The following is a 144,179-nucleotide window of genomic DNA, read 5'->3' on the forward strand; positions in this document are numbered from 1 at the left end:
CAGACAAGTCTCTCAGGCTGGTGAGTGCTGGTCGGCAGTGATCCTCTGTGCGGGCATTTCTCTGCTTTGCTCTCTGCACCCCTGTTGCTGTGCTCTCCTCCATGGCTCCGAAGCTTCCTCCCCCCCTTCCCCCGTCTCCACCAGTGAAGGGGCTTCCTAGTGTGTGGAAATCTTTCCTCCTTCACAGCTCCCTCCCACTGGTGCAGGTCCCGTCCCTATCCTTTTGTCTCTATTTATTCTTTTTTCTTTTGCCCTACCCATGTACATGGGAAGTTTCTTGCCTTTTGGGAAGTCTGAGGTCTTCTGCCAGTGTTCAGTAGGTATTCTGTAGGAGTTGTTCCACATGTAGATGTATTTCTGATGTATTTGTGGGGAGGAAGGTGATCTCCACGTCTTACCCCTCTGACATCTTGAAGGTCTCCCCGCTATCCTAAGAACTTTTAATCTCATTTGATTCTTGACAAAGAATGAGATGGTAATATTATCATCTTTGCCAATTTATAGATGAAGGAATGAGGTTCACAGGGGATAAAGTCACTTTTACAGGGCTGCACTTTTAGTAGCAGACCAAAATTTAAATCCAAGTGTTGGATTCCAGTTCTTATGCTCTTTAAACAAAAATCCAATGTGAGATTTCTTTACTAATAAAAAACATAATAAATTGAGCATATGGAATCGGCATGCTTTGGAAAGTTACAGCTGCAAACACACCAGGCATTTGTGCTCTATATTTAAAGATGTTTAATCACTAATTTAGCTATAGTCTTAAGAAAATTAATTTATGTCTCAACTTCTACACTGATCAAATATCTTTTGTTCTGTGGCCACAATGAGCCTCATAATATTCCTTTACTTACATAAAATGATTTAAATTTTGAATAGGTGTTTATACTATGTCCCATTAACTGCCAATCGCTATTAATTATTTTCTATGAATTAACAATAAATGTTACTAGGTTAAAATCATAAACTTTAGCCATTTATAAATTGTGAATTATCAATAAATCTTCTGAAGTACATAAACAATCCATGAAAGACCTAAGTGCATATGAGGAACAGCAATGCTATCAACTCTTGCTGGAGAAATATAAGCAATCTGACAGTCTATCTTTACTACTTGACAGTGTCGGTTACAAACATTATTTGTAACTCTTAAAAGGCCTACACATGTACAGTCACCTCTTTTACCTATTTCAATATAAAATGCCTTATATCTGGGTCCCAATTACAATTAAATTTATAAAACTTTCTCTGCTTTTTGAAAACAATTATTGTTGGTATTTAAGGAATTTATTTTTTTTAGTATAATTTAGTAAACTACCAGGGTTTTACTATGATAGGAATTATGCATGATCTCCTAGATATACAAATGAAGTTACTGTCCTAAATGAAATATGTTTACTGAGCTTGTATCTAATTCCTGGTTGGCTATACTCTCAGTCAATACACTTTGGAGCAGAGGTGGATGTTAAACTTTGATCTTTCTCTGTTTTGTGGCTTCTCCAGAACTTCTGTTTTCTGCTTCCTAAAGCCAAAATGAAGCCGTTTCACAATTATTTCAACAAGTAGCTTGCTGATGGAGACACTCAAAATTGGTCCCTTTTTCCATTCAAATCACCTGTTATGTCTGGGCCTAGTTTCTTCTGTACTATTAAGTATTCTCTGGAACTGCTTCTATTACATTCATTCATAAACATATTTAGTAAAGTCTTACTAAGTGTATCCTTATCATTGTGGGGGATTAAAAGCCCTGGCCTTTTGCCCTCAAAGGGCTAAGGGCTTGCACTGGTGCAGGGAAGCGGGGGGTAGTGGGGGGCATTTTGGTTTCAGTATGATTACCTGAGCTTTCAAGACTTGTTGACTGAATGAATGAATGGTCAATTGAAAAATGCCAGGTCCTAGAAAGTGGGGACCAGGAGATAGCTTATATCTGGAAGAAACCTGTGAAAAATTCCAGCAGCATTCTTCCAAATGTAGACTGGGAGTTAATTTAGGTATGCAGAGCAATGCACAGGAAATCTACCTAGATTCTAGACTTGTTCTACAGTGTAATTAGAAATAAGAACTTTCTGCTCCACAAAGGTGGGAGAAAAAAAAATCCCAAACTTTGGGCTGCTCCTACCGTTTTTTTTTTTTTTTAAGGGCGGAGAGAGGGAAGAGTAGGAAGACGAGTTTTTTTTGAAGCTTTGTTTCAGTTAACATAATTCGTTGATATTCAACTAATACATATTGATATGTCTCTAAAAGCTGTTACCGCTGAACAAATAACTAGTGTCCAAGTCCCCTCCCTATACCCAACATTGTTTCCTCACCCTCTGGAGCTCTCCTCAGCATCTACCAGGGCAATGCTGGGGGCCTCTAGGATACTGTTAAAGCATCGAGGCAGAGTTTGATCTGTCAGTGCTCAATGTTGTTGTTAAATAGTTTGAATAAAAATGCTCATTTCCTCTGTGTGTGTGTGTGTGTGTGTGTGTGTGTGTGTGTGTGTGTATACGTATCAGGTAATGATATTAACTATATTTATTCCTGTGGGTTATGATTAAAAAAGTTTGAAAGCCACTGTTCTGTGGCCAGTATGTGTGTAGGAAGGAATCCTCTGGGAAGAAACCACCCTTGAAGACTTGAGGCTGAGAATTTTATTGTATATTTACACTACCTCTACGGCAAATACTGGCTTTCTACTTCCATGGTAATATCAACTTCTTAAATTAATTATGTTAGAAATAAGGTAAATTGGTTTAAAGAAAAACATTAAGTAAATCATAGTATAGATGGTATATAACTTAACTTAGGAAGGTAGGGTAAGAATGACTAATTTTGGAACTATCTTATCTAGCTAAACCTTCTATTAAATAGATAAAATGATGGTGCCTGAGAAGTGATTAATTTAGGTCACCTGCCCCAGGTTTCATCAACCAGGATAGACTGACTCTTACCACAGGGACTTGAAGTCTATACCACACCCAGACAACTTTGTCACAAACTATTTCACTATGGGCCCACTCATCCTTCCTAAAAATTATTTATTCTCCCCTAAGAGGGCTACATTACCTCTCCCTTTTCCCTACTAAGATGATATTTAAGTCCGAATTCTAAGACACCTTAAGGAGTTATTCATTTTACTGTGGGTATCTCACATGTATACTTGAGGCATACATGTTAATAACATGGTTTTTTTCTCTTGTTAATATTTGATTTACTGGGGGGAGGGGCATCTCAGCTAAAAACTCAAAAGGGTAGAGGAAAAATGATTTTTCCTCCCTTACACTATGTTTCACGAATTACCAGTATTACCACTTATCTATAGGGTGCAGAATATTTAGGACACTTTTTAGATCCACACTGAATGGATACACATTCTTTTTTTAACCCATGTTCAGAGCTAGTGACATTGCCCCTCTGAGGCAGGTTTTGTAAGATAAGAAAAACTACAAGGAATGCCCCAATTCATAAGACTGCAAAATGTCTTCCTTCATTCATCATAGTGAACTAGGGAAAAGAAAAAAAAAAGGACTGGAGGATAGACAGTATATCTGTAAATGCAAGAAGCTCTTTTGAGCTTTCTATATTGTATATGATGGTGAAAAAGCAGGTTATTACGGATCTTAGGCTCATTTTTTAAGGGGTAGACAATACTATTTAATTCTTTATTCGAATTGCTTTGTCTTGCTGCACTGCTGGCTTTGTCATCAGCCAACGTTGCAATTACTTTAACAAGCAAAGGAAATGCCAGTCAAGTGCAGCACCTGGGACCTCCTCACCCTTGCAACATATAAGGCCTCTGGCATGAGAGAATAACGCTCAAGGTTGTGTGTGGAGCCCATGTAAAAAGGGAGCGGATGGCCGTGAGCCTCGGTGTGTAAGGGCGCCTAGTCCCCAAGGCCAGTGTTTACATTAGCAGTTCACTTCCACCTTTGGTACGTTTAATCAGGCGATTATTATATTGTATGGCATCATCCTGACTTCAGGACTTGGGAGGAAAGCTGGGTCAGGAGATTGTTCAAGTGCTTTGTGCAGCCAGATGTGAATTCCACCTGCCCAGAAGCTTATGCTGAACTGTGATCAGGGCTGGCCCAAATGGAGATGCGCTTTTCTTACACTCGAGAATCTTATGAGACCCATACAGTGAGAAGTCCGACAAGCACGCGGGCTATTCGGCAAAACCCAAAGCAACCTTAGAGGGCGGGTCATTGCTCTGCTCCGGCAGCCAGCCAGAGACAAAAAATAAAATGGAAGATCTTTCTCTGAGGGAAAGCAGGCCTCGGATCTGAAACACGGGGCCTGAGGGAGGGAGGTGAGCAAAGAAAGGAAAGGGGAAGGCGCCGCTCCAAGAAGCCGGGTTCATTCAAACCCGGAGGACAGCAAACCCCGCCTCCCCACGCCGCCACCCGCTCAATCGCCGAGCGCTCCGGGTGTGAGCTCGCCCTGCGGGGAGCGGCTTGGAGCAGAGGAGGCGGTGGTAGAGGTGGTTTGGGCAGCTCTGCGCGGCGGATAGGCCCAGGCAAACAACACCCATTCCCCCTCCCCCTCGCTCAGTTCAACTCCCACTCGGCCCGGGCCACGCCCTGCCGCCACCGCCCCCTCGGGCAGCTTTCCGTTCGGCAGCCAGGCCTCGGTCGGGGGCGGGAGAGAAGGCGGTGCCTTGGAGGGGCCGCTGCGGCCATAGCAAACTACAAGGGCCGACAGCCTTTGCGGCAGCGCCCCGCCCTCTTTCTCCCACCACTCAGCGCGCGTCACCTAGGCGCTCAACCAATGGGGACCGAACCAGGGAAAAAGAGCGCCCGGGTCCGGATGCGCCTCAGGAAAGCCATGCTCCCGGCGCAGGGGCAGCGGGCAGTTCACCGGGTTCGCCGAGTCGTCGGTGGCTCGCGCGCTGCCTTGTCCGCTCCTCTCGCTTCCCTTGAACGAGAGCCCTGCTTTTTTTTTTCGTGGCAATTCCAAGGGATGCTGGAGCCGGCTTTTGAGGGGAGGGCGCTGGGAAATGAGTAGGGGGCGGGATATCCTGAGACAACAAGTTTGGCTGTATGGAGGGCCTACCGGCAGCGCGCCTGAGCTAGAACACCGAGAGAGCGAGCGCCGGACTAGCCACGGGAGGAAAAGAAAAGCTGCTGAAAGAATAACCCCGAGAAAGGGGGTGGAGAGGAGGCGGCCCCAGCGCCCCGGCCCCCGGCAGGTCGGCGGCCAATCCGCTGGGGGAAGGGGTGGAGAGTCGGCGGCTCCGGCAGAGAGAGGCCGAGGGGGGTGGGGAGTCGGCCGGGCTCGCGCCGCCCTGGCCCCGCCCCCGGCCCGCGCCGCCGCCCGCGCGGCGCGCCGCCGCTGTCAATCAAGGGCGAGTCAGCAGGGCTCGGGCGGAGAGAGGAGCTGCTACGCCACAGCCCAGCGGCGGCCATTCGCGGAAAAAGAGGCAGAGCCTGTGCCAGCTACAGCCTCCTCCGAGCCACCGCGGGCGGGCGGGACCGGCCTCTCCTCCCGCCTCGCCCCCACCCCCACCCACCTCTATCCCTGTGTCTCCGTCTGAGGGTTTGTCCTGTTAATGCGGGATGAGCGGTACGTATTCTCCACCCCCCTCGGTCTCCTTCACCGCCTCCCTCCCTCCCTCCCTCCCCAGACCCTGCTCGGTTCTCCCCCCTCCCCCGGGGCCGCTGAGATGCTTTAAGGGGAGGAGGAGAGGGAGGGAGGGAATCAGGGGGAGGGAAGGAGGGTTGTGTTTTGTCTTAATGTCTGAGAGAGAACAACCTTCTGGGTGTTGCTCTGGAGCCGATGGGTCGGGTTTCAAACCACGTTTTGTGATATCCCCCTCCTCCCTTCCCTCCTTCTCCCCCACCCCTTGCCGGTGTGCGTGGATCGCGGGTTTATGGAGATTAATGTTCGGGGGGAGGGGGAGGAGAGGAGAGGGGGAAGGCGAATAATAATAATCCTAATAACCTGTTGTCGTGTATGGGGGTGTTTGTTGCAGATCAGAAGAAGGAGGAGGAGGAGGAGGCGGCGGCGGCGGCGGCAGCGGCGATGGCTACAGAAGGAGGGAAAACCTCTGAGCCAGAGAATAACAATAAAAAACCCAAAACCTCAGGCTCCCAGGTAAAAGCAAACATACAAAAAAAAAAAAAATTCATCACGAAACATAAGGGGAAAGGGGAGTTATGCCCTTTAAATGTCCAGAAGTGAAGAACAGAATAAAAATGTTTTATCCACTCAAAGCATCTTTCTGAGAGTGAGGAAGTTAAATTGTAAATTCATAAAGATTTCACATGTTTGGGATATCGCTGTTTAAAATTCCACCAGGAACGAACTCAGACTATAAGAAAAAGGTGTGTATTCTCCCAAGGGCATTTTGAGTTTAGGAAAATAACACTTCAAGAAAGTTTGTTAGAAATGTCCTTTTATTTAAACTTCATAGTGCGGGATCTGCTTCCTTATTCCTATATCTTACTGCTTTTGTTAATATTTATTTTGATTTTTGCCACTTCCTGAGTGAGTTCTGAAATGTAGAGCTGTCAAAATAAATAAATAAATAAACCCCTCCCAGCTACTTGGCCTTCACTAAATCCGCCCACTTTTTTTTTCCCCCTCTCCTTTACCATCCCATTTTGGGTAGGACTCTCAGCCCTCTCCTCTGGCTTTACTGGCAGCTACTTGCAGCAAAATAGGGACTCCTGGTGAAAATCAAGCAACTGGACAACAACAAATCATTATAGACCCAAGCCAAGGATTGGTGCAACTTCAAAATCAACCACAACAGCTAGAACTGGTAACAACACAACTTGCTGGAAACGCTTGGCAACTTGTTGCCTCCACTCCTCCCGCTTCAAAAGAAAATAACGTTTCTCAACCAGCTTCTAGTTCATCTAGTTCTTCCAGCAGTAATAACGGGAGTGCATCTCCCACAAAAACTAAATCAGGTAATTCTTCCTCCCCTGGTCAGTTTCAAGTCATACAAGTACAAAATCCAAGTGGTAGTGTACAGTACCAAGTGATTCCACAACTTCAAACAGTGGAAGGCCAGCAAATTCAAATCAATCCAACTAGTAGTTCATCTCTACAGGATTTGCAGGGTCAAATTCAGCTCATTTCTGCAGGTAATAATCAAGCTATACTCACAGCTGCTAACAGGACAGCTTCTGGGAATATTCTTGCTCAAAACCTGGCAAATCAGACAGTTCCAGTCCAAATTAGACCTGGTGTCTCAATACCACTGCAATTACAGACCCTTCCTGGTACTCAGGCTCAAGTTGTAACAACTCTACCAATTAACATTGGAGGAGTGACTTTAGCTTTGCCAGTGATAAACAGTGTGGCCGCTGGAGGAGGGACTGGACAGGTCGGCCAGTCTGCTCCTACTACTGATGGCGGGACGTCCAATGGGAGTCAGTTAGTTCCCACACCCACCACTACTGCTTCTGCCAGTACTATGCCAGAATCGCCCTCCTCCTCCACTGCCTGCACCACCACTGCATCAGCATCTCTGAGCAGCAGTGACACGTTAGTGAGCTCAGCAGATACGGGCCAGTATGCAAGCACATCAGCCAGTAGTTCTGAACGCACCATCGAAGATTCTCAAACACCTGCTGCTACTGAGTCTGAAGCCCAGAGCTCCAGTCAGCTTCAGTCTAATGGAATACAGAATACACAGGATCAATCAAATTCCCTTCAGCAGGTGCAAATTGTAGGCCAGCCTATCTTGCAACAGATCCAGATCCAACAGCCTCAGCAACAGATAATTCAGGCTATTCCACCACAGTCATTTCAACTCCAGTCCGGGCAGACGATTCAGACCATCCAGCAGCAGCCTTTGCAGAATGTTCAACTTCAAGCAGTAAATCCGACTCAGGTGCTTATCAGGGCTCCAACTTTAACACCTTCAGGGCAAATCAGCTGGCAAACTGTACAGGTTCAGAATATTCAGAGTCTTTCAAATTTGCAAGTTCAGAATGCTGGGTTATCCCAACAATTAACCATCACCCCAGTGTCTTCAAGCGGTGGCACAACTCTTGCTCAGATTGCTCCCGTGGCTGTTGCTGGCGCCCCAATAACTTTGAATACTGCCCAGCTTGCATCAGTGCCTAATCTTCAGACAGTGAGTGTTGCCAACCTGGGTGCTGCGGGCGTTCAAGTGCAAGGAGTTCCAGTTACAATCACCAGTGTTGCAGGTAAGTCAACTGCAATCTTTTCTCTCTGGTTGTTAATAACGGTTATTGTTTTTCTTTGCTAACTCAGATTTGATGTAAACCTCTGAGGTAAACAGATAATCATAAGGAAACTAAAATACCCGGGAGTATTACACTCAGTACCGTGACTCTGTAATCATCAGTGTGACCCATTCACATTCATACTATTCAGCATTAGGTTTTATGTGTTAAATTCGTTGGAGAATTTTATAAAATTATTTTTCTGTGGAGCTAAACGTCCTGATTAGAATCATAATTTTTTGTAATTCAGAGACCAAATTTGTGTACACTTGAACTTTTCTGAAAGAACCCTAGTCAAAATGATGTTTATATCTTCTTTAAGGGAAAGTAGGTTTAAACCTGAAATAATACAGTTATGAGTCTGTTACAGTTTTAATGCTACTGTATGTTACTCCTCATGCTTCCGCATCTTGTTGCCCGTGCTTTTGCGTTTTATTACACGGTGTTGTTTTAAACTAGATATTGATACAGTTGAGAGAGATAATTTTGAGTTGCAAATTGTTTCATTAACTTTTATGTCTACTTTTCTGCTAAAACCAGGATTTGAGTGAATAGTCCTTCACATAAAATTATATTTAAGTAAAATCTGTGATGGTTATGTTATTTATAGGTGTTTTTAGTATGAAGTTGGTGGAAGGCAATTAAAAATATAGACAGTAAACTGTCAATAGTTTGAATTTGTTGTAGTAAGGTTGTTTTAAAATCAGTTATAAAGCAGTTATTTGTTAATGCATGTAAATAGATACTTCTGAAGCATTTGGAAAACCAGTCTTATTAAGTATTTTAATCATTTTGGACCAGTCTTTTTTCATCTAACACCTTTTGTTTTCTAGTAACTAAATACTTTTCATTTGATTATGAAAACCTAGTTGTGGTTTTGGTGTCTTTGATACTTTAAGACCTCTTTAGTTAAATTATTTCTGTTTTGATAATCTGAAATGAATAAGCATATCACTTTTGAATGACGTTTCTTGAAACAAGTTTCAGATAAATTATGCTAGGGTTCTTGTTTTACAGTTACTACCTAAAGTAGATGTATATATTTAAGATTTGGAAGTTGTCAGAGCTCTCTGATTAAGAAGAACAGAGGTAACATGTTTTATTTAGATACCCGTTGATTATAAACCAGAGGTATCCAACAGAATTTTCTGTGATGATGGAAATGATCTATATTTGTTCTATCCCGTATGTTAGCCACTAGCCACGTGTGGTTATTGAGCACTTAAATTGTGACTAATGCAACAGAGGAATTGAATTTTTAATTTTACTTGATTTTCTTTAATATTAATTTAAATAGCCATACGTGGCTAGTGGCTCCTGTATGGACAGACACAGTAACGTAGTCAAAGAGCGTTTTGAGCGTGGTACATTTTCCCCTAAGACTATTACAGCACAATTATATGTGTGTTTCTGTGGATTATAGTCCTTACCTTGCTTTGTTTCTACTCTTTTTCTAAACATTGATAATAAGTTAAGTATTTCAGAAAAATGTCTGTTTTGGGTGGGTTGAATGACAATTTGTATTGTCAAAGCAAAATTTATTTCATTTATATTTTATCTTGCCTTTTAAGCATTAGTTAGTGAATTATGATGAAGAGAATTGAATAATTTATAATTTAGGTTAGAAATAGTCAGTTTTTCTATTCTTTAATTGACATCAATTATGACCCAGAGTTTTTCCTTTGCCTGTCGTGAGGGTAAGCCGGTGTAACTGAGAGTATGATCTTCTGACCGCCTCAGATTCACTTGAATGATACATTATGGTAAATGCAGGATCCATTTTCTGGAACTGTAGTTTTTGGGGGGTGTGGTCAAGGAATCTTTCAAACAAACTGTCCAGGTGATTGTAAATCTCATTTAAGTTTGAGAACCAAGGATCAAGTCGTCCGCAATGAACTATAAGGCAAAATTCGGAAGTGATGGATTTCGAGCCTAGTTCGTAAGTGCCTCAGAGGGTGGATTTCTCTGACAAGTACCATTTATAGTTTTTATTCCACAAATATATATTGACTAGCTATGTGTTGAGCACTCCCAATAGGTGTGTTTAGTCCTGCATTTTCAGGGATAATTTTTTTATTTAAAGAGTTTATATGGTTTGGGGGGCACATGTGTATAAGGAAATTTGAACTTTATGTAGTTGGTTTTTTCCTGAAACCAAAGATTTTAAATTTTGTTGATGTTCTAATACATACGCTCTATCGTTTAAGAAGATAGCCATGTTACAAAGACCAGAAATGTACCCCGATTTCAGCAACTCTGTGTAGTTAATTTGGGTATGGTTGTTTGCAGATTTTACTTTACTTCCTGGCATAACAGGTGTTTGACAAATGTTTGCTGGATTAGGGTATAAATGGTGATGGAGAAGATAGCAATTTGGAATTGGGAGCAGCACCCTGGAGTGGTTTTAATGAAGCTAAGGAATTAACTCTGTTTTCATTAATTTCTTTTGGTTTTGAGCTTTTAAGACACTGAGAGTGGTACACCAGGTACTTTACCATCTCTGAAAGGGAGAGAGTGAGCAACAAGTGCCTATATCCCTTTTATAAATGAGCCCTGGAAGTTGAGATTTTTTACTTTTTGTCCCCATTCACTTTTTAGTACTTTTTGATTATTTCCTGGTTCACCCCCAGGAGAATGGTATTGTTTGAGTTATGGGAAAATTTTTGCTCTGAATATTCATAACAACTATTACCAGGGCTTGAAAAAATTATCAGCTTTGACAAAATGTAATGGCTAGCTCAAGGACAAGGGGCTAAGAATTCTCCACCATCCATCCTCATATTACTTCAGGAAGTATAGGAAAGGTTCTGGATAATATGGACAGAAAAAGAAAAAAAAATCATACAAGGTAAATCAAATGAAACCAGTTTTTGAAGCTGGGACACTTCATACTTGATTTTATGAAATAAGAATGTTAATGACATCCTACGGGGAACCTCTTTCCTTGAAAACGTATTCAGCATAATGTGTTTCTGTGGTTTGGTCTCAGCTCGAAATCCTGTGTTCCAGGCTGAGCATCTAGCATTTAGTTAGTTAGAATTGTAGTAGGAACTGAATACATGTACTCCTGCTACATATTGTTTGTTTCCTTTTTGGGATTCAGAGTTTGAAATCCTATTTTAAGTTAAGAGCGAAGGTAATAACTAATCATGCTGCTGGCTTAAGAACATCCTTTGTTTTAACTAAGTGAGGAGAGGGGATGATGATTTCCTCAAAAAGAACTACCTGTTTTCACGATGTATTCTGGTAGCCAAAGTGCCGTAGTTAAAATGAACTTTAGGAGTTATTTCTCTTTAGTTAAAGGATTTCGAATATGTAGGGACCATTGGTTTCTAAATTTTAACTTGCATTGGCCAGCAGTTTGATTTATTTTTGGCCCTAATCACATATGGTAATAGATCATGTTTTTGCTTGGTGGATGGATATTTCTTTGTCAGTTTTAATGGAAATTAACATTCCTGTGCAAATTCTTACATAAAGGTAGTTCAGACTTGAGGAGATGTTGCTGGTTGTTCAAGAACTTTCTCTCTTACCTTCCTTTACTTCTTTGGGGATTAACAGAACCAGGAATGGGAGAGCCAGTTCTTCATTATTGGTGAAAATGGAGACCAAAGGAAATAGTTGACATTTTTATTTAATTTAAAAACCTAACTTAATCCGGTAGAATCAACTTCTTGCACCAAACTTTTTTCCAGAGCTACTAAAAGTAGAAAATTGACTAGAAGTTTAATACAGATATGGTTTTCCTTTGCCATATGTTGTATTAATTTGGATTTCTCTAGTAGGCATCTTAAAATAACATACATATATGTTATACACATATATACACATATGTATATGTACATGTATAAACATATACACATCTATTTTTGTGTATACATATGTCTCCTGTGTTTGGTTATTTATTTTTTCAGAGAAGTCACATTTACTCCTGTAATTTTCTTCCAGTAAAATCTTCTACTAATCTTTGTTACAGATTGGAATTCATCATAAGGAACTTACATCTTGTGCCCTGTACAAGATTTGGGTTCTGAACTACCAAGTTGGTTTTACCCATTAGAAAATGTACAGCATGACCTTTAAGATTTGTTGATGATGACATAACAATATCATTGTGTAGTTTTAAGTTTTTCTTGGAAGGTAAGGTACTCATTGTAGAGCCACATTAATTTTTTAAAAGGGCATCTTTGCGAGGGATTTCAGGATAAGAGAGTGAAGGAAAACAGTGTTAATCATCTGCTTTTCAAATCTAAATCAAGGAATATATAACAAGTAATACATAAGAAATATTGGAGCAGGCATAAAAGCAAGTTGAAGAGGAAGAAAGGAAGCTTGATTAAGAAGGAAGATAGGGAAAATTTGCTCTACATAGATCTTGCACAAATAACACAGATTTACAAAATGAGAGAATTTTAGTTTAAAAGGATCTTTGAGATTATTGCTCACCACTTGTAGCCTTTTGTTATTGCTGCTAAAGTCTGTAAAGGAATTTTGTGTTTTTCTGTTATAAATGAAAGGAGAAATATGGGTCAGAGTTTCTGCAGTGCTACATTAGGTACTTGGGGATGACATAGTACGCATTGACAGTAAAAGAGGGAACCTGGCCTGATACCGGACCATATGCCTATGTATATGTGGGCTGTCCTGTACCCTTCTGATGTAGGTATGAGATAAGATTGTATGTTCCTAATGCTTGTCATTTTATTACCTAGTGAATGAGCAAACTGTGGCAGAGGAAACCTATTACTTATATGAGTGTGTGTGGTGAGATAAAGACTTACTGAAATTGTAGTTAACTAAGGTAACTTAAAGATAATTGAGCATCCTTCCCCCTCCCTCATCCCTTAGTGGTAGTTCAGAACTAAAGAAACTGAAGCCAGGAAGGTTGAACGACGTGTACTTTGTGGCAAAGTGAGGACTAGAATCCTGGCTTCTGCTCCAGTTGTCTTTCTCATATTTCTGCCTTTGTTATCCAAATCTTTTGCTAGTTATGAGTAAATGTAGCTGAGGTTTAGGGATCAGAGAGGGGAGAGTATCCAGCTTGAGTTGTCTTCTCCCAGGTAGACTGTGTCTGTTATTCCTGGATATTCAGCATTAATATATTGAATATAATATTGGTGGAAAACACAATTCTATCTGCCTCCTTGTTATTGAATTTAATGGTGAAATCTCAGTGGTATAATTTTGTCCTTTTTGAAAGAGAAAATTCAGAACTTGAAGAGATTAGTAAATTCTGTATGTAGGTAAGCAAGTTCTAGGGCTGTTGAGATACTGCATTTTTTCCCAAACAGTAGTTAGAAATGGATTTTTTAAAATGAGATTCGAGGAAGAAAACAAACATTTATTGTTTTCCTAGAGTGTGTTATGTGCTGGGCCAGGTATTTATGCTATCTCAGTATATCCTACAGTATCCTTGGGATTACTGTACCTGTTTTACAGATAGCCTCACTGAGCTTTGCTTATATGTGGAATCTAAAAAAGGGTACAAACGAACTTACCTACAAAATAGAAATAGAGTTGCAGATGTAGAAAACAAACTTATGATTACCAGGGGGTAAAGGGAAGTGGGGCAGAATAAATTGGGAGATTAGGATTGACATATACACACTACTATGTATAAAATAGATAACTAATAAGGACCTACTCTATAGCACAGGGAAGTCTACTCAGTATTCTGTAATGGCCTATATGGGAAAAGAATCTAAAAATGAGTGGATATATGTATAACTGATTCACCTTGTTGTACACCTGAAACTAATACAATATTGTAAATCAACTATATTCTAATAAATTTTTTTTTAAAAAAAGAAAAGAAAATTTGCCCTCCAGTAAGTGGTAGAGCCATGGTTTAAAGTCATCTCTGATTCCAAGGTGTTCACAAGACATACAGTAAAAGGATAAGTCTACAGATACAGGCTATTTTTCACCTTTTTGTATCTGATGTATACTTGAATCCCTTAAAGGGTAAGCAGTTTTGAAAATTGAAATGCTGACTATGCAGTTAAGGTTTCTACTAGCCCTGACAATGTGGCATTGACAGACAATTATGATAGAAAGTAGTGAAAGAAACTAGTGTGGCTGCATGGAGACTTCCATGTTACACTCAGATTTCAAAATAGTGTATGTGGAAGATAGGAGTAGGGGCATAGGATAAAAACAAAAAGAAGCATGACATTTAATAATAGTCAGTTAAACAGAAGCTCATAATAAAGTCAGGCTTTTAAAATTCTTTCAAACAACTTAGAAGGTTTTCAGTCAGAGAAAGAGATGCTCATTGTTTGAGCAAAATGGTGTAATATCAAGAAAAGGCAGAACTCCTCCACTCTGCTGCTGTTAACCAGCGAGGAAAATGCAGTTCCGGCTGAAATGACTAGAGCTGTAACTCACTCCGAGATATTTATTCAAGGTAAGTGAGGAGGTAGGGGACGTTTAGTTGCTCTTCGGAAGTCAGGATGATCTAGACGAATGCTATCCTAAAGTTAGAGGAACTTTCCGGTTTCATTTCAGGCCATATCAGTAACTTAAAAATTACGCGGCATGGAAGAATTGAGTATGAATAAGCACCTCCCTTTTTGAAAACATCCCACACTACAGACAAATGAGCTTGATAACCGTCCTAGCAAAGTCCTTGAATGAATTATGGAGTAGTTGGCCTCTGAGCATTTAAAAGAATTCAGGGATCATTGGGAACCAGTATGGGTTCACTAAGGAACGAGGTTCATAAATTCTTTCTTTAGAGTTTCCAGATGAGTATACAAAATAACGTCAGTACAGTGTATCTTGATTTCAGCCTTGATAGTCATGATTTCTTTAAAGGCTCGTACCTGGTTGCTCTATTATATGAAAAATGTTGATTGTCTACCTCAGTAGAGGTAGAGGTCTCTGGTATTATGGCATAGGGTTCTATCCTTGATACAGTCCTGTTGAACATTTTTTTCAAATTTTATACTGAAGGGTGACCTATTTACTGAATTCAAAGATGAGACAAAGCCAGGAGATGTTGCTAACAATTACGATAGAGCATAGAATTGAGATGCCCAGTGATCTTAATAGACCAGAATGCTGGGCCAGAATTAGCAACATAAATATAACAGGTAAGATCCTCTATTTAAAGTTGAGGGGTGGGGGGCAGGATTGTTCACCTACAAGATGGAAAACATGGTTTGGCAGCAGGACATGTGAAGATGATTTGGGATTTATTGGCTTAATATGAACTAAGAGTAGAGTAAAGCTCCTGTATTTTATGCTTGTCAGACCATTTCTGCAATACTGCGTACAATACTGGGTGTGGCATATTTTAAATGGGACAGTGACAAACTGGCGAGCATATCGAGAAGGCTTCCCAGGATGAAACGTGTGGAAAACATTTCACACTAGCAATAATCAGAGAGAGGGGGGTTGTTATTAAAAGAAAATAAGAGAAAGTGTGACAGCTTCTTTGGGTATGTGAAGAGCTATTTTTTGTTGTTTTTGTTTTTTAATAAAGTTCTGTTATGTTTTGGCCCTGGGAAACCAATACAATAAGTATATGTACACACACATGAGCTAATGCTGTGCGGTAATGGAATGGTTTGTTTCATGAAGTAGTGATCTTCCTGTTGTTACATGCTGGGTGTCCATCTATCAGAGACACTAAAATATAGAATTTCCTGTGTTGTATAGAAGGTTTGATTAGATAATCTGTGAGTCTTCTAATTCTAAAATTTAGGATTCTATGAATATTTGAGTACGTAGTTCTATTCTGGGTACTTCCATCCAGCATATGGTGAGAGTTCCTTGTAAGTCGTGTTAAACTTAAATGATTGACTAAGTAGGGATTTGGTGAGGGTGGAGGGGAGGTTTGAGGGTCACATTTACCATTTTTCTTATTACAAAGGCAGTATTATTGAGATAAATTCTATTAAGAAATAAATGCAATACTTTAATTCATAAATTAATAGATTTCTGTTCTTCGTTATTTGTTAGACTTACTGATTGTGCTCTTAGATGCTATTTTTCTATGTCATTTGCACTTCTGTTAGGTGACTACCAAAGCATTAGTATTTTAAAAACACACTAAAGTGCCCAACATTGAATTTGTAGTCAGGATATTTTATCTCAGTAGCTCTTTAGCCATAGTCATATTTCTGATAATGACACTTTAGTATGAACAATGTGATTACTTTTTCTTCAGTAGACTTAGAGAGCAGTTGGAAAATCCAGTATACTGATGGAGTTCAAACTGTGGGAAGCACTCAGAGCTTCAAATTTGTTAATTTATCCTGTGGAGTAAACAAATGAAGTAGGTCTTTCTTTTTGACTCAGAATATCTAGCACATAGGCGCTTTTAAAAAAATATTTGAGGCCCGAGACCCTTTTGAATAGAAAAAGTAATAATTCCCATATATGAAGTTCTTTTTGCCTTAGGTATGGTAATAAAGTTAGGAGTAGGGACTATCTGGGCTTGATCAGCCGTGTAGTTCAAGTAGTACATTTATTATTACTGCAGATGTATGTACTCTGAGAGGCTTCCTAGATCACAGGTATTTTGTGTTCTTTTAGGTGATCATCAGTCAGGTGCAACCAGAAGAGGAGACACAGGAGAGGCCCAGGAAAAAAAGTTTATTATACACACAGGTCCTAGAGAGGCAGTCAGTGTGCACTGAGAGGGGAGGTGCACACATGGGAGGTGATGCCAAGGGATCTGGCTCAACCTAGCAGGTGGGGAGCAGAGAGAGCAAGAATCCATGGGCAGGTGCCTTTATTGAAGGATCAGTGTGTGAGGGGATTTCATTGGTTTGTTTAAATGCTGCTTGGTCACAGTCAGGGGAAGGTAGGAAGGGAACCTTGTGGCAGGAGCAACCCTTATCACACTGGTGCACCTGGTTGCCTGGGCCGGGTGCTTACAGCCTGCTTGTGGGGATGTTGAGGCAGCAGGGGAAAATAACGTTTTAAAATATATAATACAACAGGATTAGGAATTAGAACTCTTATATTTTTGTTAGGGTGCTGCTCTCCATTAGCTATTCCATCCTGGGCAAACATTTTATAATTGGAGCTTCAATCCTTTTTTCATTTGTAAAATAGTGCTATTAATTCCTTCCCTTTTGCCTCATAGAGCTGCAAAGATCAGATGAGATGATATGTATAAAAAGGCTTTGGATATTGTAAAGAAAACTATATTTGGAAGTTGGTAACCTGGTAAAAATCTCTACATGGTGACTCTGGCCCACTAGAAGAATGTGAAGTAGTAAAGCGGGAGAATGAGTAGTTTTCGATATGGGTATTAGCTTGAGTTAAAGATCAGAAGTAAAAGAGAGATCTGTATAAAAGGAGTATCAGAAAGCTTTGGTGAAGTGCAGCTAAGGATATGGGGAGGGATGTATCTACAGGTGGAAATGAAGCAGTGTGTTTCAGTATAGTAAGACCTAAATGTCTGCTGCGTGCTGTCTATGTAAGCTCTGAAAGTACTCGCCTGTCTAAAAAGGATACTTACGTTGGGGAGATAAGACTTACATACATGAATCAATTATATGGCTTGCTGCAATTGCATATGAGAGTTTATACTTAAGTGCTGGGTTTTGAGCTATGGAAAATGACTAGGAGAGCTCAAAGACAAGTGAGATCAGTGGTTTGCAGTAAACAGGGAGGGCTTTCTGAGGTGAAGATTGGTTTGGGAAGTGGATATTTGAAACTTTGAGGGTAGAGAGGTGAAGAGAGGATGTCTTGAGCCAAGCAGTTGAACTTGGAATGAAAAGGGTAGAGCCCTCGCATGGAAGCTTAGAGTTAACACAGGGAGCTGTGTTCTCTCATCTGTGTGCTCGATAGAGGCATAGTGGTCTCACAGAGTAGCTCAGGGCATGCCCAGTGGACAGCCTGCCACCCCTGCTTTAGCCAGAGAAGTTGTGTGTTTATTGCACTGTGTGCTTACATTTTGTTTGAAGAAGAGATTCTGCCAAAATAATAATAAGTTTGAAAAACATGAATAATAAGTTTGCAAATGATATTGTTAGAGCGTTTCTCTATAGATAAAAGTGTGGAGAAGTAAGAAATCAGGAGCCCAGTGGAAAGGATGTTGTTGGAATAATTTAGCCACGAATTCACAGTGGTCTTGAGAAAGGCTATGGCAGTGAAGTTGCTTAATACAAAAGACAGGTTGTTGAACCTCTCTTTAGTATACAGAATGGTGACATGAAATAAGTATTAAGGAATTAGGTAAAAACATCAGGTTTGCTGGTTCCTTTCCTCTGTATCAAGTATGGTAATAGGCATTGAGAAACTGAAAATGAAGTGAGACAAATTTGCCTCTCTCACAGAATATATTACCTGTTGGGGAGACATAACCATATCTCTTTGCTTCTAAAACATACTTTTTTTTTTTTTTTAACATCTTGGAAATTGAAATCCACCTTATAAGCAAAGGCATGTCATAGTTTAATTAGCAGAATATTTTTTCTTTCTTATGATCACTTGCATCTTAGACTTAATGGAATACGATGACTATATAATCGATTAAAGTACAACATGGCATTTGGTTTATAAAGGCTGTGAATGAGGTGTTATAGAAGCCCAAAGGAAGGAAAAACTTGTTCTGCTTGTAGAATTCTGGGGATATTTTCATGGAGAGGGTGATAACTGAGCTGGGCCTTAAAAGGATGACTAAAAAGTTTGCAAGGTTGGGTTGAGGAGGGCTATGTCAGGTCATGTTGGATTTTACATGTCAGAAATTCAGTTAAGGAGTCTTCTATAAACAATGCAAAATTCAGGCTTAGATCAAGGAATATTAGTATACATTAAAGTTGAATTGTAAACCTCCTGTAGGCAGGAGCTGTGTCTCACGTGTATGTTTTTTTCTATTTCACACATTGATGAACATTGCTCAATATAAATAATCCTGATGCTGAACTAGGGGAAGGCCCACAGGTGGAGAATGTTGATTGCATAGGAGAATGGGATGGGTAGATCCTTGGGATGGATTCAAGACAAATACTTGAAAAGGAATGAGAGTTTATGATTATAAAAGGAAAAATGAGTAGTAAAAATTAAATAACAGAGGAACTCACACATATGTTCATATGTTTTGAGAGACAGTTGCTGTGAGAATCTTAGCAGTGGGGGAAGTTTTGAGGAGAAATCAAAGGTGTTTAAAGTCTCCAGGTTGTTTCTGTCCCTCAGAAGTTCTCATGTAGGTGCCTCATAATGTGGCCAGTCATAGAGGGTTTAGTACAGTTCTGTAATAATGAGTCAAGTCACCACAGCTTTTTGTTCACAGAAGCGGAGCTGCTTTTGCACAGAAGTATAGGAACCAGATAGTGATCTGTGCTGTGGTAAGTGGGTACCTGTGCCTGGTGTGGGGTTGGGGGAGAGGGTGGAAAGTCCTTGTTGTAGTTGAGGGTGTCTAAACCAGGGACTTGAGGGAGAAGAGGGAAGAGGAAGACACTAGATGCATATGATGACGAGTACTAACTGGATTTATGTAAGGTAAATACACTTAAAGTGGTTTGTAAATCCTACGCATTTTCCCATATATTTAAATCTACATACGAACCAATTTGAGACACTGACATTTGACAGATATTTGTCATAAATAGGACAGACTATGATAATATGCTTGTTGAAGGAGTAATTTGATTGTTTCATAAATAATCAAATTGATTATTTGTTTTTTAGTTTTATAAAGTTAAAGCACATTGTATTTTTATTTCTAGAATTTCTCTCACCTTTTGTCCTCATTGGTAGGATGTCAGTACTTAAATTGATTTTAATGATAGGGCGGGTAATAGTTTTTAGTAACCTCTTGATAGACTTTCATCCATTTCATGGACTCCCTGCTAGCCGACTGCATCCATAAATTCAGTCAGCAAATAGGTACCCAGCATCTGTATTGTGAGGCTTGATATGTTCCTTATGAGGTTGAATAACATGGGGCTGAACTCCCACTTCCATAATGTTCTAATAGGGAAAGAAGTCGTTCTGTTTTCTTTCATGAATGAAACAAGAAACAAGTGTGCTTTAACCCTTAATGTTTGTTTTATATTTAAGCTCACATTTACTGCATGTTTATAGTATGCCAGATACTGTATGCAGCGCTTGGTATATTAACTCATTTACTCTTTAGAGCACCCTATAAAGTTGAGTACTGTCAGGTGCAAAAATGAGGCCTAGAGTGGTAAATAATTTGCTCAAGGCCACCTAATCCAAACACATTCTGTTTCTAGAACCCTGGCACCATTACCACTTACAGTCTCTCACCGTATACTCCCTATGTACTGCAGTGTGTTTCCTGTGACCAGTTGTGGAAACAATTCATTGTCTCTTATGTGTCAGACTTTGTGCTTAAGCATTATATATATGTTAACTCAGTTAATTTTGGCAGTCCTATGAAGAAGGTAGTGATGGTGACCTTAGTTTTTCGAACAGGAAACCAAGGCTGTCAGAGGTTAGTATCTTGACCAAGGGCATATAGCCATATGTTAGGCAGCTAGTAAGTGAAAATATTTTATAAGTCTGGTCTAGGTGAACAGGACTATCTTTACAGCTAAGCAATATGATTTTAAGTTACCTTACTGTAATTGTGGTAGTATGTTCAATAAGTTCTTTAGGTGAGCACTCTGACTCTTTATCACCCTTTGGGACACAGGGCATATGTACCACAGAGAGAATTAGAATAAAAAAAGGTTTTATTACTTTGTGGTATCCTGTGTTGATAGGGAATTTGAGGCTAATAAGAATATTTCCTTTACTAAATATATGTGTACCATAAACCAGTTTTGAATGAATTTTGAAAACCAGATTCTAAGAATGTAAGGCACAGAGGAGTCTTATATTTTATTTTCATTAATATTTGTAAACTGTTAATATTAGAATTTAATGTTAATTTGTATTAAGCAATATTATTAAATCAGCATATATTTATAATGTCTGTGCTATATTAATTTATACACACTGTTATTTAATTGTATTAATATAAAATGAATAAAATTATCAAGTATACCAAAAAATATATACTTCCTGAGGCCTGTATTTTCATCACTTGCTTCTTGATCAGGATGTGACATGTCAGTATAGATATAAACTTTCTACTATCTGAAGGAAATATCGCCACGAAATGACTTAAAGAAAATCCAAAGATCATAAAAATTATATGTATAGAATTTGTGTTCTTCAGATAATCCTGCGTGTCATTTTTATGTAGCATTAACTCATTTGACAGGGATGGTGCTATAACTTTATTCATTTGACAGGGATGGTGCTATAACTTTATTATTGTTGTTTACTGGATAAATAAGAAACAAGATACATCAATATTTGAGTATCTGCCACTATATACCATACAATGTATACCATACATTGTAGAGTAGATATTTCTTCTCTACTCATGGGGCCTATACTTTGTTCTACGTGAGTTTTGTTTTATATCACTGTTAGGTTATTGCTATTTTTAGTAGATGAGAAAAATCAAGGCCCAGAAAAGTTAAATAATTTGCCCAGTGTTACAGAATTAACACATGGGAATGTTGGGGAAAGAACCCAGATTCCACCTAGACTCAAAATTATTTTTGCTGTTTTATCATAAGTCCTTGGGGCCAAGGAAGTTGCTTCCATGAAAAGTTTTTAAAGGTTTTTCTTTTTTTCCCCCCTCAATTTTAAAGTAACAAAATACCAAAGAGAGTTAAAGACCAATTTACATTTTCTAAGAGATTGATACACCAGAGTAAATTTATAGTATATGAGGACGGAGTAAATTTAGTCTGTATTTTCAAAAGATGTGATTGAGTTCATTTTGTCTATCTGTAAGTTTGTGTGTGTGTATACATTTACATATATACATTTACTCATTATAAACATATTGAGTAAAAAGTTAAGGGGATTATATTCTACATCTGTGGACCTATTCATCACCATCCTTGTTCTCTTAACCCTACCCTATAATTAAGGATACCAACCCATTTTGGGGTAATCCTAAAAAATTAGCACACCTCCTCACACTATACCCACACCCCAAATCACAGAGAAAACTGGATTGTTGAAATCAAAGTATTCAGACAGCTCTCCGTGCTTTTTAAAGGATCCTTTGGCAGCTGTCTGAGCTGGCAGTGATAACTATGTATAATTTGCAAACTGGAAGACAAACATGTTTCATTCTATGAGCAGTTTGTGTTGAGCAGAGGTAACTGACATATTTAAGAAAAGAGCTCTGTGCTGGTAACATGTCTCTTCCATTAAATAGTTGTGTTACCTTTGGGAATGGAGGTCTTGTTTTTTTTCCTTTTGTTACAATGAACTATTTGTGTTTGTGTGTATTTTGTAAAATGAAATATTTGAGGTAATTTTGTTTAGTGTTAAAAATTCTATAATTTTAAGCACAAATGTGTAGAAACCAAATTGCGATTATATTTTATTTCAAGCCCATTTGAGCCAAGAGGAAAACTCAGGAAAAATATCATTTAACAATATTTCTAGTGTTTAAATCGAATCGGTTACTTTTTGGAGTAAAACTGTGAAAGAGATATGTCAGTATTTCAAAAATGTCGGGTTTTGTTTTTGTTTTGGCAAACCTTTGAAGCCAAATTTGGTATTGAATCTAATGCTGTTGCCTTTTAAAGAAGGTCATTCATCTAGGTTTGAGTCATTACTAAGGATTTGCAGAATTTTTTTAGAAAATGATTTGCCACCATCCTTTTAAACTAGACGTATGCCCAGCCATCAGCAACAGCGAAGATGAGGACCAGGGCCCTAAACACTTGGGCATTCAGATCGCCATCTGGGACCTCAGCTGACTACTCAGAATGCCCTTGCTGGTGGATATAGGCGTTGAAGCTCCCTGGTCAGAGACCAGCTGCCCTTTAAGCCAGGGAGTATGCTTGCCTAGGCCTGAGCTTCTCTAGCCAAGAAGAAGCATCGATAGCCCTGTGAGAACAAACACTGCCGCAGTAGCCAGAGAACTCTCTTATGCAGTATTACCTTCTAACCTTTCCAAAAGCTAGTTCCTGATCTTCAGACCAGAGATTTTACTGTTGTCTTTGCTGCCTTCCTGTTTTCCAACTTTACAGTAACCATCTCAATCCACCTAACTATTTTATTACCTTAGCACCTCATGACTTAGATTTCTAGTCAGCCTGCCCCATGGATGATAGTGTAAAATCTACAAATTTAGAAGTAGAAGAGTTAGGTGGATCTCTGTATCTCAGTTTCAAAGGAGAAACTGTCTTACTTCTTATTCTAGAAGGTGAAGAATATGACAGCTGATTTGTAGTCCAAAGAGGTCTCATAGGAGCAGTTGTATTTTCATCTGTTTAAACTTTAGAATTTTCTGCTTGGGGTATTAAAGCAGGGAGAACTCCATTTTCAGCTTCACAACTACTGGCAAAGGGGAGTTTAATATAGATTCCAGCTGCTACCTCGGGAAGAAAGTACTTCTTTAAATGCTGGATTGTGCTGATGTCAAGATGATTCGTAGAGGGACTTCTATGAGGAATTTTTTAAAAATTAAATAATGATAAAACAGGATTTTTTTAAACAAATGAGTTTCAAAAGCAATTTTTAATATAATACTTGCTTGGATTTCATTTGGTAAAGTTAATTTTAATTTATAGAAACACTTTTAAAAGTATATATTTAATTCCCTATGATTACTGAGAAACAAGAGTTGTTTTGGGAATCATGTCTTAAAAAGGTTATGTGAGGTCTAGCACTCAACTGTTATACAGAAGTTTAAAAAAAACATAAAGAAAATTGTGCCTTCAAATATCCCTTAAAAGCACCCTTAGTAAAGGATTTACTTATTTATTTATTTATTTATGTTATTAAGAATCCTACATGCTTTTCAATATGTTAGCCCAGTTGTTATAGTAAAGGCAATCGAACACTCAGTTCTCATTGGTTAGGAATAGCTATTTGTTTTTGCATAATAATACTGTAGGCTTAACTTAAAACGAAGGAGACATTGTGGTGCTGGTGAAATAGAGATGGACAGGAATCAAGACCTGCCCTCAGCCCCCTGGTCTGCCAGGTACTGTCTGTGATGTGGGGATGGCCTTTAGTGTTCTTGAGCCTTAGTCGTAATCACCTGTAAAATGAAGATAACAAAATGCCTACTAAACTGGGTTTTTCTGAGGATTAAATGGAGTAGCATGTGGAAATGTTTTGTAAATAGCAAAGCACTGAATGGATGTAAACTATTATTATTATAAATTTACCCTTACTCTTTTTTTCTAAATTAATATGTGTATGTGTTTAATATTTTGCAGTCTCATTTTCTATCACATGTTCATTTTGTTGCAACATACAGTGCCATTCTGGTAATGTATTAAACATTCAATAAATATCCAGTAGAAAGAAGTGAGACTTCTCTGTTACTTAGCTTAATTGGGTGTGTTAACTATGGGTTTTATTTTCTGTTTTCTGATGCTTTGACATCTGGGGCCTCACTGACCCTGGAGGGACTGCCCTTTCCAGGGTTAACAAGTTCCTAGAGATAGTAAACAACTCCACCTTGAGTGTACTTTTCAAATACAAACCACTCCAGAGCCCACCCCACAACCACATCCTTTATGGCCATCATACTTCAGGCCACTATCTACCTGCTCTAATCACAGGACCAGGTACCAGACAACAAAGGACAGACCTCATGCTCCAGAGCCCTTTGAAATTATTCACACTGGCCAGTCCTAAGCCTGTTTCCCCTGCCTCTGTTCCTCCTGCCTCGTGCCTTTTCCTTTTTGTGGAAACCACAATAAAGGATCCTGTCCACAATTCCTCTCTGGCCCTCTGCCTCCTGATCCACCCTGGTGCCCCCCAGTGTGGCCCGCTGGGGCATGGTAACTCTTACCTTCCTCTGGGTAACTGAATAACAAGCTGTCTTTTCATTGGCAATCTTCTCAGCTTACTATATCTCAGATTTTCTGTTAATACATTATATTTTAAAACAGTGGACTGCTGATTTATTTTCTAATTTTTATGTCAAAGAGTCTTATTACAAAGAAATAGTACTTAATATTGCTAAGTTTAAAGTTTTCTTCAGAACTAATGAAAATAGAGATTCAGAATGGTATTGAGATATGTATGTTTGTGTGCAGGTGAATATATACATATGTTCATGTATATAAAAAAATTTTTTTTAACCATATTGGAAGATGACAGAAATTCTCATCTGTAAGCTACCTTTACACACCATCTTTGGTTCAGCTCTTTTTGTTTATAGGTGAAAAAAGTAAAGTTTGTTTATAAGTGAAAAACCCCAAAGTGGATATGTAGTTTACCCAAGTCACATCTTTAGTTATTGGCAAAGTCAGGATAACCCAGGTCCAACTCCCTGAGGCTTAAATAGACATGCAAGTGTCATAAGCATCTTTATTAGGAAGAAAATTGTAGATAAGTTTTTCTTGCTTCTTCTCTTTCTCCAAGGAATAAGATCTTAAAGTTAATTTTGTTTTCTCCTGTCCCAAGTGTCAGTATTTTGGTTGCTAAATAATTGTTCCAATTGTTATAATTTTTTCATTTAGCAAAACTAAAATTTGATATAGTTATTAAATTTTATTTCATAAACTATTTTTAATTCTAGAATCCAAATACTTTATGTGCACAGTTCACCCATTTTGTATCTCAGCTCTTCATTTTTTTAATTTTTGTTTTTGATGTTAGATTTTCAAACTTAGAAACTTGTAGCAGCCTTTATGCTAGACACTTTGTTGTAAACATTTTTCCGTGTTTGTACTTTTATGGTAAATTTGACTGGGCCAAATAATCATTTTGTGAACTGAGATAATATGGGGAGAAGTTGTTGAGAGATCAGTGAATTATAGTGGACAAAAAAATGAGTTAGGAGTTTTCGTGGGTTTTCTCAGTGAGTTGTTTTTAATTTTTTTGGTAGACATAATCTTAAGAGGTACATAATACAAGATGTGGGGTGAAATAGCTTTCTGCTGTGTTCTGTATTGCTGGGTCTTTATATAAATATTGGATCAAGTTTGGCTTTTCCACATTTGAAGAAATAGAAAGGGGAGGTGGCTTTTCTTAAATTTAATTTTTATTTTATATTATAGTTGATATACAGTGTTGTGTTAGTTTAAGGTGTACAGCAAAGTGATTAGGATACATATATCCATTCTTTTTCAGATTTTTTTTCCCATAAAAGTTATTACAGAATATTGAATAGAGTTCCCAGTACTACACAGTAGGTTCTTGTTGATTATTTATTTTATATATAGTGGTGCATATATGTTAATCCCATACTCCTAATTTATCCCTCCCCCAGCCTTTCCCCTTTGGTAATCATAAGTTTGTTTTTGAAGTCTGTGAGTCTCATTCTGTTTTGTAAATAAGTTCATTTGTATCACTGTTTTAGATTCCACATGTAAGTTATATCTTACGATATTTGTCTTTCTTTGTCTGACTTCACTTAGGATGATAATCTCTAGGTCCATCCATGTTGCTGCAAATGGCAAAATTTCATTCTTTTTTATGGCTGAGTAATATTCCATTGTATATATGTACCACATCTTCTTTATCCATTCCTCTGTTGATGGACATTTTGGTTGCTTCCATGTTTTGGCTATTGTAAATAGTGCTGCAGTGAACATTGGGGTGCATGTATTTTTTCAAATTGTGGTTTTCTCCAGGTATGTGCCCAGGAGTGGGATTGCTGGATCATACTGTAATTCTCTGTATTCTCCTTTTACCTTTTTAAGGAACCTCCATACTGTTCTCCATAATGGTTGTACCAATTTACATGCCCACCAACAGTGTAGGAAGGTTCCCTTTTCTCCGCAACCTCTCCAGCATTTATTGTTTGTAGACCTTTTGATGATGGGCGTTCTGGCTGATGTGAGGTGATACCTCATTGTAGTCTTAATTTGCATTTCCCTAGTAATTAGCATGTTGAGCATCTTTTCATGTGCTTTTTGGCCATCTGTCTGTCTTCTTTGGAAAAATGTCTATTTATATCTCCTGCCCATTTTTAGATTGGTTTGTTTGTTTTGTTTTTGCTTGTTTTTGGTATTGAGTGGCATGAGCTATTTGTTTATTTTGGAGATTAATCGCCTGTTGTTCGCTTCTTTGCAAATATTTTCTCCCATTCTGTGAGTTGTCTTTTCATTTTGTTTATGGTTTCCTTTGCTGTGTAAAAGCTTTTAAGTTTAATTAGGTTCCATTTGTTTATTTTTGTTTTTATTTTCATTAGGAGGTGGATCCCAAAAGATAGTGCTGCAGTTTATGTCAGAGAGTGTTCTGCCTTTGTTTTCCATGTAGCTGTCCAGTTTTCCCAGCACCGCTTACTGAAGAGACCGTCTTTTCTCCGTTGTATATTCTTGCCTCCTTTGTCGTAGATTAATTGACCATAGGTGCATGGGTTTATTTCTGGGCTTTCTATCCTGTGCCATTGATCTATATTTCTGTTTTTGTGCCAATACCATACTGCCTTGATTACTGTAGCTTTGTAGTATAGTCTGAAGTCAGGAAGTGCGATTCCTTCAGCTCTGTTTTTCTTTCTCAGGATTGCTTTTGCTATTTGGGGTCTTCTTTGTTTCCATACAAATTCTGAATTTTTTTGTTCTAGTTCTGTGAAAAATGCCACTGGTAATTTGTTAAGGATTGCATTGAATCTGTAGATTGCCTGTGGTAGTGTAGTCACTTTGACAGTATTGATTCTTCCAATCCAAGAACATGGTATATCTTTATCTGTTTGTGTCATCATTGATTTCTTTCATCAGTGTCTTATATTTTTCAGAGTACAGGTCTTTTGCCTCTTTAGGTAGGTTTACTCCTAGGATTTTATTCTTTTTGATGCAGTGGTAGATGGGATTGTTTCCTTAATTTCTCTTTCTGATCTTTCATTGTTATTGTAAAGAAATGCAAGAGATTTCTGTGTATTAATTTTGTATCCTGCAGCCTTACCAGATTCATCGATGAGCTCTAGTAGTTTTCTGGTAGCATCTTAAGGATTAGAAAGAACAGTTGGCTTTAAATTGGTCCTCCACACAGATACTAGTGATAGTTCTCCATTTCCTCAGAAAACTGAATAAAATGTGATATAATTACATTGGAAGGAGAAATTTAGGTTAAACTGAAGAAATACATTCTTAATAATGTAAGTAATTAAATACGGCATAATTTATTGAGGGAGGATTTAAATCTCTACCCTTGAAAATCTTTTATATATTAACTACCTTTCGGATTGTTCTAGAATTGCATGTCAGTTGCTCACCAGGGATCCTCTAATTTTCTAAATAAGAGAAATTAAGTTTTTTGATCATAAATAAATAAGAGAAACTAAGTTTTTTGATCATAGAATAAATCTGGCTACTTCCTGCCAGATTTCCCATCTGCCAGCTCTTATACCTGGTCTGCTAGAGGCCCAGAGACACTCTTATTACAAAAGCAATCAGCTTTTGTAGTTGAAAATGAACAGCTATAAATGGGAGGTGGGTAATGGTCTGCTCTGCTTTTTCTAATAGTAGCCTGATTATCTTGGCTTCCTCCAGTCTGCAGAGACAGTGCCTTGCATATAGTTGGCGCTTAATAAATATATGACTCAGGAGATGCAGCTCTATTGAAAAAAAATTTGTATTTAAAATACTTGATTCCATTTTCCATAGTATGTGGTCATTTTTCAAAAATTGTCAGTTATTTTAAGGACTGATATTCATTTTAACTGTACTAATAATAAGCATACAGAAACTTTGGATTTCACCTTTCAGAATGCTTTGCCTTTTTTGTTAATTGAATAAGATATAATCATCTTATTAATCCCATGGTAGCTTGGAAATCTCTATTTTTTTTTTTTTTTGCGGTACGCAGGCCTCTCACTGTTGTGGCCTCTTCCATTGCGGAGCAGAGGCTCCGGACGCGCAGGCTCAGTGGCCATGGCTCACGGGCCCAGCCGCTCCGCGGCATGTGGGATCTTCCCGGACCGGGCACGAACCCATGTCCCCTGCATCGGCAGGTGGACTCTAAACCACTGCGCCACCAGGGAAACCCAAAATCTCTATATTTTATATTACTATAAAATCTTCTGATTTTATTTAGTGACATATTAGTTCTATATTGAGTTTGTGTATTATAACTGCTAATAAAAGTTACATTAAACAATTTTTTCTTGTGTTTTTTTTTTATTTAAATTTTTATTTATTTAATTTATTTTTGGCTGCATTGGGTCTTCATTGCTGCACGCAGGATTTTCTCTGGTTGCGGAGAGCAGGGGCTACTCTTCGTTGTGGTGCGTAGGCTTATTGCGGTGGCTTCTCTTGTTGCAGAGCGTGGGCTCTAGTCACATGGGCTTCAGTTTAGTTTCTCGGTGGCATGTGGAATCTTCCCGGACCAGGGCTCAAACCTGTGTCCCCTGCATTGGCAGGCGGATTCTTAACCACTGCACCACCAGGGAAGCCCTTTTCTTGTGTTTTAGCATTGTAGTTCCTTTTTGTACTGAAATGTTAGATACTCATTGGACAGCCATAGTTTAGATACTGTAAATCTGGCCAAATTTTACACCTTGTTGTTTTAGGATTTTAAAATCATTTGTGGGCTTCCCTGGTGGCGCAGTGGTTGAGAGTCCGCCTGCCGATGCAGGGGACACGGGTTCATGCCCCAGTCTGGGAAGATCCCACATGCCGCGGAGCGGCTGGGCCCGTGAGCCATGGCCGCTGAGCCTGCGCGTCCGGAGCCTGTGCTCCACAACGGGAGAGTCCACAACAGTGAGAGGCCCGCGTACCGCAAAAACAAAAACAAAAACAAAAAATAAAATAAAATCATTCGTAATTCTTTGTTTACTAATTAAAACTAAAATTTTTATGTGACACAGGTCTACTGGTGGCCTTTGAACTTAAGTTAGTAAGTTGTTAGGGTTTGTAAGAAATATAACTAAATGTAGTTTTATTTTATTTTCAGTCTATTCTCTAAGTTTATACAGGATTTAGTAGGTTGAGAAATAACACTTGCATGTTCCTTTCCTTTTCAAAATCATCAAGGGTAAGCAGGCAAGAGTCTTCCTTGATAATGAATAGATCATCATCTGCCCAAGCTGATAAAGCACATTGAATTTTTCCGAGGGACAGCAAAATAGAAATAGAAAATAATTAAACTCCCTAATGTGACAAAGGGGATAGGGATATGAATGTGATCCACTGTATTTTTTTAAATTAGTTCTTTTACTTTATATGATTCATTTCCCAGCTATTGCTATATATCATGGTTAAATGTATGTATGTAGAAATAATCTTGAGATACCTTAGCTGTGAGTAATTAATGAAATAAAATATTAATACAGGTGTATTGTAATTCATTCATGGTCTTTTGGTGCTTTATTGTGATGAAGAAATTAAAAGGACAAAATAGTTAAACTTAGGAGTTCTTAGAACTATTTAAGAGGAAATGTAGAGATCATTTGTTAAGAATGAGGCTTTGATTATAATTTTACAGTGGAGTTCATTCATTTCCTTGTCTGCACACATCTTTAAATTATTTAAGTTAGTCTCTTCCATCAAATGCACAAACAGTTCTGTCTTCTAAGGTTTATTTCTGAAAATGAGATTTTAAATTAATCTGTGAATTTATGTAAGTGAATAGAACCTTTTCTTTGTCTATGTTCTAACCCCCCCCAAAATATGCCAAATGTTATTTCTGTTCAAGAAAGTCAATATAATTCTAAAAATTCTCCCCCCCACCCCCAAAGATGTGCTCATACTCATCTTAATTGGAATTGAAAAGAGGTGACTAGAACTGAATTCCCCACAACTGAAGATGGGTCTGGATTGCATGGTAGGGGATGTAGGATGGTTCTTACATGGTTAGAATGATTCCCTCTATGGTTTTAGAGAAAATCTGTGCCTGGTTCATGTACACTTGGAAGTAGAAAGCTAGTCTTTCCTGGTTGCTCAGTTTGCTGTTTAGAGATGAATCTTAAAATAGCCATCTATGGGGTTAGACTGATCTGTGACAACCTAACAGTGTTGGCTCAGCCTCCCTTGGCCCTGAACTGCACAACTATTTTAAGCTGTGAGCCTAAGAACTGACAGGGCATACTGTACCCTGGTAGCAGTGAGGGCCACTTCTGTGTTTCCAGGGCTGGACAGATCAGCTGTAAACTTCTATGCAATTAAGACTATCATTCTGATGTTTTAGGAATCCTCATACCAAAGTACACAAGCTAGCTTGCCTTGATGTATCAGATTTCATTAAAATAAATACCATTGTGGGGGGGAAAGAAAGATAATTAAAACAGAAACCTTATATTTTACCTGTTTATTTTGAGCACTGCTTGTTTGGGTGAACTGCCTATAAAAGAGAAAAATCCCGTCATTTGATGATCATTGTTAAAAGATTTTGCTGTTTTCATATACCAGTACACTATTTCCTGATTCCATGATTGCCTTTGCCAATTCTCTGCTGTCATGTCAGACTGCTTTTACCCCTATTATTTCCTGTCATTGAGTTGTTAGCGTCCCTGGTTGCTGATACGCTCTTTTTCTTATTACTTGTAACCTCTCAACTACGTATCTTTTTTGTGATTAGTCCTTAAGTTCCTACTAAGTGTAGGCACAGAGCTAAATTCCTAGGACATAAAGATGGTATAAGACATAGTCCCGGCCTTCAAAAAGGTTCTGTTCTATGAGGAGACAGAATATCATTAAAATTAAAGACAGTACATAGAAATAATATAGTAAAAGCAAGCTGAATGATAAAAGGTAGTTATATTGAAATTAAAAGCAGGAAGATGCCACTGAGAGCCAGGATAGAAATGAAAGGCTTTATGATGCCTAGGAGGCTTGAACTGATTCTTGAAGGAAGGGGAAGCCCCCCCAAAAAGCATGAAGTAAGAAGGAACGCATTATTGGCCAAAGAAACAACAGGTACAAAAGAGAGCAAGCTGTAATGTGCTTTACATATTTAAGAAAGAATTGGTAGATCCTTTTAGTTAGAACCAGTCCCCTGTGGATACAGTACTGTGTAATCAAAGTGGATACTTTGAGGGAAATGGTAGAAGATGCAGTTGGCAAGATTGGTAGAAGTTTGGTTATAGACTGAGAGTGTCAGACCAAAGACAGGGCACACGTCACTGAAGGAGTGTGTGAATGTGTTAATTTTTGGAGGGATAGAGGAAGGGAAGTTTCATTTATGAAGTGGTATTTTAGTTTTATTGTCTAGCAGACATAGGAGAAACAGGAAAGCCAATTTTGGGACCGTAGAGTTAGCTCAGATATCAGTGATGGGAAATCAGAACCTGGGTGTAAAGTGTGACTCAAGAGACTTTAAGAAAACAATTGACAGGATTTGATGCATGACTATAGAGAGGAAAGAATAAGGTAAAGGTAATCCTTAAGAGTTTGAGCCCAGGTGGCCATGAGAATGATTGCACTGTTAAAAGAAACGACATTGAGAAAAGCAAAGTGATGAACCTGAATTTTGATATTTTTAAAGTTTGAGTTAATAGTAAAACATTTCTTTGGAGATGTCCAGTTTGTATTTGGAGATTGTATCTGAGAAGAGGGATCAGAGTTGACGTTCCAGATTTGGAAGTCTTCTACATAGAGCTGGTAGTTGAAATTATGGCAGTATGTGAAATTGATGAGGGAGACAGTTTTGAGTTTGAAGTGCAGTAGAGTGACAACTAGCCTTAGGGTTACACTCAGTCTTCTGGGGACAAAGGAAGGGTTGAGTCTAGAGAAGTGAGAGCAGTCAGGGAGATAGGAGGAGGACAGGGTTGTATGTCGACAACTAAGAGGAATCTCAGAGTGTTAAACATTGAAAAGATGACTTGGAGAGTGAGTGTTGAGAAAAGTTCGTTGAATTTTGTGTTTGAAACTTGATGAGATCTGAGAACTGTGCTGTTCAATATGAAAGCCACAAGCCACATGTGACTATTTAAGGTAAAACTAATTAAAATTAAAAACTTATTTTCTCAGTTGGACTGCATTTGGATAGCTAATAGCCACATGTGGCTAGAGGCTGCCATATTGGAGAGCCCTGATACAGAATTTCTTTATTATTGCAGAAAGTTCTATAGGATAGTACTATGTTGTGCAGCTTAGGGAATGTTGCAGCAAAACTGTGAAAGCATTTAAATGGATGAATGAGTGGTGAAAATATGACCTAGCAAGTGTAGGATACACTTTGGATAAGTTTGATTAAAACAGGAAGAGGACACTATATTGGGGGCTAGTAGAGAAAGGCTTCTTAGGATTGATTATGTTCATTCATTTGGTAAAAATTTATTGCAGTCCTATTAGTTGCTAAGTACTATGCTAGGTATGGAGACCACAATGCTAAAGAAGGCATTAAAGAGTACGTAAATATGTAAGTGGAGCAGGGATGTGGGCGGTTGGTTAGAAATCAGATTAGCTATGATGTAGTGTGATAATGCTTTAAATAGAAGTAACTGGCTTCTGTGGGGACATAAAAGTGCATAGTTGGCCCCGCCCTCCATATTTGCATGTTCCACATCTGTGGATTCAACCAACTGCAGAACATAGACAAAGGACAGGTAAACACTTCAGTGGTTGGTTGAATCCATGGATGCGGAACCTGTGGATATGGAGGGCTGACTATGGAACTTGAGCAGGTTTTGGTTAAACACAGAGCGTCCTGGAACCAGTCCCCTGAGGATACAATACTGTGTAATCAAATGAGGGAATTTGTGAGGAAGGATTCTTAAGGAGGTGATACAGGATAGCTCAGATAGGATGGCAAGAAATTAGCCAGGTTGGCAGAGAAAGGATATTCCAGGCAAAAGGTCAGAGTCATGTCATGATGTGATCAGGGAACCACAGATAGTTTCATGTGTTCAGACCAAGAGTTTATAGGCACTGGTTGTGGTGGCAAGGGCCAGGTCATGGAGATTCTTCCCTTGTCATGATAAGAATTGAAAAGGTATCCTGAAAGCTATGAGGAGCCCTTGGGGAACCTTAAGAAGTGGAATATCATGGTCAAATTTTCATTTTAGGTTGCATAATATGGACTTGGATGGGAGGGGGCTAATCTGATTTCAAGGAGATTGGTTCAATAGGAATATAGAACTAGTGGAGAGGGAAGGACTGGAGAGAGAGAAGAAATATGTTTTCTGAGGTAGTATTAGAAGACGAAATCAATTTGTTTTCTGAGGGGAATTACCACTGGATATGGCAGAAGTTCAAAGAGGCAAGGGACTATTAGCAAAAGACGCCAGATGAAGCCAGAAGAGGTTGCTGAATTGAGAGTGTGTTTGCAGTCAGATAACTAGAGAGCAAGGTGAGGATGAGGATGAAGTTCAGAAGTTTTGGGATTAGCAGTGATTTTAGCCAGAGTCTGTGGTTCTGTGCCTGAACCTTGGAATTAGACAGACCTTGAGTCAAGTCTTGGTTTTACCACTTAAATCTCAGTTAAGTGTTTTTCTAGATATTAGTGTCCTCATCTGTAAAATGGCAATAATAGTGTTACTTTAGTGGAATAATATATGTAAAGTCTTTTGCACAGTGCTTAGAGCACAGAAAAGTTTTCACTAGGGCTAGCAACCATTTTTTGTTATTATAATTATTTTTCTTTTATTGAGTTCTTCCTTTCTATTGTCAGTGTTCTTTTTCAGGGACTCATCATCTGGAAGGTAAAATAGCTTCTTCTTAACTGGCTTCTCTGTCTCTAGCTTTGCTGTCACATACTTGACATTCCAGAGTTTTCCTAAAACCCAGATTTGATTATGTACTCCTTTTCTCTTCGTCAGAGCCTTCATAGGTTTCCAGTTGCAGACTTTTCAAGTTATTAATGCTTTTTTTTTGATTAAAAAATTTTTTTTTGGCTGTGTTGAGTCTTTGTTGCTGTGCGTGGGCTTTCTCTAGTTGTGGTGAGCAGGGACCACTCTTCGCTGTGGTGCGCGGGCTTCTCACTGCAGTGGCCTCCCCTGTTGAAAAGCACGGGCTCTAGGCTCCCAGACTTCAGCAGTTGTGGCTCGCGGGCTCTGGAGCTCAAGCTCAGCAGTGTGGCGCATGGCCTTAGTTGCTCCACGCCATGTGGGATCTTCCCGCACCAGGGCTCGAACCCATGTCCACTGCATTGGCAGGAGGATTCTTAACCACTGTGCCACCAGGGAAGCCCTAAAGAAATATTTTGGGTTACGAAGTTAAGATATTTTTACTGGTAGGGTTATATAGTAAAGAAACTTTGGAGATTACTAGTGTTTGTTTTCTTACAATCAGCATTCTCACTGCTTGCTTCTTAATTCTGTTTAGATGTCCCTTCTAAGTGTATTCATTCTGTAAAAAAAGGTAGTTCTTCCTTTCACTTTCTTGAATTCAGGTATCAGATTAGTGAAGTTTAGGGTTCATTTTTAAAACGTTGCCCAAATCTGCTCTTCATGGTCGACATCTGCTCTTCATGAATAATGGCAACCACTTTAGGACTTAAAATGAGAGTGAAAAAGCTTAATTACCACCTGCCATGCCTCATCAATAGCAGATCCTACGTGATTGGAGTTGCCTTTCCTTCCTAGTTCAAGGAGGTTCAAAAGAGCAACACCTTCAAGCATGAAAATTGGTTGGCAGGTTTTACTTAGGTATACCTCTGAGATACCTGCTCTTGAAATACAGCCTAGTGTCTTATTAGGTGTTGTTGAATTTCTGACCCATTTTAAGAGATGCATAGCTTGTAAACCAAGCTTGACCTGGTTGTGTGTGGAGTTTTGTTTTTTTCAATAGATGGTAATGAAAAGCAAAATCTTAAATTGATGCATAGGGCTGGTTTAGGCAGCTTTCCTATCTAATCTGTGTAAAGGTCATGTTAGAACACTGATAAAGTCATGTCCATAATGTAATATGGAGGATATAATGATGGGTCTTCTACAGGTCTTATTTGAAAATTATGAATAGAACTTCCACACTCCATTCACTTGATTGTTTGGCAATGTTGTATCTAAAATGTGACCTTGAATCCATTAATTTTCTGTTTAAGACATTGATAACTCTCTATTGCCTCCAAAGCCCAAATTATATCCCTGGTTCCCAAGGAGATACCATAGCCACCTGGAAAAGAGTGCAGGGCTCTGGATTCAGGCTGAACAAGGTTCACACCCTGGCTTTGTAACTTGATAGCAGCTGTACTTGATAGCAGCTGTATAACCTTGGGAAATTTACATAACCTCTCAGAGCCTTCAGAGAGGGCATTAGGTGATTAAGGATAAAGTAGTTGATTATGTATTCTGGCCATTTAATAAATTCAGTAAATGTAGGTGACTATTATATGGCAGCTATTCTCTGGTTGGGGAAGGGAGGGGTGGCCATGATATTTTAACAAGGATCCACCCCTCACACCCCCACCCCAGAAAGTCTTTAAGAAATTGAATAAGGACCTTCCTGATCTAGCCCTCCAGCACTACCTTTAAGCCCCTCGTTTCCTGGAACTGTAATCTCCAGCAATATGCTGTCTCAGAGTTATGCCTGTAAATATACCCATTCCCATTGCCTTCCTGTTTACCTTTATTCTTTCTACCTGGCAGTGGTTTTATCTCCTCCAGGAAACCTTCATTGTTTCTCCTTTCCAGTAAATCATCTTCCTCTGTACTACTTAGGCATCTTATGTATGTTTTTGTTGTAGCACATATTATAATTATTTGTTTAAACTTGTCTTCCCCACACGTTCGAATTTCAAGTCAGACTCTATTTATCTTTATTTCTCCAGCAGTGTTAAGCATGTAGCAGGTACTCAGGAAATGTTTGTCGAATGAATAAATCTCACTTGTACACTAAGTTCTTATGCAAAGATCTAAGACTTATAGAAATCTGAACGGCTGTTATTAAGTATTTGTACTTAACCAGTTATGCAATTTCAGATGTATTGGAGTTAACATTGAGTGTTTATTGTACTCCAGACATTGTGCTAAGTGTATTACATGCGTTATCTCAGTTAATTCCTGCCACTCAAAGGAAGAAACTACAGAGATTTAGAACTCAAAGACAGATCTGCCTGACTTCAAAGCTCTGTTTAATCTATAGGTATTGCTAAACTGTCTGTTGTACCTACTCAGGGACTCAGTATAGGTTTACAACTTGTACATGACCCATGATAGGTCATGGAAATCATTTGCTAATATATAGTTCACCTTCACTTAAGAAGTGCAGAGAAGACTCAGTTATTTCTTAATGTTCTCAGGTTATAGTTCATCTGTAGAAAAACACAGAGTTGACAGCTCTTCAATAGGTAAAGAAGTATTTTGGAATAAGCATAATTTCAAACTCAAGGTATTATTCTTTTTACTACCACTGTACTATGGAATCTATCCAAGTCATATATCTGTCAAAGTCTGTTCCCAAATGTATATTACTCTCTTTGTAAGGACTTTAATTCAGAGTCATGTAGTTGCTTTTTTTTTTTTTAATGGAGCTGCATATAGTTTATCGTTTTTCTAGGCATATAAATGTACCATGTTTTAATTTTTCATACATTTTATTTTGGTTCTGGTTGTTTATAATGAATAAATGAGGGCCATGAACATTAGTTGAGTTATGGAAGCTCAGTTTAAGTAGGGCTTCTTAACCTCAGCACTACTGACATTTTAGACCAAATAATTCTTTGTTTTGAGGGCCTGTCCTGTACACTGTAAGATGTTTAAGAGCATCCCTGGCCTCTGTCCACTAAATACCAGTAATACCTTCCAAGTTGTGAAAACCAAAAACGTCTCTAGATATTGCCAAATATCCCCTGGAAGACAAAAATACCTCCAGGTGAGAATCACTAGTTTAAAGAGACTTACAGCCAACAAGAGTAGAATTTTTAGTTAACTTTTTTTTTTGAACAGCTTTATTGAGGTGTGATTCATATACCATATGATACAACCATCTAAAGTTTACATTCAGTGGCTTTTAGTGTATTCACAGAATTGTGTATTCATCACCATGATATAATTTTAGGACATTTTCATAACCTCATAAAGAAACCCCAGGGACATTAGCAGTCACTTCCCATTTCTTCTTCCTACTCCCCCTGCCCCCCAACCCTAGACATACCTGGTTATCTTATTATGTTTAGGAATACACAGCCTTCTTGTCTGTTTTAAGTTAGATTATAAGGCAACCAAATCCTATTTCAGAGTATAGTTATTGAAAATTATTTGCATCAAAGTAAGGAGGCATATATTCTTTCCTTCAGAGGCCTTTGTATAGACAGACTCCCAGTTAAATCTGTAGAGGAAATAAATAAACCAAAATAGGCTGATTTAAGAATCATTTTAATGTTTTCACAAGAGTAAGAAGTCCCTCTAGCCCTCCACAGCAAGTTTTATATTATGGAAGTCAACAGTTTTTGTTTTTCCTGTTCAAATCTAGTAGATAACCTTATATCCTAGACTATGTGTAAAAAACACAATTATGAAACATGTACTTAAAATAGTATTTTGAACCTGTGCGTCACTATTATTAAATAGATCATTTTCAGTGAATTGGTAGTTGGGTTAATTTTTTTACTGATAGATAGTTGGGGTTTCTTTTATTTTTCAAATGTATAGGCCTGTTTTACGTACACAGTAATGTTACCTGTCGTTCAAATCTTGTAAGTCACGTTTTTTTCCATAAGAATAAATAAGGACCAGTTGGATTATATTCTCTTATTTATAAAACAAAAATATTAACTGTCCTACTTCCCTCAAAGGGTTGGTGTGAAATGCTAAGAGGATCAAATCAGTCAAAGGAAATGGACAATAAGGTTGTATCTTCATCTTTTATTATTTCTACTTCTCCCCTTGTGTTCCCATTGTATTTAAATGTTGTGAAGGCATCAGAGTTTTTAAAATGTCATTTATAGCTGACTTTGCAGGGCTTGACCAAGCCATATTTCCTTTGGTTTTAATATATGTGGGTAAAGCTTATACATCATAGAAAATATTTTAAACAAGACAAAGTGTCCTTAATAAATAGAGCTACACAAAAGAAATGATCTAAGCCATAGTAGATAAATGGCAAAGGATTTGAACACACAATTCAGAAAAGGTATTCAGTTGGCCAACACATATTTGAAGAACATGTTCAGTTCTATTAGGAATCAGATAAATGCAGATAAAAGCAATAATAAAGTTCCATATTGGGTCTGTTAGTTACCAGCAGGTTTTTTCCTTTTAAAATTAATCTTTAATATGCTAGTAATACATGGAAACATTTTCCTTGTTTTAAAAAAAGTGCAGCTAACACTCCTGCTGACTACACTTCAATCTCAGTCCCCCTTTTAGAAGTAAGCACTGTTAATCAGTTTGTTACATATCCTTTCAGACTTTTTTCAATTTATGTGTTAGTGTGAAAATCATTGTAGGAAATATATAGTGTCTGTAGTATGTATCATAACGTAAACATCAGTAACTTTGTTTCATTCAGCCATATATTTTAGAGGTTTATTTAGGTTAGTGCATAAAGATTTCTTTCATTCTTTTTATCTATTACAGAATATTCTTTTTTTTTTCCCAATATACACTTTAAATTTATTTATTTATTTATTTTTGTCTGCGTTGGGTCTTCGTTGCTGCACGCGGTCTTTCTCTAGTTGCAGTGAGCGGGGTCTACTCTTTGTTATGGTGCATGGGCTTCTCATTGTGGTGTCTTCTCTTGTTGTGGAGCACAGGCTCTAGGCCCTTGGGCTTCAGTAGTTGCAGCATGTGGGCTCTAGAGCGCAGGCTCAGTAGTGGTGGCACACGGGCTTAGTTGCTCCACAGCGTGTGGGATCTTCCTGGGCCAGGGCTCGAACCAGTGTCCCCTGCACTGGCAGGTGGATTCTTAACCACTGAGTCACCAGGGAAGCCCCAGGATATTCTTATTGTATAATAGTTCTGCAAATATGATTCTTCTGGAAACAATGTTAAGAATGAACTTATAGAGGACAGTGGTAGCGGGGAGACCAGTTAGGAGGCTATTGTAGTAATCAAGCAAGAGAAAATGGTAGCTCGGTAGGAGTACCGTTTTTGTGGGATAACCTGTCTGATTCCTAGACAGATTCCCTGTGAAAAATCTGTGTGGAAATGTTCCCTGGCAGATGACAAGAAGAGTCTGACACTCATGAGAGGTGTTTGAGCATAAGGTACAGATTTGGGAGATACAGCTTACACATAGTAGTAAAAGTTACGAAAGTGTGTGAATAAACCAAGGAGCAAGTTAGAATGAGAAGTTGGAACTATGTGGGGGTGGCTAGAGAAGTGGGAGGAACAGCAGTGGTGAGTAGTGAGAAGCCCAAGAAGGAGAGCATTTCAAGAAGAGGGTGGGATTAGCAGCTCCAGGTGCTCCAGAGGTGAAATAAGATCAAAGGGAAGAGTATGTTTGGGTTTACCATCAGAGAAATCATTCGTTCTGTCATCATTTTAGCAGAATGATGAGTTGGACACCTAATTTCAGTAGTTTAAAGAGAGAATGGGAAGGACTTCCCTGGTGGCGCAGTGGTTAAGAATCCACTTGCCAATGCAGGGGACACGGGTTTGATCCCTCATATGGGAAAGATCCCACACGCTGCGGAGCAGCTAAGCCCGTGCGCCACAACTACTGAGCCTGTGCTCTGAGAAGGCTGAGCACCGCAACGAAGAGTAGCCCTTGCTCTCCACAACTAGAGAAAGCCCATGCGCAGCACGAAGACCCAACGCAGCCGATAGATAGATAGATAGATAGATAGATAGATAGATAGGTAGAAAGAAAGAAAGAAAGAAAGAATGGGAAATGAGGAGTAAAGGCAACCAGTGTAGGTAAATCTTTTAAGAACGTGACGTCAGTTTAGGTTTAAATGCTGATAGGGAAAGCTAACAGAGAGGAAGAGTTTCTGAGATTGTAGGGAGTTAGCTCCAACAGTCAAGTTTTAAGGACAGAGTAGTCAATGGTGTCACATGCAACAGTGCAGTCTTATTTGTGTGCATTGAGAAAATGCACATTGGATTTGGCCTTTAGGAGGAAATCTGTGAGCCAGGAGCTGAGTCCCTGTGGTGGAAGTCCTTTGAATGCCAGACTTTGGTCAATGGGGAATGAATGAAAGTTATTGAGCACAGAAGTGATATGATCAAAACAGCATTAAAATGTGTTTTTCTTTTAAATTTTCCTTTATTAAGCTTATGTTATTGAGTGGCTCTGTTGTTTGGGCTCTGTTCCACATCTGGAGATACATCAGTGAACATAACAGGCAGGATCTCTGTTACCATGGCACTGAACATTCAGAAGTGAGGCGAAGACAGAAAAAAATAAAAGGACAAGATAATTTAAGGCAAGTAAGACAAAACTTGGTGATCATACAGAAATGGACTAAGGGGAACTATGATGATGTGGTCAGGAATGGCATTTCTAAAGAGGAGGATTTGAACTGAGATCAGACTGTTACTAACGAGTCAGCTGTGCAGAGATCTGGGTGCAAAGGCATCCTCGCCCAGACTAGAGAGTGTGTGCAAAGGCCCTAAGCAGGGAATGAGCCTGATTTGTTTGAGGACCAGAGGAAAAGGCAAGTGTGTTAGGAGTAGAGCGAGCAAGGGAGAGACTAATAAAAGATGAGGTCTGAGAGGTGGGTGGAGTTAAACTTGAGCAGGGCCTTAGAGGCCTTAGTAAGGAGTTTGGTGGCTTGTTCTTGATCGGTCACAGAAATGAAAGAAAAGTAGTATTGAGCTGTTGTTGAACTGTCTGGGACATCTAGGTTAAGAAGTCAAGAGAGTTGTCAGGCTTAAATATTTAAATTCAAATATGGTTTGCTTAGTATTATTCCTTGAAATAACTCCTCAAGTTGTTTAGGCATTCAACAAATAAACGTTCGTAGGGAGGCTTGAGAGTCTGTTGAAATGGTATGATCAGCCAGTGATCATGGATCTCTAGCAGTTCTTTGACATAATGAAGGGCATCTTAAATAAATATCATTGCAACCTGAAAGGAATGACCAACTGTTGTATAAACAGTAGCTGGAAAAATTACGGCCAGAAATATCTCATGACTTCAGGGGACATAAAGAATACTTGCCAACCTGAAATACCTGCATCTCCATAGGGACCAATCTATAAAGACTTTGTATAGTGTTTAGTGCTGGTTTGGATAGAACTCCCATTTCCAAAAATGCTTTTTTCCCCCCAGTAAATAGGGAGTATGTGTATCACTGTGCTTCTAGATGCATAAGTAGTTTGCATAGTTTGCTTAGCCAAGGTCATCCTTAAGGAATCTGGTTTTACTGAGTATGTAGAACTTATGTGTGCCCGAAAGCTGCATTGAGGCATAATAATTATACTTTACATATTGCTTTACAGTTTACAAAGCCTTTACCCATTAGAAAATCAATTTGATCTTCATAAACAACTCTTCAAAGTAGGTGAGGGACAGGAATTTTAGGGAGGTCAGTATTATTAGAGGTGAGGAAAGTGAGGATCTCCAAGTGTACAGTCACTGAATGGGACGTGAACTCACAACTTCTCACTTTACTTTTCATTTCTTTACCTATCACACCTTGTTAATGCAAAGGTGAATGAAAATTTAAACTTTACTAGAAGCACTAAAATATGTGTCTCTACTAAAGCAGTGACAGAACACATATTTTTTTTTATTATTAATTTTTGGCTGTGTTGGGTCTTCGTTGCTGTGCGCAGGCTCTTCTCTAGTTGCGGCGAGCGTGGGCCACTCTACCTTGCTGTGTGCGGGCTTCTCATTGTGGTGGCTTCTCTTGTGGAACACAGGCTCCAGGCACACAGGCTCAGTCTTTGTGGTTCATGGGCTCTAGAGCGCAGACTCAGTAGTTGTGGCGCACGGGCTTGGTTGCTCTGCGGCATGTGGGATCTTCCCGGACCAGGGCTCGAACCCATGTCCCCTGCATTGGCAGACGGATCCTTAACCACTGCGCCACCAGGGAAGCTCCACATATATTTTATTTGTGTTAAAGTTATTGGTACTACCAAAGGTTTCAGATTGCTGTGACTACACAGAGGAGGGTGAGATTGACTTTGGCTGGCAGAGTCAAAGGTTTAATTTTGTTTTGAAAATGTGTGCTATTTTCTCACTTGCTAATTTTTATTGTCTTTTCTTGGTTGCTTCGCATGTTTAAAGTACTACATATGCAGCTTTAAAATAAACCCTTTTATTTTATATGCAGTACTCACATGTTTGTTTCTGCAACCATATTTTATTCTTGTATTGCCACTCAACTCAGTGGAGACTAGTAATAATGATAGCTAACATGTAATGAACAATTCTTTGCTAGGCGCTGGTGGTGGTAAGGGGTTTGTAAAAATTAACGTATTTAATTCTTACATCAACTCTGAGGTGGGAGCATTCCTTCATAAATGGGTGTTTTCTGCCCCTTCACATACTTGCTATTCCCACACCTGAGAAAGTAGAACTATGTTGAGAGAAAGTATAATTATAAGGCATACTCATATACACTCAGGATCAACTTAAGCCATGTAAATTTTGTCATATTATATATTGCTTATCATATTTTTCCCTAAGCCAACATAGCCAAGTTGGTATGTGTACTGACCTGAGAGGTGAAAACTAAGCTATGTAACATGAGTGAATGAAGTAATAATATCCTAAATGTCTGTTCTGTGATTTTAGTGACAGTATGTAATAATCATGCATGGTTTTGCATTTTTAAAAAAACTGCTTAACTCAATGTGTAAAATAAAAAAAAAAGACTCATCAGTAAAGAGATGTTTGCTTAATTTAAAGTGTTTAGGAATGAGAAATGTCCATTATACTTAATCCTTTGTTTAGTTACTTTTTATTCCTGTATTTTTATGGAGTGAATGAGATGTTGCTTACTGTGGAAATGGTCATAATAATGCTTTTTATTTATATAACATCTTTCATCTGAGGATCTCAAAGAATGTCTCATGAATCGTCACAGCACTTCAGTGAGGTAGTAAGGTAGCAAGGATTATTAATCTTCATTTTACAGATGGAGAAATTAAGCCACAAGGGGGTTAAAATTTATGTATAGTCCCACCAACCAGATATAGAGGAAGCCTGAGCTGCTAAGGTTAGAATATTATATTTTAGGAGGATTGGCATAGTATAAAACTTAAATTAACCCCTTTGCTTTTGTACTTTACACAGATAATCTGTTAGAACAAATATGGTAGCTTTAAAGTGTCCATATGGAAATTTTCTAAATCCTTTTTTTAGGAATAGAAAACATTGTAATACTCTTTTCCCCTCTCATTTTTAGGTCAGCAGCAAGGACAAGATGGAGTGAAAGTCCAACAAGCTACAATAGCTCCTGTAACCGTAGCAGTTGGAGGAATTGCTAATGCAACTATAGGTGCTGTTAGTCCTGACCAACTCACACAAGTGCATTTGCAGCAAGGCCAGCAGGCTTCTGATCAAGAGGTGCAGCCTGGCAAGAGGCTTCGAAGAGTTGCCTGTTCCTGTCCTAATTGTAGGGAAGGAGAAGGAAGGTAAATGCTCTATTGCCACCCAACTCAGTGGAGACTAGTATAATAGCTAACATGTAATGAACAATTACATGTAATCAAGGCACGTAGGGTATTAGTTAAAATCAAGCCATTGGCTGAGTACTTCGATCATTAGAACATCACTAGCTTTATAGCCCAAGAGTTGAGATACAATATTGTTATGAAGGGGATTAGATTGAGCTATTCTGGGAATGGGATTTCAGTGGTCCTCTACCATGTACCTTATACTTTCTTTTATGGTTTTCTTTCTTCATTTATTTATGTAAAATTTTAAAACAACTTTATCGATGTAAAACTTACATACCATGTAATTCACTCATTTAAACTGTACATTTCAGTGGTTTTTAATATATTCACAGAGTTGTACATCCATCACCACAGTCAATTTTAGAACTTTTTTGTTCCCCTGAAAACAAATCCTGTATTATTTAGTTATCACTCCCTCTTCCCTCCCAGCTCTAGGCAACCACTAAACTAATTTCTGTGTATAGATTTGCCTGTTCTAGACATTCATATAAATGGAATCACAAAATATGTGGGTTTTGTGACTGGTTTCATTCACTTAGCATGTTTTCAAAGTTGATCCATATTATAGCATGTGTCAGTTCTTCATTCTTTTTAATGAACAAAATAATATTCCATTGTATGGATATACAATATTTTTCTTATCCATTCATCAGTTGTTGGACATTTGGAACTTTTTCCACCTGTTGGCTATTACGCTGCTACAAATATTCTTATACAAGTTTTTGGTTTTGATTTGCATTTCCCTGATGACTAATGATATAAAGTATGTTTTCGTGTGCTTACTGTTGGCCATTTGTGTATCTTTTTTTAAATTAATTTATTTATTTTTGGCTGCGTTGGGTCTTTGTTGCTGTGCATGGGCTTTCTCTAGTTGTGACAGGTGGGGGCTACTCTTTGTTGTGGTGCACGGGCTTCTCATTGCGGTGGCTTCTCTTGTTGTGGAGCACAGGGTCTAGGCACGTGGGCTTCAGTAGTTGTGGCATGCGGGCTCAGTAGTTGTAGCTCACGGGCTTAGTTGCTCTGCAGCATGTGGATCTTCCCAGACCAGCGATCGAATCCATGTCCCCTGCATTGGCAGGTGGATTCTTAACCACTGTGCCACCAGGGAAGTCCCTGTGTGTCTTCTTTAGACAATTGTCTATTAAGATCTTATGCCTATTTTAATTAGATTATTTGTCTTTTTATTATTGAATTATAATAGTTCTTCATATATTCTAGATACAGGTCCCTTATCAGATTTATGATTTGAAATATTTCTTCCCGGTCTCTGAGTTGTCTTTTCACTTTCTTGATAGTGTCCTTTGGAGCACAAACGTTTTTAATTGTGAAGTCCAGTCTTTTCTTTGGGTGCTTCTGCTTTTGGTGTCATACCTAAGAATCCATTGCCCAATCTGAGGTCACAAAGATTCCCACTTTTCTTATAAGAGGTTTATAGTTTTTGTTCTTACATTTAGGTCTTTGATCAATTTGGGGGTTAATTTTTGTGAGGTAAGGATTCATCCAATACCATTTGTTGAAAGACTGTCCCTTCCCCATTCTTTGGATGGTTTTGGCACCCTTGTCAAAAATCAGTTGATCATAGACAGATAGGTTTATTTCTAGACTCTTCAATTCTGTTTCATTGATCTGTATGTCTGTTTCTATGCCAATACCACACTGTCCTGATGACTTTGGCTTTGTGGTAACTTCTGACATTGGGGAGTATGAGTCTTCCAACTCACCCAACATGAAAGGGTTTTTGATTGTGTCAGATGCTTTTCTTCATCTGTTGAGATGGTCATGTAGTTTTGTTTTTTATTCTGTCAATATGGTATATTACATTAATTGATTGTTAAATGTTAAAGTACTTTTGCATTCATGGGATAAATACAACTTGGTCATGCTATGTAATTTTTTTTATATGTTGATGGATTTGGATTTTTACTATTGTGTTGAGAATTTTTGCATCCATGTTCATGAGAGATATTGGTCTCTTGTTCTCTTATAATGCCTTTGGTTTGGGCAAAGTTATTACTGGCCTTGTAGAATGAGTTGGGAAGTCTTCTCTCCAGTTTCATTTTTTGAACGTTTGTGAAGAACTGGTATTAATTTTTAAAATGTTTTGTGAACCTGTGAAGCTCACTGGGCTTTTCCTTTGTGTATTTTTTTGACTACTAATTCAACCCTGTTACTTGTTCTGAGTTCTGTCTTGTTCTTGAGTCAGCTTTGGTACTTTGTATCTTTCTAAGAATTTGTTCATCTTATAGTTTTTTAAGTAATTGGTATACAATTGTTCTTGGTATTCCTTTATAATCCTTTTTATTTCTGTAAGGTTGGTAGTGATATCCCCTTTTTCATTTCTGATTCTAGTAATTTGAGTCTTCTTTTTTTTTTGTTAGTCTCCCTAATGGCTTGTTGGTTTTGTTGACCTTTAATCAGCCTTTGGTTCCATTGATTTTTCTCTATTGTTTTTGTATTCTCTAATTCATTAGTTTCTGCTCTATTCTTTATTATTGTCTTTCTTCTGCTTGCTTTATTTTGGATTTAATTTGCTCTGTTTTACTGTCTTAAGATGGAAGTTTACATTATTTAAGATCTTTATTTCCTTCCAGTTATATTGAGATATAATTGACGTACAGCACTGTATAAGTTTAAAGTGTACAGCATAATAATATGACTTAATACATCATGAAATGATTATCATAATAAGTTTAGTGAACATCTATCATCTTGTGTAGCTACAAAATTAGAGAAATAGAAAAAATATTTTTCCTTGTGATGAGGACTCTTAGGATTTAGCTCTCAACAATTTTCATATATAACATACAGCAGTGTTACTTACATTTATCATGTTGTAGATTACATTCCTAGCATTTATTTACCTTAGAACTGGAAGTTTGTATCTTCTGACTGCCTTCATCCATTTCCCCTCCTCTGGTAACCATAAATCTGATTTCTTTTTCTGTGAGTTGTTTGTTTGTTTTTGAGGTGTAACTGACCTATAACTCTGTTAGTTCCTGTTACACAATATAGTGAATCACTATTTCTATACATTTCACAATGATCACAGTAAGTCTAGTTATGATATTACCACTGTACAAAATTATTACATAGTTATTGACCCTATTCCCCATGCTGTACATTTCATCTCCTTGACTCATTTATTTTTTAACTGACAGTTTGTACCTCTCAATCTCCCTCACCTATTTTTTTTCCTCCCTCCACACCCCTCTTCTCTGACAACCACCTGTTTGTTCTCTGTATCTATAACTCTATTTCTGTTTTGTTATGTTTGTTCATTTATTTTGTTGTTTAGATTCCACATATAAGTAAAATCATTCAGTATTTGTCTTTCTCTGTCTGACTTGTTTCACTTAGCATAATATTCTCTAGGTCCATCTGCGTTGTCAAAAATGGCAAGATTTCATTCTTTTTTTGTGGCTGAGTAATTTTCTATTATGTGTGTGTGTGTGTGTATACACACACACACACACACACACACCCACCACATCTTCTTTATCCATTCATGTATTGATGGGCATTTAGGTGGCTTCCATATCTTGACTATTGAGAATAACGATGAAGTGAACATAAGGGTGCATGTATCCTTTCTAATTAGTGTTTTCACTTTCTTTGGATAAATACCCAGGAGTGGAATTCCTGGGTCTTATATTAGTTCTATTTTTAATTTTTTGAGGAGTATCCATACTGTTTGGTGTAGCGGTTGTACCAATTTACGTTCCCAGCAACAGTGCATGAGGGCTTCCTTTTCTCCATATCCTTGCCAACGTTTGTTACTTGTTCTCTTTTGGATACTAGCCATTCTGACAGGTTTGAGGTAGGATATTTTTAAATATAGATATTTACAGCTGTAAGTTTCCCTCTAAGCGTTACTTTATATGTATCCCCTAAGTTTTGGTATGTTGTGTTTTCGTTTTCCTTCATCTCAAAGTCTTTTACAATTTCCCTTTTGATTTCTTCTTTGACCCATTGGTTATTTAGGAGTATATTGTTTAATTGCTAGGTATTTGTGAATTTCCCAGTTTCCTCCTATAAATGATTTCTAGTTTTCTTCCACTGTGGTCAGAAAACTTTGTTATTTCTGTCCTTTTAAATTTACTGAGATTTGTTTCACAGCCTAGTATATGATCTGTCCTGGAGAACATTCCATGCGCTCTTGAGAAGAATGCTGTTGTTGCTGGAGTGTTCTGTGTATGTCTGTTAGGTCTTGTTTATTTACAGTGTTATTCAAGTCTTCTGCTTCCTTGTTGATCTTCTACCTAGTTGTTTTGTGGAAAATCACTGAAGATAGTGTATTGAAATCTCCAGCTATTATCATTGAATTGTCTATTTCCCCCTTCATTTCTGTCAGTTTTTACTTCTGTTTTGGCACTCTCTTTTTACTCTTGTTTAAATGCATGTATGTTTCCTGATGGATTGACCCATTTATCCTTATCAAATTTCTCTCTTTATTTCTAATAACATCTTTTGTTTTAATGTTTATTTTGCCTGGTATTAGTATAGCCACTCCAGCTTTCTTGTGGTTGTTTGCATGATACCATTTTCCATCTTTTTACTTTCCAATATCTTTGTATTTTTGTGTCTTTAAATGTAAAGTGTGTCAGCTATAGATGGTACATAGTTGGGTCTTGTTTTGAATCTAATCTGACAAAACCTACCTTTTTATTAGTTTATATAATCCATTTACATTTGATGTTATCAGTATAATGAATTTATGTCTGCCATTTTTACCTTTTGTTTTCTATGTCTCATGTCTTTTTTTGCTCCCTTATCCCTCCCTTACTGCTTTCTTTTGAATTAAATTAATATTTTAATTTGTAATATAGCATTATAATTTCATTAATGATGTTTTCACTGTGCTTATTTCTCTAGTGCTTGCTCTAGGCCTTACAATATATTAATTTATCATAATCAGTTTAAGATTTACGGTAACTTAATTCCAGTGAGTTATAGAAATGTTACTCCTATATAGGTCTGTTCCCTTGTGCTTCTTTTTATGGTATTACTGTTAAATACATAAGGGTTACAAACCCCACAATACGTTGTTATAATTATTATTTTTATAAATTTATGTCTTTTAAATTTGCTCTGTTAACTTTATCATTTCTGGTTCTCTTTATTTATTCCCATGAATTTGAGTTCCTATTTGGGGTCATTTCCTTATGGCTTTGCTCCCAGCCACCTCCTTTGTGCTGTTATTGGCAGATATGTTACATATGTTGCATTTCTCTAATGTTACAATCTTGACAATACATTTTATACATATTGTTTTATAAAATTGCTTTTTATTTTTTTATTAAACCACATTTTTGGCTGCTTTGGGTCTTTATTGCTGCATATGGGCTTTTCCTGGTTGCGGCAGGCGGGGGCTACTCTTTGTGGTGGTGCACGGGCTTCTCATTGCAGTGGCTTCTCTTGTTGCAGAGCACGGGCTCTAGGCGTGTGGGCTTCAGTAGTTGTGGCATGCAGACTCAGTAGTTGTGGCTCGTGGGCCCTAGAGCGCAAACTCAGTAGTTGTGGCACATGGGCTTAGTTGCTCTGTGGCACGTGGGGTCTTCTCAGACCAGGGATCGAACCCATGTCCCCTGCATTGGCAGGTGGATCCTTAACCACTGTGCCACCAGGGAAGCCCAAAATTGCTTTTTAAATCAGGTGAGAAGAAATATGCACTTACACTGTCCTTTATAATTACGTAATTGCCTTTGCTAGTGCGCTTTTGTTTCTTTATATATCTTTGAATTACTTGCTGGTTTCACTTGCTTTCAGCTTAAAGAACTTCCTTTAGTATTTCTTGCAAAGCAAGTCTACTAGCAACACATTCTCTTAGTTTTTGTTTATCTGGGAATATCTTTATTTCACCTTCATTTTTGAAAGATAGCTTTGCTGGATATAGGATTCTTGTTTGAGGTTTTTTTGTGAGCGTTTTTTTTTGTTTTTTTTTGTTGGTTTTTGTTTTGTTTTTGAGTACTTGAATATGTTTCTACTGAGAAGTCAGCCTTTAATCCTACTGGGCTTTCCCTGCAAGTGATGAGTCATGTTTCTTGCTGTTTTCAAGATTTTGTCCTTGTCTTTGGGTTTCAGGATTTTTAGTGTAAAGTGTCTATTTGTAGATCTCTACATTTATCGTATTTGGAGTTTGTTGAGCTTCCTGAAAGTGTAGGTTAATGTTTTTCATAAGTTTTCAGCTGTTATTTCTTTGAATATTTTTTCTGCTTCATCCCCCACTCCCCTTTTCCCTCTCGTCTCCTCTCCTTCTGGTATTCTCATTCATATGTTGGTGTTCCACATTTCTCTGACATTCTGTTTATTCTTCTTCTGTTTCTTGTTTGCTTTTTGGGTTGCATAATCTCTATTGAACTGTCTTCAGTTTCACTATTTCTTCCTTCTCTTGAGTCCCTCTTGTGAATTTTTCATTTCAGTTGTACCTTTTATCTCAAGAGTTTCCAATTGGTTCTTTAAAAAATCATTTCTAGCTCTTTATTGATATTCTCTGTTTGATGTGATGTCATTATACCTTGCTTTACTTCTTTAATCATGATGTCCTTTAGTTCTTTGAACGTATTCATAATGGCTGCTTTGAAGTCTTGTTAAATTTGTTTGCTCTCACAGGCAGTTTCTCTTGCCTGCTTTTTCTCTAGTGTATAGGTCGTTTTTTCCTTCTTTGTTTCTGGTTTTTGCACGTCTCATAATTTTTTGTTGGAAACTAGAGAAATAGTATATTGTAGCAACTCCTAGTACTGCCTTCTGTCCTTCTCCCACCTCTGGCTTGTTACTGTTTTGCTTGTTTGTTTAGTGAGGAGCTGGATTATTTTAATGAAAATCCCTGCCCCCACTCCCCTGCCCCTCTCCAGTATGAAGCGTGTTGCTCCTTAGTGACCCTGGGATGACAGTGGTTTTGGTAGGGATATTTTTGGTTCTTTCTCTGACCACACCCAGCTGTTAAGCTCCACTAATTGCCAGCTGATTGCTCTGTTGTTTTCAGTAATACCCTGAAGCATATATTGCTCCACAGCCTGATCCAATCAGAGTTTTAAAAGGCAGAACTTAGGTCTGTGCTTGAGATTTATTCTGATCCTGTAGGACTCCTACCGGCTACCTCTTTCCTCAGTTCTTTCTGGCAACCTGTCAGTCTATAGTTTAGCTTATGTCTCCAGTGAATCTATTAGTCTCCTCCCAGTTGCCTTTTGCAACAATCTCCACTGTCTTTAAGATCATCCTTAGGCTCAAACCTCTCCACACTTTGTTGCAAATGAAGTCAATTTCTTGGGAAGAGATTTGGAGCCTTCTGTTTTATGGTATACTCTCCCTCTGGCCAAAATCTCTGTGTCATGGCTCTTGAACTGGGGGTTGGGACAGTGACACATTTCTCCCTATGCATTCTGTGCTCTAGGAGCTGAGTACGTGGGGGCAGGAGGTCAGCAGTAGCCTCAAGTTTTATTGGCTGGTCACTCCAGGCTTGGAACCTCTGATTTATGAACTACAAATGAGCTGGGTCAAGGGTCATCTGGACCCCAGTGTTTTCATCATGCCTTATCCAAGGTTGAGCCTGTGTCTCAGGGGTTGGGATTGGGTGGAAGAAGGTTGTTCCCCATCTGTCAGCCACACTCACCTGAAACTTAGCCTCAGTAACAGGTAGCTGCGGGTAGATTGAGAAATGCTGATGTCCTGCCTTTCTTGGGGAGATAACCCAGCAACTAGAAGGGTGGGAGAAGAGGGAACCCTGTTGTTGATTGCACAAGTCTGTAGTGTTTCTGTGTCAGGGGAGGTGGAAGGAGGAGGGAGACACAGAGTGAGTATTGGTTCAAATACAGCAGACTCTCATTCTTCTTACCAAGTTCTATTTGATTTTCATGAATAAATGTTGCTTTATTTGCTGTATACTCATAAGGCCATTTCCAGAGATTGTAAATGTTATTTGCTTTTTTTGTTATTTGCACTGGTTTCACTGGGGAGTAGGTCCAGGGAGCTCTTCGTGCTGCTTTTGCTGGAAGTGAAACTCTGAACGTTACACTTTTAAATGAGGATTACCATTCTTTGGTATTTTAGAGGAGAGTTTTCAAGTGTCTTGAAAAGTTTAAAGAGATTTTTTTCCCAGGGGAGGAACATACTAGGAAATGAACATGTGAATTCCATGGCAGAACATACATTCTCTAAAATTAATGTGTTTTCATACCACTTTTGAGTTTTACTACACAGTGCTGTTTTTTTCTGATTTTTAACTACAGTTGTGGCATCATGATTTTAAAAACTCATTTAGAAAAGCATCATTTAATTACCTTGATTCCCTTTTACTGTTCCTGAATTATAAGCTTGGTGTTTGGGAGTGTAATTAATGTTTGGTTTTTGTTTTTGTTTTTGTAGAGGCAGTAATGAACCAGGAAAAAAGAAACAACATATCTGTCATATTGAAGGATGTGGAAAAGTTTATGGCAAAACATCTCACCTACGAGCACATCTTCGCTGGCATACTGGAGAAAGACCTTTTATATGCAACTGGATGTTTTGTGGCAAAAGATTTACAAGGAGTGATGAGCTTCAGAGACATAGAAGAACCCATACAGGTTAGTTGATTTATTTTAGGACTTGTACTTATTATTTCTTTTCTCAGTGCTTAGATGAAAATTACAGTGATAGTTAGCTATCAAATTGGGAAATATGGAAATTAAAGAGAGAAAATTCATTTTAGTGATTATATGAAAGATGTTTAAGATCAAAATTCTTTACCTCATTTCTGAGATATATTTTATTCTACTTTTCGTAAGCTTTATCAGCATAATTACATGACTTGGAATTTATTCCATTTGCTTATCTTGCATTCTTAGCATGTTGAACTCACATATTACTTTTTGTCAGTATTTAAGTTGATGAGAAGAGAGTTGAATTATCATCTTGTTGGTGACCTTGATTAGTTTTTGTTCAATCCAGAAAATTGACTGAAGTATCAAGAAAAGTATAACAAACACCTACCTTAACTCTCACTCAGAATTGACAGCTGTTAACATGCTGTATTATCTGTTATTTTTTAACAAAACAAATCATTATAAAGTTAACATCATCTTTGTCCTCCTACCTCTCAAAGACAACAGCTACCATGAATTTCAAGTGTAAATTTTTAGTGTAGTTTTAATACTCTTACCTATTTTCTTCATGGATATATGTGAATATTGTTTTGTGTTTTCTATGAAATTTTATGTAACTGATACATTACAGTATAATTTTACTTACTATGTTTTGACATCTATCCAAGTTCATATATATGTGTACATATGTGTATGAATACATGTCTATTTCTCTTAACTGCTATGTAGTGTTCTATCACATGACTCTACTACACGGTATTGATCCATTTCCCACACTATTTAGATGAGTTCAAGATTTTTGCTGTCACAAACTTTACTACTTTGAACATACAGTGAACATGTACAAGAAGTAGAATTACTGGATCTTAGAGAATGTGTATGTTTGATTTTGCTAGATAACCACTAGAGTCTCTAAAGTGGCTGTTACCATCTCTACTTCACTATTGTTGATTGAGAGTTTCCACTTGGCTGTATGTTCACTCAGTAGCATCAGGCTTTGAAAGTTCTTGTCAGTCTAAAATGGTTTCTATTTAATTTTTTAAATTAGCATTTTTCCTGATTATAGTGAGATAAGCATCTTTTTTCCTGTGTTTATTGGTCATTTATATTTTGTTTTCTGTTGATTCTTTTGATCTTTTTTGTTGTTGTTGTTTTCCTTTTTCTTACTGATTATATATTGCAATTTTCCCCAGTATTGCTATCTTTTTATCTTAGTGCTATCTTTTGTCATATGGAAGTTTTATATTTTTATTTAGTAAAATATAAGGATATGTAAATATATTCCTTTGCATTTTGCTTTTTTTTAAAATGAAAATTTCTCCTATCTCGAGGTCATAACGTTTTTAAAAACATTTTCTTCTAATTGGCTTTAAGGTTTTCTTTGTGTAAGTTTATTAGTCTAAAAAAATTTTTTTTTTTTGATGATGGACTAAAAAGGGGATAAAATTTTGTTTTTCTTTCATGTGGAAAGCCATTTCTTGAATAGTCCAGTTCTTTCTTCATTGATATGTAATGGAACTTCTCTCATATGTTGATGTCCTCTTTAAGAATGGCTCAATTTCTGAGTCCTTTGTTTTGTCTGTTTGTCACTTCCTACAGTAATACTATACTGTTTTAATTACCAGAAGCTTATATTAAGTCTTGATATCTGGTAGGGCAGTTTTCCTTGTTTTGGTATATAACACTGATCTTCTCTATTTAGAACATGTCTGGTATATATATTTGGGACTCAATGTTTAATTATTGAATAAAGTAATAATTTGGGTAGATTTTTTTGAATTAGACATTAAACTTTAACTTGTATCAAGGTACATGTAGGACAAAAGGGGAACTAGAGCTGACTTTTATTGATCAACTACTGAATATCAGATGTTTCAAATATATCAGCTCATTTAATTCTAACAGAAGCACTGTAAGCTAGAAATTGGCTCCATTTTACAGATTAGAAAATAGTCTCAGAGAAGAAATAATGGTTGCTAAATCTATTTAAAGTGATAAATAAAAATTACTTAGTTTGATATACACACAACTTAGTAACACAGAAGAGTCTTAGTGTAATGGCTCAATCACTGAGTTAACATTATATTAAAAATAAGAATTTTAATTAAAAAAGTTTTAAAAACTCTGTATGGTATTATATTTGGGTTTCTAATGCCACCTCACCTTTCATATTGGCAAATATGTTGTGATTAAAAATTAAGCCCACCGTGAGCCATGGCTGCTGAGCCTGCGCGTCTGGAGCCTGTGCTTCGCAACGGGAGGGGCCACAACAGTGAGAGGCCCGTGTACCGCAAAAAAAAAAAAAAAGCTGCAGCCTCTCTATCACTGGGGCTGCCACCCTGTGGCCATCTCAGTGCCTCAGTCCTCCCTCCTGTGCCCCATCGTCCAAGGCCATCCTTCTTCAGGCAACTTTCCTGCCCACACGCTCTGCCCAGGACCTTTCCTGGGGACAACTTACCGGGATGGGACAGGAAGACAGTATAGTAAACTGTCCAGAGGTAAGCCCTAGAGTAACCACTAAGAAAATAGAAAAAAAAAATACAGTTAAAAAAAAAAATTAAGCCCATAACAATATTGATGTCTGTTTTAGAAAAATACTGTGCTGTTTATGTCAGTATGAGTGGATGCAGTATTTCTGCCCTGGTTTAACAGTGGGGCAGATTAGGGAAGCCAAGAAAATTTGGAACCTCTCACATTGTGATTTCATCATTTTGTTTGAGAAGCGATGAGTTTCTAAAGTTCCTTTCTGTTGCACATTCATACTCATACAGATAACACAAGGCAGATTTACTGAAGGATTTATATAAACTACTTCAAAAGATTAATGAGTTGGAAGCATAATTTCTTTCTTCTTTTTTTTTTTTTTTGTGGTATGCGGGCCTCTCACTGCTGTGGCCTCTCCCATTGCGGAGCACAGGCTCCGGACGTGCAGGCTCAGTGGCCATGGCTCACGGGCCCAGCCGCTCCGTGGCATGTGGGATCCTCCCGGACCGGGGCACGAACCCACGTCCCCTGCATCAGCAGGCGGAATCTCAACCATTGCGCCACCAGGGAAGCCCTCTTTCTTCTTTTTAAATGGTCCACACCATTATTGTCTTCTAATAACCTGAATATTTCAGAATTTAATATACTTACAGCTTACTTTCAGTGTTTCAGACATCTTGAATACATCATACACAAAATTGTTTATTTAAACATGTTATTTTGAAGTGTTTGGCTTAACATCAGATACCTTTTACTTTTAAAGAAGTAGTACAAGTAACTTTCATTCTAAGTGTTTATTAAAGTTGTTGAAAAGAAAATGAAACAAGTCTTTCGAAATAAATAAGTATTGATTAAGCATTTTATATGTTAAGTTGAAAGCCTTGGTCATTCATGGCAGTAACTGTTTTCTCTAATGCCCAACCACTGCACTAAGTAGAAATTCAGTTATCATCTTACTATGAGTGGACAAGTGAGTTATTTTTATTCACTGTTGAAAATAGTGCAGATTTTTTTTTTTTTTTGCTTTCTGTAAAATAAAAATTTTTTTTCAAAAGATACATGGATATGGTATTTAAAAATCAAATCATGTAGAAGAGCTTGGATTGTTAAGCAGACTCTTTGGCCCACCCCATCTGCTCCCTGGAGAAAATCATGTTTAATCCTTTAACTATTTTTACTTTTTTATTCATCCTGTGATGGCTGTGCATACCTGTATAATATGCTTACACTGTTATTTATTGATACAGCAATATTAGACACTGACTATTCTTGCATTAAGAGTTAAGAATTTACCTCACAGATGGCCAGTAGGCACATGAAAAGCTGATCAGTGTTGCTAATCATCAGGGAAATGCAAATCAAACCCACCTGTGAGAATGGCGATCATCAAAAAGAATACAAATAAAAAATGTTGGTGAGGATGCGGAGAAAAGGGAACCCTTGTACACTCTTGGTGGAACTGTAAATTGGTGCATCTGCTCTGGAAGACAACATGGAGGTTTCTCAAAAAACTAGAAATAGAACTACCATATGACCAACTAATTCCACTCTTGGATATGTGTTCAAAAAAAACCCCAAAACACTAATTTGAAAAGATACACACAGCCTAATGTTCATAGCAGCATGATTTACAGTTGCCTAGATATGGAAGCAGCCTAAGTGTCGATCAATACATGAAGTGAAATAAGTCAGATAGAGAAAGACAAATGCTGTATGATATCACTTATATGTGGAATCTAAAATATGCAACAAACTAGTGACTATAATTTTTTAAAAGCAGACTCACAGATATAGAGAACGAACTAGTGGTTACCAGTAAGGAAAGGGAAGGGGGTAGGTACAATTTAGGGGTAGGGGATTAAGAGGTACAAACTATTAGGTATAAAGTAAGCTACAGGGATATATTGTACAACATGAGGAATATAGCCAATATTTTATAACTATAAATGACGTATAACCTTTAAAATTGTGAATCAGTATATTGTACACCTGTAACTTATTCAGTATTATACATCAACATACTTCAAATTAAAAAAATGAATACTCAGTTGTAAACTGACAGAAATCAGTACTCCCCCCAAAATAATTTATCTGACTTTACACCATCAATGACATTGCATTTTTTCTTTAACTGTGTGCAGGCCAAATGTTGTCTCATGACTCACCACTCTGTGATACCGTATTACCATGTCTGTCCTTCAGTTTCCATCCCTTTCACCTTTTAACTTCTCTCACCTAAACTTTTACTATCTCTTCTCTTTCTCTTGATGTTAAAATGCTTACATTTTCTTTAATAACCACTGCCTTCGTTTTTTTATAGCTTAGTTTTTAAAGTTGAAAATTAGTAAATAAATAATAATTACATTATGTAATGGACTGTGATTACCTGTCCTTTCCTGTGTATTTTTTGTTTTTTTTTCCCTGAAGTTTCAAATTGCCTTCTTCCCCTTCGCATTGGTTAACTTTATTACCTCCTTTTGTTATTTTAACTTTTCAAGAAAAGTATCAACTCCATCAGGTTTCTCCTTATTCCTGGAGGACTCCAGCTTTCCTTTCAAACACTGATTCCTGTCTAGGGCTGCTGCGCAACTGTAATCCTGAGACTTTTCTTCCCTGCTCTAATGGTTTGGATCCAGTGTTCTCCAGATCTCACATCTTCAGCTTTCTTAGTTTATTCCCTTGGTTTCTGGAAAACGTTATGAAATGCTTCCTACAAAAAGGCATACAGAAGTAAATTTGTTTGAAAATGCCTTTATTTTACTTTTCCATTTCATTGATAATTCGGCTAATACAGAATTCTAGGTTGAAAATTATATTCACTTAAAACATTAATGGCACTGCTCTGTTGTCTTCTTGCATCTGTTTTACTAATAAGAAGTTCATTGTTCTCTTCTCATATTTTTTTGTAGGTGACCTAATTTTACCCCTTCAGCTTTAAGGAACTTATTTATTTTATTTATTTATAACTTTTTTATTTTGAAGTAACTTTATACTTACAGAGGAGTTGCAAAGATAATATAGCGAGTTCTCAAATACCCTTCACCCAGCTTCCTCTATAACTGATGTCTTCCATAGCACAATGTTAAGAAATTAACATTGGTACAATACTATCAGTTAAGGCTTCCCTACAAATATACTTTTTCTATTCCAAGATTCAGTCCAGAGTACCACATTGCATTTATTTGTCATGACTCTTTAGTCTCCTGCAGTCTATGAAATTTCCTCATTTTTTTTCCTGGTCTTTTCATACCTTGACACTTAAAGGTTAAGTATCTTGTAGAATATTCCTCAATTTGGGTTTGTCTGATATTTTCTCATGATTACATTGAGGTTATGAATTGTTGCTGGGAAGAATATCACAGACATTATTGTCCTTCTAATCGCATCATATCAGGGAGTACATGATGTCAATATGTCTTATTATTGGTGATGTTAACCTTGATGAATTAGTTAAGATAATGTTTGCCAGGTATCTCCACTGTGAAGTTTTTCTTTTTTCCTTTCCATATTTTGTTTATTAGAAGCAAGTGACTAAGTCCATTCAATATTCAAGAGGAAGTGAATTAAGCTCCACCTCCTAGAGGGAGGAGTATCAAAGAATCTGTGGACTTAAATGAACACAACCACAGTAATTAGTAAATATTTTAGAGGAGATTTTTTGAGTCTGCACAAATGTCCTCTTTCTCTTTAAAGAAAATACTATTTTCACTTTTAGCATTCCTCATTGTATCTTTTCTTTTTTCCTGAATATCCATAATTATAATGGGTATTTTAATATATTTTCTGAGGAAATAAAAACCACAATATTTGTTAGCATACGAAAGCTGAGGAAAGAGTTGATAAAATCTCTCTCTGAAACAACTACAGAATCATTTCTTTCGCCAAAACATGAACAGACTTTTAATCATGTACAATCAAACATAACTGAAAACAAAGAGGGATTATATTCAGCTACAAGTAACAGAAAGCACCCATACTTTTCCTGATATGAGGAAGGGGCTTATTCTCACATTGAAGGAGTGGGTCAAGGCAGCCACTGCACAGTGCAGCAAACTCCCATGTCCTTGTTTATCGCTGCACCATTGTGAATGTATGGTGAATCAGGAAAACATACTCACTAACAATGTTAACAGCATAAGGTGTTTCCTACACAAATTAGACATGATGAAGCTGTAAATCTACAGAAGGGTAATCTGACAATATTCCCAACCATGAAATTCTGAATTATTTTCCAACTGGACACAGGATGCCTCACAGAAAAATTCAAACTCTGACAGATTTTTATGTAGAATTGTGAAGACATCAGAGGAAAACTACACTTCTGCTGGTGTGGTGCATCACCCCGCCCACCTGTATCTTGCCTGCAGATACAATGTGATGTTCTGTGTGATGTTACTGTGATGTACTAAAGGTCATTTTCTATTTCCCTCACGTTTGTACAATTTTTAATTGTGACTGTTATATAAGGAAGATCTATCTATACTTTCTTCCCCAATTATTTGTTTATTCAGACATTTATTTTTACCACTATGGTATGCATTCATGAGTATTTATTTATAGAGTTATGATCCAATCCCATCGTTACATGCAAATCTCAGATATGCCAGGTTCGGTTCCAGACCACCTTGATGAAGTGTGAATATCTCAGTAAAGCCAGTCACATGAATTTTTTGGTTTCCCAGTGCATGTAAAAGTTAGGTTTACACTATACTGTAGTCTGTTAAGTGTACAGTAGCATTACATCTAAAAAAATAATACATATACCTTAATTAAAAAATACTTTATTGAGCTTCCCTGGTGGCGCAGTGGTTGAGAGTCTGCCTGCCGATGCAGGGGACACGGGTTCCAGCCCTAGTCCGGGAAGATCCCGCATGCCGCGGAGCAAGTAAGCCCGTGCACCACAGCTACTGAGCCTGCGCTCTAGAGCCCGCGAACCACAACTGCTGAGCCTGTGCTCTAGAGCCCGTGAGCCACAACTACTGAGCCTGTGCTCTAGAGCCTGTGAGCCACAACTACTGAGCCCATGTGCCACAACCACTGAAGCCTACGCACCTAGAGCCTGTGCTCCGCAACAAGAGAAGCCACTGCAATGAGAAGCCCGCGCACCCAACGAAGAGTAGCCCCTGCTCAACGCAACTAAAGAAAGCCCGCGTGCAGCAACTAAGACCCAATGTGACCAAGATAAATAAATAAATTTATTTTTTAAAATGTCCAGGATACAATCCAAAATTACTCAACATACTCTGTATCTGACCATGATACAAGATAATCCACAAGTTAGAATTATTAGACAAAGACTTTAAAGCAGATATTATAACCATCATCCGTGGAGTAAAGGTAAGCATGCTTACAATAAAAGGAAAGACAGAAGTTCTCAGCAACAAAATGTGGCAGAGTTGGACAGCCACATGCAAAAAAGAAACTTTGACCTGCCTACCTCATATGTTTTATAAAAACTAACTCAGAATCACTCAAACCTAAATCTAAACCTAAAACTGTAAAACCTTTTAAACATGGGATAAAATCTTTGTGGCCTGAGGTTAGACCAAAGTTTTTAATACAACATCAGAAGTACAATCCATAAAAGAAAAATTGATAAACTGGATTTCATAAAAACTAAAAACTTTTGCTCTGTGAAAAATTCTGAAAACACCAGACACAGACTGGAAGAAAATATTTGAAAATCATATATCTGACAATGTACTTTTATCTAGAATATATAAAGAAGTCTCAAACCTCAACAGTATGTGAACAACAGTACACTTTTTAAAAATTGGCAAAGGATCTGGACACTTCACTAAACACTATACATGTGGCAAATAAGCACACGAAAAGATGTTCAACATCGTCTTTTATTTGGGGGAATGCAAATTAGTACCACAACAAGATACCTGTATACACCTATTAGAATGGCTAAAATAAAAAACAAGGACACCAAAACCCTGACAATTATAAGTACCGGGGAGATTGCAGAACTGGAACTTCCTTGCTGGTGGGAATGCAAAATGACACAGCACCTTTGGAAAACATTTTGGAATTTTCTTATAAAAGTTAAAACATACACTTAACCATATGACCTTGCATCCACTCCCAAGTATTCACCCCACCTTTGAGTATATATGGAAGATTTATTTATAATCACCCAAACTGGAAACACCCCAAGTGTCCTTCAGCTGGTGAATGGATGAAATATTGTGGTATATCCATACATTGGAGTACTCTTCCCCAACGTAGAGGAATGAATTATTAATACACACAACCACATGGATGAAATTCAGATGCATTATGCTAAGTGAAAGCATCCAGCATCAAAAGGCTACTTGTTGAATGATTCCATTTGTATGATGTAATAGAAAAATCAAAACTATACAAAAGGTGAACAGATCAGTGTTTTCTAGTGTGTGATGGAGGAGGGAGTTTGACTGAAGAGACATCATGAAGGAGTTTTTGGAAGTGACAGTAGTTCTTCTACATTTGAATTTTGGAGATAGCTACATGACTTAATGCATTTATCAAAACTCATAGAACTATGTAGCAGAAAGAATGAATTTTACTGTATGTAAATTAATACATTTTCAGAAGTGTGAGACAACTCTTATCTTTGCGAAATTGCAGTCTAAAAAGGGAGAGAGATTTTCTAGTTTATTTTTATTTTAACAATCCAAAGAATTTCCTGCTCAGCCTCATGCATATGCCTCAATGTCATGAAACATGTCTCTTTATCAAGAATGATAGGAGTTGGGCTTCCCTGGTGGCACAGTGGTTGAGAGTCCGCCTGCCGATGCAGGGGACACGGGTTCGTGCCCCGGTCTGGGAAGATCCCACATGCTGCGGAGTGGCTGGGCCTGTGAGCCATGGCCGCTGAGCCTGTGCGTCCGGAGCCTGTGCTCCACAACGGGAGAGGCCACAACAGTGAGAGGCCCGCGTAAGGCAAAAAAAAAAAAAAAAAAAGATAAGAGTTAGAGCCAGAGGGACTCCTGAAAATGATTTTGTGCAATTCCATCATTTTATAAATAAGGACTAATGAGAAGCTTAGTTCCTTGAGCCAAGTTGAGTTATTTAGTAATGGGGAAGAATGAGCCATGGAAGCAGTAAACAAATACAGACAGGCAGTAACAGTAGTAGTTAACGTATCTGATCCCCTTCAGTGTGCTGGGTTTCTAAATGCTTTTTTAAAATCCATTTTCTCATTTTATCCTTTGAGCAATAATATGAGGTAGGTATTTCTGTTACTCCCAGCTAAAAATGAAGAAACTGAGAATTGGAGAGAGAAGTTGCCTAAAATTATATGACTGGGAGGTGGAGTAGAGTCACCTGGACTAGAATCTAACTCATACAAGAAAGAAAGTATGATATGTCAGAACCTACAAGCAGTTCAGTGTTTGGGAACCATGATATTTGTGGCAATAGATAAAACAGAAAAGGTAGGCAGAGGTCAGTAGGATGTTATGTACTATTTGATTTTGTTCTTTTCTGCAGCCATAGGAAATGAGGAACTATTGAAAGTTTTCAGCAGATAATTAGATGGTCACCTTTTCATTTTAGACCATTTAGTATTTGTATGGAGGATAAATTTATAGGGAATAATTTTGAGACCAATCAGCAAAGACAGTAAGGACTTTTGGTAAGATACCAACTAAAACAAGTTGTAAGGTATATTTGGGACCAGTTTAAGAGATGTTTGTGTAATAAAATTGACAGGACTTGGTGATTAATTAGATGTGAGAAAAGAGATGAAAGGTACCAATGATGACTACTACCAGTTGAAATGGAGAATACAGGAAAGCGATAGGTATAATGTAGAATTGTCTATCTCCCTTCAATTCTGTTGATTTTGCTTCTTATGGTTTGGGTCTCTGTTGTTAAGTACATACATGTTTCTAATTGTTATATCTTCTTGGTGGAGTGACACTTTTATTATTATAAAGTATCCTTACTTGTCTCTAGTAGTAATTTTTATCTTATTGTTCTAATATTAATATAGCCATTCCGACTCTATTTGCACAGTGTATCAGTTTTCTGTCCTTTTACTTTTAGCCTATTCATGTCTTTGAATTTAAAGTGAGCCTCTGGTAGAAAGCATATAGTTGTATCATGTTTTTTCTTAATCCGGTCTGTCAATTTCTGCCTTTTGATTGGAGTGTTTAATACATTCATGTTTAATGCAATTACTGCTAAGGACTTCTGCCATTTTGGTATTTGTTTTCTATTTGTCTTCATGTCTTTTATCTTTTTTGTTCCTGTGTTTCTCCATTATTGACATTTTGTGTTAAACAAATATTGCTCATGTGTTGTTTTAATTACCTTGTAATTTCTTTTAATATATGTATGTATGTGTATGTATATATGTATGCATATATATATATACACACACACATATATATATATATATATATATATATATGTATGTATGTATGTTTTTTTAAGTTATTTTCTTAGTGGTTGCCTGCTTTGGGGATTGCAGTTCACATCTTAAAACAGTCTAGTCTGGATTAATACCAACTTTATTTCAATAGCACGCAAAAGCTTTTCTCCTACATAGCTCTGCCTCCACTTCTGCTGTTTTTTTCACTAATTACATCTTTGTATATTGTACCCATCAACACAGATTTGTAATTACTGTTTTATTCAGTTGTGTTTTGAACTAGATGCAGGAAAAATGAGTAAAAAATGCATTTACACTGTCTTTTATATTTATCTATGTAGTTACTTTACCTGGTGTTCTTTATTTCTTCATGTGTATTCCAGTTATCATTTAGTGTCTTTTCATTTCAGCCTGAAGGACTCCCTTTAGTATTTCTTATAGGTGCAGATGTGCTAGTGATAGATTCCTTCAGTTTTTATTAATCTGGGAACATCTTAATTTACCCTTATTTTTGAAAGATAATTTTTCTGTATATAGAATTCTTGATTGACAGGTATTTTCCTTTTATCTCTTTGAATATATCATCCCATTGCTTTCACACCTCCGTGATCTCTGATGAAAAAAATCAGCTTTTTTCTTAGTGATGATCCCTTGTAGATGATGAGTCACTTCTGTTTTGCTGCTTTCTAGATTCTGTCTTTGTTTTTCGCTTTAAACAGTTTGATTATTGTGTCTCAGTGTGAATTTCTTTTCACTTAACCTACTTGAAGTTAACTGAGCCTCTTCAATGTGTATATTAATGTTTTTCATCAAATTTGGGGAGTTTTCAGCCATCATTTCTTCAAATATTCTTTTTTTTTTTTTTTTTTTTTTTGCGGTATGCGGGCCTCTCTCTGTTGTGGCCTCTCCCGTCCTGGAGCACAGGCTCCAGACGCGCTGGCTCAGCGGCCATGGCTCACGGGCCCAGCCGCTCTGCGGCATGTGGGATCCTCCCGGACCGGGGCACAAACCCGTGTCCCCTGCATCGGCAGGCGGACTCTCAACCACTGCGCCACCAGGGAAGCCCCAAATATTCTTTCTTTTAAAAACCTAGGACCAATAAGTCTCTCCCTCTTTGCTGAGAGGCTTTGTGTGCATGTTGGAGCCCCCATCAACACTCAGCCAGACAGTTGACAATGCTACCATAGCCTTCACTTTCTGCTTTTGCAGAACCTCAAAGGATAGGCATAAGTGAGAGTTTGGTTCTTCTCAGCCCTTTCCTGAGTAGACTCACAGCCCTAAGCATGTATGTGGCCTTCTAGATTCCAAGGAGTATGTCAGCTTTTTCTTTTAAGCTTTTTGTTTAGTCTGTTTATTGTTTGGCCCAAGTATTATTCATTGTTTTGGACATCCATGAAGTTAAAACACTTTCCTATAATTGTTTTAGACAAACACATGCCGTTCTCTACCCCGGAAGAAGACTTTTTGCATTGGATATTTCCAAGGAAGGTTAAATAGAAAAGTATTTTAAGTGGGGTCCTCCAAAGAAACAATGATGATTCTTTGGGAAAGAAGTTTTGAAAGGGCTCCAGCTCTGTTCTGTTCCCTCTGGTGACTACCAGGCTGCTGGGGAGTAGAAAATGGAACTAGGCAAGTTAAAACACCACAAAACTTGCTCTTCTTACCAAGATTCAGACATTTTCTTTATTAAACACTCCCTGAGTTACTGGAACGCTTGATTAATTTCCAGAGTCTGAAAGGGTTGATTTGATTGTTTTTTCCCAGTTTCTGATTCCTTTCACAGAGGAGTGGATTTTTGGAGATCACCATGTTTACTGACATTACCTCTTTCATAGTTTGGGGGACTTTTCCCCTTTATTTCTGAGAATTATAAGGATTGGAAAGTTAATGAGTTCTGTTTGCGACATGTTGAATGATGCTTTCTATGGCACATCTTGGAGATGTTAAATTCATAGTTTAGGAATCTGGATCTTGATGTACCTATCCATTTATAGATGATAGTTAAAACCATTAGAGTAGATAAGATTGCCTTTTAAAAAAATGTTTAGGGCTTCCCTGGTGGCGCAGTGGTTGAGAGTCCGCCTGCCGATGCAGGGGACACGGGTTCGTGCCCTGGTCTGGGAAGATCCCACATGCCGTGGAGCGGCTGGGCCCGTGAGCCATGGCCACTGAGCCTGCGCGTCTGGAGCCTGTGCTCCGCAACGGGAGAGGCCATAACAGTGAGAGGCCCGCGTACTGCAAAAAAAACCCCAAAAAACAAACAAACAAAAAAAAGTGTTTATAATGAAATGACCAAAGGGCTTCTATATCTGAGTAGATAATTGCTGAAGGAAGAAATGAAAAATTACTCGTGATGCACATTTGATATCTACAAATTTATGGTCTCAAATCTCATCCAGTCCCTCAGACAGCCTATCAATCTTATTGTTTTTTTCAGCTTCCTCATTACCTTAGCAATTACCTAAACCTCCTTAAGTCTTCTGAATTCCCTTGTCACTCCCAGTTAACTTTCCCTTACTCTGTCTTCTACTTCAAGAAAATTTGAGCCATATAAATTCTCTCAAATTATCATTCCTCCCCCTTTTAATTTGTTTTTATCCACAGGTAATGATAGAGGAGAATTGAGTGCACTTATGAAAAGATTCATTTAGATATTCTAGGCTGAGTAGGTAAGGGAGAGTGTCCAGGAGGGACTGATAGGTCCCTCCTGATAGACATTGGAGGGATCCAGGGACTACAGGTTTCTCAGTTTGAATAATGAGGTTTTTTAGAACAAATCAAAATATGATTTCTGTAGAGTGAGTTATATATAAAAGTCTGATAAGAAATTGTATATATGCTACAAATGGACGTTTAGTTGAAAGTTATTCATTGAGCAAAGGGTGTGTTTTTTACTTAGCTGTAATAAATGCCAGACATTTAAAAATGTCCCTGTAGTGGGTTGAATTGTGCCTCCCAGAAAGATATGTTTAAGTCCTAATCCCCAGTATCTGTGAATGTGACCTTCTTGGGAAATAGTTATTTGCAGATGAGATGAATTAAGATGAAGTCATACTATGCTTAGTGTCTAGGATTTAGGACCTAGTGCACCCTAAATCCAATGACTGGCATCCATGTAAAGAAGGGAGAAGACACAGAGACACAGGGGAAAAGGCCATGTGAAGACAGAGGCAAAGATTGGAGAGCTGCACCTACAAGCCGATGAATGCCAAGGATTGCCAGAAGTCACCAGCAGCTAGGATGAGGCAAGGGAGTATTCTTCTGTAGAGCCTTTGATGGGCGCATTGCGCTACTGACACCTTGATTTGGGGCATCTAGCTCCATAACTGTGAGAGAGAGAATATCTGTTGTTTTTAAGCCACCCCGTTTGTGATTTTTTGTTTTTGCTTTTTTATAGTAGCCCTTGGAAACTAATATAGGCCCTCAGTTCACTCCTGAAATTATTTTAATTGATAAATATGCAGGTATGTTATCAAATGACAAACGTAGAAATAACATCAGTAATCCATAAAGTATGTTTTATATATTACATTAGCTTAAGTTTGAGGGTAACACTTTGAAAATGAGATTGTAGGCAAACTATGGCAGCTAGATAATTGGCTCTTGATGGGTACCTCAAATACATAAAGCTTAAAAGATCTGATTTAGTTCCGTTTATCCTTTCAAGTCTATGATTCCATTTGAAAATCTCAGCAAATTTTTTTTCTGAGAGAAATTACTGTTAACATCATGTTAGCAAATAATCTACATAATTTCTAAATATGAATCTTCTACTTAAATCCTTTTAAAATACTACCATATTTTAATAGTTGTGTAATACAGCCTGGCATTTTATTAATAATATAGGTGAAATAAGCAATTTTTCCCCTATATTCAGTGTATTAAACCAAAATCATTTTGCTTACATCCTTGAGATTTTCTTAGAGAAATAAAATTTGGAATTTCTTCTTGATATGCTTTTGATACTTGTGATGTAGATATTTCACAGATCTTGATCCATGTAACAGATCAGCTGTAATTTTTTTTTAATTAGGCTTTACCTTTTTCAAGACTGTGTCTTATATAACTATCAGTTCTCTATTGCTCCTACAGCAAACTACCACAAATTTAACAGCTTAAAATAACACACATTTTTATATCACTGTTTGTTTAAGTCTGAAGTCCTAGTAGGCTCAGCCGGGGTCCTCTGCTTAGCCTCTCACAAAGGTGAGATCAGGGTGTTGGCTGGGCTGTGTTCCCGCCCCGAAGGCTCTGGGAGAGCATCTGCTTCCAGACTTACGCTATCAGCCAGATTCAGCGTTTGCTGTTGTAGGGCGTAGGTCCCTGTGTTCTTGCTGCCTGTCAGCAGGTGGGCAGTGGGGCTGGCATTTGCTCCTGGAGGTGACCCACGTTCCTTCTCACACTTTCCACGTGGCACCCCTCCAGCAACAGCGGGTCAAGTTCCTCTCACACTTCTGATTTCTCTGATTTCTCTTGCTGTGTCTCTCTGATTCCAGCTGAAGAAAGCAGTCTCCTTTTAAGAACTTATGTGATTAGATTGGGCCCACGCAGGTAATTCAGAACACTCTCCCTTTGTTAACCTTTATAAACTTAGTTACATCCCTTTTGCCATGTAATAAAACGTATTCACAAGTTCCAGGGATTAGGGCACAGACATCTTTGTGGGGGATTGGGGCATTTTGCCCACCATAACTAACTAATATCAACAGTTTTGATAATTAGTTGCATTAATTATAAAAAGTATTAACCCTACTAAAAATAATTATAAAAATAATTAAAATAATTATAAATACAAAAAAGATATTATAGTGTATTTAGTTAGTACAAGAACCCTGTACCTCCCTGTATCCATATATTATAAAGTATAATGATAATGTTTGCTAAGAGGTAAGAAATTCAGAAATTGTCTTACACCATAGAAAACACACTTCTTTGTGGAAAAGGTTAATAAACTGAAATGTCATTCCCCTAATGATAGTTGAATTGTACAACATAATTTACTTATTTTGAGATTTTATCCAACTTTCATTGCTTGAAATTAATTGGATACCTACACCTCTTAGGAGTAGACTAGAAAGTCCACACACAAACCATGTCCCCATCATTTCTCATTTATCTTACAGTTTCCTGCTGAGTAGGTGGGGACTTGAATTTCTTTCTCATTTGGTACCAGTAGCTCCATGTGGTTACAAATGACTCTCTCAAGATAACAGAAGCTTCTTAAAATCAGAGACTCCGACTTGTTCAGATTTGTATCACCAGTGCCTGGCACATTACAGATGTTCCACAAATATTTGTTGAAAAATGACTGAGCTCATGAATATCACAGCTAACAAATGTTTATTAAACAGCCAGTGTGTACAAGTTGATCACCCATTGATTCAGTGTTTACTGAATGATCTCGTGCCTTCAAGCCATCACTTACCTGATTTCTTTCTGATTATTCTTGGCCACTGTTGCTGTAAAAGAACAGAGGTCTCTACTACAGGTGATTCAGTACAAAAAGCCTGAACTAGAAACCAGGTGCCTTGAATTCTGCTCTGATATTAATAAATTGTATGTTTCCCAAGCAAATTAATTAATTTCTGAGCCCCAACTTACTATCTATAAAATGAAAATGTAAAATAAGATCCTTAAAATTTCTTCCAGCTTTTAAATTTTTACACTTAGAATTTTTCTTTTGAAGTAAAATGGGAAACTTGAAAGATAAAAGAGTTCAAGATTGATCCTAAACATAAACCCTCATTTAATTGTTTTTAGCCCTTGTCTGGCTGTTAGCATTCATAAGATGCAAGTCGTTTTACCTTAAACCTTAACTGCCTTTATTTTTAATGTCTTTAAGAATTTTGTCTCAACTATTTATTTATCCTTTCATTTAATTTTTCAAGACTGAAAGAGGAAGAAAATTTCAATGAGATACCTCAAATGCAATTTTTTAAAATAAAACAAAGAATAGGGGATAATATCTGACATGGACACTATAGATTTTCTATTAGTAAGTCAAAAGCAGGGCCAGGTAAAAGAAGCCAGCTGAATTGAATATTCTTATTATCCAAGTTCTACTATCAGACTGGGAAAAAATATTGCTTCTTTCCCTTAAGTAACAATTTTAAGGGAAGGACTAAAGCTAATAGTTTATCCATTATGAACGTGACAATATACCAATTAACCAAATTTTTATGTGCTGCACCCATTATACACAAAATGAAAGGACTTTTTTCTGAAATACAGAAGTAGTTAGTTCCAGTAGAACTATCTTATAACTTAGAGAGAGAATATATAAGGATCACTCCGTGTACCAGAATCTAATAGTCTTAATTCTGTGAGACCTAAAAATTCTGTTAAATTTGAAATGTAGTGTTTGCCCCACTCTTATTTTTGCCTTGTGAAGAAACTCAGTACACTACAAAATTATTAACTGATTTTATTTGAAGTAGTTCTAAGATATTTCCTGCCTCTAGGCATTATATTCAAAACCTAGACAATAGTTTTTAAGGAAGGGCGGATATGAGCCTTGAACATTATGTATTGTTATACCTGGAAGAGATTTTTGAGATCATCTGTTAGAAAACCCTCTTATTTTGTAGATAAGGAAACTGAGGAAACAGCTTTTATTTTCAGTTCTTAGCAGAATCATGACTTTAAAGTCATGTACTGCACTGTGTGTTGGATGGCATTTTAAAATAAAAACATGAAGTATTTTGCAACTACTCAAAAGTATAGTATGACCAGAAGAGAAATTATTTTAAATTATAATTTAATTTAGATAAAGTGAATTACTATTCATTTATTATTTTTCTGTTTAGGTGAAAAGAGATTTGAATGTCCGGAATGTTCTAAAAGATTTATGCGGAGTGATCATCTCTCCAAACATGTCAAAACGCACCAGAATAAGAAAGGTGGTGGGACAGCTCTTGCCATTGTTACCTCCGGAGAACTGGACTCATCTGTAACAGAGGTGCTTGGCTCCCCAAGAATTGTCACAGTTGCAGCCATTTCTCAAGATTCAAACCCAGCAACTCCCAATGTTTCAACCAACATGGAAGAATTCTGAAAAGTTATTTATAACAGAGACCTCTAGTGCTGCACTTAAGTTTACACACATTTGAAAATCTGGAAATGGGCTGGTCAGGTGAATTACAAAGTAGGAAATCATGTTTTCATTCTTGGCTTCTTTAAGTATTCCAAGATTTTGGGTCAGCACATGAAGTGTTGAATTTTTAAAAATATAAAAAGCAAACAGATGTACTGGAAACAGGTAGAAAAGTATTTCCTCCATATTATACGTTGTAGTTATTTGGAGATCTATCACATTATCTTTAAACTGAATCTTCCCCTCTCTTAACATCATGTGTTAACATGTTTAAAAAGACAGACCTCAGTAGTTTGTAGGCTGGACCTTAATTGGACTTGTTTTCTTTGAAAGTACTTTGTTATAAATTCAGTCAGTAATAATTTATGTGGATTTATTTTTTTTTGCAGTAGCACAGAAAACAGATAGTTAACTGATGATAGAGATAATACTTTATTTCCTTAGCTTGATTTTTGGAAAATCAACTGAAAATAGTTTTGGCCGTCTTTTCTAAATATTAGAAGTTCTTCAACAGTTGAATTAGGTAAGTTCCAAAAAAGTAATCTGAGAGGCATCTCAGATCTTTATTACCACTACATTGTAGTAGTGCGTATGCAGACAATCAGTGAAGTCCAAGTACTTTCTCCATTTGGAGACACAAGAGGAACTTAGAGCTAAACCTTAGGTTAAATTTTAGATTGAAACCTTAGGAAAATACTGGGGGGAAAACAAAACTCATAATAGCTTCAGAAAAATAAAATGAGGCAATTTAACAGGTAAGGTTTTGAAGTTAGGATTGATTATATTCCTAACCCTAGGTTGAACCACAAAGTTCATTTTAAATGTTTATCTTGGAAATATTTGCATAGAGTTTAAATCGTTCTGTAGTTTCATATTCTGTAAATATGAATTATGTTGACAATGTGCAAAATTCTTTATGCTTTGACTTGGTAGCCAAAGAAAGAATTATCACACTTTTTTTTAAGGCCAGCAGAAAATTATCTTTTAACTACATTACAATTTCTTTTTTCCTCTTTACTAAAAATTAGCGAATCCCATTTTATTTCTAGCACTGTGTTAGAGGCTGATTAAGAATTTATAACACAGTAATGTCTTTATGTTATGCCAATAACTGAATTTTCCCTAAGAAGACAGCCTAACAAATATATAACAGATGTGATACTATGAAACAAAAATTATTTTTTAAAAATCAGAATAATTTCAATTAAGTGACTAAAGAAAAAATGTATTTCATTGTTTATACAAGGGTCTTAATAGGAAAGATGGCCAAAAGTTTCATATAAAAAAAATTGGGAGTATACCAGTAGCTTAAATATTAGTAAGATATTTAATAGTTTAAAAATATATTTACAAAGAATTATAATGGAATTGGAATTGACCATTTGAAAACTAAAGTTTTTAACTGCTCGGTTTATTAACACCATTAGTTTGGGGACTGTTTGAATATAGGTGTATGTTTTCTTGTGCATTCCCTATTATTTCAGGAAAAGTACTACTCATGCGAAATCTCTTCCGAAATTGTGATGTTTCTTGTATTTTTGATGAAGGAGAAATACTGTAATGATCACTGTTTACACTATGTACACTTTAGGCCAGCCCTTTGTAGCGTTATATAAAACTGAAGGTCTTTTGTGCTTTCAGTTTGTATAAAAAAGCTTTGAGATTAAAGGAAAAAAAAATTTTTACACTGTGGTTATAAATTTCAAGTTTCTTAAAGCTTTTGTAGACTTGTAACAAAGTCTTTAAATTTTAGTTGGATTTTGTAAATTGTTTTGTATATTTTATTTAACGTACTCTTAACAACTGATGTATCTGGCTTTAAAACATCAGAATCAGTTTGTTGCTTTGTTTGGTACAGAGGAGCATTTGGTAGTATTACTTTTAATTTTATTATATAGGAGCTGAAACATCAAATATATATTTTATCTATCATTATGCTACACAATCAGTGCTATAAATTTTTTTATGCAAAGAAACTTTCGTAATGTTTGAATCATGTTTCCTCAGAGTGACACTTTTTGTTGTTGTTAATACCGAGTATGAGCTCTCTGCACCATTATTCCATGAACCAATTTTAATGCATACCTATGTATGCTCCTCAGAAACCGAAGTTATTTTTTAATCAACAATGAGGCCTATTATAAATTTAACAAAATGAATTTGGATAGCTTTATAGCATATAAAATATATTAATTTGTGTTAGCAGGTGCACATTTCACCACTGAAATTATAAATCTTTTGACAGTCTGTTCTGCATACCATTCTGAATCCACTCTTCTGTCTTATAAGAATCGTAAATTTCAGTGTCCTTTATTTGACTCAGTGGGATATAGCTGTTATAAGTAATAGGGCACAGATGTGCAGTAGAGTCTTGTTTAATGACATTTCACTGTTCATTCCCTTTGCCACTGTTATAAAACTTTTCTTTATTGTAATTATCAGTGCAAAGCTATGTATTTATCATGGTAGAACTCCAGTGTTAGAATAGTTTTTTCTTACAGTATACTTTCTTTGGTTAGGTTTGTGTATGTGTTGCTGATTACATTAGAACTTGATGTTAAGTCATTATTTATCACACTCTCATGAGAGCAGTAATAAAAGTGTGTAATCTAGGAGAAAAAGTTAATTTGTCAAACTTAGATAAGCATGATGTTTAGGTCCTATTTTTCAATTTTATAACTGTTTTATTGCAACAATATTTGTATTTAAGTCTTCATTTTAAGGCCTTGTGGTGTTTTTTTATGCATGTCACTAAGTTGTCATCCCACATAAATTGATGTGCAGCATAGGGTATTAAATCTACATAATGATTTTAAAACAGAAATAGTTGATGGTAAAATGTAAATGTTTTGCAAAAATTCCTTATAAAAAGTTTTGTAGTAACATTTCACTTGTAAATTTTTTTTTGTAAAAAAAAAGAAAAAAAAAAAAAGATGAGTCCAGAAAAAAACCTGTTTCCCATATCCTAGAATTTAGACAATTATTCTGCCAGCAAAGCCTCCGGGGCTGTAATTGACATTTTTACAGTGCTGATTTGTATAAAATTTGTTTTTTGTGGATTTGGAAATAAAATCATGTACAAGTTGTTGCCTGCAATAACAATTGCAAGTAACCTATTAAAAATTCCCTTGAGTTTAACATGTTTCTTCATTTAATTATGTATGCTATAAAACAGCAATAAATTGTTTGAACTATCAACCTTTTTATAATGATGAACACTGGAAAGTAAATGCTTCTCACTAGAAAACATATTGGCAACTCTTCATAATTCCTGGTATTAAGATCTGGTCACCATTTCTCTGAACGTACCACCAAAGAACACCAATTCAAATTTCATGTTAATTTGTAGCCATTGCTCTAGACATGTATGGAAATTAAAATTTGATTTAGGGACATTTTTTACTTAAATATTTTTAAACAGTAAATGTTAGGAAATTGTAGGAAGACCTAAAAACGAAAACATAATTAAGATGTTTCTTAAGCTTACAGAAACACTAAGAAGCAATGTATGCCATATATATAGATGCCGCAGTTTATAAGCAGAAGCTATTGTCTTTTCCTCTTGGGAGAGCCCTGCAAATCTCATGCAGAACCTTAATGGACATAATGAATACATTACTATAACAACTTCAGTTAACAGATTTCCAAACCCAGGACAGATTAGATATGGCCAAGTGAGGGGCAGGGAATGTTAGGCAGCAGGGAAGTACATTGATCTACTAACAGAAGACGCCAAAAATTCTTTTTAAATCTGTAGCGACCAAGGCTTACATAGTGTTTGGGTAGATCGCGTTGTATAGTAAAACCCTAAGGTAAAGACATGGCTAGTGTAATAATATGTGTTCATTAACAATTCCTGAATCAAGAAACAGTTAAATTTATTCTACTCTGCCAAACAAGACTAGTAAGGAATAAATTTTTCAAAAGATTTGCATCAAACTAAAAATGTAAACTTCAGTTATCTGAAAAATTCACATTTGGAAGCATCAGAATGATATTGTATAAAAGGGATAATGCAAGTAGTAAACTTTTTCTATATTTTTTTATTTTTTATGTGGTAGTACCAGTTTGATTCTTGGACTTCTAGGAACTTCATACTCGGAACCAGGAACCAGGCGCCAAGAGTGAGTCAAAGAAAATACCAAAAAAGTAATGCTTTTTACTTTATCATAGATTTTTTTTTTAACTGGATTATATTTGCTTTACACTGCTGTGTCAGTTTTTGCTGTACAGCAAAGTGAATCAGCTGTACATATATGTATATCCCCTCTTTTTTGGATTTCCTTCCCATTTAGGTCACCACAGAGCACCAAGTAGAGTTCCCTGTGCTATACAGTAGGTTTTCATTAATTATCTGTTTTATACGTAATAGTGTATATATGTCAGTCCCAATCTCCCAATTCATCCCACCTCCTGCCCTTTGCCCTTGGTATCCATATGTTTGTTCTCTACATCTGTGTCTCTGTTAATGCTTTGCAAATAAGATGATCTTTACCGTTTTTCCAGAGTCCACATATATGTGTTAATATACGAGATTTGTTTTTCTCTTTCTGACTTCACTCTGTATGAGAGTCTAGGTCCATCAACATCTCTGCAAATGACACAATTTCGTTCCTTTTATGGCTGAGTAATATTCCATTGTATATATGTACCACATCTTCTTTATCCATTCCTCTGTTGATGGACATTTAGGTTGCTTCCATGTCCTGGTTATTGTAAATAGTGCTGCAGTGAACATTGCGGGTGCATGTATCTTTTTGAATTATGGTTTTCTCTGGGTATATGACAAGTAATGTGATTGCTGGGTCATATGGTAGTACTATTTTTAGTTTTTTAATGAACCTCTATACTGTTCTGCATAGTGGCTGTATGAATTTCCATTCCCACAAACAGTGTAAGAGGGTTCCCTTTTCTCCACACCCTCTCCAGCATTTATTGTTTGTAGATTTTTTGAAGATTACCATTCTGACTAGTGTGAGGTGATACCTCATTATAGTTTTGATTTGCATTATTAGAAATAGTGATGGTGAGCATCTTTTCACTTGTTTGTTGGCCAACTGTATGTCTTCTTTGGAGAAATGTCTATTTAGGTCTTCTGCCCATTTTTTGATTCGGTTGTTTTGTTTTTTTGATACTGAGCTACATGAGCTGTTTGTATATTTTGGAGATTAATCCTTTGTCAGTTGCTTCATTTGCAAATATTTTCTCCCATTCTGAGGGTTGTCTTTTCATCTTGTTTACGGTTTCCTTTGCTATGCAAAAGCTTTTAAGTTTCATTAGGTTCCACTGGTTTATTTTTGTTTTTATTTTCATTACTCTAGGAGGTGGGTCAAAAAAGATCTTGCTGCAGTTTATGTCAGAATATCATAGATTGTTGACATAAAACCACTGGTGTAATAAGTTAGGAAAGTTGAAGCAGTGCTCAGCACAGCACTAAATATAATAAGGTATAGTTCACGATGCTGTTCATGGTAAAGTCAAGATATCAAGAAAAAAAGATGGCATAGCTTGTTTATTTTTATTTAAAATTTCAGATGCTTAAAGAGTGCAGACTTCAGGTATGTACAAGAAATAAATACTTTATTCTTCAATACATCTGAATTACATATTATTGTATTTACTGCCCAAGCAATAATGTTTGATTCACACACAACCAACTTGTAATTGTGTAGCAGGATTTTTAAGGCATGTATTCTGTTCTTCTAAGGGTTGCTGATTAGTGTACGTCTTAGGCTGTGTTCTTCTCTGAAGCAGGTGGCAATGAAATAATTTATTTTTGGGTACCTGAGAGTGATTTCAAGTGCAAATAGTAAGAGAGAAACACAGAGCAAGGGAGGAAGGAAGATGGTACAAACCTTCGTTTTTGTCTAAGGTAATAGTTTGGCAACTGCTAGGACAATTTCTCCTGGAGGAAAATGTTCCAATTAATAGGGTTTCTAGATTACAGAATTTTAATAATCAAGTTTTCATGTATAAAAAGAAAGAAATCAGTATGCTGTTTATAGTACTTTAGCCCAGAAAAGCAAGTTATGTATGCATATACATATATATAACAGCTTTTTTACAATAAGGATTTGATTTAGCAAATGAGTTAGCAAATTACATGTTTTGTATTAGACTGTACTGACATAAAATCTATTCTCTTTAAATAGAAAAGGTATTTTTCTGATAAATCATGCATCACTATGCTGCCCACAGTTAAGTACAGATACTCAAGCCTTAAGTACATTGTACATTCTCTTACGAAGTCAACCAGGAAAATTGGGTGATAGTCAAGCGGAATTTTCACATGTGCTTATGATATTTGAAATGTTCCATAAAAACAATATTTTTACCACAGTAAAACTTTTTTCAAGGAAACAGTAGCTGTGTTTCCAGTTAACAGTATAATTGTGGCACTGTTTAAAATTTTTGTTCAGTGGAAACGTAATCCACAGGGTTTTGTGTTTCCTATATGTATTTTAATAAAATTAAGTACATGTATATAGATAAAATATATGCTATGTGTAACATTTTAGCTATATATCACTATAACATTAGGATTGGATTAGGAAGTTCAAACTTCAGCATAAAACTATTTTGTTTTTAAAGCTGCTGAAAGAAAGACTGCAAGAAATACAGATAGGCCTAAAAATACACACATACCCTAAAATTCTGTATAAAAGATTTGTACCAATAGTTTCCATAAAACTACATTTTTATCTAGCCCTTCTACTTCTGGAAATTAATTTGCTTCAGGACTTAATGATAGCAATGACTAATAGGCTTGTATTTTGAGTCTCCACTCATTGGACAAATACTGAGGGTCTATTTGGTACCAGGCACTAATCCATGTGTCAGACCAAGAAGAAGACAAAAAACCCTATCCTCTGCCCTCACAGAGTTCACACATAGATTTGAAAGTGGTAAGGGCAACGGGGACAAGTAGGCTAAACGTGAAGAGTGCTGGGGCTGCGATTGTAATTAGGGGGGTCAGGAAGCCTCCCTGAACTGATGTCTGAGTAAAACTGGAAGTGAGGAAGCAAACCTTGCCGATCAGTATCTGAGAGGAAGCTGGGGGAAGAGGAATCAGCAAAAAGGATGAGCCCTACGCCTGACTGGACGACAGCTAACGCGCAATAGTCTAGAGGGGCCAAAAACGAGGAGAGCAGGAGAGAGGTAAGAGGTGGCGGTGCATCCTTGCCATGGAGATAAAGGCCTGCTCATAACGCAGAGTGTTGAGCAGCCTGGTAAAAGCAAAGCCGTGTGACACAGAGATCACCAACTGGGAGGCTGAGGAGTGTGGGCTTGATTCCTGGTTCTGCCACTTCCTACACAACCTTGGGCAAATTATCTAACTACCACTTCTGCATCCTCTTTTTCTCATTTCCAAAATGGGAATAATACCTTGTAGGTGTCTTAAGAGGATCAAATAAGGTAACTCTCAAGCCTCTGACACAATAGTATTTAATAGGTAGAAGTTATTGTTATCATAACTCAACCCAAAAGGGGGCAGGGAGGATGGAATAGTTCCCAGTTGGACCAATCTTGAAATGCTTTGGGTACCAATATGTTGAAAAGTTAATGCTCAATATCCCATTCTAAAAAAGAGAAATTTCAGTGAGAATTTCTTGATTCAACTGTACATTTTTTCTCACACTGCCTATGAGCTAGTTTCTATCTCGGATTTATATGATGGTCATCTTTTCCCAATGCTAAGCAAAATTAAAGTTTCAAATCTTAGTTACTTTCTAATTTTTTAAAATTAATTTTATTTATTTATTTTTGGCTGTGTTGGGTCTTCGTTGCTGTGTGTGGGCTTTCTCTGGTTGTGGCGAGCAGGGGTTACTCTTCGTTGTGGTGTGCAGGCTTCTCATTGCGGTGGCTTCTCCTGTTGCAGAGCACAGGCTCTAGGCACGCAGGCTTCAGTAGTTGTGGCACGCGGGCTTTAGTAGGTGTGGCTCGTGGGCTCTAGAGCGCAGGCTCAGTAGTTGTGGCACACAGGCTTAAGTTGCTCTGCGGCATGTGGGATCTTCCCGGACCAGGGCTCGAACCCGTGTGCCCTGCGTTGGTAGGCGGATTCTTAACCACTGCGCCACCAGAGAAGCCCAGTTATTTTCTTATTTTAAAATGTTAATTTCAACTACTTGCCTACCTAAGTGATAGCAGACAACCAAATGAGTGAACTAAGAAGCAAACCAAACGGTGAAAAACAGAAACATCGCCCATCTGCTGTTCAAAAACTTTTATTTTGTTGTTAACGTGTAGAAAACTTTCTATATCTAAAATCATCCCCTGTGTTTAGAGATACACTTAAATAAACAAAATGAACCTGAGCTTACAGGGCAAAAGTACTCCTATGTTTTCAGTTCCCTGTTAAATTGCAACCATGAAAAAAAAAACAATGTGCATTTTGGTGTCCAAACCTTTTCTTATCCTAGACAACTTTCTCTCAGACTTGGTTCAGAAAAGAATAGGATGCTCTGCATTTATGAGCTCTAAGCTATCTTCACTTAGCTTTTCAGATTCTTTGTGGAATAAGATAAGATATAAACAAATAAATTGTTCAGACTGGCTTCGTGCCCTGCCAGGCTCAGAGGCACCTCCGCTGGCTGCTGCCCTCCACTTCCAGCACCTCTTCCATGTCACTATCTTAACTGGGCTTCAGATCCTGTTCTTAACTCTGACTTGCCTCTTTCATTCCCAAGCTAACCTGTAGAGATGCTTTTTCCAATCAGCCAGTCCATTTAGCACATATTGTGTGCCACCAGGTTCAGGCGTAAGGGATGCTCTTCCTCTTTTCTGTATTAATCCTGCCTCCTTCCATCTCTCCCTTGGCTAGATTTCTAGAGCACCTCGAAATCCCCTTCCCCGACTCCTAGGATGGGCTGGCCAGCACTTGCAGAGATGGGAGTGCAGTAAGCCCTCATCCGCAGGGAGCAGCCAAGGCTCAGATCATGTTGGGCCACAAGTTAATATGAACAAGTCTCGAGTCAGAATCAGAGAGCCAAGAAGTCAGACCCTGGGAGCTAAGATCAGACAAAAGCAAATTACAGGGAAGAGGAGGAAATTAAACTTGAGCAGTTGTCTCCCACACTCATTCTTCTTTGAAGCATACCTTTCTAGACGGTTGGCTTGACTCAAATCGTGTTATTTATTATCTTGCTATGAAATGTGGTTTAATAAATATTTTACTGATAGCAGTATTATTTTTGAGATGTGGAAGCCATAATAAGGTTATATTTTCTGCTGGTAAAATTGTTCCTAGCTTGTATAATTTTATGTTGGAATTAAATACCTCAGTAATTCATGGTTCTAAAGGGCATCATGGTTTTGAAATGTTTGGTCACCCTAACATGTTTGGAAAACCACTGTTGAGGAAAATAGTATAAAGGCAAAGGGCAAGCTAACTGAAAAAAGATTCCAACTCAATTCAGCAATGTTGTAAATGGTTACGACTTTAACTGTCTTATGTCTTTGAAGCTTTTATGTTAGCTTATTCTTTGTCAAATATATATATGTATGTGAAATATGTGTGTGTGTGTGCATGTTTGGTGAAGCATCATATACATTTCTAATTGCTGTTTGTAAGTCAGAATTAAATTATAAGTTACTATGGTTTTGTATTATAGTCGCTTCCTCTCATTTTCTATAATTATATGGATAGAAAGGTAATATTGTTAGAAAATTATACCCTATTCTAATGATGATGTATAACCTTTAATTCTCATTTTTATGGAATAAATCATGACTAGAACAGGGTTATGGGTCCTATGAAAAGAACCTCAGTTCTTCATTTATTTTCTTGTTTGTTTTGTTTTTCAAAATCCAGGGGATGTCAATTTGTATTAAAAGTCAGTGTAAGCAGTGATCTTTTTTTTTTTTCTTTTTTTGCGGTACGCGGGCCTCTCACCGCCGCGGCCTCTCCCGTTGCGGAGCACAGGCTCCGGACGCGCAGGCTCAGGGGCCATGGCTCACGCCCCCAGCCGCTCCGTGGCATGTGGGATCTTCCCGGACCGGGGCACGAACCCGCGTCCCCTGCATCGGCAGGCAGACTGTCAACCACTGCGCCACCAGGGAAGCCCGCAGTGATCACTTTTTAACATATAGAAATATTGAATCAGTATCTTGGGCACACAGAACTAACATAGTGTTGTAGGTCAATTATGCGTCAAAAAAATACATCAAACAAACTAATAAAAGAAGGAAAAAAAGAACAGTCTAGTAAGTATGTCCACCCATTCCATAAGTAACTAGGAGTACTTTTATTCTTATGTCCAATTGTAAATCCAGACTTTGACATAAAATAGGAAAAGATAAAAGGGTGAACCTTCCTAAAGAATTTTACTGATCATTTTGTAGATCTAAGATTTATTGTTCTGTATTTTTAGGAAAAGTGTTACCTTGTTTACAAAATGTTTTTAAAATATTAATTTTCTTTTAAATAGTATCCTTATTCAAATCCATGATCTTAACAAATTCTTTAAAGAATGAATGCGATGAGAAAAGAGGTAATAATCACCAGAGAATATATTCAAATAAAATATTTGTCTTCAGTTTATACATTTTGTTCTAATAGAAATATTGATCAGATTTATGATTTAAGTATTTATGCCTCTTACTAAATATGTCTTTTAACTCTGGCATTGTTCAGAATACTCTCAAAGTAATTATCTCTAAAAAAAATAACTCTGTTTTATTTTATTTTTTGTAGGTGAGCTATAACTTGGCCTAAAATACATCAAGCTTGTGAATCCAGAGGACATTGCTTTGTTCTCAAGAATCTACAGCACCCAATCAAAATTTAGACATACTTAGCTATCAGACTAAGAGTTGCCCTGTTCCAAGTTCAGTTCATTCCCTGTAAACAAAAGAATATAACAATAATTATTGTTCCTGATTATTATAGATAGAGATAACAGTCAAAAATTTTAATAACAGGGCTTCCCTGGTGGCACAGTGGTTGAGAGTCCGCCTGCCGATGCAGGGGACACGGGTTCGTGCTCCGGTCCGGGAAGATCCCACATGCCGCGGAGCAGCTGGGCCCGTGAGCCATGGCCGCTGAGCCTGTGCGTCCAGAGCCTGTGCTCCGCAACGGGAGAGGCCACAACGGTGAGAGGCCCGTGTACCGCAAAAAAAAAAAAAAAAAAAAAAATTTTATTAACAGACACAGCACAGCAGCCATCAATCAGAAGGGATTGATTGGAGGGAGGTCCCAGAGCCCCTCCCTGTTTCTGCATCCTATACTCCACACCCCCATCCATCCCTCCAACCCCACCCCCCTGACATTACTCTTTCAGTTGCTAGATCTTGGGGAGGTCATGGGGTGGTGGTAGGGGGATTGGGAACCAGAGTGGCTATTTAGTTTCCAGTATGGCATTATCTCAGCATTTTAATAACCGGTGTGGCTATACTGGCATCCTAGCTGAATGTGAACAGTGGACAGGTAGGTTTATACTCCAAAGTGTGCCATGAAGAGTATTAATGATGTAGCATTTCTTAAAAGAATGCTCCACTGTTACCTCCAGGAATTTCTTCTGTGCTGATAATGTTCCATTTTGCAAGTCTTGTTGCAGATGTATGGGCAGTAATAACGACCACAGACATGCCTCTTGGCAGACCACAAAAGTAAGACAGACCCCAATTGCAGAGATGTTAAAATGTGAAAAACGGTGCATCACAGAATCAATGAACTACACTTCAAGATATGTTTATTTCCTTTCTGCTTCCATCAATTCCCTCTCTTCCCCAACACCCTGAGCTTGCCAACTGTAGTTTTGTTGACCATTTCAGGATCAAACTACTGAGATTCACAGGAGATTACTTTATTTGCATTGTCTGTTTACATGGGGAGTTACGGGTTTGGATGGCCACAGGAAAAGAACTGTTAGTGTGCACTGAAAGGATGTTTTATTAATTCTAACCTTTCCCAGCCCAAGTAACCTTGTTGTGTGTCACAGAGAATGCCCTCTCTGTAAGGAGCTGGAATTGCTGGGAAAGCTTTGGGGACTTCTTGGTGCTGGTAGAATTTGGGCATTCTAGGGTATTCTAATCCTTGGAGATTTGGGGATATTACAAATTATATGTGATATTCTATATCCTGGAACAATTCATATTAGGAATATAAATATATATTTATATTAGGAATTCATATTAAGAACATATATATTTAGGGAGAAAAGCAAGAATGCAAACAATGCTTACTGGTTTAGGAAGAAAGCTTAGCAGCTTTACAATGGGTACATCAGCAATGTAAATAGAAAAGAGAAAGGCAGATTTACCTGATATAAACACACTGCTCTCCTCCTCAAATCTCCCTCCACTAACTAAGTAGCACCTATGAAAGGGCTTTGTAAACTGTTGAGCACTAGACAAATGTGTGCGCTGCCTCCACGGGGGGAGGGATCACGAATCCTCATTTAATTTCTACCTGTGCCCAACTCTGAGCACTTTCTCTAAGCTTTCTCCTCATTTCTGATTTCAAAGAAAGGTTTAACAAGCAGGAATAGAAATAATAATGTGTTTGATACGATGTAGGAGATATTCAGAAATAATTGTGTTTATACTCCCTACAACTTAACTCATATTCTTTTGTAGAATTTATTTAATCTCTAAATCCTCTTCCTTCTCTGGAACTAGTGCTCCAGAAATAAAACTTCTTTTCTGTTCTCTTAATTAATTAAATTAATTCATCTCTTTTTACACATTTATTTTTCTCTTCTTCCTTCAGAGGCTCTAACCCTTTCCTTGACTAAAATTTTTTGGGTTACAGAAGTCCTTCCCTTGTTGGCATTTTATTTTGAAGTGCTTATTTCAATTCAACAAATATTCGAATGGTAGTATTGCTGGAGGGTCTGTGTTAGATGCTGCAGGGGGTAAAATAAATAAATGGCACAGTCCCTGACAGCACCTGCCTTCAAAGGGCTTTGTTGCTAATAAGGAAAAATAAGAAAGCTGCACAAATAACTATAATGCAAGGTAGAGTACATCATACAGGTACAGGAAGAGATTACACTGTAGACTGGTGAGGATTTCCTCTCCAGAGTCCTGTGATCCTTGTTGCTTGCTTGCTTCTGTCAGTCATTACAAGTACACCTCAGAATTGTCTCTCTAAATGTTACAAAATTATCCTTTCCTGCAAATCTGTTGGTTTTCTATTACATTTCCCCCTCTATCTCCTAAATTCATGCTTAGACTCTGCAAAGATGCTTTAGGTTGTTTTTTTGTTGTTGTTATTTATTATTATTATTTTTTTAATCAAAACCAGCAGTGGTAAGAAACTGTAGCTTAACTATTGTTGTGTATCTGCTTTGAATGGCCTTGACCTTATGAGTTGACATTCCTGCCTTTGATTTCCATGTCCCTTCACTTGGTATACAAACCTTCTCTGCCCCCACTCTTGACCATGGCACATACCTGATGGCCTCAACAGTGGCACCCCATTATATTTGTCCTTTACCCACTTGTTTCTGTCTTGATATCTCTGGAAATCCAGACAGTAAAATTCCTCAAATCACATAGTTTTCTCAGTTTTACCCTGTTTTTCTTTTTCTCCTTCCAAAATCTCAAGTTGACCTTAATCCAGGCTTCTCCAAGAATAAAGTTCTTTTAATGTTTAGCCACACTTAGGGGGAAAAAAAGTAATAAAGTCTTCATAATTCTTGGGAAATTGTATTAGTGTGAAGAGATACTTCCCATGATGTTATACGTTTATGGGGAATCTGAGAAAAAAACACATCCATACCTTTCTTGGTTGACTACCAAATGGACAGTTTTTACCCTTTTTCTTCACTAGCAGAACCCACATTTTGCTCAGGCTCCTCCTACTGGGCATATCCTTAAAAGGAAGCTGGAGTTGGATCTTGATCTCATTTCCCTTGACAAACCCAAGTTTAGATATGGACATGAGATGGAATACTGGCCAATCAGATGAAAAGGAACATCTTCTGGAGGGCTTCAGAAAGTTTTCTTTACACAAAAATGAAGATGCTGTTTTCTTGCTTCTGGACTTTGTCACCTGCAAGGAGTGCTAGAAAACATGATTGCCACTTAGCATCCATAATAGGAGAATAATTGACCGGTTGGAGACCACAGAAAAGGGAGATGAACAACAGTCTCATCCCAGAGTCCTTGTGTTAACCAACCCATGGCTCTTCTACAACCAGACTTCTTGGGTGAGATTATAAATGTTCTTATTGTAGGCCACTATTACTTGGGTTTTCTGTTAATTGCAGTTAACTGCAGATTTTTGTTCATTACAGATATGAATTACTTCTGAAATACACAATTTTTAAAAAAAGCCCAAAACGGAAGTCAAGATTATATTGTCCTATAGGACATTAAGGAGTATTGTATCTAACCTAGCGACCTTATTTCAATAGTCTTTCTCCACTGCCTGTGAATCTCTTTCTCTGATTCTCCTGGAACCAACTTCACCATTTTGTTGATATCCTCATTAATGAGTTGAAGACATCTTTGACATGTCTTCATTCTATATTTTGAGTTACTATGTGACTTCTTGAAAATTGTACTTAAATAGTAACACTATGATTTAAATTTTTCTGAATTTTAAAGTGGTTTTTCACTTCAATTTAGTTCAACTCTTATTTACAGAATTCCTGTGTCTCTGGGGTAGGAGATGCAAAGGTAGAATATAGGCGTGAGAGGAGAGACTAAGAAGCATTGTAAGGTGTTTACAGTGATTTCCAGGCTTGCTTAGTAACCACTGGGTGCCCCAAGGATTGCTTTGGACCATACAAAACAGCCTTCCAGGAGCGTGTGTTCATTCAAGCGTCTGATGATATAACTAGAAAATCTTATAGGTGGTTATCAGACACAATTGACATCCTAAAAAGAAAAACTGTTAAGGCACCAAATCTTGCTGGATACAACCTATTTATCAATAATCAGTTATGATAATGGATTATTGAGGGCAGCACTCCTTCATAGTTCCTATGGGAAACAAGGGGTTTGAAGTTTTTACTTTGAAATGAACAAATGGAAAGGACTAAAAAAACTTTAGTTTGAGGACTGCCCCTCAAAATTCTGGCTACTTCAGTCTCAACAAATGTCATTAATAGGCCATACTGAAATCCATTTCAACATCACGGAGACTGTTACTAATCTGGAACTTTTCCCCCTTGAGCTTTTACTCTTGGATTGAATAATAATTCTATATATTTTCAGAGCACTTTGCTATTTACAGAGACGTCCTGCATTCTTTCATTAGGTGTATTAACATCCCAGTAAGTGGCAGGTGAGGTTCAGAATCAGGATTTTGAATACCTAGATCTTGGATTGCCACAACTAGGAAAGCTGAATTGTAGTGTTGGCTCTTTTCTGGAAACATTCTAACAGCTATGGGCAAGGTAAATTAAAAGCCCTCGACGCGAGTCCTGAATCCCGGTTCCACCATCTCCTTGTTGCTTAGTCACTTTGTGACTTAGTTTCTTTGCTCATTAAATAAGCTGACCAGTCGAAGCCCTGCCTTTCTAGGTATTAAATAAAATAATCAAGGGGATGGACTTAGCACGGAGCTCAGCACAACCCAGCACTGCTCAAAACACAGCAGTTAATCAATACTGGGTTGCCATTCTCCCTTCCCGGGAGCCCCAAGATGTCCAGTGTGCCAGGGCGTCAGAGGGCAGCGGAGGAGGCCATCGAGTGGCTCGTGCCGGTCGAGGGCACGCTCCTCCCCTCCAGAAAGCTGCTCCACTCGGCTCTCACTCCGCCCACAGAGGGCCGGGGCGGGGACGCCGTTCCCCTGGAAACGGGACGCGGCGGCTCAAGACTCGCCAGAGCCCTGGCGCGTTGCGCTCGCATTGCGCGCAGACGCCGGCTGCCAAGTGGGAGCAGGTGTGGGACTAGCGGCCGCGCTCCCGGTGATCGCTGGAGGAGGTGGGCGCCTCTCGGAGCGCGAGTGTGGAGGTGGCCTCGCCTACCCGGAGCTGGGCAGGGGCGCGCGCGTGGAGCCGGCCAGCCCCGCGTCCCCTCAGACGTGCTGGATGGCAGCCCAGGTGGCAGCCCGGGAGGCGGGAGGCTTCCGGGAAGTCCCGACCCTTCGCCTAACCCCGGGCGCCGGCCCGGAGGCGGCGGGCCTAGTGGAGTATGAAGAGGAGGACGAAGACGAGGAGGTGGCGGCGGCCAGGAGAGCGCGGAGTTTCGCCCAGGACGCGCGGGTGCGCTTCGTCGGCGGCCGTCTGGAGCAGATGCTGGGGCTCCCGGAGGAGAAATGGAGCCAGCATTTGGAGAGCGAGGACAAGCGGCAGGTCCTGGGGGAGTTTCTGGAGAGCCCCAGCCCCGCCTGCCTTGTGTTCAGCGTCGACGCCTTGGAGTGGCTCGCGGCGTCCCAACAGGTAAGGGGCGACGGGCGAGGGAACCAGGTCACGCCTCCCGCCCAGCCTGACGGACACTTGAGCGGGACAGGCCAGTTGTGCTTCCTTGGGTTCTCTCGGGGCACACATGAGGGCGCTTTAAAAAACTTCAATCAAGTGCCTGCCGAGAGTCCGCAGGGTCCCCCACGTGTGCCCACTCTGCTGTTAAGTGGTTGTTGGTTAGTTTTCTAGAAGGTCAGCCTTTGGGCCTGCTTCACCCGGATAAAGCAGGAAAAGCAGCGCGTCCTTCAGCTGCCTGGGCGTGAGGCGCGAGGTGAGTTCTCTTTGCCAGATAACTTTCCTTTAAATCGCTCTTGTGTCACTCCGGAGCCAAATGTGGTGTTTGGCGGAGCCCAAATAACTTGTCATGGCTCAGTCTGCCTGTCTAGCACACTTCATCCCAACGAATAATACTTAGGACTCCTTTTAAAAAAGAATTGCCCGGAAATCTGCGCTCAGGACAGTTCTCTCTCCCTCTCCCTCCCCACTCCCTTTTCTCTTCCTTTTTTTTTTTTTTGTTTTTTTCCTTTTACCTTTTTAAATCTAGACTTCTTGTACACTTGAGGGTTAACGTATCACCTACGATCACGGCATTTATACTTAAAGAGTTTGCGAAGACTTTGGAGCAAGATTTACAATTTTGAGATGCCTCACTGTCAGTGTTGTAAAGTGATGCCATCATCACTAGATGTGGTCGTAATAATGGCGGGGAAATAGGGACCCAAAGAAAGAGAGTAACTGGAGTTAGCCTTAGGGTTTTGTGAGTTCTGAATTGTTTTTGTTTTGCTACTGTCCTAATTTTAAAAGTTTGTCAGTGGAGTGGACAAGAACAGTTTAGTATCACTTAAACAGTCATGATATCTGAAGAAATGACTTGATAGTTATGGAAATGTTAGAATATCTGATTAAACACTGCTTTGAGTATAGAAATACAATTTAACCTCTTGGTCTTTATCTCGGTTTGGCCTACTTCTGAACAAGAAAATGTTACACAAAAGAATAACCTTTGCTAAGATGGAAACATTCTAATTTCTTCCTGTATTTGTTTAATTATGAGACATTATGGTATATGATGATCCTAATTGACATGCTTTTGAAAGGACATTCCACACCAATAATACTGTGAAATTAACATTATAAAAGAACAAAGAAAATTGTATAAACTTTGCAGAAGAGCAGTGGAGCAATCTTATTTATAAAGGTAGGTAAGATGCCAGGTTTTGTTTCGTATGCTAGCAATCTACTTACAAGTTAGATACAGCAAATCCTGCTTGTTAACATGGAAGCTACATTGTGGACTTAAAATAATTATGTTACTCTTGTTTCAGATTCCAAGAGATGCAAAACATAAACTTGTTTATATTGCCAAGAAGAGTGCTGAAAACATTGGAGTAAATGATTTCTCTCAAACAGTTTTATTTGGAGAGTTACCTGCCTCATCCCTTGGACATGTAACTGCTTTCCTAGACGAGGTACTGGTCTATCCTTAATATTTTAATCTTTCATTTATCTTTATGACACTTGGAATTATTCAGGACAACTGTGGCTATTAAAAAGAGAATTTTTAGAAGCCAGTCATCTCATTAGCCAGGTGGACGGAAAATGATAGTATTTAGACTGTTCCTGGAATGAGCTGTTATTGATGCTAATGTTCAACAGGTGGTTAATTTGCAGGATCCTCCTTTTCCTCTCTTTCTAAATAATGGAAGGAAATTAAAAAGCAGCTTGAATTGAATAGGCTCCTGTACTTAGCTATAGGTATTAAACTTCATGTTCAGAGTAGAGACAAATTTACCCTTTGGAAAGGGGTATTATCAGTTTTTCAGATTCCTGTTAGTTTCTAAGTGCACTCATGTTAGATAATGGGAAAGGGTAATGGAAATAATGTATTAGGAATGACTGCCTTAAAATTCCTCTTTCTCTCCCCTTAAGTCAGAGAAATGCTCTCTAAACCTGTGTTACTGGCACTCTAATGTGCATTAGAACCACCTAGGGATTTTGTTAAAGACAAACTGATAAATTAGGTTTGGAGTAGGGCTGAAATTCTAGATTTCTAACCTGGTGCTGATGCTGTTTGTTCATGAACCAGCTTTGAGGAGCAACGTGACAAATAACTAGGTTTGAAAGAACCAGAGCAGTGGTTCTCAAACTTTGCTGAACATTTGGACCACCTGGGGAACTAACATGCCTCGGCCCAGGTCACACCTCTTACCAATTAAATTAGAATGTCTGGGGGCGGGTGGGAGCCAGGCTGCAGTAGTTGTTAAAGATCTCCAGGTGACTCTAATGCACCCCAAACTCTGGGAAACACTGGGTTAGTATCGCTAAACCAGATTTCAGTAGCCAAAGCAGTCTTGCCGACGCCAAAATTTAACATAGGAATAATTGCCAACATACTTTTTACTAATGATTTGTCAGTCTCCATCTTTCACACCTCTTCTCCTTCCTGAGTCTCTTCTGCTGTCTTCTTGAAAGGAGGTGTTTTCTTGCGATCTCTGGGCTAACTAAAGCTTCTGTCCCCCAACTTCAGTTCTACCTTGGTTTCACTCCTCTTCTGTTGAATTTACATGGTTTTAGTTGATTTCATGGAGTTAACTAGGAAGAGAGTTTTCTATCTTCAGCACTTGGGACAGTTTTCGGTATGTAGCAGGTGTTCAAGAGATTTTTATTGAACTGAATCTGATGACAGGATTTCACATGGTATGTGAATGACCTTTGGTCCTGTGAATCCAGGCTGCCATCAGCTGGCCTTGGAAGGGCAAGGCAGCACTCTTCATTGGAATTCTTACTCTGTCTGTGTACGGTGACAGAAGATACAAAACCTTTCCCAGTTCATCGGAATTTACCTCAATACCAGGGTCTGCACGGCCCTCTGAAAAGTTTAAGTGAAAGAGAGTAAGCTGTCCCTGAGCACATCTGTAGAAGGCACAGAACATTCAGAACCTCACGGGTTTAACAGGTTTGGAAGATTCTCATTTATTTAATTATGCTTGAGGATATGAGCATTGGGAGGAAAAAAGTGAGGACATCACGCTCAAGATGTCACTTGGGTTTCTTTATGGACAAGGCTTAAATTCAGAATGAAGGGGCCCTAAGGCAAGACTATAGATTTTTAGATTAAAAAAATGTTCAAGGCTTGTCTTTGCTTAGTATCCACAGTGGCTCACATAATTGGCTAATTAACTGTGGCTTACGATGTTTGAAGGACTCCCAAACTTTTCTCTCCAGGCAAGATCTCTCTTCCAAATTCCAAAAAGCTCCATATGCCTTCCTGACATTCCACTTGGTGTGCAATAGACATTTCATACTTAACATTCCAAGTTGAGCTGATGTTCCCCACCCTGTGCTGTTTGGAATTATTCCCAGAATAATGGATGTGAACTCCATCCTTCCAGATGCCCAAACCAGAAAAACCTCCTAGTCAGCCCTGACTCTTGGCTTTGTCTCACACTTTATATCCATTTTGTCAGGAAATCTTGCAAGTTCTGCCTTCAAACATACCCAGAATCAGTTCCCCTCTCCCCTCCATTGCTACCACCCTGGTCCAGCTCACCATTATCTCTCACCTGTGTTAATACATCAGCCTCTTAATTGGTTTTTCTGCTCCTATATGACTCCCATCTAGAACCTATTCCCAACACAGCAGCTAGAGTGATCCTTGCTGAAACACGAGAAAACATGTCACTTTCTGCTCAGACCCTGCACTGGTTCTCCTTTTACTCAGAGTAAGGGCCCAAGAGCTTATAGCAGTCTAGACTTTGCATTGTTTCTCGCTGTGGATCAACAATATCAGCATTAGCTGGAAGCTTGTTAAAACTGTAGAATCTCAGGCCCCGCCCCAGAGCCGCTAAATCAGGACCAAGAAGCACAGGTGATTCTTAGGATCGTTAAAGGATGAAAGCATGGGTTCGAATTCTCTGTGACCTCCCCATGACCTCTCAACTCATCTCAGTTGCTAACTCATGGCTTCCTTGCATTTCCTTAATTGTCTCAGGCACACAGGTGCCCCAGGGCCTTTGCTTTTGCCATTTCTTCATCTTCCCCAGAATCCACTCAGCCAACCCCTTCATGTCTTGCAAGTCTTTTTTGCTCAAATATCTATTTTCCGTGAAGCCACCCTCCAGGTAAGCAGGGATCTTTGAAGGTCAGGGACTTAGGGTCAGGCAAGTGAGATACCCACTTCAAGAACAAAACTTCCAGAGAGGTGGAGAGAAACAAAAACAACCCAGTAATCAAGAGGAGTAATAATTTAAGGCAGTATTATTATTACTATTTTGGCTGTGCCACGCAGCTTACAGAATCTTAGTTCCCCAATCAGGTATTAAATCTGGGCCCTCTGCAGTGAAAACACAGAGTCCTAGCTACTGGACCCACCGGGGAATTCCCAAACGCAGTATTTTAAAAAATAAAAACTAATGCAGAAAAAAATCAGCACTTGAAGTAAAAGTAGGATCACTAATAGTGCCATGCCAAGTCATGTTAGAGGCTGAGGCAAAAGGTCAGTAATACTCATCCTGTCTTTACTCAAAAATGTTGATACTTTATTCATCATTTTTGGATTAGCTTTTACTTTAAAAATATTATTCATCTCAATTATTGAGGTTTGTTGGGTTTTATTTTTGATGCCCTCTTATGCTCCAAAGTGAGTGCCTTACTTGCCTTACAGTAGTCCCAGATCATAATCTTCGTTGCTCACTGATGAGTCCCAAACACACAAGACTCTGCCTGACACATAGTACGATCTAAGTAAGTACTTGTTAAACGAATGAAGGTTAAATAAGGGCTAAGGATAGCCTGTTCTTATAAGAGACAAAACACTGAAGCTGCAAGATATTTCGTTAGAGAAAAAGCATTTGGTGTACGATCTCTGCTATCTCCATTTGAATTTTTTGGACCTTTATATGAAAAGGACACTTTGTGGGAAATTGTATGCTAACTAAGCCCATAGTTGTCGTTTGTTCATTTAATCAGAACTTAATGAATATCTGCTTGGTGCCAGTGACTGAACACACCTGGCAATTAGTTAGGACGATCCTGCCATCGGAAAGCATGCCGTGTGAGCCAACGGTGATATGATGTGGTGGACGTAGTGGTTTTAGCAGGATGCTGTGGCACCTGCAGGGTTGGCAGGGAAGGTGGGGAGTCTCAGATAGGATGATTGTAGGTCTTGGTTTGCTTGGGGGCGGTTCCACTTTCCTCCTGTTACAGATCAGTTAACATCTGCTCATTTTTATTGCTTGTTTTTATTCTCTAAAGCATCCTCAGTTGTATGGTAAGTTACTTGGTCCCCATAGTGTCGAAGGACAGGAGCAATAGCTAGATGTAGGTGAGGGAAGAAGGGAGAAGCAGTGCAAAGGCACAGAGGTGAGGAAATGCAGATTGCATTTTTATTTTTTTATTTTTTATTTATTTATTTATTATTTTTTTTTTTGCGGTACGCGGGCCTCTCACTGTTGTGGCCTCTCCCGTTGCGGAGCACAGGCTCCGGACGCGCAGGCTCAGCGGCCATGGCTCACGGGCCTAGCAGCTCCGCGGCATGTGGGATCTTCCTGGACCGGGGCACGAACCCGTGTCCCCTGCATCGGCAGGTGGACTCTCAACCACTGCGCCACCAGGGAAGCCCTATTTTTTATTTATTTTTTATTTTTTTGCCGTACGCGGGCCTCTCGCTGTTGTGGCCTCTCTCGTTGCGGAGCACAGGCTCCGGACGCGCAGGCTCAGCGGCCATGGCTCACGGGCCCAGCCGCTCCGCGGCATGTGGGATCTTTCCGGACCGGAGCACGAACCTGTGTCCCCTGCGTCGGCAGGCAGACTCTCAACCACTGCGCCACCAGGGAAGCCCCAGATTGCATTTTTAAAAATGGACTGCATTAATACGTTTAGATTGGGGAAGAAGAGCTGGAGGGTGGTGAGAAACAAAGCTGGAGAGGCTGATTAGAAAATTAACACCTATGTAACTTTTTCATCCAATGGTTGCCACCAAAGCCGGTTGTCAAACTCATATCCGTGTGTTTACTGGAAGATGGTAGCAGTAAGGCATGTTCTGTGAAGGTTTTTATCAGGACAGGCTTCAGTGGAAAGTTTTGAAATCAAATGGTCATTTATGACTTGCATTCCAAGCTAAACACTTCTGTCTTTCTGGGTACTTTGTATATGAAGAAGAAAAACATTTAATGCAAGGATTGGTGAATTGGTGACTCAGTCAAGGAGCGAGGAGGGACTGTGTTATTGAGGTAGTGATTGGAATGAAAAGGATTGAGGTAGTTTTCCAGTGCTATGGTTCTTAACTGGGGTAGAATAAAGAAGGGATGGACCAAGTGTTTGAAAGGAATATGGGGAAGGTCATTTGACTATTTTTTCTCGTTTAATGACCTAATATGCTCTCACTTGTATTCAGTGTTGTATAGTCTTTGAAGTTTGACTCAGATATACAGTGATTAACAGTAATTTATGCTGAGAAGCTGGGACCTCCCAAACTTCTCTCTCCAGCCTTGATCTCTCTCCTGAACTCCAAGCTTAGACTTCCACTGCCCTTACGGACATGGCACTTGCTGTGTAATAGACATCTCAAATCCAGCTTCTCCGAAATTTTACTCCCGATCTGCTGCTCAACATTATTATGTGTCCCTATACATTATGATTTCTAACTATTATATAATTAGCAAAAGTATTAAAAATGTCATGTAGTTATTTCCTTAAGTATTATGTTGACCCAAATCTTGAAAGAAACAATAATTGTAAATGCTTATCAAGCCAGAATGAAAGTTATGATTTGGTTTTTGTAGTTAGTGTCTGGGGCCCATTCCTAGACATTTCCGTTTAAGAAGTCTGGCAGAGGACCAGGCTCCTGTACTTTGAAAGTGTTTGTCTCGTAGTAGTCTCTACTGATTTAAGAAGCACTGTAAAAAGAAACACTTTTTAAAGAGTGTTTTAAAAAGAGATAAAAGAAAGGTGAGTAAAGAGATTTAAAAAGAGATAAAAGAAAGGTGAGTAAAGAGAACTCTAGCAAAGGCACCATGGCTCTTTTATCTGTACTCGTATATCCCCTAGTAAACATGTCCAAATTATTTTGGTTTAGAGAAAGTTCACGGATTTTTCTTATAAGTCATAAAACCTAGACCAAAAAATTTACAGCTGAAGACAAAACCCCAGGTTAATTGAATTACTTTGTAATACAGCTTGTTGATAACAAGATTTATTGTCATTAAAGAGCACATCCCAGGTCAATTTGTTCTAAATGATGTTCATGGAGTTACTCTTGTTGCTCGCCTAATTGCTCCACAAAGCATGGGGCTCAGAATTTCCTAACAATTTTATCTACAGCTTGTGACACAAATATTTAATTTTAAAAGAAGTTGGCCTCGTCACAGAACAGTAAATAGAGTGAAGGTTTGAAACAGTATCCAGTAAATTAGAAATGTTGAAGAACCAGAATTATCCTCAACCCTGACTTTTAGAAAAAGCTGTTGCTATTGGGAATTTAATCTAGAAAGCAGTTTTTCAGTGGATCAGTGCATGTTCAGCCCAGTAAGACTAAACTGTTCAGTCTGGTTTCCAAAGCTCTTTATGAACCTTCCCAGCATTTCTCACAGCCCCGCCTCTTAGGGGTGCTGGCTCTAGTTTCAGGCAGACCAGACTGGAACTTTCTCAGAACCCTACGCCTGCAGCCCTCAGTGATTTTGCATCAGTGTTCAGTTTTCAGCCTGCCCTGCGTCGTTCATCTTAAAGATTTAAACCAAGTAGCAAGTTTCCTGGCAAGTCTTCCCTAATAACCCTCTTGGCCAGAGATGGGTGTTTCTCCTGTGTTTCCACATGACACAAAAACGTGCCTTTCATGGCAGTTCTGATATCGAGGTACCTAACCCACGGAGCTCATAGAAGACACGCTAGTTCTTTTCTTTTTTAAAATTTATTTTTATTCAAGTATAGTTGATTTACAATGTTGTGTTAATTTCTACTGTACAGCAAAGTGATTCAGTTATATATATATATTTTTTTCATATTCGTTTCCATTATGGTTTATCACAGAATGTTGAATATAGTTCCCTGTGCTATACAGTAGGACCTTGTTGTTTATCCATCCAATATATAATAGTTTGCATCTGCTAACCCCAAACTCCCAGTCCATTCCTCCCCTACACTCCTCCCCTTTGGCAACCACAAGTCTGTTCTCAATGTCTGTGAGTCTGTTTCTGTTTCATAGATAAGTTCATTTGTGTTACATTTTGGATTCCACATATAAGTGATACCATATAGTATGTCTTTCTGATTTACTTCTCTTAGTATGATAATCTCTACGTCCATCCATGTTGCTGCAAATGGCATCATTTCATTCTTTTTTTGTAGCTGAGTAGTATTCCATGATATATATATACCACATCTTTTCTTTTTTTTAACATCTTTATTGGAGTATAATTGCTTTACAATGGTATGTTAGTTTCTGCTTTATAACAAAGTGAATCCGTTGTACATACACATATGTCCCCATATCTCTTCCCTCTTGTGTCTCCCTCCCTCCCACCCTCCCTATCCCACCCCTCTAGGTAGTCACAAAGCACCTAGCTGATCTCACTGTGCTATGAGGCTGCTTCCCACTAGCTATCTATTTTATGTTTGGTAGTATATATATGTCCATGCCACTCTCTCACTTTGTCCCAGCTTACCCTTCCCCCTCCCCGTATCCTCAAGTCCATTCTCTAGTAGGTCTGTGTCTTTATTCCCATCTTGCCCCTAGGTTCTTCATGACCATTTAGTTTTTTAGATTCCATATATATGTGTTAGCATACAGTATTTTTTTTTTCTCTCTCTGACTTACTTCACTCTGTATGACAGACTCTAGGTCCATCCACCTCATTACAAATAACTCAATTTCATTTCCTTTTATGGCTGAGTAATATTCCATTGTATATATGTGCCACATCTTCTTTATCCATTCATCTGTCAGTGGACACTTAGGTTGCTTCCATGTCCTGGCTATTGTAAATAGAGCTGCAAGGAACATTTTGGTACATGAGTCTTTTTGAATTATGGTATTCTCAGGGTATATGCCCAGTAGTGGAATTACTGGGTCATATGGTAGTTCTATTTTTAGTTTTTTAAGGAACCTCCATACAGTCCTCCATAGTGGCTGTATCAATTTACATTCCCACCAACAGTGCAAGAGGGTTCCCTTCTCTCCACACCCTCTCCAGCATTTAATGTTTGTAGATTTTTTGATGACGGGTTCTGACTGGTGTGAGATGATATCTCATTGAAGTTTTGATTTGCATTTCTCCAATGATTAATGATGTTGAGCATTCTTTCATGTGTTTGTTGGCAATCTGTATATCTTCTTTGGAGAAATGTCTATTTAGGTCTTCTGCCCGTTTTTGGTTTGGGTTGTTTGTTTTTTTGTTATTGAGCTGCATGAGCTGTTTGTAAATTTTGGAGATTAATCTTTTGTCAGTTGCTTCATTTGCAAATATTTTCTCCCATTCTCAGGGTTGTCTTTTTGTCTTGTTTATGGTTTCCTTTGCCATGCAAAAACTTTGAAGTTTCATTAGGTCCCATTTGTTTATTTTTATTTCCATTTCTCTAGGAGGTGGGTCAAAAAGGATCTTGTGGTGATTTATGTCATAGTGTTCTGCCTATGTTTTCCTCTAAGAGTTTGATAGTTTCTGGCCTTACATTTAGGTCTTTAATCCATTTTGAGTTTATTTTTGTATATGGTGTTAGGGACTGTTCTAATCTCATACTTTTACATGTACCTGTCCAGTTTTCCCAGCACCACTTATTGAAGAGGCTGTCTTTTCTCCACTGTATATTCTTGCCTCCTTTACCGCAGATAAGGTGACCATATGTGTGTGGGTTTATCACTGGGCTTTCTATCCTGTTCCATTGATCTGTGTTTCTGTTTTTTGTGCCAGTACCATACTGTCTTGATTACTGTAGCTTTGTAGTGTAGTCTGAAGTCAGGGAGCCTGATTCCTCCAGCTCCATTTTTCGTTCTCAAGATTGCTTTGGCTATTCGTGGTCTTGTGTTTCCAAACAAATTGTGAATTTTTTTGTTCTACTTCTGTGAAAAATGCCAGTGGTAGTTTGACAGGGATTGCATTGAATCTGTAGATTGCTTTGGGTAGTAGAGTCATTTTCACAATGTTGATTCTTCCAATCCAAGAACATGGTATATCTCTCCATCTATTTGTATCATCTTTAATTTCTTTCATCAGTGTCTTATAATTTTCTGCATACAGGCCTTTTGTCTCTTTAGGTGGGTTTATTCCTAGTTATTGTATTACTTTTGTTGCAGTGGTAAATGGGAGTGTTTTCTTAATTTCACTTTCAGATTTTTCATCATTAGTGTATAGGAATGCAAGAGATTTCTGTGCGTTAAATTTGTATATTGCTACTGTACCAAATTCACTGATTAGCTCTAGTAGTTTTCTGGTAGCATCTATAGGATTCTCTGTGTATAGTATCATGCCATCTGCAAACAGTGACAGCTTTACTTTTTCTTTTCTGATTTGGATTCCTTTTATATCTTTTTCTTCTCTGATTGCTGTGGCTTAAAACTTCCAAAACTATGTTGAATAAGAGTGGTGAGAGTGGGCAACCTTGTCTTGTTCCTGATCTGAGTGGAAATGGTTTCACTTTTGAGGACGATGTTGGCTGTGGGTTTTTCATATATGGCCTTTATTATATTGAGGAAAGTTCCCTCTATGCCTACTTTCTGGAGGGTTTTTATCCTAAATGGGTGTCGAATTTTGTCGAAAGCTTTCTCTGCATCTATTGAGATGATCATATGGTTTTCTCCTTCAATTTGTTGATATGGTTTATCACATTGATTGATTTGCATATATTGAAGAATCCTTGCATTCCTGGGATAAACCCCACTTGATCATGGTGTATGATCCTTATAATGTGCTGTTGGATTCTGTTTACTCGTATTTTGTTGAGGATTTTTGCATCTATGTTCATCAATGTTATTGGCCTGTGGTTTTCTTTTTTTGTGACATCTTTGTCTGGTCTTTGTATCAGGGTGATGTTGGCCTCGCAGAATGAGTTTGGGAGTGTTCCTCCCTCTGCTATATTTTGGAAGAGTTTGCGAAAGATAGTTGTTAGCTCTTCTCTAAATGTTTGATAGAATTCGCCTGTGAAGCCATCTGGTCCTTGGCTTTTGTTTGTTGGAAGATTTTCAATCGCAGTTTCAATTTCAGTGCTTGTGATTGGTCTGTTCATATTTTCTATTTCTTCCTGGTTCAGTCTCAGAAGGTTGTGCATTTCTAAGAATTTGTCCATTTCTTTCAGGTTGTCCATTTTATTAGCATAGGGTTGCTTGTAGTAATCTCTCATGATCCTTTGTATTTCTGCAGTGTCAGTTGTTACTTCTCCTTTTTCATTTCTAATTCTATTGATTTGAGTCTTCTCCCTTTTTTTCTTGATGAGTCTGGCTAATGGTTTATCAATTTTGTTTATCTCCTCAAAGAACCAGCTTTTAGTTTTATTGATCTTTGCTATCGTTTCCTTCATTTCTTTTTCATTTATTTCTGACCTGATCTTTATGATTTCTTTCCTTCTGCTAACTTTGAGGGTTTTTTGTTCTTCTTTCTCTAATTGCTTTAGGTGTAAGGTTAGGTTGTTTATTTGAGATGCTTCTTGTTTCTTAAGGTAGGATTGTATTGCTATAAGCTTCCCTCTTAGAACTGCTTTTGCTGCATCACATAGGTTTTGGGTCGCTGTGTTTTCATTGTCATTTGTTTCTAAGTATTTTTTGTTTTCCTCTTTGATTTCTTCAGTGATCTCTTGGTTATTAAGTAGTGTGTTGTTTAGCCTCCACGTGTCTGTATTTTTTTCAGATTTTTTCCTGTAATTGATATCTATTCTCATAGAGTTGTGGTCCAAAAAGATACTTGATACGATTTCGATTTTAAACTTTAAAGTCCCCTACTATGATTGTGTACCTGTCGATTTCCCCTTTTATAGCTGTTAGTATTTGCCTTATGTATTGAGGTGCTCCTATGTTGGGTGCATAAATATTTAGAGTTGTTATATCTTCTTCTTGGATTGATCCCTTGATCATTATGTAGTCTCCTTCTTTGTCTCTTGTAATAGTCTTTGTTTTAAGTCTATTTTGTTATAAAGCAGAAACTAACACATCATTGTAAAGCAATTATGCTCTACATGATGTTAAAAAAATTAAAATTAAAAAAAATTTAAAAATAAAGTCTATTTTGTCTGATATGAGAATTGCCACTCCAGCTTTCTTTTGATTTCCATCTGCATGGACTATTTTTTCCATCCCCTCACTTTCAGTCTGTATGTGTCCCAAGGTCTGAAGTGGGTCTCTTGTAGACAGCATATATACAGGTCTTGTTTTTGTATCCATTCAGCCAATCTATGTCTTTTGATGGGAGCATTTAAGCCATTTACATTTAAGGTAATTTTCGAAATGTATGTTCCTATTCCCATTTTCTTAATTCTTTTGGGTTTGTTATTGGTGGTCTTTTCCTTCTCTTGTGTTTCCTGCCTAGAGAAGTTCCTTTAGCAATTGTTGTAGAGCTGGTTTGCTGGTGCTGAATTCTCTTAGCTTTTACTTGTCTGTAAAGGTTTTAATTTCTCCATCAAATCTGAATGAGATCCTTGCTGGATAGAGTAATCCTGGATGTAGGTTTTTCCCTTTCCTCACTTTAAATATGTCCTGCCACTCCCTTCTGGCTTGCAGAGCTTCTGCTGAAAGATCAGCTGTTAACCTTATGGGGATTCCCTTGTATGTTATTTGTTGTGTTTCCCTTGCTGCTTTTAATATTTTTTCAGTGTATTTAATTTTTGATAGTTTGATTAATATGTGTCTTGGCGTGTTTCTCCTTGGATTTATCCTGTATCAGACTCTCTGTACTTCCTGGACTTGATTGACTATTTCCTTTCCCATATTAGGGAAGTTTTCAACTATATTCTCTTCAAATATTTTCTCAGTCCCTTTCTTTTTCTCTTCTTCTTCTGGAACCTCTATAATTCGAATGTTGGTGCATTTAATGTTGTCCTAGAGGTCTCTGAGACTGTCCTCAGTTCTTTTCATTCTTTTTTCTTTATTCTGCTTTGCAGTAGTTATTTCCACTATTTTATCTTCCAGGTCACTTATCCGTTCTTCTGCCTCAGTTATTCTGCTATTGATCACTTCTAGAGATTTTTAAATTTCATTTATTGTGTTGTTCATCATTGTTTGTTTGCTCTTTAGTTCTTCTAGGTCCTTGTTAAATGTTTCTTGTATTTTCTCCATTCTATTTCCAAGATTTTGGATCATCTTTACTATCATTACTCTGAATTCTTTTTCAGGTAGACTGCCTATTTCCTCTTCATTTGTTTTGTCTGGTGGGTTTTTGCCTTGCTCCTTCATCTGTGTGTTTCTCTGTCTTCTCATTTCGCTTAAGTTACTGTGTTTGGGGTCTCCTTTCGCAGACTGCAGTTTCGTAATTCCCGTTGTTTTTGGTGTCTGTCCCCAGTGGCTAAATTTGGTTCAATGGGTTGTGTAGGGTTCCTGGTGGAGGGGACTAGTGCCTGTGTTCTGGTGGATGAGGCTGGATCTTTTCTTTCTGGTGGGCAGGTCCACGACTGATGGTGTGTTTTGGGGTGTCTGTGGACTTATGATTTTAGGCAGCCTCTCTGCTAATGGGTGGGGTTGTGTTCCTGTCTTGCTAGTTGTTTGGCATAGGATGTCCAGCACTGTAGCTTGCTGGTCGTTGAGTGGAGCTGGGTCTTGGCCTCTAGATGGAGATCTCTGGGAGATTTTCACCATTTGATATTACATGGGGCTGGAAGGTCTCTTGTGGACCAGTGTCCTGAAGTTGGCTCTCCCACCTCAGAGGCACAGCCCTGGTACCTGGCTGGAGCACCAACAGCCTGTCATCCACACGGCTCAGAATAAAAGCGAGAAAAAAAAGAAAGAAGATAAAATAAAGTTAGTAAAATAAAAAATAATTATTAAGAAAAATAATTTTTTAAGTAATAAAAAAAGGACAGAGAGAACCCTAGGAGAAATGGTAAAAGCAAAGCTATACAGACAAAATGACACACGGAAGCATACGCATACACACTCAGAAAAAGAGAAAAAGGGAATAAAATATGTATATCATTGCTCCCAAAGTCCACCTCCTCAATTTGGGACGATTTGTTGTCTGTTCATGTATTCCACAGATGCAAGGTACATCAAGTTGATTGTCGAGATTTAATCCGCTGCTTCTGAGGCTGCTGGGAGAGATTTCCCTTTCTCTTCTTTGTTCTCACAGCTCCCGGGGTTCAGCTTTGGATTTGGACCCGCCTCTGCGTGTAGGTCGCCGGAGGGCATCTGTTCTTCGCTCAGACAGGACAGGGTTAAAGGATCAGCTGATTGCGGGGCTCTGGCTCACTCAGGCCGGGGGGAGGGAGGGGCACGGAGTGCGGGGCGAGCCTGTGGCAGCAGAGGCTGGCATTACGTTGCACCAGCCTGAGGCGCGCCGTGCGTTCTCCCAGGGAAGTTGTCCCTGGATCCCGGGACCCTGGCAGTGGCGGGCTACACAGGCTCCCGGGAGGGGAGGTGTGGAGAGTTACCTGTGCTCACACACTGGCTTCTTGGTGGCTGCAGCAGCAGCCTTAGTGTCTCATGTCCGTCTCTGGGGTCCACACTTATAGCCGTGGCTCACGCCCGTCTCTGGAGCTCCTTTAAGCAGCGCTCTGAATCTGTTCCCCTCGCACACCAGGAAACAAAGAGGCAAGAACAAGTCTCCTGCCTCTTCGGCAGCTCCACACATTTTCCCGGACTCCCTCCCGGCTAGCTGTGGCGCACTAACCCCCTACAGGCTGTGTTCACGCCCCCAACCCCAGTCCTCTCTCTGGGATCCGACCAAAGCCCGAGCCTCAGCTCCCAGTCCCCGGCCGCCCCGGCAGGTGAGCAGACAAGCCTCTCAGGCTGGTGAGTGCTGGTCGGCACCGATCCTCTGTGCGGGAATCTCTCCGCTTTGCCCTCCGCACCCCTGTTGCTGTGCTCTCCTCTGTGGCCCTGAAGCTTCCCCCCTCCGCCACCTGCAGTCTCCGCCCGCGAAGGGGCTTCCTAGTGTGTGGAAACCATTCCTCCTTCACAGCTCCCTCCCACTGGTGCAGGTCCCGTCCCTATTTTTTGTCTCTGTTTTTTCTTTTTTCTTTTGCCCTACCCAGTTACGTGGGCAGTTTCTTGCCTTTTGGGAGGTCTGAGGTCTTCTGCCAGCGTTCAGTAGGTGTTCTGTAGGACTTGTTCCACGTGTTGATGTATTTCTGATGTATTTGTGGGGAGGAAGGTGATTTCCGTGTCTTACTCTTCGACCATCTTGAAGCTCCTCCCCTACCACATCTTCTTTATCCATTCATCTGTTGATGGACATTTAGGCTGTTTCCATGGAAGACACACTGTTCCTTACTAATCTCCTAGCTCAGCAAGTAGTGGGTACAAAGCAGGAAATTGTAATAATAATACAATTTGGAAAGATTTGTTTTATCCCCATTGGAAAATAAAATAAAATTTCAGTTTGTTTTTAGTTAACTAGAAGGTTGTGTTCTCAAAATCAGCTTTAAAAAGGTGGAATACCTATTTTCTAAGCATTTTAGCTAATGGAAATTTTATAGGTAATGCTGATGGTCTGGACAGATTGTGTCAGGAAAATGTTTAATTAGTACATATTGAAATGAGTGAGGAAGCAAGAAGAGACCAACTTCGTTAACTCAACAAACTCTTACTAATTACGTAAGATATGCTGGGCTTTGGGAACACAAAATAATTTTGGAGTGTTTTCACACATATAATTTCATTGGTATTTCCAACTTAATGGTGGAAGGAGTTCAAAAAAGGTTCATATGATTGAATGAACATCTTTCTATCAAAATTTAATCCACTGGGATGTCACCCAGGGCTGGAGAAGATTAATTTACTCTTGCCTCCATGTGATTCAAGAAGATTTTTTACATTACTATACCTGCCAGTGTGCGCAGTTTGCATTAAGAAAGCAGTTTACTTACTTGACATGATTTTGCTTATTTCATGCAGAGTTTAAGTTATTGGGAGCCTCCATAAATGTTTGATAAATGGGTAAATGAATGAACAAGTAGTATAGTATTTCCACTTCGAAAGAATTTATCTAATTAAATCTAAATGGGTCACTGACTTTGTCATCTCTTTGTAGATTAGATATCACAGGAGGATATTTATGAAATTGAAATTGGGTGGTTTTGTTGCTGATCTTGTGTGACAAGAAAATCTTTGAAGGAGCACATTGTGTATAAATTAATTTCACTGCTTTTTAAAATGTTTCTCTTTCTCTAGATTTTAGTGCCAATTATTTCTAATAAGAACAACCATAAATCCTGGTCCTGTTTTATTTCACAAGACATGGAACGTCACATAGAAGTCATGAAAAATAAAATGCATATTTTTAGGGGCAAAATGTTGAGAAGAACTCTTCTACCAATTCCCACTATTGCAGGAAATGTTGACCTGGATGAGAAATATTCAGAGACCAAGTACGTAATGATATGGTTTACACAGGATATCAACATGGAGAGCCAACACACCCATTTAACATCATACCCCCAGCAAACTGTTAGCAAAATATCAGAATTATTATAACTACAGCATACTTTAAAAAATAATGTACAGAAACACCATATATATTATTTCCTTTCAAAGTATTCTTTCTAAAAGCAGACTGTACAAAAAGCAAGCAGTACCAATTGCCATAATGTCAACAGTACTCTTCTAGTAAAACGTTTTTGAGGGCATTATGATTCTTTAACAATTTTTTAAATGTTAGAGACATGCCCATGACAGAATAACAATGTCACAACTCAAATTGAGGCTATAAAAATAATAGATCTGATTTTGAAGTATTTATATTTAGAAAACTAGCTTTTATGGATTCATAAAATACCTATTAAATTTCAAGTCCTATCCTTATTTGGATGAAATGATTCATTTTTGTATTTTTAATCATTTCAATGTTTGTAGACTAGAGCCAAATGAAAGGACAGTACTCCATGCAATTGAATCAGTAGTTATTAAATGGTCGCATCAAATCCAAGAAATTGTAGAGAAGGATTTAGTGCGGCCTTTGCTGAATGGTCTTCACTCAAATCCTCAAACTGAACTGGATTTCTGGATGATGAGGAGAGAGAACCTAGCATGCATTTATGATCAAGTAAGTTGAGAGCCCTAGAAATTGCTTGCCAGTTGAATTAGCAAAGTCAGTTGTAGAGTTTGGTCTCCAAAGCCATGATTTCCAGTAATGTTAAAGGTTTAATACACTGTCTTTGAACAACTTAATTGTCTGTTTTCTTATTCCAAAGTTCTGTATGGTATGCATTCTTAAAATTAATGGGGATTAAAAGTAATTTTGCCTTTTTGAGACTATTTTGACAGTAATTGGAAACACTTTGTGGCAAAGAAAGAGTAGTTCCCAAGGGAAATGTTGAAGATTGTAAGATTTAATTAATCTGGTTGATGTAATTAATTTGGGAAAGGAGTAGATTTTGCTTAGTGGAGAGATGCAACTTTGGAAGAACTAACTGGGTCCTCTGCTGGTGTTTGCCATTAGAAGTTATTCAGTTTAATGTTCTAAAAACTAAGACATTCATTCACATGTTCACCTATCTGTTAGAGATTTTCTGAAACAGATTTTATATGGAAAAGTTAATATTTTACATGTATAATAAAATGTATATTAACAGGCTTTTTGAAAATACAAATTAAGAGCTATACATGTAAAATAACATACAGTCTTAAGGAAAAAAATTATTTTTAACTTGAAACCAGGTATGTCTTTGAGTATTAAATGCTGTGTGTACTGTGCATGAATGGAATACAATTTAAATATTTTATTGCAGAATGCATTTATTTAGTCATTAATCTAGCTTATATATATATATATATTTTTTTTTTTTTTTTTTTCTATTTAGCTTCAGGCTCCCATTGTCCTCAAGATGGTTAAGGTCCTGAAAAATAAGCAAAGCAGCTATTTTCCAACTTTGAAGGGTATCCTCATGGCTGTGGAAAATGGTAAGACTCATGTTCCTCAGCCTGGCATCAGTGGTCCCTCCTGATCTGACTCCTGCCTGTCTGCTCAGCCTCCTCTACCCTTCTACCCTTAGCGTGCTCATGAAATGACTGCACTTGACTCTTCTAATGATAAGTCCATCTTAATTATCTGCAGTTTATTCTCCGGCTATATTAAACCGTTTTTCAGGTATATAGTAAGTACCTACCAAAGAGGCTCTAGATTGAACTTTCAGTGAGAGTGTATGTGTGTGGAGGGGAAAGGCCTTTGGTGTTTAGCAGCGGGTCATTGAATGCCCAGCATGGAGGTTTTCTAATCAACAGTTGGGCTGCAGTTAGTCCAGTGACTCCCCAGTAGAATCTCTGAATTTGCTTAACATTCATCATTTATTTAACTCATAAGAACGCAAAGTCATCATTGAAGTTTTGGTGAAGATTAAACACAGAGAGGAGGGTTTGTTTGTTGAATTTTGAACAGGTAATACATGTACATTGTTAAAACCCAGAAATTATAAACAGGTATTTTTAATTTAAAAAGGAAATTGTGTAAGTGAAAAGTCTCCTTATCTTCTCAGTACCCAGTTTCAACCTCACCCAGGCGTAACACCCCTCCGTAATTTTTTAATTTCTGTTTCTGTTCCTTTAGACATGTGTAAGCAAATACAGATATGATCCGTGATACTGAAGTTTTAAACGATAAAATTGTAAGATAACATGGCCCAATAGCTTGTTTTTGTTTCTAACGTGAGAAAATTATTTTTAAATTTTTTCCTATGTAACATGTGGAAGGTTAGGAAATACTTAAAATCTACTTTGAAAATGTTTTGCTATCTCTTTAGGCTTTTCTCCATGAACTCTGTTTGAAAAGAGGCCTTAAGACAAGAGGGCATTAGATCTGTATTTCTATCCCAGATCCATTCAGTACATCTTAAATTTGCTGCGTCCCTGGTTTCTGTTGGCCAACTTGGCATACTAACACCTTCCTTGTATAATTGTTGCAAGAATTAGAGCACTGTTTCTCAACCTTGTCACCACTGACGTTTTGGGCAGGATAATTCTTTGTTGTGGGGAACCACCCGGTTCATTGTGGGGTATTTAGCAGCATCCTTGGCCTCTATCCACTCCCCCCATGCCTGTTGTAAGGACAAAAAGTGTCTCGAGACATTGCCAAATGACCCTTGGGGGAAATCCTCCCCTGGCTGAGGACCAATGAATTGAAGACCTAATATACAGTGCCCAGAGTACTAGGCACATAGTAAGTGTACCCTCAATAAACAGAAGCTGCTTGCATTTTTTTCTGCTAGTAAGATTCACATTTTCTGTGAATAAAACTTCTCCAGGAATGAATCCCAGGCGTCCTCAAAGCCTTTTGAGCATATGGACTGGAGATTCAGGAGAAAACACTTTCAGTAGAACAAGTGGCCCAAAGCCATTCTCAGTTAGAGGTAGAAGGCTCTCCCAAAGACCTGCTCGAGGCTTTGTAAAATCACTAGAAGTGCTTATCACATTTTAAGGGCACTTTACCTTTACATGCAATTATTGGATTTTGAAATTAACACTGATGAAAACACACTAATTTCAAAACATGAGTGCATCTGAGGAAAAAATAGTTCCTGGACCCTCTCTTTCTTCCCAGGTCTTTATTGTTAGGTGGAGAGATTAATTGGTTACATGTCAAGAAGAGCAACATGGGTGGGTGCATACCTGACTCTGACAGCCAAAAAAAAAGAGTCTGGCAGTTTGCTTTGTTTTTTTGATTTCTGACAGGAGTCTTTTGGGATAACACCAGAAATTAAGGAATTTACTTTCCTTCATTCCCTACCTTCATAAATAAAGACCATTTTCAGTTAATCAAAGGTATTTGTAGCCTCAGGAGTACAATGAAGTCTGATGGAGATCCATTTAGGGTACATTAAAAGGACCAGTTTTAATCAAGAGAAAATTTGGATTAGATTAACCAGTAATTAATCATAACTATTTCAATGTTGTCTTCATATATACCTTTTTAAAAAAGTATTCCTTATTCCTACCATGCATAACAATTTTTTAAATTGAGGTAAAATTCACCTAACATTAAAAAAAAGTTTTTAAAGTGTACAGATTGGTGGCATTTAGTGTATTCACAATATCCTGTAACTATTGCTTTTATCTAGTTCAAAATATTTTCATCACCCATGCTTGACAATTTCAATAGTTACACTGTGGATAATAATATAATGGAAAATTTTTCGTGGTATGAGTTACTCTTATAGGACATTAGAATGAGATAATAAATGATTCAGTTGTGCTGGTACCAAGTGCGTGGGAGGAGTTAACTTTCTGGTGAGTCTTCAGTCGCGATTTACTTGTGAGTAACTACGCCTGGGCTCTCTTTGAAGGGTTGTTACAGCTGGACAGTGTTGAAAGCCTTCCTAACCTGTCCTGTGTCAATGGTAGGGTAAGTGATATAAAAAGAAAGAGGCAGCATTTAAGTACAGCCATGTTGTTTTGCATTGTTCTCTTGACCTTGTGAAGTGACTTCAGATAAAAGAGGCTGCCTCACATTAACGGTGGTTTCCTTTCAGCTCTTCTCGAAGCCCAAGACGTTGAACTTTACCTGAGACCCCTGAGGAGACACCTTCAATGTGTTCAGGAGACGGAATTCCCACAGACCGGTGTATTAATTGCCCCGTTATTTCATACCATCTGTCTGATCTGGAGTCATTCCACGTTTTATAATACCCCTGTTCGGATTATAGTTCTATTGCAAGAGTTTTGTAATCTCTTCATTGACCAGGTATGTAGCATGAAAAACATAGTAACAATGAGAATTATTGCCGTTTGGTAGGTTTTATGAGATCAAGGAGGAATGAATAAATCCAGTCTACAGAACACCTTTTTCCCTTTTCTTTTTTCATAAGACTTTTATGGTAACAAAGGCCAGATGACTTTGTATCCTAAAAGGCAAAGGAGCTCTGGAAATAAGTCAGATACAGTCAAGGGACAGGTTGTTACTGGATTCTGTTTGTTTAACATCCTACCTTTCTTCAAAAGAGATTTAAGGCAGCTTCTAATAAAAGGCACACACACGTAGTACTTTCTTTGTAGCTTTCCCTTTGGTTTCCACAGGAACACTGGCTGGGGGAAGACTTTTGGAAAGGGAAGTAAGTTAAGAGAATCTGGCAGAAAAAAAATGATCCTCCAAAAATAGTAGTAGAATTATATTAAAAGAATTCTGATTCATGGTTGATCTTTAAAAATCTTGTTTATAATTGTTTCTCTACTCTTCACTTAACTTGCAAAATGTTTAAAAAAAATTGGACTGCTTCCTCATCCTGTGGGAACTTTAATTACTCTTGTGTCCATAATATCAGAGAATATTTCATAATTTGAGAGCTAAAAGATACTTGCAGGGCATATCATCCAGTGATTCTTTGTTGAGGGTGTGTGTGTCTTAGTCTGCTTGAGTTGCCATAACAAAATACCACAGGCTGTGTGGCTTTATTTTCAGGAATTGCTTTCTCACATTTTTGGAGCCTGGGAGACCAGATCCAGGTGCCAGCATGGTCGTGTTCTGACTAGAGAATTCTTTCTGGCTTGCAGATAGCTGCCTTTTCTCTGTGCCCTCACACTGAGAGAAAGATCTCCCTCTTCCTCTTTTTAAAAAACCACAGTCCTGTCAGATCAGGGTCCTGCCCTCATGACCTCATTAACCTTAATTACCTCCTAAAGATTCTATCTCCAGGTAGTCACATTGGTGGTTAGGGCTTCAACACAGGCACTTTTTTGGAGCGGGTGTCACACTTTAGTCCATAGCAGGGTCTATATCAGGGTGTGTGTCTGAACACCTAAGGAGTTTTTGTAAAACAGATGCCAGAGAATCAGAATCTGTGCATATGGCTTAGCCTTTGAGTTGCTAAGTAAGAGCGCTTCCTATGAGAATTGGATCATTTCCAGCTGTAACTGGCAAACAAGCAGAAAAAGAGAAGTGTCTAAGTTCATGTGAAGTGGAAAGTCTAACAGTGCAAAGACTTGAAGATTAGCTTGCTCCAGGGGACACAGATGATAATTTCAAAGCTCTGTTTTGCTCGTTTGTGTTTGACTTGATTCTCAGGCTCTCATCACGTGTTAACCAAGGTGGCTTTTGGTAGCACCAGATGGATATCCTTCTAGTAGAGGAACTTCCCTGGAAAGAGGCTGACTGTTTTTTTTTCTGGACCAGTGGGTTTTATTTTCACTCCTGGAACAATCATGTGGCCAGGGAGATAGGATATCTTGGACAGGCCTGGATCACTAGCTCAGAGAAGGGTGGACAACTGTGATTGACCTAAATCCCTGATCTAGTCTAATGCTTCTCAGTGGTTTTCACCTCATGACTCACATAGAAATTTAAAATTTTTCATTGCATAGTGGGGTAAAATTGGAGGGGACTGGGAGCCCTGAAAATCTGTTCATAGACAGGGCAACCTGTTTGGAGCTTCTGCTGCCCCAGGCCAGAACCTTGCTTTTCTAAACGTTAAAGAGAGCAGTGTTGTAGCAGAAACTGGTTGGGGAACTGTGTGCCATTCTAATCCTGATACTTTTTCAGGTGAGTTAATGGAAACTTGAAAGATATCATTTGCTCACTTTGCTTGAGCATTTAGGGGGAAATCCAAATTAAAGAACAGGTTTCCTGACTTGTAGTTTACCGTTTCTGGAATACATATGAGATTGAGGTGTGCTTGTGTGTCTTCCTCTCTGCTTCCAAAGAAGTGGAATGGTGTATGGAAAGGACTTTGGGCTCAGACCAACCAGGATTCAAATCTAATTGAACCAGGGGACTTCCCTGGTGGTCCAGTGGTTAAGACTCCACACTTTCACTGCTGAGGGCTTGGGTTCAATTCCTAGTCAGGGAACTAAGATTCCACAAGCCGTGTGGCACAGCTGAGAATAAAAAAGATCAAGTTGAACCATTTTAGAGTAGTTAAATCACTTTTCCGAGCCTCACTTTCCACGCTTGTAAGTGCCCTGTTTATGGGCTTTTGTAAAGATCAAAAGAGAGAACCTCAATGAAATGCTATGTGTGGCATTTAACAGAGACTCAGTAAAAGTTAGTTCCAAACTCTTGCCTTACAAAATAGTTGCAGCTGTTGATAGGAGATAACAGGTCTGTTCCTTGCTATATTTGAGCATCTCTTCTGGCTTCATTCTATTTGTTTCTCTGTTGTGCGGACTCAGTTTTGCTGTTTTGTTAAGTGAGTGCACTGCGTCCTAATGGCTTGGATCCCTACTGCAGGATTAACCACTGTGACCACCGCTTCTCCCAAACCCCTTTTGAGGGATCCTCATCTCATTTTGAGAATGATCCAAACTTTTACTGCAAAGCTGTGTTAGTGTAGAAACCTCAGATGTTGTCATTCACTATTGTAGTTGGCTTGCAAGGAGCCCTGGTTACCTGTAAGACTATAAACCTATTATCCCCGGCTCCTAGGCTGTGTCAATGGCCAGAGTTTGCCAAGCTCCCAAGGAAATAATGTCGTTTCTCTTGTTCCTTAGTTACTATTCTTGGCTTATGTCCAAAGGTTCCGTCGACCTGATTTCCTAGATTCTCCAAGTGGACTTTGTAGTAAATCTGCCCCAACATGTTAGGAATCAAAAATGGGCAATGAGTCAACTTTCATACCCGGGTTCTCTGAAGAGCTAAACTCCGCACCACCTGCCACCACCCCCAGTTGTTTGCTGTCTAACTTATTTTTAATACTTATTTAACAAGCACTGTATAGTGCCTCTTATTTGCCAGAATTCTTCTAAGCCCTTTACAAGAATCTACGAGTTTAATTCTCTAGCAACACTATGATATAGGTGCTATTAGTAGATACTTCATGTATTTTTTTTAAAAAAAAAACAACCCTTTTTTAAAAAATAAGTTCAGAGAAGATAAATAGCTTTCTCAAGGTCACCCAGCTGACAGAGTTCTTACTCATTTTGCTCCATATTTTAATGTAAGTTTTTATTTCTAATTACTATTAATATGTGGTATATGAATAATTGTAAAATACTCTTATTGCATAAAATTTATAACAATGGAAATAGTCCTGCAGTTCTATCACCCTAAAATTCAGCATTTAAAAATTTTCCTTCTTCCAAAATTTACACGTATTTATGCATTTTATAATTCTTTTTTTTTTTACTAGCTTCTTGAAAAATGATTGCTATTGTTGGATATTTACGTTGCTTCCAGCCTCCTGTATTATAAACAACATGCAGAAAACAACTTTATACAGAAATCCTTTTCCTTAACTTGGATAATTGGCTTAATATAAATTCCTGATGTTGATCAAGGGGTACAATCTTTTCATGACTATTGAACGCTATTTGATATTTACAAATTCTTTTTCAAAAGATTATATTAATTGCATTGCTATTATCAATGTGTAAAAAGTTTTAGTATAATTCAGCTTTGAGCATTACCAGCTTTAAAAAATTTGCAGTGATTCATTGAGTATACACTTGTACCATGTTGTTTCTTAATTTTGTACATTTCATGATTTGTGTGATCACACATTTTATGTGCCTTTTATAATTTTCTTATATAGTTTTCATGTACTTTGTTTTTGTGACTGTGTAGACTTCAACGTGTTTATGAAACATTTGAACCCTTGCTGTGGTGTACGTCAGAAGTCATAAGCTGGCATTCTGTCAACTGTCTTTGGCCAATGGATCAATGCACTGCTTTTATTTTGCATAGTATTTTGAAATTTAAAAAAAAATTGTTTCTGATGCTTAAATTGAGTAGGTCTCATTGAATTTCCAACATCCCAGCCTCTACTGAAAAGTCAGATCTCACTGCATTGGCTCTTGCATCCCCATTGACACAGTCAGCTGCTAGAGCTTCACGTACCCCTTTAGATGGGTCATGTGCTGTCCAGGTGACCATGGTCTCCACTGTTCACTGTTCCTGATCTGCTAGAATTGAAGGAACTAGTTAGTAGGCTTTTTAGACACCAAATGAATGATATTCTTACTACTTTACACATTATGGCACAGAGTCTATATTGCATGTAAAACCATAGCCATTATTGGGAGATGGAGGACAATATGTCTACATTTAGAAAAACATTTCTTCTATCTGCTGTGCTGAACCCAATGGCTTTCAATACTTTCGCCATTGAGATCTGTGACAACTTTCTAAGCAACTGCAGAATTAAAGGTGTGCAGTTTAAACGTATAATTTATATGAGGTGAAGATGCATCAGGATTAGATTTTATAGGTTCCTGAGGCTCCTAAACAGGGAAATTGTGAAAGTTCATAACAAATATGCAAAGGGAAGAACTGAATGATGGTCCTATGAGAGTTGCTACATGAATCTGCTGGTTTTTCTATAATCGTTCTCGCCTTTGCATTTCCACTATTGAAAACTAGTTCATATGGCATATCTCGGCTAGATTTTACGTCCTATAATGAGTTTAAGCCCCCAGAAGAGAAGTCTGCTAACCTAAAAGAATTGCCAATGGTATAATCACCTATGTTAGCTCTTTCTCACCTTTTCAAGTGACCTTGTGCTGCCAGGTAACGTGACCGTATTTTTAAAATACATGGTCTTATAGATGTCCCTTCCTGGCTTATACATTTCTTTATATGAAAAAACAGTTGTGCAGAATATTTGCTGCTAGGAATAGCCATGCAAATTCTGGTTACACAGTTGTTGTATCTTTGAAGCTTAGCAAAAATGTAGTCATTGGCAGAATGTTTAATTCCAGAAATTGCAGCATCTCCTGTAGAAGTCTCTAATGTATGCAAGTATGTCATTGAAACCTAAGTGCCTGAATTTCTAGAATTTGTATTTCCTGTTTTACAGCATTGCTGGCCCAATTCTAGACATTGTAATTTAAAAATCATGCACTGAAAAAATAAAACAGTTCATTGAAACAGTCATTTTCAGTAAAACTATTAAACATTTTCTTATTATTGTTTCCTTTCATTGAATCCTAGGCACTAGCTTACCTTTTGCCTGAAGACCTTTTGAGAGGAGAAATTGAAGACTCTCTGGAAAAGGTGCAGGTGGCCGTTAACATCTTAAAGACTTTCAAAAATTGTTTTTTTAACTATAGAGAAGGATTGGCAAGCTATTTTATGGGAAATAAGGAGCTGAAACCATGGGATTTCCAGTCTCATCTGGTGTTTCTTAGATTTGACAAATTTCTCGACCGCTTCATAAAAATAGAGGTATTTATTTATTGACTTGTAATTTATTCATATTGTAAGTTGTTTCAGAAAATCCTATAGCTTTTTATATGATTTAGGGAATAGTTTGTTCTACTTGGGTGGGAGGTGGGAAGTCTGCTTTCTTGGTGATCCTCATGAGGAGTTTACGAGGCCCGTGCTATCAAGATACAGTAAAAGCTTTAGTTTGTTTAGTTTCAAAGCTTTGTTTAGTTTTAAAGCTTTGGCTTCTTTTTCTAAAAAATTCATTTTTGATTATTTTATTATACTGAGTGTAAGTGAATCTCTATGTACCAGTGACCCTTGTCCTACAGCTTACTACGTTCCTAGAAAATGGTTGTAAATCAGGAAGCTATAAAATAACCCCTTTTTTCCTTTACATGTTTGATGGTTTTATTGGGATTCCATAGCTGAAAACCCATTTGATAATCTAAAATATCATGGTAGCTTTTAGTATATAAATATATATGTTATACTATTCAAATATTATAACTATTCATAAAAATAGATGAAAAGAACATGAAAACATGTGCTTTTTATAAATGTTTTAAATGCCAAAAAACCAAACATGAATTACATACATGTAAACACACACAACAACTTGTATGGAGCCAACTGGCTAAGGTTTCTGTTTTTGTTTTTGTTTTTTTTTTCATTTTGAACTTCCTTGTTTTCTTTGTAAAACTCTTTCTAGCATGTTCGGGCTTTTTTGTTGATAGATTTGTTGAATTTCATTAAAAATTAGAGCTTTATGTTTTGAAAATTCTCATCATTTAAGCAGCCTGAATGCCTCTTAAAGTTTGAGTGCCAAATGCCTGACTCTGGGTAACTTGCATCACCCTTTCATAACAGTCTCTTAAGCTCCTTTTCCATAAGAGAGCCCATCACTGCAGTGTTGGTGGCTGAAAATGAGTTTTGGATCTCACCCGGACGTCTGACTTATGATTAGGAGGATATGAAATTAGAGAATCAAATGTTTAACTATGGTAAGCTAGGTGTTGCCTGTACTGCTTGATAATTTTCAGTCCATGTGAAAATGGGAGTATGATTTTAAAAGTAGGCAGTTACTTAGTTCAGTTACATCATTAATATTCACTTTATGTCATGTAAGTGTCCATTGACTCACTGATTTTGAATGTTGGAAAATGTTCTTTCTTTGAAACTTTAAAATGTTCTTTTCCTACTCAAGAGGGTGGAAAAATCTTTACGATGTTTTTTTCAAAGGATATATTTGTCACCATACTGGAATTTGAAAAGCTGGAAAGACTTGAATTTGGCGGTACCAAGGGAGCAATTTTAAATGGACAAATCCACGAGATGAGTGAAGAATTTATGGAACTCTGTAAGATTTTTAAACAGAGCACATATGACCCATCTGATTACAATAACATGGTAATACTGTATCTTTTTGTTTTCAATTTCATAGAATCGTATTTTAAAGCTGGGAAGGACAGTAGGTCACAGTGATAATAGGTCCCATTCAGTCCAACCTCTCCCAGGTGAAAGAGGGGAAATGACTTGTCTGAGGTCTCTCATTTACTTAGTGGTAGATCAGGGACCAGAAGTTAGGTCCCTAACTTTTGCATTTTCAGTTTAGAATATTTTAAACTGTTTCTAATATAACAGTGGACCTCAGTCTGGATTTGTCTCTTGTTGATGTATAGTGGAAAGGAACTTTCCATATTAACTCATTTAGATCTGATTATCTGGTGTCCATGTAACTTGTGTGTTTTATTTTAGCCTTTTCTTGAATCATTAGGTAAATTTTTCATCTACTTGAATATTTACTTTCACCTCATTCATTACATATATTATTAACATGTATGTTTTCTGAAAAAGAGGGAAGCTTTCAGGTTTAAGCTGCTTCTGTTTTCTGTCACTGCCAGCAGGTTAGGAGCCAAGGAGTTCCTGTGGGCATCCCTGCAGCTCTAGGATAAAAATAGCTTCATTTTAGTGGTTTGCTATGACAGTGAATCCCAGGTACTAAAAAAAAAAAAAAACTAGATTACCTCTCGTCATCATTGTTTTTTGTGGAATGTGAATTTATTCACTATAATGTGTATATTTGGCCAAATAATTGACTCTCTGAAGTGTACAAGTACAGTATGTTAGCTTTGTAAGGACATGGTTAGCAAAGTTAATCCCTCTGAACTGCTGACAGTTTTTGGGAAGTAGAGTTAATGGTAAGGAAGATATGGTCATTGTGTGTCCTGCTCATTTGTGGGGAAGTAAGAGAAATCTGGATCTGTGGTGATGGTCTAGGGGAATGCATGAGCTCATCCCCAGAGCCTGGTAAGATGTCTGGCACCCAGCAGGAATTCGGTGAATATGGACAGGATGGGACTCTTGCGGGGGGGGGGAGGGCTTGATTTAGCTCTTATGAGCAACTAAGCAGAGGAGCGTGAAACCCAGCGTGCACAGGACCGTCGGGTGCATTCGAGTTACAGGAGAGCCTTGATTTGCTCATGATTACAAATCCTGGCAGGTTTTCAGTGTGCCAGGGTTGGAGGACATGGCTAGGTTTAGCTGATATCGCTTCCCTGGTAGTGCTAAAGGTCCTGAATTTATCCCTGTGTCTGCCCAAACCCTGCACAGTCACAAACATAGAATAGAAAATTCACTTGCTCTTGACACACACACACGCACGCACACACACGCACACACACACACACACATATATCTGCTTGCTATTTGTATTTAGTATAAAATGGGCAAGGCTTACCTGTGATCTCCAGATCTGGGTTAGAGACATTGATAACCTGCCCTCGAAGTTCCCCTTCATCCTTTTATCTGATTACTGTATCCTGCTTTAGAATATAATTTAAAAGCTCCTTGACTTTGGTTATTCCTCGAAATCGAAATTTGAATTAACTAAAAGTTCACTTAGTTGGTGTGCTTATGTCAAAGATGACCTTTGCTTTTTTTGAATGTGTCTTGGTTATCAGTATTGCCTCAGAATATTGCAATGATTATATATTTTTGCTTAATAAACTGTTCATTTGGGGGCTTTTTAGCTGAGTTTCATTGTGTTCTGGTTTTTATGATGAAATCAGCTGGTAATTTTTAGGAGATATTATGTTAGCGAACTACCTGCAAACTCATATATTCATACAGGTGTTTCCCCATGACACATGCCCACCCCTATGCCCTTCCTCTCCCACTGCACACACCCCTCTGCATTCCCCAATCCCCATTGAATAGTGCTAATGTAACTGTCCAGTGTATCATAGTCAGACTTCCTGCCCTCTGGTGTAGAAATGGTTTATATATGTTCTGGTAAATTAGAGAAACAGTGACTGGCAATTTGCTTTTGGAAATGCTGTTTATGTCTCTCTCTTCATTAATCTCAAGCCTATCAATCAGGCTTTGAGCCTTTATTGGTGTGACAGAAGTTCTGCCAGTATAGTCTATTTACAGAAGATGGGGATTTCTCCGGTGTGTCCATAAAAATGTTCTTGGGTTTCTGAATTATTAATACTGAATATAAAGTTCACTTTAGGTATTTGCTTTGACTTCTTCCTATGGGACTCTTTGAGATCCAGACCATTAGGGGGAGAGACTTGCTTTCTAATTTATTTAATTGAAACATGTAACATTGTGCATATTTAAGGTGTACAGCATGTTAATTTGATACATTTATATATTTTAATAGCCAGTGTAGTGATTATTAGCACCTCTATCGTGTTGCATAGTTATCCTTTCTTTTTTAGTGGTGGAAATCATTGAGTTGTAGTCTCTTAGCAAGTTTGATGTTAGTGAATATAGACAACAATTTGTATCATTTTGAACTTGATAAGAGACTTGCTTTCTTAATTGTATTTAACTGATGGGCAGGTGACTTGAGGCTCAGCAGCTTGGTTTTTACCGACATTCTGAGGTGTAGCTTGAGTAAATAAAATTCCCTAGATAACTAAGCAAGGATGGTGGATATTCTTGAGAGTAACCTCTTGGCTCCACTAGTGTCTGTTAATGAGTCCATTAATAATTACTGAACAAGTGTTGGGTGCCAGGCATCACACCAAACCTTTACACACATTCCTGCTTAATTCTAGCTGTAACCCTGAGAGTGACCACCCAGGCAGATGAGGATATGTAAATTACCCGAGATTACACAGTTCCAGGGAGTGGAACAGAGATTCCAACCCAGAACTCTCAACCTATCAGGTTTTTTTTGTTGTGCCATGTCAGTTCTTTAGTGTTTATCACCCTCATTGCGTCTTCCTAGAAATGAAGGGAATAAATTCATCTGGGGCAACTGGAGGAACTCACCTGAGGACCTGTGCCCTGAGGTGGTGTGATCCAAGATGCTGTGGCTAGTTTTGCCTGCTAGTTTTTAGCAGGAAGATTGATCCAGGTACCTAGCCCGCCATTACTCCAGGATCTAAAATTCACTTTAAAAGTAGTTATTAATCTGTACTAGCTTGTGTTCTAGTTCCTACAATTAGTTTTCTGTTCTGTTCTAGTCTCCTGAACTATTTATTAATTCTTTTGCTATTACAGTGTGTAGCATTTAAAAATTTTAACTACATAAATTTCTTATTAGTCATCTGTAGGATTTGCAGGTCTTACCTGCTTACTTTTCAAGGAAAAATTGATTATTTAAAAACATTACTTACTTGTTCTTTTGGAAAGGTAACATGCAAAAATGCAAAAATTTAGTCCCGTTCTTCTCATTCCCTGCTTTTCCCCCTAGTCTTTCATTTTCCTTCCCCAAGGACATTTACCATTATGAGTTTCTTATATAATGTTCCAGTGATACATGGTGCATGTACTAGTGTATACATGGGTGTATGTATTTTGAATTCTGTTTTTGCACTCATAGCATCCTCTACAGATCATGTATACCTTTTGTCACTTAATATATTTTAGCAGTCATTCTGTATCACTGCAATAGCATTACCTATTTTTAAAAAAACAATTGTATATTATTCCGTGAATTTATGTATTATTTATTTTTTAAAGTTATTTAAAGTAGTAGATATCACTGTTTAAAAATTTACTTAGGAGCTTCTTCTGGGAAGATGGAGTAGATGTACTTTTCCGTTTTCCTCTAAGTACAACTACAGTACCGGTCACTGTGTAAAAGACACATAAGACGACTCTGAAAGGTGAAAAGAAGAAGACAGATGGACCCAAAAGACAACATAGTGATGAGTTACCTGAATTTCCTTCTTGCCTGAAATAATGCAGACCTAGAGGTGAAGACACTGGCAACCTGGAAACACCAGTGGTCACAGACATTAAAAACCTCAATTAAAGCCTGATCCCTCTCAAGAAAGGGACAGCCTGGCAAGACAGAAAACTTGTAGACTGCAGTCTCTCTAGTCCAGAAAAATATCACAGAAGAAACTGTTCCCTACCCCCATCCATGCCAGCAAAGACTGTATGGGGAGACTAGACTTACAGCCAATGTGTAAAATGCTACCCCACCCAGTCCACACCTCCACTGGGGTGGTATCAGTGATGGCCAAGTAGGGAGTCATGATTTTCATCCTAGCTAGCCAGTTATGAGCTCACTCTCTGTGATGTCAGTGGAGAACACATGAGAATCCTGAATTTCTTTCCTCACTCAGAAGTGTCCTTTACCCCACTAGGGTAGTGTCACAGGAAGCCTATAGAAAGTCAGTGCTTTCACCATGACCAAATAGTAACCAGGTCACCAGTACTGTGACATCTGTTGAGACCACATGGGAAACTGGAACACCCAGCCATAACAGGAGCTCCCCACCCTTAGGTATTAATGGTTGCTGAGTGGAGAAACTGGACTTCTGTCTCCACTTGACAGTAAAGGGGCCAGAGCAGTATTGTAGAATGCTAGCAAAAACTGAAGATTTAAATAAAATCCAGTCTCATAATATGAAACATAGTATGAAAACATCCAGGTTCAATAAAAATGTACTCATTATACCAAGAACCAGGAAGATCTCAACTGAACAAAAAGAGACAACTAATAGATGTCACCATTGAGATAAGACGTGTTAGAATTATCTGACAGGCTTTATAGAGCCATGCCAAAAATGCTTCAACAAGCAATTATCAACATAATGAAACAAATAAAAAATAACCTCAGTAAAGAAATAGAAATTCTCAGCAAAGAAATAGAAGATATAAAAAACAAATTGGAATTTTAGAGCTGAAAAAAATAAAAATACACTGCATAGTGATTGAGTTCAGTGTCAGGATGGAGTGACAGAGGAAAGAATCAGTGAACTGGAAGATGAAACAATAGAAAGCACTCAGTCTGAACAACAGAGAAGGTAGACTGAAAGTAAATGAGCAGAGCCTTAGGGACTTATAAGACTGTAACAGATCTAGCACTAGTGTCCTCAAAGTTCCAGAAAGAGAGGAGAAAGACCATGAAGCTGAAAGTCTCAGAGAAGTAGCTGGAAACCACCTAAATTTGGCAAGAGACATAAACCTACAGATTCAAGAGGATATCAGTAGCAGAAAGGTAAACCCAGGGATAAACCCAGGGAAATCCATGCCAAGACACATCATAATTAAACTTCTGAAAACTGAAGATAAAAAAATCTCAGAAGTAGTGAGAGAGAAAGCACAACTTACCCAAGCGGAAAAAATGGTTTGAATGACAGTGGTTTTCTTATCAGAAATCACAAGGGCCAGAAGGAAATGGCAAAATATTTTTAAGTGCTGAAAGACAAGAATTGTTAACTCAGAATTCTGTACCCAGTTAAAAATACCCTTCAAGAATTAAGGGGGGCAAATCAAGAAATTCTTAGACCAAAAAAAAAAACCCTAATAATTTGTCACTAGTAGACTGATCCTTAAAGAATGGCTAAAGGAAGTTCTTAATACAGAAAGGAGGTGATAAAGAAGGGAACCTTGGAACAGCAGGAAGAATGTGGTATGTAGAAATAAGTGTAAATACAATAGAATTTCCTTCTCCTCTTGAGTTTTCTAAATAATGTTTCATGGTGGAAGCAAAAATTATAACATTCTCTGTGGTTCTAAGTGTATGTACAGAAAGTATTTAAGACCATTATAAATGGAAGAGAGTAAAGGGATCAAAATAGAAGGAAGGTTTTTTTTCTGTATATAAAATTGTGGTAAAATGTATTTTACATTAAATTTAGCATTTAAACCATTTGTGAGTACGATTCAGTGGCGTTAAGTATATTCACAATGTTGTGCAACCATCACTGCTATCCACTTCCAGAACATTTCATCATCCCAAACAAAAACTTTGCACCCATTAAATGATAACTCTTCATTGCCCCCTCCCCTTGGTACCTGGTAATATCTGTTCTACTTTCTCTCTCTATGAATTTATTTATTTTAGATACCTCATATGAGTGGACTCAAAATAATTCTTTTGTGTGTGGCTTATTTCACTTAGCATAAGCCTTTAAGTTTCATCCATATTGTAGCATGTGTCACAATTTCCTTTAATCCCTTTTTAAGGCTAAATTATCCTTTTTAATTTAATTCCTTTTTAAGGCTAAATCTATTTTATATATATATATATATATATATATATAATGTATTTTGTTTATTCATTTATTGATTGATGCTTGCTTGTGTCCACCTCTTTGGCTCTTGTGAATAATGGTGCTATGAACATTGTTGAGCGAGTATCTGTGTCGTCCCTGCTTTCAATTCTTATGGATACGTACCTAAGATTAAAATTGCTGGATCATATGGTAATTCTATTTTGAACTGTTTGAGGAATTTCCAAACTGTTTTCCATAGTGGTTGAACTATTTTGTCTTCCCACCAGTAATGCAGGATTCCAATGTTAGCACATCCGCATCAACACTTATTATTTTTCATTATTTTGGATAATAGCCATATTAGTGACCATGAAGTAATACTTCATTGTGGTTTGATTTGCATTCCATAATGATTAGTGATGTTGGTCATCTTTTCATGTGTTTATTAGGCATCTTTATGCCTTTGGAGAAATGTCTATTCAAGTCTTTTGCTCATTTTTGAATTGGATTCCTTTGTTGTTGGGTTGTAGGAGTTCTTATATTCTGGACATTAACCCCTGATCAGATGTATGACTTGAAAATACTTTCTTCCATTCCATGGGTTGTTTTTCAGACCCATGGTAGTGTCCTTTGATGCACAAAAGTTTTTAATTTTGATGAAGTCAAATTTATCTTTTGTTGCCTATGCTTTCAGTGTCATATCCAAGAAATGATTGCTAAATCCAATGTCATGAAGATTTTCTCCAGTATTTTCTCCTAAGAGTTTTATACTTTTAGCTCTTACATTTAGGTCTTTGATAAATATTGAGTTAATTTTTGTATATCTTGTAAGGATCCAACTTTGTTGCTCATAACTAACATATAGAAGTGCAACTGATTTTTGCATCCTGCAACTTTGCTGAATTACCTCTGATAGTGGTTTTGTTTTGGTTTTGGTTTTGCTTTTGGTGCAGAATCTTTAGAGTTTTCTAAGTATAAAATCATGTCATGTATTAACAGAGATAATTTTACTTATTCCTTTTCAGTTTGGATGCCTTTTATTTCTTTTTCTCACCTAATTGCTCTAACTAGTGTTTCCCCAGCTAGTATTGAATAGAAGTGGTGGAAGTGGAACATCCTTGCCTTGTTCCTGATCATAGGGGGAAATCTTTTAGTCTTTCATCACGGAGTATGCTGTTACCTGTGGGTTCTTCATAGATGGCCTTTATCATGTTAAGGAAGTTTCCTTCCATTTCTAGTTTATTGAGTGTTTTTATCATTTAAGGGTGTTGAATTTTTTTTTTTTTTTACATCAGTTGAGATGATCATGTGGTCTTTTCCGTCATTCTATTAATGTGGTCTACTGACATTGATTTTTATTTGCCATCCTTGCATTCTGGGAATAAACCCACTTGGTCATGGTGTGTGATCCTTTTAGTATGCTGCTGGATTCCGTTTGCGACTTTTTGTTGAGAGTGTTGGTATCGCTATTTATAAGGAATACCAGTCTGTAGTTTTCTTGTAATGTCTTTATTTGGCTTTGGTGTCAGGGCAATATTTACCTGACAGGATGAGTTAGGAAGTGTTATATCTTCAATTTTTTTTGCAAGGGTTTGAGAAGGATTGGTATTAATTCTTCTTTAAATGTTTGGTGGTATTCATCAGTAAGCTGTCTGGTCCTAGGCTTTTTTGTTATTGTTGAAGTGTTTTTGATTACTGATTAAATCTCCTTACTAGTTATAGGCTTATTCAGTTTTTCCTTCACGATTCAGTCTTGGTAGGTTGTGTGTTTCTGTTTGTTCATTTCATTTGTGTTATAGAGTTTGGTGTACACTTGTTCATAGCATATTTTTATAATCTTTTTTATTTCTGAATTACCCAGCATTCATTTTAGTAATTTGAGTTTCTTTTTTCATTAGTCAATCTAGCTAAATGTCAATTTCATTTTCTTTTTCAAAGAGCAAACTTTTGGTTTTGTTGATTTTCTCTATTTTTCTGTTGTCTACTTCCTTTATCTCTATTCCAATCTTGATTTTTTTTCTTCCTTCTGCTAGCTTTGGGATTAGTTTGCTGTTTTTCAACTCCTATAAGGTGTAAAATTAGGTTATTCATTTGAGATCCTTTTTTAATGTATGTCTTTACAGTGATAAATTTTCAATCTTAACACTGCTTCTGATGCATTCCCTAAGTTTGAGTATGTTGGATTTTTTCCCCATTTGTCTCAATGTATTCTTAATTTCCTAGATGATTTCTTCCTTGACTCATTGGTTGTGGGAGGTAAGATTTTATACTTTACTTGAACTGATGATAGATGGCAACATTAGACACTGATGTATATATAATGTAATAAAGTAATATCTAGAGCAATATAAAGAGACAGACTTAAAACACTATAGGTACATCAAATATAATGCTAAAAAATTTCAAATAGAGTTGCAGAAAAACAAGAAAAAACAGAACAAATGGACAGCAAATAAAATGGCAGACTTAAACCCTAACATGGTAATAATTACATTAAATGTAAATGGTATAAGTACACCAATACAAAGACAGAGATTAGCAGAGTGGATTAAAAAAGTGACCAAATTATATGTTTTCTTTCAGAAACTCACTTCAAATATAGTCATATATGCAGATTAAAAGTAAACAGAAAAAGACATATCATGCAAACATTAATCAAAGGATAGCAGTAAAGAAAGCAGTAATAGCTATATAAATATCAGGTAAAGTATACTTCATAGCAGGAAAAAAAAAAAAAGAATACCAGGAAGGGACATTATGTAATGATAAAATAAAAGGGTAAATCTACCAAGAAGATATAGCAATCCTAGATGTGTATGCATCAAACAACAGAGCAGCAAAATATGTGATTCAAAAACTGGTAGAACTGAGAAAGAAAATAGACAAATCCACAATTCTAGTTGGAGACTTCAATGCTTCCTTCTCAGTGATTGAAAGAACAACCAGATGAAATATCAGCAAGGATCTAAAAGAACTCAATACCATCAGCCAAGAGGATCTAATTGACATTTATAAAACACTCCATGCCACAACAGCAGAATTCACATTATTTTCAAGTGCTTGTGAAACATGTACCATGATATGCCATATCCTGGACCATAAGACAAACCTCAACAAATTTAAAAGATATGACATCCTACATAGTACGTTCCTTGATGACAGTGGAATCAAACTAGAAATCAGTAACGGAAACCTAACAGGAAAATCTCTAAACACTTAAAGATCACATTTCTAAATATTCCATGAATCAAAGAAGTAGTCTCAAGAGAAATAAAGTGTAGAGAACTGAATGAAAAGGAAATACAGTATATCAAAATTTGTGGCAACAGCTAAAGCAGTTCTGAGGGATATTTATAGCACTAAATGCATACATTAAAAAAGAAGAAAATCTCAAATCAATAATCTGTTTCCACCCTAAGAACCTAGAAAAAATAGGAGAGCAAATAGATACAAATCAATCAGAAAGAAGGAAATAATCAGAAGAAAGAAAGAGCAGCAATCAATGAAATTGAAAAGAAAGAATAGAGAAAAGTCAGTGAAAGTAAGAGTTCTTTGAAAAGACAAAGCTCTAGCAAGACTACAAAGAAACAAAGACAAATTACCAATATCAGGAGTAAAAAATAGCTACAATTACATCATCAACAGATATCAAAAAAATGGGGAATACCAAAAAACAAAAGAATAACATCTACACACATAAGTTTGATAACTTAGATGAAATGAACCAATTCCTAAAAAAATTAGAGCTACCACAACTCACTCAATATGAAATAAATATTTTAAATTGACATATAATTGACATGTAACATTGTATTAGTTTTAGTGTGCAACAGGTCCCCGGTCCACGGCTTCTTAGGAGACGAGGCGCACAGCAGGAGGTGAGTGTCAGACGAGCGAGCAGTGCTTCGTCTGCCACTCCCCATCTCTCACATTAACACCTGAAACATCTCCCACCCCGGCCGGTCTGTGGAAAGATGGTCTTCCACGAAACTGGTCCCTAGTGCCAAAAAGGTTGGGGGCCACTGGTGTACAACATAATAATATGATACATGTATATGTTGTGAAATGATTGTCACAGTAAGTTTACTTAACATCTGTTGTCACACATAAATTTTTTCTTGTGAGGGTGAGATAATTTGAATAACACTATAACTATTAAAGAAATTGGATTTGTGATTAAAGACTCCCCTGAAGAAAATGTTCATGCTGAGGTTGTTCCTAGGAGAATTTTACCAAATATTTAAGAATTACAGGCGCACCTCAATTTTTTTTTTTTTTAAATCAAAGGTCCATGGCAACCCTGTGTTGAGCATCATTTTTCCAATAGCATTTGCTCACTTCGTGTCTCTCACATTTTGGTAGTTCTCACAATATTTCAAACTTTGTTATTACTGTATTTGTTATGGTCATCTGTGATAGATCTGTGATCTTTGGTGTTATTACTGTGACTCACTGAAGGCTCAGAAGATTGTTAATATTTTTTAGTAATAATTTAGTAATTTTTCAATTAAGGTATATACATTTTTTAGACATAATGCTATTGCACACTTAGTGTAATAGCACTATTACACTTAGTGTAATTACACTATAGTGTAAACATAACTCTTATACACACTGGGAAACAAAAAAAATTCATGTGACTTGCTTTATTGTGGTAACCACTTCATTTCAGTGGTCTGGAACTAAACTTCAATGTCACCAAGTTATACCTGTGACACCAGTTCTACACAGTCTCTTCCAGAAATACAAGTGAAGGTAACACTTTCCCATTTGTTTTACAAAGCTAGTAGGTTTTACTCTGCTGCCAAAACCAGCTAAGACAGTGCAAAGAAGTGAAAAGTGCAAGCTCTTATCCCTCATAAACATAGGTACAAAATCCTTAAATTATTAGCAAATAGAATTCCACAGTATACAAAAAGAATTCTACACCATGTCCCTAGGGGGTTTGTTCTAGGGATGCAAGGCTGGTTCAATATTTGAAAATCAGTGTAATCCCAATATTAACAGGTGAAAGAAGAGAAATATCATAGTTGTGTTAATCGATGCATTAAAATTTTTTTACTGGAGTATAGTTGATTTACAATGTGTTTCAGGTGTACAGCAAAATGAATCAGTTATACATATTTATATCCATTCTTTTTCAGATTCTTTTCCCATATAGGTTATTACGGAATATTGAGTAGAGTCCCCTGTGCTATACAGTGGGTTCCTATTAGTTATCTGTTTTACACATAGTAGCATGTATATGTCAATCCTAATCTCCTAATTTATCACTTCCCTCCACGTTTCACCTTTGGTAACCACAAGTTTGATTTCAAAATCTGTGAGTCTGTTTCTGATCTGTAAATAAGTTCATTTGTATCTTTTTTTTTTTTTTTTTTGGGCCACACTGCATAGTATGCAAGATCTTTGTTCCCTGACCAGGGATCAAACCTGTGCCCCCTGCAGTGGAAGCACAGAGTCCTAACCACTGGACTGCCAGGGAATTCCCCATCTGTATCATTTTTTTTTAAAATTAAATTTCATATATAAATGATACCATATGATATTTGTCTTTCTCTGTCTGACTTAGTGTGATGGTATCCACATCCATCCATGTTGCTGCAAATGGCGTTATTTCATTCTTTTTTTATGGCTGAGTAATATTCCATTGTATATATGTACCACATCTTTATCCATTCCTCTGTCAATGGACGTTTAGGTTGCTTCCATGTCTTGGCCATTGTAAATAGTGCTGCAGTGAACATTGGGGTGCATGTGTCTTTTTGAATTGTGGTTTTCTCTGGATATATTCCCCGGAGTTGGGATTGCTGGATCATATGGTAGTTCAATTTTTAGTTTTGTAAGGAACCTCCCTACTGTTCTCCATAATGGTTGTACCAATTTACATTCCCACCAATAGTGTAGGAGTGTTTTCCCTTTTCTCCACACCCTTTCCAGCATTTATTGTTTGTAGATTTTTTGATGATGGCCATTCTGACCTGTGTGAGGTGATACATCATTGCAGTTTTGATTTGCATTTCTCTAATAATTAGTGACATTGAACATCTTTTCATGTGCTTTTTTGGCCATCTGTGTGTTTTCTTTGGAGAAATGCCTGTTTAGATCTTCTGCCCATTTTTTAATTGGGTTGTTTGGGGTTTTTGGGTACTGAGGTGTATGAGCTGTTTGTATATTTTGGAGATTAATCCCTTGTCGGTAGCTTGCAAATGTTTCCTCCTGTTCTGTGGGTTGTCTTTTTGTTTTGTTTATGGTTTCGTTTGCTGTGCAAAAGCTTTTAAGTTTAGTTAGGTCCCATTGGTTTATTTTTGTTTTTATTTTCATTACTCTAGGAGGTAGATCCAGAAAGATAACTGCTGTGATTTATGTCACAGAGTGTTCTGCCTGTGTTTTACTCTAAGAGTTTTACGTTTCCAGCCTTACATTTAGGTCTTTAATCCATTTTGAGTTTAGTTTTGTATATGGTGTTAGGGAGTGTTCTAATTTCATTCTTTTACATGTAGCTGTCCAGTTTTTCTAGCACCACTTATTGAAGAGACTGTCTTTTCTCCATTGTATATTCTTGCCTCCTTTGTGATAGTTTAGTAGTTTAAAAACTTCGATGCATTAAATTTTTGGCTAAATTCAACATCCATTCATGATAAAAACTCTTAGAAATAGGAATAGAGGGGGCCTTCCTCAAATTGATAAAGAGTATCTACCAAAAGCCTAAAGGATATTTTACATAATGGAAAGGACCTGCCTAAGTCCCAAACACATAGCATATTATTCGGCTGCCTACTCAGCATCTCCACTTAGATACTTAATAGATGTCACCAACATGCAAAACTGAACCCCTGCTTTACCTCTCCCCCTACCTATTCTTCCTTGTCTTCTCCAACTTATTAAATAGTCCATATAATGTACTACTTATTACAAAACCTTGGAGTCATCCATGATCTTGCTCTTTTCTTATGATAAACATCAGATAAACCCTGAAAATATACCCGGATCTCATCTTTGACCCGGGTTATTGCATTTGCTCCTAAACCTCTTCTTCAGCCCCTGTCTTGGCTCCATCAGGGTCTGTTCTTCACACAGCTGCTTGATTGCCTTTTAGGAGCTAAATCAGACCATGGCATTTCTCTAGCTAAAACTTCAAAATTTCCCACGTCACCAATAAGGGCAATTTTGGAGTTTTTACAATATAGAAAAAATGGTTTTCAGTAATACCAGCATATTGTTTATTCTTCAGTAAGTATTGAGAAACAGCTCTGTGCTGGGAACCTCATTAAATATTGGCACTGTCACTGTGAAAAGAGACATGGCTACTATACTCATAGTTTAAAATCCAGGGGGAGAATCCAGGTTGGCAGTTACACAGTGTGCTTAGTGCTAGGGTATGAAATGTACAGAGTACTATGGGATCATTTGTGAAGGGCCCCTTTCGAGAGGAGGTGAAAGGGAAACTGAGACAATACTTGAAAGATAAATGGAACTGAAAAAAAAATAGAAATGAAACAGGTGATGAGTAGGTGAAAAGAAAGTGATGAGCAGAAAATTGTATTACACACAGAGAATGAGTATGATAAGGCAGGTGTGGCTAGATCCTGGTGTATGAAAGGGGGAGAGGTACTGTAATAGTTGGGAGCAGTAAGTAGGGCCCAGATCACAGAGGGCTTGTAGGTGAGGTTAAGACTTTTAGACTTTACCCTAAGAAATTAGGATTCTGAATTGAGATAATGGTGAACTTTGAGTACGAGAGTGACATAAGATTTCTATTTTAGAAAGCTTATTTAGATTGCAGTTAGAATGATGGGAGAGATGAGATTAAAGGCAAAGAGAGTTGTTAGAAAATGGTTAACAGAAATCCAGCTAAATGGTAATGGTGATCTGGAGGGTGATGCCTGGACTAATGAAGAATAGGTAGTTAGGAGAAAAGATTGACAGCAGTTGACCGAGAGAGGAAGAAGTGAAAGAGATTGCCAAAGTTTCTGTTAGGGTTTACAGAATGAGGAGTGGCTTTATAGAGAGGATGATGAGTTCTGATTTGTATAAAACAAATTTCAATTATCTGTGGGACTTCCTGGGGGAGAAGTTCTATCAGCAGTTCTGAATTCAGGTTGAGTGACAAAAAAGAGGTTAGGAGAGATATCAATTATGGAAATGAACGTTTGTTTCCTCCCTGAGATCTTATTTGCTGATTGTTCAAATAACCTTTGAGGATCTTAAGTGGTATGTTCTTTGTTGCCATACTGAGAAGAAGAGTAAGTTAGGCTTGTTTACAACTTGTTGGGCATTTGTGTTTACTTTTAAAAGTCAGCGAGCCTTGAATGAAGAGACTGTTTGGCCCTACTTCATAAGTGGAGACTTCCTCTTGATGCTAAATATGACATGGTTGTATATGACACATAGTGCTCTAGAACTTTGCCGTTACACTGTTATAGTGTGTGTTCAATTCAGCATAAGGTGTATTCCTTCATACAAACATCCAGAATCATGCTTGGAGTGTGGACTTTGGAGCCAGGTTACCTGGCTTTAAGTTCTGGCCCTGCCATTAAGTAGGGGTAAGATTGTGGGCATTAAACTTCTTTGAGTTTACTTTGTTGCCTACAAAATGTAAGAATATTACCTACATCATGTGGTTAGAATTGAGTTAATAATGTAAAGCATTTAGAATAGAATTGAATAAATGTTAGCTGTCATTATTATTATTAATAAGAGGAGGCTCAGTTTATGGTGGTAACAAAGGACTTCTTTATGTTAAGTGTGTGGTGTGCACTCCTGGGGCGGTTTGACTGGGAAGCCCAAAGTGTTTCTGAATTTCTGAGACTTCACTGAAGACTGAATTGTAATGCTGTGCAGATGATGGTTATTCTTTCACTGTTTCATTCTTTGTAATTATGGGAGTGGGTGTTTATGTATTAGGAGAAAACTGGGGGTTGTTAACTGCATATTAATAAGCAACTGGGGGGCTTCCCTGGTGGCGCAGTGGTTGAGAGTCCTCCTGCCAATGCTAGGGGACACGGGTTTGTGCCCCGGTCCGGGAAAATCCCACATGCCGTGGAGCTGTTGGGCCCGTGAGCCATGGCCGCTGAGCCTGCATGTCCGGAGCCTGTGCTCCGCAACGGGAGAGGCCACAACAGTGAGAGGCCCACGTACCACAAAAAATAAGTAAATAATAACAGCAAGATATAACTTAAAAAAAATAAAATAAAAATAAATAAGCAACTGGGAAAGCAGGAAGAGTATTATGTTTTGTCTGTGTCACTAATGATGCTTTCTTACAGACAGACCTGTGGATTTTAGTTCTCACTTGAAGAAATAGTGTTTCCTGGCAGGGTTTCTGCTCCATGAAAAACAAAATAAAAAACTTCCTGTTTAAACTTATAGGTGGACTAAAGTTATAATAAGATGGGTTATTTTTTTTTTCCTTTTTCCTTTCTGAAAACCTTTGCTTTTTCATTTATAATCAAAATAGTATGGAGAAGGATAGAGTGATAGGCCAAAGTACTAATGTTGGGGTCTGAGCCAGTGAAAAGGATTGTGGAAATGTGAGCTGGAAGTACTAAATGTTCAGTGCGCCTGTAAGGCTGCCACTTGAACAATAAGTCAGATACAGCTCTTTCTTTGTCTCTCCTGGAATCCTGCTGTGAAAAATAAATTCATTCACAGAGAGAGAGGTGTCACTCTTTTGTGGTTGATATTTTCACTGTTGGATTCTTTCCTGTAAACTAATATTTTATTTTGAATTTTATAGGAATTTGAAAGTGATTATGTTGTGTTTAAGTCCAAAACTTTGGATTTTGACAGAAGGCTCGGGACAATTCTTTGTGAAGCTTTCTTTGACTGCAATGGTCTGGAAGCTGCATTTAAGGTTAGTTCTGAAGAAGTTATCAGGAAAAAATGTTTTACTAGTGAATAAGACCATTGGATGAAAAGAGGGAATACATTCCTTTCTCATCCAGGTAAACTCTTAACTAGTCACATTCTCTTCATATGAAGCTCACTGAATTATAAGCTTTGAATAATGTACTAATGAATGATGAAGTTTACTTTGGACAGAGTCAGTTTTAGGATACTTGACTATTGATCTTTGCTTGAATTCATTGTTTCAGCTTTCATTACCTTTAGAGCAAGTTTGGTATGGCCTGTGAACTATCAATTCAAAATTAAGCTACAGTGAAAAGTGAAAACTCTCTGTTAACTCAAGAATTTCTTTTCTTTGCCATTGTTTACATAGGTTGGGTTCATCTGCCCACTTTATTAATCTGACTGAAATAAATAGCAATTTATACACTGTTTTTCATCAGGCATAAGACACCGTTGATTATCAGACACACCAGTGTTTATCAACAAAAGAATATGCTGCCAAAAAATTATGATGCTGTTGATTATATAACATAGTCTAGTTTCAGAGGTGTTAAAACATGAAAGAGTGTTTGTCGTAGAATTGATGAAATACAGTATAGACGTATGAAAAGTTGCAGAAAAGAAAAGCATCCTGAGAGTCCTCCCAAGTAGAAAGCTTGTAACGGGTAATCGGGGCACCTTGTGAAACTTGCTTGTCAAAGAAGAGAATTGCAAGTCAAGCGTAAACTTAGATGACATCCCCAAAGAGGAATGAGGCCTCAGTGTCAGCAGAAACACAGCTAGAGAATCACCGACACAATTCATTGAAGATGGCAGTGCAAAACAGTATAACAGGCACAGGCTTTGTCGGAGATACTTGTTTGATTTTGATCCTAAAATTCAAATAAATGGGTCAGTTGGCGGTTAAGTGGCTAGTGTCTTCTATCCCCATCAAGCATTTTAACAGAGAAGTCACGAGACTCAAATAGTTCTCTCTTAAGAGCCCTTGGATGAAACTGAGATGCTGCCAGCTGAAATATATAGCCTGTTGTTATAAAATAACACCACCTCTCATCCCATCTCTCAGAAATTACTATTGTATTTATTACTGCCCTTCCTTTTCTTTGACTAGATATGCATACATATTTCTCTTTGCAAAAAATGACATATTCTGATCCTTGTAATCTTTTTGTAACCCTTTCAGGAAGCAGTGAATCATAAAAATTTTTCTTTTGTAACAATTCAACAGTATTATTTTTAGTGGCTATGTAGTAGTCTATCGTATTCTCTGTAACTGGACCTCTTTTCATGCTTTTAGAAATAACTTCAAGAAAGAATGTAGAATGAAATCTCAGTTACAGAGGTTACAGAGGCTCCTACCGTTTCTAATTCAAACCTCTCTCCTTCCCCTTTTCACAACCATTCATATGGATTCTATTTTAGTACATGGCCAGTTATTTTTTCTAAAGAATTTTATCTCTTTTTTGTCATGTATTTTGTTTCTTTAACTTTCCACATATTTGTACCTTGTCTGCTGCAAAATATAACGTGAGATGGTGCCCTTATAAGCTCTCCATGGGTGGGACATCATCTTAGAGTTTTTGTTATATCTAGATCACCTTCTGCAACACCTTGTATAAAGCAGGCACTTAATAACTGTGACATTAGGAGGGCTGACTGGTTGTCAGAGTCCTGAAATGACACAAAGATGAAGGTAACTGCAGCAAGAGTCGTGGCAGAAGAAAAAAATTACAGGGTTGTGTATTTAGGGGAGAAAATGATTTCTACCATAGGTACAGGATGATGGAACTCCAACCAGTTACTGTTGTGTCCCAGGGAATAAATACTTGCAGACTGTTCTCTGAAGACCACGATTCAGTACCTGCTCTTGGCAAAGACATGAGCAGGAAGGGCCCTGGAACCAAACAGTATAAAGCTGTGGCTCAGACCCTACAGGGTTGGCACTCAATAAAAATTAAAACAAAATGCTGGGGCTTCCCTGGTGGTGCAGTGGTTGAGAATCCACCTGCCAATGCAGGGGACACGGGTTTGTGCCCTGGTCCAGGAGGATCCCACATGCTGCGGAGCAGCTGGGCCCGTGAGCCATGGCCGCTGAGCCTGCGCTCTGCAACGGGAGAGGCCACAACAGTGAGAGTCCCGCGTACCACAAAAAAACAAACAAACAAAACACCGAAATGCTGATGGATGGCTTTCTAAAATTTACAGTTTCTTTACATGCAGGGAGACTGAAGTAAGACAAGTGTCTAGAAAAGTCTTTAGATGAAATAATAGAAAACTGGAAAATTGTGAAGTGTATATGGTTCAAGTGGCAGCAAATTAAAAAAATCTTTGAAAAAGACAAACCTAGGAAAAATATAAATATTACATAATGAAACTGAGAAGTAGAAGAAAATCAAGGTAAACCTTACAGATCTCCAGTGGGATATTTAGGAAGGAAGCATGTATTGGGAATCAATCTTGAATCTTTTGAGGTTGATATGAAGGACAATGTCTGTACTCTCCATAAAAGAACTCTTAGTTCCAATGTGACAAGGAAACCGGAAGTTCAAATGACATTTATTCTCATCCTGGAGGGTAACTTTTATGTATCTGTGATGTTGAAAAATTAAGATAATGTATACTGCATAAAAGGTTAAGACTCTGTTTACTACTACTTTCTGGCTTTACAACCTCCCCAAAGAATATTTTCTCTCTGTCTTTCCTATTTTACACTTGGACTTAAGTCCCACTAAGCGTATCAGGTGGTCAAAGTGAGATGTGGCTGGGAAGCTTCTGGTATTGTTCCAGTTGCGGTTGATATGATAAGGGCTTGAAAGAGAATGTTGTGAAATAAATATGTTTCCCTACTATAGTTGGAGTACACTTCTTTGTGAAATCTATGAGGCAATGTTTACTTCAGAATGTTAACATCAAGTCCAAAGTTAACAAAACAGTTGTTGTAAGAAGAAAGTTAATACTTTGCATTTTGCTAGGTAGCAGCTAACTAAGTAGATTTTAAATATTTAGTAGTTTCTACAGTAATTTTTTTTGGAGTATAGTTGATTTGTTTCAGGTGGTCAGCAAAGTGATTCAGTTATATATATGTGTGTGTGTGTGTGTGTGTGTGTATATATATATATATATATATATACACACACACATATATACCTATTCTTTTTCAGAGTCTTTTCCCTTATAGATTATTACAAGATACGGAGTATAGTTCCCTGTGCAGTAGGTTCCCTGTGCAGTATAGTTCCCTGTGCAGTAGGTCTTTGTTATCTATTTTATATATACTAATGTGTATATGTTAATCCCAAACTCCTAATTTATCCCTCCCCAATCCCTCGGCCCTTTGGTAACCATAAGTTTGTTTTCTATGTCTGTGAGTCTCTTTTTGTTTTGCAAATAAGTTCATTGGTATCATTTTTTAGATTCCACATGTAAGTGATATCATATGATTCTTGTCTTTGTCTGGCTTACTTAGTATGATGATCACTAGGTCCATCCATGTTGCTGCAAATGGCGTTATTTCATTTTTCTATGGCTGAGTAATATTTCATCGTATATATATACCATATCTTCTTTATCCATTCATCTGTCAATGGACATTTGGGTTGCTTCCATGTCTTGGCTATTGTAAATAGTGCTACTATGAACATTGGGGTGCATGTGTCTTTTTGAGTTAAAGTTTTCTGTGGATATATATGCCAGGAATGGGATTGTTGGATCACATGGTAACTATTTGTAGTTTTTTAAGGAACCTCCATACTGCTCTCCATAGTGGCTGCACCAATTTACATTCCCACCAACAGTTCTACAGTAGGTATAATTGATATTACCAGAAGAAAAGCCAGTGTGTGTTTGTCTAAACTGGCCTCTTAAGATATGGTTAGATTTACATTTCAGTTGGTATAATTTTTTCCTTGTGTTGATTTTTTTTAGTAAGTACAGTTTTTGGAAATGTTTACAAATTGTTTACAATGATGCTGTTTTTTAATAAAAACATATTTGGGGGAACACCCATTAGTTTTCTAAGAGGAAGAACAAAGCTCTTTCTTTTGCCATGTCACATCACTAGCAAGGCACAAACCTTAGTGTATGGTTTTCTGTCACCTTGATGATATTTAGTTATTTTGAGAAGCTATCTCCTTTTATTTCAGAGAAAGTATCTATATAACAGACCAAATAGCTCACATTTTCTGAAGCCCACATAGAGTAAGTAAATAACAAAATAGCAATTTTAAATGGCACCTTGGCTGATGAGTTCCTACACAAGGCAGCAGAGGCTCTGATGCCAGACTGCCCAGTGTTCATGTCAAATGCCAACTCTGCACTAGCTGTGAAAATTTGGGCAAGTTATCCCCTTCCCATAACTCACTTTCCCTATCTGGAGCATGTGGTAACAATAGCATTTTTAACACCCTTACAATATAGTGCCTGGCACCTAGCAGCATTCTATAAACATTGCTTGTACAAAAATATGTATGTCTATTACATTATTTTGTTTGCAAAGAAAGCTGTCTCACACTGATGCACAGAAGAAACCCCGTGGGGCAGAAGACAAGACAGGAGGCAAATAGAAATCCAAGGTTAGGCTCACCAGACAGCTCAGCTTTGTGGAAGCAGGGGGTCAAGGTTACTTCGAGATGACCGAGCGGAGGGAGTTCTGGAACTGCATACTTCTCCTTACTGGTCATGTGATTCTGTTTTAGTTCACGTGTCTGCTTTTTCTGTCCCCTTACTCACTGGCTTCCTCTGCTCGCTAGTCCAGTTGACCCTTGAACCGTGCAGGGGTTAGGGGCATTGACCTCCTATGTAGTTGAAAATCACTGTTTAACTTTTGGCTCCCCCAGAACTTAACTAACAGTAGCCTACTGTTGACCGGAAGCCTTACCAATAATGAGCGTTCGATTAATACATATTTTGTATATGTATTATATAATGTATTCTTATGATAAAGTCAGCTAGAGAAAAGAAAATGTTATTAAGAAAATCATAAGGAAGAGAAAACATCTTTACAAGACTGTATCGATACCATGAGTTTGTCATCTGTTTACAAGATGAATCATCAGTACCTACATCAATATTGCCTTGCACAATACAAAACGCTGTAGATCTTATATGTATTACTAACACTAGACATAAAGAAATGAAAAGATAATGTGAAAAATTCATATTTATTTACAGCTATAATGATTCATTGATAAAAAGAAGCAGCAATATGATTGCTTTATGGTAGCCTTGTGTAATCAATAGGATTGTTTCACGGGAGCCTAGCCTATACACTAATGAATGAATCATTATAAAACTTTTATGGCATAGAGTGTTATAGTCATACTCCACTATAATATTGGAAACATTATTTTAAAAAAACCACCTGTGATGATAGGCTGATATTCAGTTTCTCCAATTATGAGAGAAAGGCATACTGTATGGTAGTGTAATTTTTTAAAAGCAAAGTTATAAAACAGTAAGAAAACTAACACATTATTAATTTGATTTTAAATAACACCTTATATCTATGTAGGGATAGACTAGTATCTACATATATTTCATGCACTCATGACGTACCTTTTCTTAAATTTTTTGATATTTCTTGGCAGTGTGGTTTGTCTTGTCTGAGAACAATTTTCAAATTGTCGCAATTCTCCAAAAAATTTACCAGTGTATTTATTGAGAAAGTTTTGTGTAAAAGTGGACCCACGCATTTCAAGCTCGTTTTGTCAAGGTTCAACTGTAGGTTCTTTTCACTCGTAAATTTTACTGGCATAGGTTCAGCCTGCCATGCCCTCATTCTTTTTCTGAGAAAGACTCCAATTATCTCAAGGCATTGGTTTCAACCAGTACTTTGACACTGAAGGAACTGTCAGCCCGTGGAGTGCTTGTCCTTGGAACAGGTCGCCACTGCTGCCCCAGCTGCTGTGTTGAGGGTAGCTGGGTCCTGTGGTACAAAACATGGGCGGCCATGGGCAGGACGGTCACTGTGACTGATGCTTCCGGTGTAACTATTTTTTTAAAATTTATTTTATAAAATAAAAGTATAGTTGAAGTATAGTTGATTTATTGGGTTGGCCAAAAAGTTCGTTTGGATTTTTCCATAAGATGTTACTTGGCAAACAGAAATTCTAAGTCTAGAGGACATACAGCAGATTACACTTAGCAAATATGAAGATGATTTCTTTTTTTTTTTTTTTAACAGTTGGGAATTTTATAGCTTTCCTCTTTCTCCTCAAATTGTATGTTTTTTAAAAAAATTTATTGAAGTGCAATTGATTTACAGTGTTGTGTTAATTTCTGCTGTACAACAAAGTGATTCAGTTATACATTCTTTTTCATATTCTTTTCCATTATGGTTTATCACAGGATAACAGTATAATTATTAACGTGTAACCTAGAGGTCCTTGATATGGCTTTCCTTATTCTAAAGAGTATATGTGTAGGAGGGAAGAGCAAATAAGAAGTACGCAATCTTGCTTCTGTTCTTAAATCTGCAAAGCATCTTCTACAACGTTTCCTGGTGTCCAACAGGAAGTAGGGGTGTCGGCTGTGATCAGGGATTTCTAACAGACAGTGGTTTGCTTCTGACTCCTCATTTTCTGCTGAGGAAGGGAAACTGCTTTACATTTAGAATTTGCTTTATTGGATGCATAGAAATTTTAGTGAGATGCTAAAGTGTTTTCAGTCTGAAGCCATTGCAGGATACTTGCAGGGATCTAGATTTTTGCTTTGTATCTAGTCACGTAGGAAGTTTAATGGAGGAAATAGTGAATCGAGTATTTGTATTAAAAACCCATGGTGGTTAACCTTTCTTTCACTTTGATTTTTATAGCTTTTGACTGTATTTGGGAATTTCCTTGAGAAACCAGTTGTCATGGAAATTTTCAGCCCACGTTACAGCACACTTGTGCACATGTTCAGTGCAGAGTTGGATATGTGTAAGCAATTGTATAATGAACACGTGCAACAGGTGAGTGGGGGGGGATAAAGTCTGACAGACCCACAGTATCATATTGTGGGTCAGGGTGTCAAGTAGAGCTCCACTGAATGATAACTGAAGAGTAGATACAGACCCTAAAATTGTTATGCTTTTATGTAATTGATTTCCTTATGGATATGAAGAACCTGCTTTAGGACAGTAACTCTTCTACTAATCAGGTTACTTTGCATGTATGTTCTTTATATTTGTACTGTAAATGTTCCAAAATTAACAATTGCCTACAAGGTTGGAGTGTGCCCTGATTAAATGTCCCCTTTCATCCTCTTCATCACAATATCAATTTGCAGATTGAACAAGGAAATGTAGTCCTTAACAAGAATATGCCATTTACCTCAGGAAATATCAAATGGGCTAAAGAGGTCATGGACCGACTTCAAATGTTTTGGTCAAACTTTGCATCTCTCCGTGATCTGTGAGTAGTTAGGCTTCTTTCGTGGTAACATTATCCCTTCGACACAGGCAATTTTTATATAGGGTAGTGAGCTGTTCATTTTAGCACTTAAAGAGTCACTGCCTTACTTAACTCTTGTCATTGCTTGGGCTCATTGAGAGGGATTTATCCCCATGGTTTAGGAGTATGTTTAGGACTTAGAACTTCATATATTTCCGTGTTTTTAGGTCTTTTTTCACTTTTCCATTTCACCCACAATATGTTGATAGCTTTCTGTTACTGTTTTTCCTTTCTCCAATAGCTAGCACTCCTGTTATTTTGCAGACTTCTGTATCTTTTTCTTTTCTTTGTAGGAATTGATAACTTGTTGCTGTTTGCATTTAGTAAAATGTTTGGAGTTCCATTTATTTCATATCTTTTAAGGCACAGACTATGCAGAAGCATTATTTGACCTTTATTGATTTTCTTCCTGATTTTTATAGTGTACTTTCTTATTTCTATCATATATTACTGTAAAGTAGCTAAGCTGAGATCTATCTAATGTATAGAAAAGTAAAAAATAAAAAACATATTCCTACAGATTCTTGGAAAGTCCTGATCATGCCTGGATTTATCAGAAGTATACTGAAATGACAGCTTTGCTAGACCAGTTTGAAAATCGTATCTATAATGAATGGAAAAGTAATGTGGATGAAATCTGTGAATTCAATTTGAATCAACCCTTGGTTAAATTCAGTGCCGTAAGTGGTCTTCTCAATGTCAACTTTGACCCAAAGGTAAGGGTTTGGGTCAACTTTGACCCAAAGGTATTTTTAAAATGTTTCATAGATGCCCTTTTTATTATAAGAATATTCCTCATACCTCCATTCATTTGTATTTTATTTTGGGAAAATGTCAGTGCTACGAGGATTATAACTAAAAACAACTTCTAATAGGTCTTTGTTTTAGGGATTTGCTTATCAAATTCTATATTAATTATTCTTTCTTGTTTTGTCTTGTAATTATTTATTTGCCACTCCCACTTTACTGGATAATGAGTTACTTGAGAGTAGGGTCCATTGGATTTCATCTTTGTGTTTTGTGTGTCTAACATAGTGTCTGGCACTTGGTAACATTTAATAAATATTAACTCAATTGAACAGAATCGTTAGTCTTTGATCAGATGTTTTCTGGCTTAGGTTTTCTTGCCCTGTCTCATGGCAGTCCAACTGTATGCCTAGGAGGTGAAAGTTAGCCTCACTGAGTTTAATAGTCACAATCTGTACTCAAATTCTGTTCTCTTTCCCCGAAATATTTCAAAGAATTGCATCACTTATTTTTTCTTATTAACCTCAGCTCAGGTATATAAATATGTGACCTGGAGGACTGAGGGTTTGCTTTACCTTCTGATTTCATAAAACCAATTTATAGAAACTGAATTCCTGAGATATTTTAGGGATAATCCCTACAATTTTACCTGAAGGGATTATAAACATACCAAATATATTGTACTAGTGAACCTATGGAGTGACAGCCTAAGGAAGTCAACTGGTTTACCTTCTAAAGCATGTGGTCTTTTCCACAGAAACTGTGATTTAGGGCTACAGTCAGTTTTGCTACAACACGACATATGCATTCCTAAAATTCACTGCACTATGAAAGACTGCACAATAAAAAGTACATTGCTGATGGGGAAAATGAGGGTTAGGGTACAGTACTCAAAAACTTTGTCAGTGATAACGTTTAAAAAAATAAATAACTCAGACAGAAAGACAAATATTGTATGATATCACTTATATGTGGAATCTAAACAATACAACAAACTAGTGAATATAACAGAAGAAGCAGACTCACAGATATAGAAAACAGACTAGTGGTTACTCCTGGGGGGAGGGAAGGGGTGGGGCAACATAGGGGTAGGTGATTAAGAGGAACAAACTATTAGGTATAAAATAAGCTACAAGGATATATTATCGTACATCACGGGGAATATAGTAAATGTTTTATAATAACTATAAATGGAGTATAACCTTTAAAAATTGTGAATCACTATATTGTACACATATAACTTACATAATATACAGCAACTATACTCCAATTAAAAAATAACAATAAAAACAGAAAAACAAAAAAAGGAACTTAGGAAGAACAGTAGCATAGTTTTATACATTTTAAATGGTCAAGTAATACATAAATGCTCCAATGAATATAGTACTTTCCCTTGACAAAGACCTGAAGTTTGCTCATGGAAGTGCGTTATGACTTGTGCATTACTGTGAGGTGGTGGAAGGAAGGTCATTTGAAACCAGACAGAAAGTTGGGCCACCAGAAGCTGGATGGGCTGGCTCATCACACACCTATGAGTGGAGGTACCTGGTGGATGTTTGTGGTGTGTGCATATGAGCATTTTGCATATTCCTAAGCCTTTTTGTTCAGCTGGTTGCAGTTTTTAGCATTTACCTAGCTGTTTATTGCTGATGAAACTACAGTTAAGCAAAGACAAAACTTGTGGCATGTTCACAATCCTCCCTCATGTATAATCATGTTGTGTTTTCAAAACAAGCATTATTATAGAGCTAGCAGTGTTTGGAAAAGACCGAGGTCGGCTTATGGCCACGCATTTCAGATCTTGGCCTGTATATGTTGCTCTTTTTTTGCTTGAATTCTTTCTCTGACAGTGGGCCACAGCCAATGATTTCTACCTTTATTATTTATACTTCTGTATCATATGGAATGTATGATTTTTGCTTTTAAAAAACATAAGAAACAAAAGCCCCTTTGCCTTGACAGTTTGAAAATATTGTAATCGTTGGATGAAATTTTAAGCGTTTGATTTTAAAAATAGAATGATATTCTTGGGCATCCCTGGTGGCGCAGTGGTTGAGAGTCCGCCTGCCGATGCAGGGGACATGGGTTCGTGCCCCCCTTCTGCGAAGATCCCACATGCCGCGGAGCAGCTGGGCCCGTGAGCCATGGCCGCTGAGCCTGTGCGTCCAGAGCCTGTGTTCTGCAACGGGAGAGGCCACAACAGTGAGAGGCCCGCGTACTGCAAAAAAAAAAAAAAGAATGATATTCTTAAATCATGTTAAATAATCCTTGCTTTTCTTTTAATAGCTAGTGGCCGTATTAAGAGAAGTTAAATACCTTTTGATGTTGAAGAAATCAGACATACCGGATTCAGCCTTAGCCATCTTCAAAAAAAGAAACACTCTTTTAAAGGTCTGTGTTTTCAGATATTAGGGCGGATTTTGAATAGAAAGTTTGAATTTTAATTATTAACATGTAGACCTAAGATACTTCCATGCCTCCAAGAGAAAGTAGCTTTAACACATGTGGCCCTTTTTGTCTTGGGGTTTTCTTTTGAATCAGTCCATTGGAAATCTTGAACTTCTTGTGCAAGGATATAATAAGCTGAAACAGACTCTTCTGGAAGTTGAATACCCCCTGGTTGAGGAAGAGCTGAGGTCTGTGGATGAGGAACTGCAGGCAGCCGCCACATCACTGACATGGCAGGATGACTGCTGGGGGGACATCGAGAGGATGAAGACGGCCACCTCAGAGTTGGAGCGCAGAGTGGAGCATGCGCAGAACAACGTCAAAGTGATTCAGCAGACGATGCAGGCTTGGGTGGAGTGCACGCTCCTTCCCCGGAGAGAACACAGGCGGGAGACCGCCTTGACTTGGGAGGACAAGGGTGATTTGTTTACGAAAAAATACACGCTAATCCAGGAAGATGGCTGCAAGATACACAACTTGGTTGAGGTACTTGCTTTAAAGTCTTCGAAATGTATAGCAGATCCTTTCACTTAGTTTAGAAAAGAGCAAAAATAGGTAACCTAATAATGGAGGGCCCTTTTTCTGGTCCCAAAAGAACTTTAGGTATGGTTTTGTTAAGCATTGCAAATGGAGGAATTTGTGTTACTTGTCTGTAATTTCTGTGGCCCTCGCTGTGCTCATTTCTAAAGGAAGAGATAGGAATGTGAGATCTTTTGATGAAACAGAAAGGCTAGAGATGGTGTCCTTACCTTGGTCATAGTTATCTCCTGTTTTGCTGAATGCCTCTGTGTGTCGTCCGTCTTGTTTACCTCATCTCCTGTAACCCTTTCAGCCATCTCCTGAGGGTGGCAACAGTAGTTACTCTCCTTATAACAAGTACTTGAGTTTTTACAACAGTGATAGGCACTATTCCAGGGTTATCAGTGTAAGAGAAGACAAATAAAACAACAAGAACAAAGAACAGAAGGCAGAGAAACAAAAGCATAAAACAAAAAAAGTCTCTTGCCTCTTGGATCTTACATCCTAGTTAGGGAAGATAGAAAGAGAAAATAACAAATATATAGTGGTCTCTTCAATCGGTCACATGAGCAATGGTGAAAAATAAAGCAGAGATGGTGGGATAGAGAAACAGTAGCAGGTGGGGTGGACACTGTGTATAAGGTAGTTAGAAAGGCCTCTTTACTAAGGTAGCATTTCTGCAGAGAACTGAAAGGGAATGCGCTAGGTGGGAAATGGAAGAAGGATGTTCTAGGTATCAAAGTACACAAGCTTTACGGTAGGAGTATGGGTCGCTTGTCTAAGGGTCAGTTAGAGAGCCAACATGCCTGAAGCAGAATTTCCAGGGGGAATAATAGTAGGCGATGAAGTTTGAAAGGGCTTAAGGGTACATCCCGCTGGATCAACGGGCCATTCTGAGAACTTTGGGTTTTACTCTGAGGGAAAATAGCAGCTGGAGACTCTCTGCTCAGAAGCTTTCCCTGTTGAGTGTAAACTGCAGGGGGGTCAGGAGATGGTAGACAAGGAGACCGTTAGGAGATGAGTCTGTAATCCAAGTGAAGATGGCTTGGGTCCAGACGGTAGTGATAAAAAACAGTCGTATGCTGGATGTATTTTGAAGGCAGAGCCAAGAGGATTTGCTGTGATCAGTCAGAGGAGAGAGAAGTTAAGATGACGTTGACGTTTTTGGTCTGGGCTGCTGGAAGAATAGAGTTTCCCTTTACTGATACGGGGAGGGCTGTGGCAGAGCAGATTTTGCAGGGAAAAGACAGGGTTTGTTTTTGGGCACATTAGTTAGACATGCCTGCCCAAGGGCAGAGTTTTGCACAGGCTGGCATTGCAATTGTGTGAAGAAAGGGTTTGAAGAGTAACAAACTTGCTCACCGAAAAGTAAGATACGGTACATTTGATATGCTGTATTGAGTATATGTCACAAGAAGAAAAGAAAGAAAAGAATTCATATGGATTTCAAAGTTTCTGTTGACTTCCAAGTTTGTCTGAAACATGTAAGAAAGTTTTAATTTTCCCTACTGGTAACAATTTGCTAGGACAAAGACTTTGCCTTCTTAGATGACTGCCTGTGTTAGCATCCTTGGGCTGCTGTAACAAAGTACCACAAATGGATGTCTTAAAGCAATGAAATGTATTCTCTCTCAGTCTGGAGGCTAGAAGTCTGAAATCAAGGTGGGGGCAGGGCCATGCTCCCTCTGAAGGCTCCCCCTAAGGCCTGGGTAGCCTTGAGGGAATCTCGGGGATGTTCTGATATGTAAAGAAGGTATATATCTGGAAAGTTGTTTTTTCAGCAATGTCTTAACTTAGTCATGACCTCGACTGTTCCTAGTTTGCCGAGATGGCTGTGAATTATTCTGCGACTTTCAGGACATCCTTACAAGTGTTTATGCATTGGAATCTGCCTCATGGAGGACAGATGATGGATTACAATTAGTTTCTTCTGATACATTTTCTTGATAATAGGAAAGTGGGCTCCCTAAACAGTAACTTGGGGGTTTTAGACAAGTAAGATATATGAATGTTGATTATAATGCATTGAAAGTATTGCCAGTACATGAGTAGAAATAGTTACAAACAAGATTTTGCAGTGGTATTCTCGGAGAATAAAGTTGGAA

At 37.9% G+C, this 144,179-nt stretch overlaps 2 protein-coding genes across 2 annotated transcripts in view; both read left to right on the forward strand.

Annotated features, from left to right (window-relative positions):
- The first annotated feature begins 4,823 nt into the window (after positions 1 to 4,823).
- On the forward strand, positions 4,824 to 74,203 carry SP4 (Sp4 transcription factor). The gene is made up of 6 exons (XM_027102647.1): positions 4,824 to 5,547; positions 5,957 to 6,078; positions 6,596 to 8,147; positions 44,271 to 44,499; positions 52,906 to 53,105; positions 70,779 to 74,203. The coding sequence occupies exons 1-6, from the start codon at positions 5,541 to 5,543 to the stop codon at positions 71,024 to 71,026; spliced, it is 2,358 nt and encodes a 785-aa protein (XP_026958448.1). The 5' UTR covers positions 4,824 to 5,540; the 3' UTR covers positions 71,027 to 74,203.
- A 12,731-nt stretch (positions 74,204 to 86,934) lies between these two features.
- The window catches only part of DNAH11 (dynein axonemal heavy chain 11), a 320,226-nt gene continuing 262,981 nt past the window's right edge, over positions 86,935 to 144,179 (forward strand). The window contains 14 exon segments of the mRNA XM_027102655.1: positions 86,935 to 87,399; positions 88,746 to 88,889; positions 103,721 to 103,917; positions 104,402 to 104,591; positions 105,349 to 105,448; positions 108,010 to 108,221; positions 113,397 to 113,630; positions 114,852 to 115,019; positions 130,818 to 130,934; positions 137,742 to 137,879; positions 138,197 to 138,321; positions 138,881 to 139,076; positions 141,394 to 141,498; positions 141,649 to 142,041. Coding sequence (XP_026958456.1) covers positions 87,049 to 87,399; positions 88,746 to 88,889; positions 103,721 to 103,917; positions 104,402 to 104,591; positions 105,349 to 105,448; positions 108,010 to 108,221; positions 113,397 to 113,630; positions 114,852 to 115,019; positions 130,818 to 130,934; positions 137,742 to 137,879; positions 138,197 to 138,321; positions 138,881 to 139,076; positions 141,394 to 141,498; positions 141,649 to 142,041 — 2,670 coding nt within the window. The 5' untranslated portion in view covers positions 86,935 to 87,048.

Source organism: Aethalodelphis obliquidens, unplaced genomic scaffold (assembly GCF_003676395.1).
Source record: "Aethalodelphis obliquidens isolate GAN/ISIS:26980383/991018 unplaced genomic scaffold, ASM367639v1 scaffold5, whole genome shotgun sequence".
In the NCBI taxonomy this organism is placed as follows: Eukaryota; Metazoa; Chordata; class Mammalia; order Artiodactyla; family Delphinidae; genus Aethalodelphis; species Aethalodelphis obliquidens.

Excerpts from the sequence above, each read along its gene's own strand:
- SP4 (XM_027102647.1), top strand. Across the intron at positions 6,079-6,595 it reads CCAAAACCTCAGGCTCCCAG|GACTCTCAGCCCTCTCCTCT; the intron begins GTAAAAGCAAAC and ends CATTTTGGGTAG. Across the intron at positions 44,500-52,905 it reads TGTAGGGAAGGAGAAGGAAG|AGGCAGTAATGAACCAGGAA; the intron begins GTAAATGCTCTA and ends TTGTTTTTGTAG.